This window comes from Budorcas taxicolor, chromosome 16 (genome assembly GCF_023091745.1).
Source record: "Budorcas taxicolor isolate Tak-1 chromosome 16, Takin1.1, whole genome shotgun sequence".
NCBI classification, from domain to species: Eukaryota; Metazoa; Chordata; class Mammalia; order Artiodactyla; family Bovidae; genus Budorcas; species Budorcas taxicolor.
The window spans coordinates 6,406,296-6,547,863 of record NC_068925.1 but is presented as its reverse complement, the minus strand read 5'-3'; the positions used below and the strand labels follow the sequence as shown (position 1 = coordinate 6,547,863).

Below are 141,568 nucleotides of genomic sequence, written 5' to 3'. Positions count from 1 at the left end.
TCTGAAACCTCCAGAACCGGCGCTGGGCTTGACGGATCTGCCAGGGCCACATGGATGGCAACACTGACAATTCGTTCTGTTCTGTGCCACTTACAAGCTACGTGACTTTGGGCAAATTACATAATCTCTGTGCCTTTGTTTCCACACCTGTAAAATAGGCTCTACTCTTAAGGCTTTGGAAAAGAGTAAATAAATAAACATGCAAAGCAAGGGAGCTGCTCCAGGCTCATCATCTGTTTTACTGGCAGGGCACCAGGGTGGTACTCACTTTAACCTTATCCTCAACCTGCCAGCACAGGTCCCTGGGGGTGTCTCCTCGGCCTAGGAAAAGGACTGGGCCTCCCATCTCCAAAACAAGTCCTCACTTAAATTATTTCTTCCTTCCCCAGCTCCCTCTCTCTCAGGCTATTACCTTCCTTTCCTTGACACTAGAAGGTTCTTCATGACGAGCATCATCCAAATCTCCAGTTCAGATTCTCACAGTCCAGTTGTGAACAGTCAGGGACCAGACTTGACCATGGAGCACATCACTTTAAGCAAGAAGACGGACTTCTCATTCATCAGAGGGGCCAGCCAGCCTAAGTGCTGCTAGTATATAACTACAGGTGTTACAATAGTATAACATCAATGCAACCCCATGTGACTCCTCACTGCCATCCCAAACTCATCACCTTTGGTTTTATCAGAATTTCCTAATAGGCTTTCATTTTCCCAAATGTTTACTCTCCAATACATTTTCTAAAATACATTTCTATGTATTACTTTAGTTTACTTTTAGGCCACCCCACACAGCTTGTGGGATCTTAGTTCCCTGACCAACAATAGAACCCAGGCCCCTGAAGTGAAAGCACTGTGCTCTAACCACTGGCCCACCAGGGACTTCCCCCCAGTACATTTTGTCCTCTCCTCCACCCGGCTTGAAAGACCATTACCCGCAGGGCCAATTTCCAACTGCTTTCAAGACATACTAAAAAAAGTGTATCTAGAAAGGAGCAGTTTTGATAGTGGGGTTGGGAGGGAGAATGCTGAAATTCCACTATGGGTATACATCTGAAAATTCTTGTTTTTAGACAAGAGTCTAAAAACTCTTGTTTATGTAGTGGGGATAGTATTACTGCCTTAAGGGTCACTGCAGCGCTTAAATGAGACTGTGGTAGGCATGAGGAAAAGCAGAAAATAAACATTTAATGAAGGATGCATTTTTACATTGATAATATTCTATGATTTTAGTTCAAAGGAATGGGGACTGTTCAGGTGAGCAGAGAAGACCCTAGTGGATGAGTTCAAAGGCTACTAAGGGAAGTGGGAGTAGACTTAATCTTATATTCCTCTTTCCAGAAGGTATAAGCATTATCAATAGGAAGGAATTAAAAGCAGTTAGAGTTTTCTCAATTAGAATTTGCTAAAAATTAGAGACATTTGAGAATGTGATGGCTTTCTATGAGTTTCCTGTCACTGGGAGTAATCAAACTGAGGTGGAATGCCTCATTTTAAAATAGGTCTTTGAAACTGAATAGATGCTTTTTCATAAAGGAAATGTAGATGGCCAACAGGCATATGAAAATGTGCTCAACGTCACTAATCATCAGGGGAATGCAAGTCAAATCAATGAGTCAACCTCGTACCTGTCAGCATAGCTATCATCAAAAAGAACACAACAGATATTTGGCAAGGATGTGGAGAAAAGGAAACCCTTATACATAGTTGATGGAATGTAAACTGGTGTAACCACTATGGAAAACAGCATGGAGATCTCTTAAAAAACTAAAAACAAATGTGACCAACAATTCCACTTCGGGGTATATATCTGAAAAAAACAAAAACGCTAATTCAAAAAAATACATGCACCCCGGTGTTCATAGCAGCACTATTTACAATTGTCAAGATGTGGAAACAACCTAAGTGTCTGTGAACAGATAGATGGATAAAGGTATGGCATATATACTATACAATACTCAGCTCAGTCCAGGCGCTCCGTCGTGTCCGACTCTTTGCGACCCCATGAATCGCAGCACGCCAGGCCTCCCCGTCCATCACCAACTCCCGGAGTTCACTCAGACTCATGCCCATCAAGTCCGTGATGCCATCCAGCCATCTCATCCTCTTTCATCCCCTTCTCCTCCTGCCCCCAATCCCTCCCAGCATCAGGGTCTTTTCCAGTGAGTCAACTCTTCGCATAAGGTGTCCAAAGTACTGGAGCTTCAGCTTTAGCATCATTCCTTCCAAAGAACACCCAGGGCTGATCTCCTTCAGAATGGACTGGTTGGATCTCCTTGCAGTCCAAGGGACTCTCAAGAGTCTTCTCCACCACCACAGTTCTAAAGCATCAATTCTTCAGCGCTCAGCCTTCTTCACAGTCCAACTCTCACATCCATACATGACTGCTGGAAAAACCATAGCCTTGACTAGACGGACCTTAGTTGGCAAAGTAATGTCTCTGCTTTTGAATATGCTATCTAGGTTGGTCGTAACTTTTCTTCCAAGGAGTAAGCGTCTTTTAATTTCATGGCTGCAGTCACCATCTGCAGTGATTTTGGAGTCCAAAAAATAAAGTATGACACTGTTTCCACTGTTCCCCATCTATTTCCCATGAAGTGATGGGACCAGATGCCATGATCTTTGTTTTCTGAATGTTGAGCTTTAAGGCAACTTTTTCACTCTCCTCTTTCACTCTCAACAAGAGGTTTTTTAGTTCCTCTTCACTTTCTGCCATAAGGGTGGTGTCATCTGCATATCTGAGGTGATTGATATTTCTCCCAGCAATCTCGATTCCAGCTTGTGCTTCCTCCAGCCCAGCGTTTCTCATGATGTACTCTGCATAGAAGTTAAATAAGCAGGGTGACAATATATAGCCTTGACGTACTCCTTTTCCTATTTGGAACCAGTCTGTTGTTCCATGTCCAGTTCTTACTGTTGCTTCCTGACCTGCATACAGATTTCTCAAGAGGCAGGCCAGGTGGTCTGGTATTCCATCTCTTTCAGAATTTTCCACAGTTTCTTGTGATCCACACAGTCAAAGGCTTTGGCATAGTCAATAAAGCAGAAATAGATGATTTTCTGGAACTCTCTTGCTTTTTCAATGATCCAGCAGATGTTGCAACTTGATCTCTGGTTCCTCTGCCTTTTCTAAAACCAGCTTGTACTACTTAGCCATAAAAGAGAATGAAATGATGCCATTTGCAACAATATGAATGAACTTAGAGGCACATACTAAGTGAAGTAAACCAGAAAGAGAAATACAATACCATATGATATCACTTACATGTGGAATCTGAAAAGTACAACAAACTAGTGAATATAATAAAAAAGAGCCAGACTCATAGATACAGAGAATAGGTGAGGGGTTACTGGTAGGGGGAGGCAATATAGGGGTGGGAGAGTGGGAGGGGCAAATTACTGGGATTCAGTAGAAGCAGTGCTAAGGGGAAGGTTCATAGCAATACAAGCTTACCTCAAGAAACAAGAGAAAAATCAAATAAATAACCTAACTTTACACCTAAAGCAACTAGAAAAAGAAGAAATGAAGAACCCCAGGGTTAGTAGAAGGAAAGAAATCATAAAAATTAGGGCAGAGATAAATGAAAAAGAAATAAAGGAGACTATAGCAAAAATCAACAAAACTAAAAGCTGTTTCTTTGAGAAGATAAATTAGATAGACAAACCATTAGCCTGACTCATCAAGGAAAAAAGGGAGAAGAATCAAATCAACAAAATTAGAAATGAAAATGGAGAGATCACAACAGACAACACAGAAATACAAAGGAGCATAAGAGACTACTATCAGCAACCATATGCCAATAAAATGGACAACGTGGAAGAAATGGACGAATTCCGAGAAAAGTATGACCTTCCCAAACTGAACCAGGAAGAAAGAGAAAATCTTAACAGACCCATCACAAGCACGGAAATCAAAATTGTAATAAAAAAATCTTCCAACAAACAAAAGCCCAGGACCAGATGGCTTCACAGGTGAATTCTACCAAAAATTTAGAGAACGGCTAACACCTATCCTACTCAAACTCTTCCAGAAAATTGCAGAGGAAGGTAAACTGCCAAACTCATTCTATGAGGTCACCATCACCCTAATACCAAAACCACACAAAGATGCCATAAAAAAAGAAAACTACAGGCCAATACCACTGATGAACATAGACGCCAAAGTCCTCAACAAAATTCTAGCAACTAGTCTTGCTTTTTGACAGCAATTTTTCCAGACAGAAGTAGATAGGGCTGCAGGATTCCAGCCCCTTTTCTCCTTCAAGATAAATCTCAGCCTCAAAAATTGAACAGTTAGGAAGGAGAAAACCTCAGGAACTTTGAGGATCCTAGGTATTAGCTTCTGAAATGAAGACTGAGGCTTCAACATTTCCTTAGGCATCTTTGTAGAAGCCATTAAAAAAATTAAAAGATTTTTAAAAGATGGAGGATTAAGGGCAATGATCTCTGAAGATAATCTCCCTTCTCAAATTCAGACATTTTGTTACTGTGGAGCTTACCAGATGAGAATGTGAACAAATAGGCTTTATTTAGCACTTAGAACTGAATGAAATGTCAATTACCAGCCGTTATGGAGCTTGCCCTGTCGTAGCAAATCTGGATACGCATCCATCTGCTGGTTTCAACATTTGGTGGGGAAATGGCCCTTGAGACCCTCCTGTTATCAGCTGCTGTCAAATTCCAGGGCAAGTTGGGCAAGTAACACAGCATTCTCTCTGTAAAGGAAAGCTGAACCTGCCCTTTCTGTTCTGTACAGTGAAGCCTAGAGAAGGGAGACATCTGGTGGGGAGATGGGGTTCTGGAGCTTGGGATGGGACATCAGGTGCATGACGCTTCCAAAATTTTAAGACCCAGATTCTTCTAAACTCTCAGAGCCTGCATAATTGGCCCACCTCTCTAGTTCTATGAACAACTAGCACCACTCTCTCTAACCCCCGAACCCCACCACCCCATCTTGCTTGAAGACCCTACAGAGACCTCTCCCCACCATCTACCTTCTTGGTAACTAAGCTTATGAAGTAGAGGTAAGTCCCAGCATCACCCAGTTGGGATGTGCTGGTCCTGATAATGGAAGAAAATGAGCTGCAAGCCCTACTCAGCGTGACTCAGCCAAAGTCAGAGGCAATCATGTCGGACTAGATTCAGAAGGTCTGGACCAAGGAGGCTGAAATAGAAGATAGTGCCGGGAAGAGCTTTCCAAGGATATAAGATTTAACACTCTGGCAGGGACTTCAGGAAGTCCTCGCTGTTCCTGTGACTCCTAGAAGCATGGAGAAAGTGGTGGCCCAAGCTAGAGGCAAATGAAATGTCAGTGCCCCTCCAGCGGGCGGTGGAGGAAGAAATAAAAGGATTCAGGAAGGGATCGTGCTAGAATGGACGTTCCAGACATTTGGAACACCTACCAGATGGTTTTGTTCCATGAGAAGGCCTGGGGAATATATATTTACAAAAACTACAAGAAATGAGCCAATATTACTAAAAAAAGATAGATGGGGGCTCTCCATAAGCCAGGCTGCTGGTAGGAGAGGTAGGTGGAGAATTTGGCTCAGTGATACCAGTGGTGATAAGAAGCCCAGAACCAAAGAGGCCAAGTGGATGCAATTATTCGATGAGTAACAGGATTGGAGTACAGACACAGGCCCTGACTCCAGAGAGTTATAGAGATGATTAAAAGAATCTGGTGTTCTTACAGGCAGAATAAATGGGGCTTCCCAGGTAGCACAGTGGTAAAAAAAAAAAATCCTCCTGCCGACACAGGAGATGTGAGTTTGATCCCTGGGTCAAGAAGATTCCCTGGAGAAGGAAATGGCAACGCACTCCAGTATTCTTGCAGGAAAAATCCCATGGACAGAGGAGCCTGGCAGGCTACAGTCTATAGGGCTGCAAAGTTGAACATGACTGAGGGACTGAGGACACACACACAGGCAAAATGAAAACCAACAAGATGGTTTCTTAGATTCTACCATTAAAAGAAGTCAGCGATGGATGACAGTCTAAGGGCAGCCACCCCAATAAAATGTCAGACTCAGATTCAGCCAGGTCCCGAAAAGAAAAAAAGAGCCTACAGCACCACACCTAGCATACAGAGTTGTGATCCCGTAAGTCCTTCCCAAAGGGACCCGCAGTTGTTCGGTTGGGTAACTGGGAGAAGAGGACCCCCAGTTGTTCTGAGGACTATTGGACACAGAGTCTGAGCTGACATGATACCCAGAGAACCAGTGCATCACCCTGACCCCCTATTCTAACCAGTGGGGCATATGGGGGCCAGGTAACGACTAAAGTCCCTGCCAAGGTCTGGTTACAGTGTGCCCACTGAGTCTACAGATATACCCAGTGGTAATTTCTCCAGCCCCTGAAAGTGTAACTGGGGCTGACCTGCTTGTTAGTTGAGTCACTGGGTCTTAGGCTTTCGGGTAAGAGCTATCACAGTGAGGAAAGCCAGGTGGAAGCTTGTGAAAGTACCCCATCTCTAGCCAAGATCGTAAATACAAAACAGTATCTCATGGTAGGGAGGAACTATTAATATTTGCATCACCCTTAAGGATCTAAGGACTTCCCTGGTGGTTCAGACGGTAAAGCCTCTGTCTACAATGCAGGAAACCCGGGTTTGAGCCCTGGGTTGGGAAGATCCCCTGGAGAAGGAAATGGCAATCCACTCCAGTACTATTGCCTAGAAAATCCCATGGACAGAGGAGCCTGGCAGGCTACAGTCTATGGGATCGCAAAGAGTCGGACACGACTGAGCGACTTCACTTCACTTCGCTTCACTTAAGGATCTCAGGATGGAGAGTGGCAATTCCCATAATGTCTCTATTCAGCTCAACAGTTGGCCCCTACAGAAACCTAGTGGACTCTAGAGGATGACAATAAACCACTGCAAACTCAACCAATTATTAACCCCAATTCTAGCTACCATATCTGTTTATCTACTATAGCAGATTTGATATGGCCTCAGGCACATTAAATGACGCTTTGGTTTGGTGAAAGCATTCTTTGCTTTTCCCTTCAGAGGAGAGGGTTAGAGACTATTTGCATTTGTCTGGGTGAATAACAACATTTACTTACAATTTGGTCCCAAGGCTATGTTAACTCCCCTGCCCTATGTCACAATACAGTCCAAAAGGATCTGTCCATCTGGACACCCTGGAGAATGTTATATGGATCCATTATTTATTGATGGTATTATGCTAATCAGGCCATGTGAGCAAGAAGCAGTTAGCATGTTGGAGGCCCCAGTAAGATATACAAGACTCAGAGGAAAACCTCACGGAAATTCTGGGGGGTAGTCACGTCAGCAACCTTTTTAGGGGTTCAGTGATCAGGGACCTGCCAGGGACTCTCATCTCAAGTGAAAGACAGGACATCATGTCTCTTCCACCCCAATGAAGGAAGCAGCATATTTGACAAGTCTCTGGCTCTGGAGGCAGCGCATGGGAAACCTGCTCCAGGCCAGGCAGCAAGTGGCACGAAATGCTCTTCCCTCTGAGTGGGGCCCAGGTCAGGAAAAGGCTCAGCAGCAGGTCCAGGCTGAGATGGAAGCAGTCCTGCCACTTAATCTGAGAAGCACAGGTGTTGGCAAAAGATGCTATGTGGTGGAGCTTATGGTTGCACAGTCCCCTGTGGTTCTTTGGAAAGGCCATACCATCTGCAAGGAAGAATCATGTGTCCTTTGAAGATGAATATGCGTCTGGAACTGCCCATCATGAACTGACGGCTACTATACCTACGAGGTCTTAAAGTCAAGTCGGCCAGCAGCAACTCAGCAGAAATGGGCAGTGCTGGGATTGAGGGCACATGCAGGCTGCATGAGCCAGTAGGCTGCCCCTCATCTCCATGACCACAGCTGCAGCAGCGCCCCGCCCCCCACCACTCCATTCAAAAGGGGCCACACAGGAGCACGTCTTAAACCACATGGCAGAGGAACAAAACCCAGGCTTCGTCTATAGTTGAGTTGTGGCTCAGCTGGTAAAGAATCCGCCTGCAATGCAGGAGACCTGGGGTGGATCCCTGGGTTGGGAAGATCCCCCGGGGAAGGGAAAGGCTACCCACTCCAGTATTCTGGCCTGGAGAATCCCATGGACTGTATAGTCCAGGGGGTCACAAAGGGTCGGACACGACTGAGCGACTTTCCCTTTCACGTTTGTTCCATATGTGGGCTCAAGTTGAAAGTAAACAGTAGTTAGTTGGGCTACAAGGAGTAGCCTTGAGAAACAGTGAAAGCAAGGGAATCCTTCCAATAAGCAGAGCTTTAGGCAGTGCACCTGGTCATCTAATTTGTGTTAAAGGAAAAATGTCCTGATGTTAGAGTATATTCAGAGGTCTGGGTAGAGAAAGATTGGTTAGAGACATGTGGGTGAATGGGAGCGTGGTGTGGAGTATGAAGCTCTTCGTATCATAGGCTAATGCCCACTAGAAAGTATCCACCATGGAAGAGGCCCTAAATTAGAAAGCGGACAGGATGATCTGGCCACCTGACATCAGCCAGTTTCAGGCATCAGCCACCATGGTGCTGGCACAATGGACACAAAAGAGAAGTGGTCAGGGTCAGAGGGAAGGACCATGGGCTCCCGCGAGCAGCCTGGACTCTCGCTAACCAGGCTGAGTTTAGCACTGTTGCTAATGACCATACAGCCTGCGAGCAATAGAGCTGACCCACGTCCCCCGTCCAGCACCATTCCTCAGGGAGACCAGCTGCTCTTCCGTGACAGAGTAGTTATTTGGGGCCCCTTCCATCCTGCAAGGGCCAGTGGTTAGTCATCACAGGATAATGTCTATTCCAAATAGGATCTTAACCCAATAATCCCAACCAGTAAGAAATACATTTATTTTAATCCCCAGACTCAAGTCACTCCAGAAAGCTTACGCTAAGAGCTGTGGAGCATGTTTTCCCACAGTGGTCTCCACCAGCACCCCGAGATGAGTATCAGCTAAGACCTTAGGCTATGAGTACACTGCTATGAGCTATGGTATGGTCTCCTGGGGTTCTTTACTCTGCCCTTTTCCCAGGAGGAAGTTAAACCACCTCAACACTCTCCTGGCTGCCTTTAGAATGTCTTCTGTGTTTGGAGGGTGTGAATGTTGCTGGATTGTAATCTTTGCTATCAGCCCAATGATGATTGGAGTTGTAAAAGCTTGTTAATGGCATTATAGACTGACCATTTGTTCTATACAAACGCTTTCTTTTGTTATCATCTGGACGAGTGACAAGTCTCATAGTTCACTTTCCCCTGTGAATTTCTAAGGAAGTCATAAAAGACTTGTAGTAATCCAAATGACTTTATTTTTTCTGACTGCTCTGCATCTTCATTGCTGTGTGCAGGCTTTCTCTAGTTGCGGGGAGCAGGAGGTTCTCTCTAGTTACAGTCTTTCTTATTCTAGTGACTGCTCTTGTCATGGATCATGGGCCCAAGGCCGAGTGGGCTAAGTAATTGCAGCAAGTGGGCTTAGTTGCCCCGAGCCATGTGGGGATCTTGGTTCCCAGATCAGGGGTGGAACCCATGTCCCCCGCATTGGCAGAAAGAGTCTTAACCACTGGATTGCCAGGGAAGTCCCTCCAAGCATTTTTAAATAATGCTTTCTGCAGCCTTCAGTATTCTGACCAGAGCTTTGGTGAGGGAGGGGCAGGAGGGAAGAGTCTCTCCTGCAAATAACAAGGAGAGAAAAAAAGCTTACATGTGTGGGTAGAGTAAGCAGAAAAATGTACAATGATGTGCAAGTTCAGTTCAGTTCAGTTCAGTTCATTCGCTCAGTCGTGTCTGACTCTTTGCAACCCCATGAATCGCAGCACGCCAGGCCTCCCTGTCCATCACCAACTCCCGGAGTTCACTCAGACTCACATCCATCGAGTTGGTGATACCATCCAGCCATCTCATCCTCTGTCGTCCCCTTCTCCTCCTGCCCCCAATCCCTCCCAGCATCAGAGTCTTTTCCAATGAGTCAACTCTTCACATGAGGTAGCCAAAGTACTGGAGTTTCAGCTTTAGCATCATTCCTTCCAAAGAACAACGAGGACTGATCTCCTTCAGGACAGACTGGTTGGATCTCCTTGCAGTCCAAGGGACTCTCCAGAGTCTTCTCCAACACATGCTTTTGTGTGTTCAACATCAACATGCTTTTGATGTTCAAAAGCATCAATTCTTCGGCACTCAGCTTTCTTCACAGTCCAACTCTCACATCCATCCATGACCACTGGAAAAACCATAGCCTTGACTAGATGGACCTTTGTTGGCAAAGTAATGTCTCTGCTTTTCAATATGCTATCTAGGTTAGTCATAACTTTCCTTCCAAGGAGTAAGTGTCTTTTAATTTCATGGCTTCAATCACCATCTGCAGTGATTTGGAGCCCCCAAAAATAAAGTCTGACTCTGTTTCCACTGTTTTCCCATCTATTTCCCATGAAGTGATAGGACCAGATGCCATGATGTTCGTTTTCTGAAAGTTGAGCTTTAAGGCAACTTTTTCACTCTCCTCTTTCACTCTCATCAAGAGGCTCTTTAGTTCCTCTTCACTTTCTGCCATAAGAGTGGTGTCATCTGCATATCTGAGGTTATTGGTATTTCTCCCTGCAATCTTGATTCCAGCTTGTGCTTCTTCCAGTCCAGCGTTTCTCATGATGTACTCTGCATAGAAGTTAAATAAGTAGGGTGACAATATATAGCCTTGACGTACTCCTTTTCCTATTTGGAACCAGTCTGTTGTTCCATGTCCAGTTCTAACTGTCTTCCTGACCTGCATAAAGGTTTCTCAAGAGGCAGGTCAGGTGGTCTGGTATTCCCATCTCTTTCAGTATTTTCCACAGTTTATTGTGATCCACACTTTCAAAGGCTTTGGCATAGTCAGTAAAGCAGAAATAGATGATTTTCTGGAACTCTCCTGCTTTTTCAATGATCCAGCGGATGTTGGCAATTTGACCTCTGGTTCCTCTGCCTTTTCTAAAACCAGCTTGAACATCTGGAAGTTCACGGTTCATGTACTGCTGAAGCCTGGCTTGCAGAATTTTGAGCATTACTTTACAAGCGTGTGAGATAAGTGCAATTGTGCCGTAGTTTGAGCATTCTTTGGCATTGCCTTTCTTTGGGATTGGAAAGAAAACTGACCTTTTCCAGTCCTGTGGCCACTGCTGAGTTTCCCAAATTTGCTGGCATATTGAGTGTAGCACCTTCACAGCATCATCTTTCAGGGTTTGAAATAGCTCAAGTGGAATTCCATCACCTCCACTAGCTTTGTTCGTAGTGATGCTTTCTAATGCCCACTTGACTTCAGATTCCAGGATGTCTGGCACTAGGTAAGTGATCATACCATCATGATTATCTTGGTTGTGAAGATCTTTTTTGTACGATTCTTCTGTGTATTCTTGCCACCTCTTCTTAATGATATGCAAGGAGGAATGTAAATCTTGACCACTAGCAACATGGAAAGGTAAAACATCTCTATACACTGTTCTTAATTATTCATTAGAAAACATGTTTTGGAGAGGAGAGAGATTAATATAGATTCTTTCAGAACAAATGATTTTTTTGCATTGGTTAGTATTCTGTATGCTGATTTTCACTCTAGTGTGTCTATTGAGCGAATAAGAGCCTTTGCTACAACTGGAATTGGGGGTTGGAGATGGGGAGGTCAGGAAGTGAATAAAGCTCTTCCCAGATCTGACATTTGGTCTAAGTATTATTTCGCCTTTTTCTGGCATCTGGGCCCTGTAATCAGAAGGTCACAGTGTCATAAATCCATGTAAACAGACCACCTGTGCCTTTGTGCTGGGCAAGAGAATTCAGTTATGCTCCCAAGAGAAGTAGCCAGCACAGTTTTTACCCCCACTAAGTTTCAGAGAAGGGACCACTTTGGCTTTGGACTAATGCTCTGAAAACTAGCCCGTGCTTTCCAAACTAACTGGCTTTGTAATTCACGTATTTATAATAAAAATGCCTTTAAGGTACTCCAAAAGAAGACATTATTATTTTTTTTAAATGACCACATAGGTTATAAAATAATGAAAATTTGACAGGTATTTATTTTTAAATACAAGATCATTCCATTTACTTATCCTGAGTAAAATTGACTTTCCTTTAATCTTTCAAATGGCAAAAGGAAAAAAAAAGGATAAAGAGCAGCAGACCTCAGAATAGGTGAAAACATTCAAAAAGGACTTTGGGGGACAGTTTGATCATTGTAAGACACTTGCTCCCTGTTGCTGTGTGTTAAGCTATTAACACTATCAGCTAATATTTACTGAGACTTTACTGCCTGTTAGGCACTTCAAGTTCCATGGCTAATCACACTTAATTCACATAATAACTTTATGAGGTAGGTGCTACTATTCTGCTTTAAAGATTAGGAAAACAAAGTTTCCAAAAGATAAGTAATCTGACCCACATCACTTTCCCAGTGAAAAAGACAACTGGGATATCAGTTTAGGGGAGCCTAATTCCAAAGTCTTTGTGATCAACCGCAAGGCTATACTGCTTTCTGAGGAGCTGGAAGGGGAGACTCTAGCCAAGCATCAATCCTCTCTGCACCTGCATAGGGGTCATTCAACTCTGAGGATGAGTTTCTGAAGGCAGGACTGCCATGCACAGATCTTCAGCCTGTACACTGCGACAGGATGCCACAGCTGAGGGGAGGCCACCCACATGGTAGATGTGTTCTAACTTACAAGGGAGGCTCTAGGTATTCGCAAAGATCTTAAGACCGTGACCAAGTCCTAGGACAGCAGCACACACAGCTGTGCACAAATGAGACAGAGCAGGGGCCTATGGCAGAGAAGGCAATGGCACCCCGCTGCGGTACTCTCGCCTGGAAAATCCCATGCACAGAGGAGCCCAGGGGGCTGCAGCCCATGGGGTCGCCAAGAGTCAGACATGACTGAAGTGATTTAGCAGCAGCAGCAGCAGCAGCAGCAGGGCCCTATGGTCCTGGCCCCCCGGGTCCTCAGCCTGCCTTTTGTCTGCGGAAAAACTTTAGCCAAAGCATAAGTTTAGTAAGAGAAGTAAGAAATGTAGAAACAAGGGGAAACAGTCAAAGGAAACCAAATAATAATAATAATGTGCTCATTAAGAACAGTCAAGTACCATTAGTTCCTTGTCAAGGGCTACAGGTAATATTCTGAGCCATATCCCATGAGCTCTTGTAGATACTGAAACCCCCACCAGGTGGAGAAGTTAAGTACATGGTGGCGAGACTGTAGATATGACATAAGCTGCCACAATTCTGAGAACAGGCCTCAAGAAGTGGAAAAAAACAGATCCTGGAACAGAAGATTAACTGTACTTAATCAAGATGACACTGGCCAGATCACTGATGACCAATTTCAAGATGACTATCAGAGCTGACCGTGCTGTTTCTGCAAATAGCCCCCTCCCTCTGTCTATAAAAGCTCTTACCCCTGGCTGTCAGTGCTGATGATAGACCTTTGGACAGGCGTCCAGCTTCCACAACAATTGCCTGCATCCAAAATAAAGCAAACTTTCCTTTGCACCAACCTGGCCTCTTTAATGGCTTCTGAGCAGCACGCAGCCAGACCTGGGTTCTGTAACACAAGGACACTGGCACACATCACTGCAGGAGATGGTCTTGTCCCAACCATACTCTAGGCATCCCCTGGAGGTATTTCTTTTCCTCTCCTATTGCTTTCAGTGACTCGGTTCCTATCCCTAATCTGTCTGCAAACCTGGAAGGGGGAAAGCATAGGCAATACGTGCTTTCCCAGTGGTTTCCAATATGTAACAATACGCCAACTACATCTACTTATTTTAAGGAAGAAGTGTCATTTCTAGCTGGCTCAAGAGTACTGTCTAATCTATCAGCGGTCCTGGTGAGAGTCTTCAGCTGTAGCACTTGTATCCCCTGAAGCCCCTTCATTGTTGAGTGCTTGGCGCATGCCTGCCATTTTAATGTCTGTTTAAAGCCAAAAGAGGAAGACAAACTACATCTTCTGCAAGATATTTCCATGAAATATTTTCCACAGGGAAACATTGGGGTAATTTTGAAGTATGTCATCCACCTGGATAAGCTACACTTGCCAGTGTTCCCTCTCCATGGAGATCATCTCATTTACTGTATTGCGCTTTGTCCAGAGCATGAGCGGTAGCTGCCAAGCGTCCAGCTGAACTGGAGTCAGGGCCTCAAACTGCCTCCCCGTGGAAGTCGAAGGGGACAGGTCAGCTAGTAGGCACCAGCTGCCAGCCAGACAGCAGGGGAATTCCTTTCCTGAATTTTCTCTTCTGCCCAAGATGTTGCATCACTTATCCAGAAGAGTTCTGAATGAATTGGCTGATCTGGGGCATTCTAAAAACTCTGGGCCCTGGACTGGAGGGGACATAAGAGGTAGAAGGATATGTGTCAGTGCGTTTCCCTTAAAGCTACTGTCATCACCCCTGGAAAAGCTCTGCAGGAATAAGGGGTGGTAAGAATGACAGGGGGCCTGGACTGGCTCCCTATTATAAGAAATAAAAACTAAGGCCCAGCGTGAAGTGACCTGATGGGAGTGTAGAGTGGGGAGCGGCAGCCCTATGCCTCACGCCTCCAGTTTCCAGTGCTAACTCCAGCTGCCTTCCAGCGCATCAGACAGCCAACTCAGCCTCAAGGTTTAAAGAAAAGAAACTAGAAGGTTTCCAATCATCAGCACGTCAAAAACAGAAAAGGAAAAGTCCAAGTGGATTTTATTTCTGGATTGAGATGGATCTAGAATCCCCAGCTAAGCCTGGAGATCCAAAGGTGAGATGAGGCTTTCCCCGAGGGGTTGGGGGCTTGTCTCCTGATGTGGGTGATGAAGGGCAGCAGCAACTGTCCCAGAACAGCCAGGCCCTGCTCCCAGGGGCCAGGGAAGGATTCTGGAGGTCAGGCCAGCATCTCCCTCCTTTGGTCCTACTCTTCTCTCACTCCCACTTGCCCTCCCACCAGAGTGTAGGACTCCTTACAGTCCCCTGAGGGACTTAGAACCAACTAACGTTAAGAAGGGCTTCCCAGGTGCTACTAGTGGCAAAGAACCCAGCCTGCTGATGCAGGAGACATGAGAGACACAGGTTCAATCCCTGGTGTCAGGAAGATCCCGTGGAGGAGAGCATGGCAACCCACTCCAGTATTCTTATCTGGAGAATCCCATGGACAGAGGAGCCTGCGGGGTTACAGTCCTTAGGGTTGCAAAGAGTCAGACACAACTAAAGCAACTTAGCACACACACATGTTAACATTAAGGAGAAGGAAGCATGGAGCTCCTTCAGTCAAAGCTTTTGCAAGGCTGTGGAGATGCTTTGCTCAAGGTCATTGCCATGGGCAACACGGAACCTCCTGAATCCTGGTTCTGTGCTCTTTCTTCTACACCTGCCTCCTTCCTTTCTCGTCTGCTGCCATAGGTGGGAGGACAGGAGAGAAGCAGGGCTCAAGGGGGCAGCAAGGACTTGGGGAGTTACACACCAGCCTGGGCTGAAGCTGGGATAGAGCCCTTCCCAGTGGGACTGAGGGACAAGAGAATTCCCCAATGTGCCCTGTCCTCTAAAGTGCAATGCACGATCCTAGAGGTATTTGGCCTCAAGCTACTGAGTTGGGGCTCCCTGTCTCCTGGAAAGAGGTTTGTTGACTTGGAGACTTTCCGTTGAATGTTATCCTCGCAACATCCAATCAAGGCTGATAACTCCTTGGAGGCATTTTATCTCACACCCCATGCTTCCTCATTGCCCCACAGAGGCGGTTTTGCTTCTGCAGCCGAGAGATAGCTGCACCCACTGGGGCGTCAGAGAAGTTGGGCAGGGCTGTGCAGACTTTGGCCCCAGCGTGCGCTGTGTCAGCACTTGGCACTTGAGAAAAACCCGCCTGCGGGAACCTGGACAGCAGCCCCAGAAGTAGCCTGGACCTGGTGGATATTAATCAAACAACAGATTAGGTGCAGACACACCTGGGAGAGCCTCCAGATGAGAGCAGGAAGCCAGCAGCTTAGAGGGCAGGGAGGGCTTGAGGCTGCCATGATGGTGCCTGAGACAGGAGGCAGAGGGAACCTGTGAACCTTGCCGAATCTGACCACCCTGGGGGCTCCACCTGGGTACAGCTGGCAGAGGCTTGAGTGGACATGGCCAGGCAGAGCCATGCTGAGGCTACAAGGTGCATCACAGAGCCGACCACGGACCCCATCTCCTTCTCTCCTCTCTCTCCTTTCCTTCACCTCCTGCCTCACCCTTCCTTCCCCCTTCTCCTGTTTCCTCTGCACACCCCCACCACTCCCACCTTGTTCCCTTTTCTCCTCATTTAGCCCAAGCCCAGTCTGGCCACTGGCCACATGTGGTTTTGTCCATTTGGACAGGGAGTGGGATGAGGGGACCAGATTATGACTGTATGAAGCTGTTCTCAACATGAGCAGGACAGGTATTAGAGTGGGAAGGAGGAAACAATGGCTAACTTCAGTTTGATTTCTTTAGAAAAAGTATCCACAGGTCCCAGGAGCTGCAGGCAGTAGATATATTCAAAGAAGAGATTTTTTTAACCACCCAAAAAGCATCCATGAAAACCCTCTGGGGACTACAAAAGAAGCATAATGTATTAACACAATCCTAGCCTTTTTTCAATCAGCAAGCAACAAAGGGCTATTGATAATGGTCAGTATGGTGTTTGTCAGAAGAGTCAGAGGTTCTTGTTCATAACGTGTTTGGTTATGCTCAGTTACGTGCCTTGGGCAACTACACCAGGCTAGATCCCAATTCAGAGCCTAGAGGCTCAAAGTCCTACCTTCCAGGAGCTCCCCGGCCTGTGGGAGAGGCCAGAGCAGGGGGAGATCAGCAAGGGCCAGGGGCCAGGGAGGGATTTCGAGAGCTTGTGGAGGAGAGACCGAACAGGACCCTCAGGCAGGAACGACTTGGCCTGAGAGTTGATTTTTAACTCCTGCTGTTGCCTGGAGGCTCACACCTGTGAGATTTTTTCCTTGAAGGAAGCAATCCTTCTGTGAAACAGAAGGGGAAGTGGGAGACTCGGCACCAGGCCCCCTGTGGACGCTTCTAACTCAGTCATTTAAGTGGCACAGCACCCTGTACTGAGTCTCATTCCCCGGGAGAGGAAGCTGATCTCCAACACTGAGTAACCTTTCCAGGGTCCCACAGTTCCAACTAAGGCTTAAACTTCTGGCTTGGAGAGTTTCCACTACACAGTGCTCCCCCAGATCTAGAGCCCCAGGCTGGCAAGCGGGTGCTGGGGCTGGCATGCCACGGAGGGAGTTTTTCCAGGCTTGGTGGCAGCAAGGCAGGCCAAATGTGCGTGTCTGGGGCCATGAGAATGGAGCCAGGCTTCTCTCAAAATGGAGCTGATCCAGCCCCAATGCTGAGCTCACCCCGATCCCAGAGTGAGAAGGTGACCAAGCAGGTCCCAGGGCTACTGGACCGGTGTCTCACTTGCCTGCTCTCAGGCCTCCTCATCGACAGTGGTTTTTTCTTGCAGGTCACCAGCCAGAGGGCAGGATGGAGAATGCTCATCTTCCTCCTGATGTGCCTGCTCCAGGGTGAGTCCCAAACAGCCAGACTCAGAGCTTGCACACCCACACCTGAGCCTTCCAGGCTGCAGCCTGGCGGGCACCTCAGTGGCCTTCAGCAACCCCTGCAAAGTACAGGCATTCTCCATGGCTTTGGAGCGAGGGAGTGATTGGATCTGGGCCCAGGGAGAGTGTAGGAGGCAAGAGCTCACACGAAAAGATGTATGTCTGACCTGATGATCGCTGGGATACTCAGTGTTTTGATCTGTCTCTGCCCTCTTCAATTCAAGTTGACGACTGAAAGTCAGCTGCATTTCTGAGATATGGGTTCCAGGATAGCGCTGCTCTATTAGCACTCATTCTAAAATAACTCAAGTGCCAGGCCACAGAACCAGTCATGTAAAGATGAAGACCTTGCTTTAGAGAGTGCAGAGACTACAAAGAAACCAGATGGGTCAATGAAAACCACACGGATGCATTTTGTTCTTCAGTCAATGCACACTTAGGGAGGGCCTACCCTGTGTCAGGCACTACGGACAGATGGGTGAAAGTCAAGTTGCAGACTGGTGTGGTCATCAGGCTCAGACAGGGCAGCACAGTCCTGTCTCCATGCTGTGGTGTCTGGTTTTATTCTGATGGTCATGGGGAGCCACTGAGGAAGGCAGTAAGTTTGTGCCCAGAGTATCCAAGTAGCTGCTTAATAAAAAATGTTGAAAGAGTAAATTAACAAATAAATGCTATGATAACGCCCTGATGCTAGGAAAGATTGAAGGCAGGAGGAGAAGGGGATGACAGAGGATGAAATGGTTGGATGGCCTCACCAACTCAATGGACATGAGTTTGAGTAAACTCCAGGAGCTGGTGATGGACAGGGAAGCCTGGTGTGCTGCAGTCCACGCGGTCACAAAGAGTCAGACGTGATCTATTGACTGAACAACAAGTAATAACACCAAAAACCATTTTGTTTGGCTTATAAACAAATCATATTTCAAGGAATCAAAGGGCAGCTAATGTTGGAGCAAGAAGCCTCTGTGATGCAATCACACCACCTCTTTATTTTCAGCTCTCATTGCCCCCTTTAAAATTTTTCAGTAGGAGCAAGCTTCCTGGCCCCCAGATGAAAACTCAGGCAGGCCCATCATTTTTCAAGTCTCGAAAGTTCTAATTGGATCATTTTAGGTAACCAGTTAAATATTGTGGTCAACCATTTCATCTTCATTCAGAGATACGCCCCCCACCCTGGCCACCCCAGGCCTGTAGTCAGAAAGGCAGGGAGGGGTGTGAGGCTGCCTTCCCCTCTCCCCTGGTCTTTCTCCCCACCTCGGAGGCAGCTGGCACCTGGGACCCCAACAGGGTCAGAGTGGCTAGTGGGAGGGGAAGCAGGAAGCAGGCTGCTCATACCTGATGGAGTGGCCTGGAGCTCTCTGGCCTGGCAGGCTTCAGAGCTGGCGCTTCCTCTTGTGGATGTCTTTGCGGACCCCTCCAGGGGCCATCTCCCCGCTGTGGTCCCTGCACACAGAAGACCCCATCTCAGATGGCTGCAGGCTGGTTCTCTCCCCACTGGGCCCCACCACTGGTCAAAGGTGGGGCCTTTCTCATCCTGTTGCTGGGGCAGAAGTGATCCACCCCAGGCCCAAGCCGGTTCTCCCTGCTCCTGCCACGTGCCCCTTGCACCTTCTCACACCAAGTCAGGCTCCAGTCTGCGGTCTCCAACTGCAGGCCTCACTTGCCCGTCCCTGCCTGAAGCCACACAGCGGACACTGCTGGGAGATGATGGGTGAATGACAGCAGGGCCACCACCTCCACCAAAGGGGCCCCTGGGAGCCATCACACGGACCCTAAAACGCCAGCCCTTCCTTTACTTCTCACAGTCAACTAGTAAAAATTCCCAAAGCCTTTATCGTACATAACTAAGCGCTTACATAAGAGTCAGGCTTCCTGAGTGGCTCTAGGGGTAACATACCCGCCTGCCAATGCAGGAGACATAAGAGACGAAGGCTCGACTCCTGGGTCGGGAAGATCCCCTGAAGGAGAGCACGGCAACCCACTTCACTATTCTTGCCTGGAGAATCCCATGAACAGAGGAACCTTGCGGGCTACAGTCCACGGGGTTGCAAAGAGTCAGACACTGCTGAAGCAACTTGGCACGCACACACGCAAGAGCTACCAGTTATCCACTGAACAAGTTCTTAAGGATGCATGAAATTTGATATTGATAAGAGAAAAAAAATGTGCCTTGCAAAAGTTGATTAAGGATTCCTAATCAGCTCTCAACTGCAAAGTCAGAACACCCCATCCTGCTGATCAATGGGGCTCATAAATCCTCTTCTTCTGCCCCCTCCCCCCACACACACATGTAGATCACACACAGATTCCAGAAATCAGAGCATCATCATTGTTGTCCTGAGATAGTCCTTGTTTGTAATTACAAAGATTCTTGCTTTCTATGATAAGTTGCTATGTAACTTTATCAACAGTGCCATAGTTGCAGTGTGTCATGTAATTAAACCCACAGTGAGTATTGATCTATCTCTAACATTTATGGTCTTGACTCTTCCTATAATGAGACCTTAAAACATATGCAAGAGGCAGGCCAGCTTTATGGGCATGTGCCCTGTGCAGTCACAGGGCCCCATTTATAAGGTGCCTGGTTTAACGCTCTACTATTGCCTTAGTGAACTCTTAGTAACTTTGGAACGAGAGGTCCTCCATTTTTATTTTGCACTGGGCCTTGCAAATTATGCAGCCAACTTTCTTGGGTTCAGAGGTGTTAAACACATGGAGCTTCCCTGATAGCTCAGTTGGTAAAGAATCCACCTGCAGTGCGGGAGACCCCAGTTCAATTCCTGGGTCAGGAAGATCCACTGGAGAGGGGATAGACTACCCACTCTAATATTCTTGGCTTCCTTGTGGCTCAGCTGGTAAAGAATCTGCCCACAGTGCGGGAGACCTGGGTTTGATCCCTGGGTTGGGAAGATTCTCTGGAGAAGGGAAAGGCTACCCACTTCAGAATTCTGGGCTGGAGAATTCCATGGACTGCATAGACTGTGGGGTCGCAAAGAGTCAGACACGACTGAGCGACTTTCACTTTCACTTTCAAAGACATAGAACAAATTGTAGATGCCAGGCACCCATATTCTAAAGCAAGATGTTGAAGCACCTGGACAGGACTGAGGAGAGAGATGGCAAAGCTGGTCATTCCAGAAATAGCCCCCCATGTCGTCACCCGCAGAATCATCAGAGGTCAAAAAGAAGAGCTCACAGTAAGAGCTTTCTGGAAAGAGGCAGTGTGATGCGCCCTGCACCACCTGTCCATGAGGGACAGAGGGCTCACCTCTTCCCCACTTTTAGAGGAGTAAGAGAAGGGAGCTCTAGGAAGCCACTCAACAAGCTTGCTGTAGTCCCAGCAGTCTCCCAACAGCTCGGTTCCAGCAGGGACCAAATGTGGATCCCAGAGAAGGAGCTGCCCCAGGGCCTCCAGCAAGAGGGCCACCCACAGGGGACTGTGACTTCAACCGGAGGGGTATGCGGCCCCAGGTCACAGGCTTGATGTCAAGGGGCCATTAAAAGGCCAGCAGAGGCAGTTCCTACCAGGAGGGAACTAATTGCAGAGAGGCCCCGACAGGGAATCTGGGAGGCAACGGGGAAGGACGTGACGCTGGATGCTGCCTTGCCCGGAGGATGCCACCTGCAGGCCAGGACTCCTCCTCCCCTCCCCTCTCCCCTCCACGCCCAGCCCCAGAGGGGCCCCAACAGCAGTTCTGAGTAGAGAAAGGGGTCCAGCAAAGCAAAGACCCTGAGCTGTCCCCCTCCCAAACATCAGGCCTCCAAGCATAGCTGGAAGAAAGGAAAAAGGCTTCAACTGGATAAGAGATTGGAATTGCAAGAAGCACTGGGCTGTGTGTTTTCTTATCCAAATGAGACTACAAAAGCTACTGTACTTGAAATGACGTCTGAGATTTTGTCAAGGGGCAGAGACATCCCAGAGCCAGTGTGAAGAGGCTGCCAGTGAAAGGGCCGTAGACTGAGCTTCAGCTGTGATCGCAGGCACTGCCAAAGCAGACGTAGTCACAGTTCTGCTCAGCTTTGGCGGCAGCCCTTGGTGGTTTCCACTGCTAGAGAAAAGTCAGTAGTGTTGCAAGCGCTGGTCTGAGGAGGTACCGCCAAGCAGGGCAGGATTCCTGTGCTTCCAGCACCCTCTCCTTTCAGCAGCAAGCAAACACTTCTGTTTTTACTATTTAACATCTCTCTTTTTTAAAAAAATGTATTGAAGTATACCTGATTCACAATGTTGTGTTAATTTCTGCTGTACCGCAAAGTGAGTCAGTTATACATATATGTATATTCTTTCTCATCTCCTTTTCCATTGTGGTTTGTCAAAGAATACTGAATATAGTTCCCTCTGCTATACAGTGGGACCTCGTTGTTCTAGTATCTCTCTTTTACATTCCGTGCAAACAAATCAGGGCCTTTTGTCAGGTGTTGCCTTGGCCCCCTTATAGGTGCTTAGGGGGCAGCTTTTCAAACATCTGCATTTTTAAAAAACATCTGCACTGGAACCCAGTGGCTAGAACCCAGGCTCTGGGCAGACTCTCAGAAGATCAGCTGGCACATGGTAAATCCTATGGTGGTTAGCTGAACAGTGGTAAGATCATTCTTGCATTTTCATCTCTCAGATGGGGCCTTCCACACAGCTCCATTCCACCCCTTGGGGCCACTCCTGATCTGGTGCTAAGCACTGACATTTCTATGTTGGTTCTTTTAACTTCCCCGGTGGCTCAGTGGTGAAGAACCCTCCTGTTAATGCAGTAGGCACAGGTTCGATCCCTGGGTCAGGAAGATCCCCCGGAAGAGGAAATGGCACCCCACTCCAGTATTCTTGCTTGGGAAACCCCACGGACAGTGGAGCCTGGCAGGGCCACAGTCCATGGGGGATCACAGAAGAGGCAGACATGACTTTAGCAACTAAACAACTACAGCAAGGAAAGCTCTACTCTCACAGGGGTACTTTCTGACCTGTTCCCTAATTCTAGCACAGTCTGGAGCTCAGAGCTCCTCAAACGGCGACACACTCAGCACTCTTTCTCCATGGACTTTTTTCTCCCTCTTCCTGCAGCCGCCAGTGCACTGAAGGGCCCACGGCTGGTGTCCGGGGAGCCTGGGGGAGCTGTGACCATCCGGTGCCGGTACCCCCGCTTGGCCATCAACAGCCACCAGAGGAAGTACTGGTGCCGCCTTAGGCCCCCAACGGGGGTCTGCCGCACCATCGTGTCCACCAGCCACTACACGCACCTGCGCTACCGCGGCCGCGTGGCCCTCACAGACTTCCCGAAAAGAGGCTTGTTCGTGGTGAGGCTGTCCCAGCTGACCCCGGAGGATGAGGGGCGCTACCGCTGCGGCCTCGGGAGCTCAAACAACGTGCTTTTCTTCAGCATGAACCTGACGGTCTCTCCAGGTCAGGGCCGGCGGCTGGCGGGTCAGGTGTGGTGAATTCTAGGAAGGGGGAGAGACCACAGGAAGCCCAGAGGCCCAGGAGGGCGTTAAACATGAGGACAGTGATGAAAGCTGGGGTCATGCAAGGGCCAAAGGTGCGGGCTTGCATTTCAGACAGAGGGAAGGTAGATACCAGGGAAAATGGCCCAATTGCGCCAACGGCCCAATACGAGGGCCTCCCCCTAAGCGATCCCACCCTATTCCCCCTGAACGTTGTGGCACATGTATTTGAAGAGGGTTCCGTGAAGCCAGTGGGTTAGATAATGTGGCTTCTTATGGTCTCGTCTCTTTGTTCAGACATGCGGAGCAGGTCAGATGGGCAGGACTGAACCCTTCCTAAGACGGAGCCTCTCAGCAGGCATCTGGCAGCGGCCAGGCCGGGGTCCTGTGCAGTCAGGTCCGGAGAGCTGTCCGGGGTCAAGCACCCGGAGTCCAGGGAAGGGCGTCCAGGCTGTGAGAGGAGGTGCAGGCAGGCAGGAGTCCAGAGAGAGCACTGTCCGTTAGAGGCGGCTCTCTAACCATCTGCGGACACTGGCCACTCTGCTGTGACTGGGGTTTTTCTTTTTTTCTCATTTGCAGAGCAGTACGTGAAGGACAGAATGGGGTCCTGGGGCAGTTGGATAGAGAACATGTGGGCATAAAACAAGACAGGAACATAAAGCGTCAGTATTCGCAACAGACTGGAGAATACATCTGGCTTTCTCTGTTTTATCCAATATACTGGCCAAAGACTGCACTGCTTAGTGAGGGTACATTCTAGCGGCGAACACCTCAAGCCTGATGTCCTTTGCTAAAGCCTGTAGGCTGCCCGGACAGCCCTCTCATTAGGCCTCCTTCTGCTGTTCACACAGGTCTTTCCAGAACCATCCCCACAGCCACTCTGGCCTATGGTGAGCTCATCACAGGATCCTTTGAAATAGCATCACCCCCAGCAGCCAAAAGATGCACACGAGGAAACACCCAGACGACAGGAAGACAGAGGACAGGATGGGATACGGTTGCCCTGACTCCAGGAGCCAGGAAAACCACGGCTTCAGCCACGGGAGGGCAAACCCCAGGAGCAGCTGCGGTACTGGCTCCCGGGACAGGCAGCCAGGCAGAGGGCTCCGTCTGGGCAACTGTGCCCACTGTGCAGACTCCGGCTTCAACAGTCAGAGGCAGGACCGGTGCTACAGAACGGGGTCTGGTGTGGAGCACCAGCAATTCAGAAGCAACCAGGGCCAGGGCCAGCAAAAGAGAGAGGGAAACTACTCCTGGGGCTGACAGGCCAAGCGAGGAGACAGAGAGTGTCAGCGCAACACCGGGCACCACTGAGACAGCTGCAGGGAGCATTAGGCCATCGACCCTGGCCTCAGAAAGATGGATGTGGGAACCCCTCCAAGAGGAGACATCGGCTTCTGAGCCACAGAGCCTGGGCTCCGTTGAAGGCACCATCCCGGCTGCAGCTGTGTGGACCTCAGAGCCAACCCGCATAGAGATGGCATCTGCGGAGGGAAGCGGTGACGGCAACCTGGGCACCCCTGCCAGAGACGGTGGTTCACACGTGATGCCGAGCCAGGCCCTGGCAGCGGGGCCCCTCGGGCCCCCAGCCAGGGAGTCTTCCGTAAAGAGGTAACCCTCAGGCTCCCTCCCCTGGGGCTGCACCTCTGCCTGCTCCCTCAGTGAGCTCAGCTTCACATGCCCTTGGGTCTGCTCATGCCTCTGCTCCCCCTCTGTAGCCTCAGGACAGTGAAGGGCAAAGGTCACGGGGGTCAGAATGCTCCCTTCTTCCAAGGTCCTCACTGGGAGAACGCCACCTGAGTATTTTCACGTGACTGAGCAAACATCTAAGCAACGGAATATTCAGAATATTTAGGTGGGACTGTTGGGACTTTTGGTTTCTTAAAGATGAGGAAACAAAGCTCCAGCGGGTGGCAAGGTGGGGTGGCGGGTGACTCACCGAAGCCACAAAGAGACACTTTGCGGCAGAGCAAATGCCTAGCGTGGATTCCCTGACCCTGACTCAGTTCTCTTGGCCCCTGCGGCCCATTGGCAGGGACCCCACACAGGTGGTTGGGGAGGGACAGGACGGAGGACTTGGAAACCGGGAGGCAGGGGACCGCGTCCCAGGTCAGCAACTAACCGGCCAGCCGTGGGACGAGGGCAGCCGGCCGGCCCAGGCCTCCAGGTCGCCTCTAAAATGAGGGGTGCAGGGCTCTCCAGGCCCCCTCTCCTGAGCTTTTCTGACGCCCACTCCTGCTGCTTCCTCGGCAGTGCTTCTCTGGAAGAGAAGAACGTCTGCGGGATCCTGACTCCAGTCTCGTCGGTGCTGTGCCCGCTTATGCTGGTGACCCTTGTTCTGTGGAAAAGGAAGCTCCAGAGGAAAGAGAGCTGTGAGTGGGGTCTAATTCACCCGAAGCCCGCAGAGGGGAGGGCTCGTTCCCCTCTGACACCCTCAGGACTGGGGCAGGTCCGGGACTGCTGGATGCAGAAATGCTAAATGCTAGTCTGGGCCATGCTAGCCAAGCTTGGCCTTGGTTCCTTTCTCTGTCAAATGGGAAAGTCATCTGTTTATGTCCTGGTGATGTCCGAGAGCCTAGGGAGACGTTCTTCAGAGAGTGGTGAGACTGTTGCTCAGTGTAGGCCTAGGAACCACGTGAACAATGCTGGCAGCAGACAGGCGTGCAGGGCCCAGAGGTGCAGCCAAACTATTCCTGCACCCTCTGCAGACCTCCTACAGCACCAGGCCCAGGTTTAAACGCATCTAAAGCGACTGCTCCACGGTGGTTAGATGTGGCAAAGAAAGGGTGAGATACTCTGGGAGCAAGCAAAAGGGGCTAAGCTTCCCAGACCCAGGGCCCTGAAAGCCTGGCCCAGTCTCTGTGGATCTAAGGGTCTGATTAGAAACTGTCTGTGTCAGGAAGTCCTTGACGCTTGCAGCGGGTGAGGGCGGTTCTTGGGGAATCAGGCTCAGTGTCCAGGACCCTCACAGTGTGCTCTGTGTCTGTGCAGCTCAGAAGACAGGAAGGTCATCAGGGGTCACCTTGATTCAGATGACACAGTCCCCGGAGCTGGGCCTCCAGCCAGGCCAGCCACCCCAGGTGGGAAGGAAGAGGCTCCAGGTTGACCCTCCTCCTCTCCACACCAGCCTGAGTCTCCCAGCAAGAGACCCGGGACCGTAAGGAATGGAAGGATAAGCCACTCGGTCACTGTGGAAGCGGAACCAGGACTGAATACCGTAGCCCAGCTTCTTCTCTTCCTTCCTCCATGTGAACGAGTTGGGGCAGAGGGAGCTGGGGGAATGGGACTCCATCTAGGGAGACAAAGGCTGGGCCAAGGAAGGTCGAGCATTTTCCACGGCCATAAGTGACACTGTGACTCAAAGAAGGCTGCAAGACAGAATCAGTTCACTACTGGTGGAGGTCAGTGGACCCGGATAAGGCATGAAATTTCCATTCCTGGAGGTCTGAAAATATGAGAGGCTTCCAATCAAAGTGCAATGTTAATAAAATTTCAACCATCACTCCTAGCCCTCGTAGGCGCCCCCTTTTCTGATGTCTGTTAGCACCCAGCCTACTACACACGTTTGACTCATTCCCAGTAGATTCTAAGCTCTAGGGGCAGTGATTGTGTGTTGCCCTTCTTACTACATCCCTGAAGAACTTCAGCTCAGTAGAGCCCCCAATAAATAACCTTAGTGAATGGCTGACTGGAGAGGTGTGGTCTCTGTGGCCTCTGGTGACCCTGCCCATGAAGATGCTCTGAAGCGCTTTCAATGTGCGGGGGCGGGGAGGGGGGGGGGGCGGGGCGGCCCATAGATAATCCCACAGGTCCCTACACGGGGACCAAGAGGAAGAACACTTGTTCCCCGTTCATCCCTCCCCACTTGGCCCCATACTCACTATGCTGAAGACCTTTTGACCCAGTCAAGATTTTCTGGGATTTTCCTAAGTTCATGAAGGAGAAGGGTATTTTTCGGTAGATTCTCATCTTCTTCATAAAGCTCCTCTTATTCAACTGCTTATAATTCCCTGATGCCAAGGACTGTTGATAAAGCTGGAAAGCGGTTATGGTAAGAGGGGTGGATAAGAAAGGAGATGGCCAAGAGGAATTTTATGTGGATTCTGCTTTGCAACCATGTCATCACGTGCTTGTTGGGGGTTTGCTCTGGTCCCAGGTGTCACGTCTCATCAAGTGTCACCTCTGCTCTGTCACGTTGCCAGATCTGTCAGCAAGCTGTCTGAGCTTCACGTTTGGACAGAGCAGCCCTCAAGCAATGGAAGAGAAGGGAAAGAAAGGCTCCAGCATCGAGTCAGGAATTGTCAGGGAGATATTCCCAGAAGGCTCAGCCCTGCCTCCTAAGCGGCCAGCAGTACCACAAATCCTACCTTGCTGCCTCTGCAAAGTTGGGTCTGAACCCAGACGCTGTCCAGAGAGCATAAATACGATACGCTCTTCATGGTTTGGGAGAGAAAGGCTCACTGTTTTGGATAAGCAGTGAAGTTGCCTGCACCTAACCAAATGGATTACAGAACTTCAGCACTAATAGATCCTCAGAGATCAATCAGTCTAAAACCCACTGCCCAGGGTGAGATAACTGAGACCCTGTGGCAGCAAAACAGCTTGCTGAAAGGCTCTCAGTTAACCCAGTTAGGAATAGCAGAATGAGGACTAGAAAAGGGAACTCGTGACCTTGACCTAGTGCTTTCCTCACTTCACCTTTGCTAAACACCATATCAGATGAACTCATCATCGAGAATCAAAGACACCACACCCCTGGCTCTAGACCATTTTCATGCACGTGATCGCAGGGGCCTGCCTCAAACACCTGCAAGAGAGACAGAAGAGCCACCATCATCCCATCCAGCCGATGTGGAAACAGGCCCTCAGGGGTATAGAGTTCAGCCACAGTCCCCTCAGCTCACTGCATGCAGGAATGGGAGCAAGTCCAGACTGTATAGGACCACTCCACAGTGTTTTCCAGAGGCATCCACAAAACGCTAGCTTCTGAGGACTGTTACAAGCTATTCTGAGGAAAAGGTTTGGTAGATCAAAGAAATTTGGGAAACATGGCTTAAACCAAAAGCGGGTTTTATGCAGGAGTTTTGGAAGACTTTCAGAGGTTAAAGCGTCTGCCTGTAATGCAGGAGACCTGGGTTCGATCCCTGGATCGGGAAGATCCCCTGGAGAAGGAAATGGCAACCCACTCCAGTATTCTTGCCTAGAGAATCCCATGGACAGAGAAGCCTGGTGGGCTACAGTCCACGGGGTCGCAAAGAGTCGGACACGACTGAGTGACTTCACACTTAATACATCAAGGTGCATTGTGAATAGCCCTGGTGGGAGGCTCAGGGGACATTGTACGTGTTACCCCAGGTTTTGGACTATCGTGTTTAGCCTGAAGTGACCTCACAGGACTGGGCTCCTCAAATCACTCCTTGTTTGGGGAAGCCTGATGCATTGAATCAGGGGTCACAAACCTTTTCTATAAAGGGCCAGAGAACAAATACTTCAGACTTTGCAGGCTGTAAAGCCTCTCTTGCGACTGCTCCACTCTGCCCTGGCAGCCCAGAAGTGGCCAAAAACCATCCTGAAGTGAATAACTTTTGGCTGTGTTCCAACAAAACTATTTACAGAAGCAGGCCACAGGCTGGATCTGGCTCAAGAGCAGTAATTAATTTACAGCCTTAATGCCAATCCCTGCATTAAACCGTAAAACCAACTGAGGCTCTCCACTTCCCACTCTGATATGAACGATCTGACTCCAACCTCCTCAACAGCTTCCCTTGGCCACCCTTGGCTGGCACCTTCCTCCTTCTGAGCCCCTGTAAGCCCCTGTCTGGGATGCAGTGGTTGGGCACTCTGCCTGACCACCTGCCTGGGGGTAGGGAGGGCACCTGCCGGCCAGGGTGTTGTCCAAGGGGTTGGACAGGGGTCAGGAGCAGCTTCCAGAAGTAGGAGAGGCTGCCAAACCAGAGTGTTCCAGGGAAAGCTGAGGTCCACCAGCGGGGAGAGCCAGTACAAGCTCAAAGGGATGGAGCAGAGCCAAGACCAAAGTCTTTGGAGCTGAACAGAGATAAGATCTGAGTGAAATCTTGGCCAGGAAGGAAGTGGGGGAACCCCTAAGGCTTCAAGCACTCCTTTATGGGCTTAACACACTCCTTTATGGGCTAACGGATACCTGGAGAGGGGCAGGGGCCTGGATTTAAAGGGCCAGAGGCAAAGGAGGCTAAGAAGGCCATGGCCACTGCTGGGAACTGTCAACACTCCGGTTTTAATCTCTTATCCCCAGCTAGCTTGATACCCACATCTCTGGGACAAGGAGCAGGGGGACTTCCAACTCTGAAGCTGGAATCAGCCAAGTGTCCATGGGAAATATCCAAGACACAGGGAAGCACTCCCTTTCCTAAGATCAAGCATGTTCTCTGGATTAGGGAGCAACCCTCCCAGTCTCACCTTGCTACATAACAATGCTGCTGCTGTTCATTGAGTATCTCTACCAAGCAGGCACACTCCTGGATGTTTTCACGTTCTACATTCACTTGATGCAACATTTTTATAAAGTAGGCAAGATAATCCCCATTTTACAGATGAGAAGACTGAGGAGACAGAAAGAGGCCGGGAGCCACTGAACACAAGGCAGCCACAAACGCAATCCGTGGTCATGGCACTGCACCGCCATGCTTGAACTTACAGCCTGCTTATTTTGGTCACACGCTTCCCTGTTTAAGATTCTAGAGAAGTCTTTGTTTTCCTCTTTTAGGCCTGTGTGTAAAAAGTCTCATAATCATTTCCAGTAATTTGTTCTCTTCAGTCACTGAGCTGACCTATTCCTGTCCTGGCTAAGTGAAGTGGAAAAGTTCAGAGAGCTGGAACTAAGAGCGAAAACTTCACTGACCAGTCCTGAGGTCCTTACTGGCATTTGCAAAAATCGAGCTCAGATCCTAACCGCTTGCAGGGGTGTCCATCTGTCACAGGTAACTCAGGACAAACGCTTGACTTGGCAGCCAACTTCTCATACTCTCCACAAGGGTTTGGGGGGTTTCTTCCTCTCCTCCAGGAGCCAGTGGGGTCTGGGAAGTACTGAATCAGCTCCCGTCAGATACAGAGAGGGAGGTATTTCCACGAAAGGACTTACACCTCGCTTCAGTCAAGTATTATTTTAGACATGTATTATGTGATTATTTTCCATTGGTGCAGATAATCCAGGGCTAAGAGCTTGACAAAGGTCGAATGGAGAATGGAGAGCCCGTACTAAAGGAAGTACTCTCTGTGGGTGGTGCTGCTTGCCAAGTCCAGGGCCACCAAGCCCTCCATTTTTCTTGAAGTGACACAGCGTGACTTACAGGCACTGGGCCTACCAGACCAAACTGCTCCCCTCACTGTCAACAAGGGGCTGAGCCATCACCCCACGGCCCACCGTCCAAGGGGGCAGCTGAAACCCAGATGGGCAGCAGAGAGGTGCCAGCTGCCGGAATGGACCCGATGCCGCAGTCCTAGAGGCCCGTAGACATCACGAGCACTGAAGCTCTGAGTCAGGGGGCCGCTGTTCGCCTCCTGGTCCTGTTTGGCTGAAACATTCCCTGATTAGCATCTCAGGTTTTCTGTTCTGCCTCTTCCAGTCTCTGACCAAGTTCCCATCCTTTGCCTGTTTGTTGCCTTGATGTAGACCTACCAGTTTTGCTCTGCGCATAAAGGTTCAGTTAACAAGGGCCACTTCTTTTCCTAACGTTACAGATTCCTGGTTCCCCAACCCTGAGTACCTTAGAAGGAAGAAAGCCATGATGACGTGACCAAACGCATTTTCCAAGTTGTCCCATAATTTGATGATTTGGTACTTCAGACAAGAGTTCAGGAAGGGGGCCCTGGGGAGTTTGCTTCTTTAAATCCTGGCATGGGAAGGACAGACTGGTTAGGAAATACAACTCTCCCCCACCCGTGTAGCACAGACAGCTGAAAACCAACTACAGTATACGTCACTGGAAAGAAGCTGATTGTATACCATTGTACAGATGGGAATGTTGAGGCTCGGATGGGCACGGGCTGCAGGGGATCTCAGAGGATGTGTTTTTAATGGCTGCCGCCAGGCAAAGCTTGGGCTAAAGGCCAAGCTCAGACCAGGAACAAGGAAACAGCAAGTTTTCAGGAGGACCCCGGTGGCTTATGAGAGGGGCTGGGCCCTGCCACCTGACACTCCACCTATTGACTTTGGATGTCTGCTCTGAAAATCTTCCTTCTTCCGCCCCTCCCTGGCCAGGGGATGCAGGCAGTAGAGGGCAAGAGAGTGGTTTGGTAACTTCAGAAAAGACTTGCTCATTTGTTCCTGCCTCGCAGAATCAGAGAATAAAAGCTCTCTGGGGTCCCGGAACTGGCCTGGGGGAAACTGAGGGAGCCTGGTGACCGAAGCCGACTGTCCACTTCCAGGATCTTTCACGTTCAGTTTCGGCACTTCTAGCCTCCTCGGGCTCAGGCGTGCCCACCGCCGTCTCTGCCATCACACCCCCACCAGTCACAACGATCGAGTACAGACAACCCCCGCTCCCGCCCCACTCCAGAAGGCCTAGAAGAAATGCCATTTTCACTTTCTAATTAGGAATCAATGGAGCTAGGAAAACAGTGAGGGGCTGGACATCTGGGCAGTGACAGGGAGGCAGGTTGTCAGGGAGAAGGAGGTGACTCAGTGAGTTCATGGAGATGGAAGAAAAGATCTGAGGCCCCGGTGCACACACGTGGCCAGCCAGTGGCTCTCTGCGACACATCCAGTGACCTGAACCTTGAATTTGCTAGCACCCCTCCTCCCCTCACACTCCCCTCACACCTGCCACCCAGCATGGCACTGTGACTTTTCCCTCATTGTGGCTGTTCTTGGCATGGACACGAAGCTGCCAGGTCATAGACACTCTGCTCCGAGCCCCCTAAGAAGGGCCCTGTGGAGCCCCTATGAAATCACCCACCAGCCAGGCAAACATTTATAAGGAAGCTTCCTCCTACTTACTTCCTGATGAGGAGGTTCACCAGAAAACCTCTGAACATAAGTCTGGGCTCAGAGACTCCTCCAAAATCTGACCCGAGCTAAGCCAGGCCAACTGGACTGTTCCAGTCTGGGGCTCCAGGCAGTGACCACACAGGGACCACACTGCCAAGCTGAGCGAAAGTGCAGTCATCCACGTCCCAGGCCCTCTCTCAAGCCCCAAAGGTGAAATTAAAACAGCAAGAGCCAACGCTGTGCTCCTGCCAGTGGATGACAGCTGGGCCAGAAAATATTAGATCATTATTTGCTGATGGCAAGGCAGGCAACCTGGGCATAAATAATCCCAAACGGTCCACTTCCTTAAAAAACAGGGTTTGGGGGGAGAGGGGCTTGGTATTTAGCTTTTGCAGTCACTGTCAAAATTCTCTTTTCCAGCGATTGTTACTAAAATGCTCTAAAAATGCTTACCAAGAAATGCTCGATTTCAGGGCTGGCTGGCCTGGGATTAAACATTGACTGCAGACAAGAGTTAAACATTGATCAGCTAAAGACCTGCACATGGGAGCAGAGAGCTGGCAGCAAACAGCAGTGGTAGGCACTTCCTCTCTCCACTCTTATCCCACTTGTCCCGCAAAGCCGCATTCATGAGGACTGTCCGCAGTGAGCAATGCTGAAAGGGCAGTGGAGATCTGGGGAAGGACCAGATAGCGTAGGCCTCCCCTTCTCTGTTGGTGGCTGGGTCAGCCCAGGGTCTGGGAGCTTCATACTGGTAGTGCCTAGGGGCCTGTGGACCTGGCCTTCTCCAGTCTTGGCGGGATCAGTTCAGTGCAAATGGGAGCCCTTGGCTGCCTGGGAAAACAGACTTCAAAAGATTCATCTGGGGGAGTAAAGGCTTTGGGAAGTGGAGGAAAGTGCTCAATGTTGGGAGACCTCGGTTCTCGACCCATCCATGCCATCAGCTCATTGCGCAAACCTGGCCAAGTCCTCCCACTTCCCTGCCCTTGGTTCCTCACGGGTCAGCGAGGAAATCAGTCCTTTCCAACAGCCTATGCTGTCCCCGTGCTGAACCATCAACACCTTCTAGATGCCAGCCACTGTCCATATTATACTTAATCTCCACACCATAGTAATGGGGTAAAGATAATTAGCCCCATTTTATAAATGAGAAAACCAAGGCCCAGAGACACTAAATAACTTGTCAAGGAGCCCCCTGCTAGGAGGTGACAGGACTTGGATGTGAACCCGGAGAGTTCCAGGTCTGGTGTGTGGGAGATTTCCCAAGGCTGCCTGGCTGGCGTGTGGGGCTGATGACTCTTCAGTTAGACAAGAAGCCCTTGGGGAACAGGGATGCACACCCCTGCATGTCTCAAATTTCCCTGGACCTCGAACTTGCTGTGGGGCATAGTTTTGCGGTAGACTGATTGAACAACTGGTCACGGACACAGCAGAAGTTTGTGGTAGGCTGAACAATGGCCTTCCAAAGACAGGCCCACCTCTGATCTCTAGAATCTATAAGTGTTACCTTCTTTGAGAAAAGGGTCTTTGCAGATGTAATTCAGTTCAGGATCTTGAGATGAGATCATCCTGGATTTTCTAGACAGACCCCAAAGGCTATCACAAGTGTCCTTTCCTTATAAGAGAGGCAGAGAATCATTTGAGACACACAGAAGACAAGGTGAGCCAAGGACACAGCTCAGAGTGGTGTGGCTACAAGGCAAAGAGGGCCAAGGAATGCCAACAGCCACCAGGAGCTGGAAGAAACAAGGGCCTGGTTCTTCCCCTGAGCCCCCGAGGGAGCCCTGAGCCCACAGCCTGATCTCCGACGTTTGCCTTCCAAGAAAGAACACTTTTCAGCTGTTTTAGGACACCCTGGTTGTGGTCATTCGTTGCATCGCATTGAAGCTAATGCGATGCTCAATCAAAACACAGAGTCCTAGAACCGGGAAAGCCTTGGAGGTCAGTTGGTCCAGTGCCCTGGTTTAACAGATGAAACACCTGCAGCCCTGAAGGGGGAAGTGGTTTGGCGAAGGTCGCTCAGTAAGTTAGAGCTGGGTACAGGCTCGCTGACCCCAGGCCAGGGCTCCCCAACTGATTTGTACCGAGTCCCAGAGTCGTGAAAGGCGAATGAGACTTTCTCATTATTATTTTCCTCTCTGATTATTATTTTAAGAGGGAGGGGGAGCTCTTAAACAGATGAAGCACTGTCCATCTTGGAGGTGTAACTCCTGCTTTTACCATCATCACTCTTGAGTCGGGGGGCCACTCTCCTCCCCCAGGACTGGGAGGCACGGCCTATGTCTTGGGGCCACTGGGTTCCCAGTGGGGAAACCGCAGCGAAAGATGGGAAGCTGGGGGACTGCAGTCACACCGCTACCACGTGGCTGAGCCCAAAATAGGACGCAGGGTTCTGACTTCATAACTCTTCCCTGGTTCTGCTTCTCATTTGCTTCTTTCCCTAAGCTGGGTCAGTAGGCAACGTGGACTTGGGGTACGTGTGGGGGCATGGGCACTGTCAGCTAAGATGGTCTGGGGGACTCCTGGGAACACACCAGGACATGATCTGGGAAATGTCCCGTCATCACAGACTGCAGGGCTGGGAGAGGAGCCCTGGGCCCCCCAGGTAGCCTGAGAAGCAGCTGTTTCCTGGACGTGCTTCCCTCCCTCCCCACAGGCCCGTAACTCATCAAGGTTGTGTCCTAGGGCTCAGTGGGTCCCCCTTAAGCCAGACCCCAGACAGCTAGACACAAGGTGGCCCTGCTTTGGGGAAAGTGGGTAAATGAGAATAAGAGAACAAAACCTACAAATAGCTTGACGATCGAATTCCAAAGAAGAGAGAAATAAGAAGGAAAAACCTTTGAAAGGAGCCATATAACCTGGCAGAACTAGAATTTTCCCCTCATTGTCCCCAAACCTTCTCCACCTCCCCTCACACTCTCCCACTTCATAGTGACCCTGGGGCTAGGGAAGGGGACAGTTGAGCGGGGAAGAAAGACGGCTCAGCTACCCATGCGTCTCTGTGCCTGTCATCCCCCCATCACCGCGGGGCTTAGTCCAGGGCTGCCACTGGAGAGGAGACTGACACTGATGGAGAGACCCCCAAGGGTTTGGGGATGCCAGACAAGGGGGCCTGCGCCTTGCTTGTCCTGTATGGAGCCGTGGGGCCGGCATCTTACCAATGACCACTGAAGCCCCAGTTACGTGGGGCAGGTGAGCGCAGAAAGCTACAAGGGTGTTGGGGAAAATGAGGCTCTGCAGCACGGGATCTGAAAGTACCAGGAAAATGTGAGTGAGCCACACTTGCCCTGCACACACTGGAGGTCCTACCTGCAGGAGCCCAGACGCAGAGGCAAGGAGACCCAGGGCTGGCAACAGACCTTTCGAGATGGGCCGGCGTAAAGGCCACCAGCCAGCAGGAGGGGTCACACCGCAGCGGATGGGGCTATTCCCTTCTAGGGCGTGAGGCCCACTCAGAACCAATGCGGGGGGCTCCCTCCCTCCGTCTTGACAGTCACACTCATGCAAGCCACCCCCTCACCAAGATTGGCTCCCCCAGGGTTCACAGAAACACCAGAGCAGAGACAGGGGGACAGAAAGGAAAGCCAACCCAGAATGAGACTGAGTTTTAAATCAGGAGGAAAGTGAACGAGATATCACTGAATCGGACCAAATTTACCTATAAGTGACTAGGTAACTTTTTTCCAACATCAGTCAGATTATGGCTTTAAGGTCTGAAAAAAAACCTGCATAATAGAAAACAAGGTTTATTTTCCCACCATCCAAACCCATCATGACCTCAGGCTGATAGCCCACTGTGACTGAGTGGGTAGCTAAAATAAGACCCGGGTTCTGCCCGCCTTGTGTTTTTTCTGGGACTCTATTTCCCCTTTCCTTCTTCCCCTTCTGGGGTCTGGCCTGCAGGACGCTGTAGACAGAGCCTGGGCCAGCCCTGCACAGGTAGGATTGGGTGGGATTCCTGCAAGGGGTGGGTGTGTGAGGGGTGGGGGGAGCACACGGGTGTTGGGGAGGGGGCTCCACTTGTATGACTCAGACGAAGATCGTTTGGGGAACTCCTGGGAGTCCTAACCAGGTCAGGTCAGGGAAACCACCAAAGACTAACCAAGTCAGGGAGGGAGGCTTCTACCGCTGCTCAGACAGTCAGCGCTCACTTTGCCGAGTGAGGCGCCAAGCCTGGGTCCCAACAAGACCCTGAGCTCTGTCATTCCCGGGACCCCAGGGTAGCCAGAGCCTCCAGCTCCTCTAGCATGTAAGAGGGGAAAAACATGGTCCCCCGGGTCCTGGGGGCTCTGGGACTGATGAAAGGGGCTCTGCAGGAGACGCAGAAAGAGTGGACTTAATCCAGGGAGTGGGGGACGGGTCCCCAGGTGCGTGGAGATGTGAGGCTATTCCTGCCACCTGTACCCCTTCAAATGCGTATCAACTCTGCACTAATATCTGGTGCTAGCCTCAGCCTGTAGGTTTGATATCACTCTATCTATTTTACAGCTGAAAAAGAAATCATGAAGGGGACTTGCCTAAGATCTTGCAGCTGGAAAGCAAACAGAACAGGCTCTCCATGCTTGATACCCTGTCTCCCATTCTGCAGGTGCAATGATGGGGGACTCCCAAGTAACAGTCTCCCCAAGGTCAAGGGGAAGCAAGTGGAGCCAGGCAGGAAGGCGGAAAGGAAAGGAAAGCAAGGGCTCTGCGGGAGTCACGTGCCGCTGGCCAGCCGCCATGCCCATGGGAGAGTGTCCCTTTAAGAGCCCAGGTGTGGGTCAAGCACCACACAGTTTCAGTTTTGGCAGCAGCATCCAGTGTCCCGTCGGAGGCTTCTAGAAAAGCCAGGGCTGCGGACTGGTCAGCAAGCAGTGCTCCCGAAGCTGACAGGATAGGAGGAAGGAGCTCAAAGTAAGTGGGGCTGCTCTGGGGTCCCCGAAAGGATGCCATCTGGGAAGGGCCCTCTGCACGCACAACCCCAGTCCCCAAAGAAGGGGATGAGGGGAACGTGGCCACCACCCGCGTGCCCAAGCGTGTCGTGGGGGAGCTGATGGGCACAAGCCCGGGTGCATCCCAGAGAGACAAAGCGAGGTCCAGGGGTGAACGCTCGGCAGGGGGAAGAAGGGATGTCTGGGCTTGGCACATGGCATTCTGCTCAAAATTTGGTCTCTGAGTTCCCTCCTAATTCCTCCATAATTTAACTGTGACCTTAGGCAAGTCACCTAATTGCTCTCTCAGCCTCTGTTTCCTAATGTGCAAAATGGGCATAAAATAAGGCCGATCACTTATGGGTGATTCAAATGAAAAAAGATGTGTGAAATCGCTTCAAAAACTCTAGAGCAAAATAACAGTTGTTTTGGTGTTTTCCAATTCAGTTCAGTTATTCCAGGACTATTGAGTACCAGACCAACCCAGATAGGATAATGCCTATGCAGGTCCTGGTACAAGGCGGGTACCCTTCTAGTCCTTGAATATTTCTCCTTTCAGCTTTCTGGTGGAGGCACACGCAGTCCATTTTTCTGGGTTTCGAAGACACCCTGAGATCCTTTCCAAATTCAACCCCACTTTGCTCTCACAGATCCCTGCCACCCCAAGGTATAATGTGCATCACCGTTTCATCCTGTACCTGCGAAGCTGGGAAAGATGAAGTCCTTCCCAGGAAAGTGAGTTAGGCGGGCAGAGCCCCCTGCCAGGCGCAGGCAGCCTTCTTCACTCCTCAGGTTCCTGTTGCCTCTGCAGCCAGGAGACCTCAGACATCAGCTCTCTTATCCTGACAGTGCCCCAGGCCAGCCAGGGGACCCTCAGCACAAGCGCAGCTGCTCTGCCAGCTGCATCCCTCACCAGCCCCACTGCGTGCCACTGCCCCAGGTCACCTACGCGGCCGGCGCTGTTTTGCACCACAGCCTTCGCTGTCACTCTCCCCCTCCACTAGGGGAATTACAAGCCCCTGAACATCTGGAGTTGGGGTGTGTCAATTCGTGGGTTAGTGCAGAAGGTGGCTGTCTATGCTCAGAGCCGGTTTTGAAACTCTCCATCCATCATCCCTCGCCCTGCCCTTGGGTGTGGTGATGCGGCAGACAGAGCAACGAACCAGGAGCCAGGAGAGCAGCTGGCTCTGTTGTCTCTGCCTGTCTCTTAGAACCTCTGGACTCTGTGGCTTTATTTTACAAACAGCATAATAGCAGCAGCTTCCAGGTAGAAAACACGCTTTTCCTTGGCTTTCTCAGCTTCATCTTCTTCCCAACTGAAACAAACCCAGTGGGAGGCGGGGTAAGAGTCATAAACCTGTGTTACAGTTGAGGAAACTGAGGCTGTGAATTAATGTGAGTGGCGTAAGGTCACCCAGCAGGTATAAATGACAACATTTGGATGCAGTCATTTTGGTATGGTCATGGGGATATTTTGACATCACCTAAAAAAACACGATACACAACTTTTTAAAAAGTAGCACACGCATGTGCTCAGCAGAGACCCCCGCACCCACGTCTTGCCCCCTCTCTGGGTGGGTGGGGGCTGCGATCCCAAAGACCCTGGCATTGACACACTGTGATGGACTGGAAAGAAGTTTTGGAAGCCTTGTGTCTGGTTACAGGAAACAAAGGTAACCTGCCGTACATATGGTAAGTGCTGAATAAATAGCAGCCATTATTAATTTTCAGGAAGAAATTCTGTTGGCACCTACCCCCTGAGTTCAAACACAGTCTTTTCACAGGAACCACCTTTCCTGTGAAAAGCAGAGAGGAGAGAATTGGACTAAGTTCTCCTCTAAGACTGGATTTCCTGCTCCTGCCCCTTCTGACTGCTTCCTCTCCACTTTAAGACCCTCTGCTGGACAGCGCAGTAACCAAAACCTTGTATGCTTGATCCAGAGTGCCTGAATCTGAGCCCCACCTGCTGTGTGACTTTGGGCAAGCGTCTTACTTCTCTGGACAGCCGCTGTCTCATTTGTGAAACGAGTTTACCCATTGTACCCTACCTCCCAGGGTAACTGTGAGGACTAAATGAGTTAACACATGTAAAGCGCCTGAAAGTGGCTCCGTTGTGCCAGCTAAAGTCAGGATACCTCACCTGTAACCTAGTCCCTGGCACACATCTGCTCTTTCCGGCGTGACAGTCCAATCTGAACAGCTCACCCCAGTCTTCAAAGGATGCTCAGCAAACAGATGTCTGTTCTCTCACTCTGAGACAGGAAAAAGAGAAGACTGTGTTGATTTTAAAGAGGATGTGGGGAAAGAACTGTTATTTTTAAGCCAGATACCCTACTTAAGACTTTACATATGTCGCCTCATTTAATCCTTATGGTGACTCACTAGACTAGATGCGACTGTCTCCAGTTTACAGATGAACAGTGGGGCTCCATGGATTTAAACAGTCTGCCCCAAATCACGCAATCCTCAAGTGAGAGAGCCAACAGCCGACCGGAGGAGTCCCTACGCTGCGCTACTCTCTAAGTGCACAGCACTCGTGAGAGTCACACGCATAAGCCCCTCAGCCTCCTGTGCTAACAAGTAATTGCAGCCTCTTACAGTGGAAGAGAACTTTACACTATTGGGAGTGCCTCTCTATATATTAACCATCGTCCCCCATCCCAGGGTAGCCCCTCAACTAGACGAGTCAGGGACGACAATACCCATTTTACAGATGGGAGAGTTGAGCCAGCACATTTTGCCCAAGTGGGAGAGCTCTTCTGGTAGCCTGTGACAGAGCAGAACTCAGGATCTCTGTGTCTCTTCCACCCTCCCTCGAGCTACTGTCCCGTGAGCACCCAGAACAAAGAAGGCATTGGGCAAAGTGAGAGAAATCAGCCCTGACTTTGTCCTTCTCAGAGAGGGAATGAGGCCATAACCATTCCCAATCTGATCGGTCTTTTCTGAACAGCTGGTCCTGTTCAGAACAGCCAGGCATTCCCCGGAGAGCAAGGCCTCCTGGAGATGGGGAGATGGATCTCAGTTGGCCCTGCCTTCCAGGAGCTTGCCATCTGGTAGAGTGGGTGAGATAAACACCCACAGACCAAGCTAGGACGGGATAGAGTCAGCAACAGGGCTTCCCGGTCTCTGTTGAAAGGCCATCTGAAAATCTACAAGCCTTATTCCCAGAGCTCCGTGAAGCCTGGATTCCATGCGTTGAATTTCTGCTGAAGTTTTACATGCCTACTTTTGACAGGGATGGGGCCAGAAAGTCTTGAATCTTCCTAGCTCATACCTTCTTTGGAACCTGTGGCTTCTCTCTCCATCTCCCTGCTCTCTGGAGCTTCATTGCCTTTTCTCCAACATTGCCTGTGCTTGAAGATCCTCACATATTCCAGGGCTTACGTAAACTATATAACCTCTCTTACAACCCTGCCTGTCATTACAAGCCTGAGGCCCTCCAAACTCCATGGACTGCTCTCCCTCCTCTAGCAGTGCCGTGGTTTCCAGGCTCACCCTCGTGTGCGCTCGGCCTCTGCATGCACAGGAGAAGAGAGTGATAGGTCCACACGGACTTGAGCAGTGCCTCTCCTAGCCATCAGTCCAGGCCAAGGAAAGCCCCTGCCCCAGCCAGGCCAGCTGCTCCCTGCTTCTCTGAGCCCTAAGCTCCCTGCTGCCCCAAGTTCACACTCACAGGAAGTCAGAAACTGCCAGCATGGCTTCAAGCCCCCCGTGGTGCCTGCTCTCTCTTCCCTCCAAAGCCCCGAGGACCTTGAGAGCCTTAACTGTCCCTCTGCTGTGAGCCAAGCCAGTGACAAGCCCAGAGCTATTGAAGGCCAAGCCAGGCCCAGGTCCAGAAGACCCTCTCCCTCTGATAGAGAAGAAAGCCTGAAATGAGAAGAACAAACATGTGACTCTCAACCACGAGAGCTAAAGATCAGTCACTCCGACTGAAGGCAAGCTAGCTAGAGTAATTTTATAAGACGGTAGACTCTACAGCAGGTTCTATACCTAGTCCCAACCTGCAATTGTGCAGACATATATTGTGAATATATGAGGGGCAGTACCTTGATAAAATGAGAATGATCTAGAATATCCCAGCCTGACTACTGAAAGTACAACTCCTATTTTAAGAGCCAGGAAAGGTGCCTTCATGCATGATATACTAGCCTACGTATATCTGGGAGAATAGGTCCCTCTGAGCATCCAAGGAGTGATAATAGGGTGCCAATTTGATCCCATTCTGTTATAAGTCTTGGGGCCAGAATCTCTCCAACCCTTAGATTTCCTATCTGCCCAGGAAGATATTCTCTATCCCTCGGGTTGCTGTGATGGTGGATAAAGGTCACAAAGCAAAGACCGTAGCAGAGCATTCTGTGCCCAGTAAATAATATGCTCTTTCTTTCCTTCCTAAAGCAAATCCTTTGAATCCAGCTCCAGCCCCATGGAACTGGGGCCTCCCTGACACCCAAATCTCCCAGGTTTGGGAACAAATATGGTTTTAAGACTTTGAGAGGAAGGGATTTCTAATGATTTGCAAAGCCCAGGGTCTTTCAGCTGAGAGCAGAGAAACTGCGCTTTAAGTGAAGTTTTGAGCAGAGACTTCCTGCTCCTGAGAACGTGGGGGTGCGGGGAGAGGCCAGTCTAAGCGGGGACTGGACTGTGCGCTTCCTACCAAGGTCAGCTTCCACAAAACTTGCCCTCTAGCTCTGCATGCCTGGTGATCTCATCCCTGGTGGGAGGTTATGCAAAGGGTAACTGGGCACATGTGAGCATCCTTCCCTACGTGGACCTTCACTGCTAGCCAAGCATGTCACAAATGAGAGGCGCCTGGGGAGGAAGTCAGGACCACTGCTTTGGAAAGTGTGGCCCCTGCCTGCAGCAAGCCAGGGCAAGTGGCTGTTACCAGTCAAGACTAGGAACTGTCTCCTCCAACTCAGCCTATGGGAAGACCCACTGCAGTCCAGAGAAATATCAGGAAGTTTGCTGATGTCAGGGGAGAACAGAGGTGAGAACCAGAGATCCCCTATTTGTTGGGGCTCCTTAAAGCAGATGGCACGGTGTCCTCCCACCAGCCACTGCACCCAAGCCCAGTGCAAATGGCAGGTGGTGGGACTCTGCAGTGAGCCCATCCCAAGGAGAGGAGAGAGACTTCCCAGCCCTCTGACCCCTGCTCCCACCTGGGAGTCAGTCCCACGTCCACCCGGGTGGTCCTGCAGCCAGCTTCGTCCTGAGCACATCCGAGCTGGAGCTGACGCTGGCATTTGGCTAAGGCCGCATGCCAGAGGTTAATCATTGCCCTGCTATGAAAAGTCCAGGGCAATTAACCGGAATCAACAGAGGCTCAAGCTGCCACCCAACACCCATATTTGTCCCTACCTCCCCAAACCCGCTCCCCCAACTCTTCCGAAGAACTGGATAAACAGAATACCTTTATCTCCACGAGGAAATAAAGAGGTGCTTTGCTGGGAAATTCCCTCACAGAAAAGAAGGAACCCAGATAAACAGCTTTATTGCCTTTGGCTCAAGCTAGCGAAGGGCGTCTCTGGGAGCAGGAGCAAGGCCAAGGCAGGAAGGGGGGCCTGGGAGATGGGTGCCTGTGCTCCCTGTTGCCTCGAGCCTCCTTATCTTCATGGGTGCTCATCACTGCCCAGCACGTGTTAACACACCTTTCTCCTTTCCCCCCTCAACGTCAAGGCAAACTGAAAGCCTGGCAAGGCCCATGGGAGAGTGGAGACTCCCCTCTTCACCTCCATCCTCCTCCAGGCTGCGGTCAGGGTCCAGAGGACAGCAGGGGTCAGGCCGGGCCCTGGGCCTCTCAACCTTCCCCAGCCCTGGGCTGTGTCCCCAGAAGTGACAAGGTCCACGCGTGAGACACCCTCTGAGTGGCCTCACCTCGAATTTTTCATCTTTGTCCATCAGCCTCACCAAGCAGGAGGTGGTCACACCTACATGTTTAACCCTGATCCCATAACGGAGTCTCTGGGAAATCCTGGGCATGTCACTCAGCATCTCACGATCTTGATTTTTCTTATCCAGGAAGTGGTTGTAATTGTATCTGTCCTGTCTCATTTAAAGGGAAACTTCTAGAGCTCCAGTGAAGTGGTGTAAATGACAACGTTTGAAAAGCAAAGAGCGCTCCACAGATAACAAGAATAAGCACAAAGGATAAGCACCTCACTCAGTTTGAGATGGAATACGGGCAGTGTGACAGACTCAGAGCCTGAACTCTGGGGGTCAGATAAAGCAGGGTTCAGTCTTCCCCACCACCTCCACCCCCACCCTACTGATCCCCACATTTAATCCCTGTGTGGCCTTGAGGAAAGCCCTTAACCTTTAAGCTTTCATTTCCTCCTACGTCAAGTGTAGATAAGGATGCCTGCCTCTTAGGAGTGATAGCAAGCTTAAATGAGATACTGGAGGAGCGTTGTTTCACGGGTACGTCATGGAACAAGCTGCGCGGACCGTTGGCAGTGGCTGTGACCACGCTGCCTCTGTGCATCTCTATTTACTCGCGTGACAGGCCATAAATTGTGCGAGCCTCCTCCACCTCCCAGTGATGTAAGGAGGGCAGCTGGAGTAGAGAGGTGGAGACACTTCTTGGTAATAACCAATGATCTGGGGAGCTGTTCCTGCGATCTTAAGGTCTTGCCCAGAACAGTGCCTACCCCCAACCCCACGCAGGTGGGGAAACAGGAAATGATGCGTGTGTGTCCCTATCCCAAAGGAACTAGCAACTTAGCTGAGAAGATGAAAGTCTACCTATCCCTGCTAAAGAACAAAAGGCATTGTGGGACGACAGGACTTTGAGCTGTGAAGGGGAAAGGTGGGGCCATTCACTCTTTGACAGGTTTTATGTCCGTTACTGGAGACGCAGAATCGAACAGGTGTTACAGGGGCCAGAAGCTCAGCTAGTCTTGGACGACAAAGGCGTTTCATCCCCTCCTGCCACTGTCTTTCAGCAACCTCGCAGGACGGTGGCTGGCGGCAGAGACCCACGGGAGCCCCCAGCGATGTCGCGCCTGTTCCTCGCCTGCCTGCTGGCCGTCTTCCCAGGTGCGTCAGCCAGGCCCCGGCCCGCTCCATCCTAGTCCCCTGGGGCCCAGGGATAGCGTCCAGGCAAGGCTGGCACCCCCTCGGGGAGCGACCACAGACGCTGCAAGGAGGATGGGTGAGCCAGCGCCGGCGCATCAGGGCTAGAAATGGCACGCTCTCACGTGTGGCCAAGTGTCTTCACTGGGAACAAGGAAAACGAGACCTTGACCTTAAACCGAGCCTCACTCTTGAGTTGCTTTGGGGTTTGGGAGAAATGACTTATATTTGTGCCTGTTGACATTTTTACCTGGAAAAAAAGAAGAAAAGAATCTACAAAATAGTTTAGAAATATAGGGAAATAGCAGATACAAGTGAAACAACGTAGCACTCCACAAGGATGGTTTTAAACATATGTATATATAATGTACACATGTATAGTATATGTCTGCTGCTGCTAAGTCGCTTCAGTCGTGTCCGATCCTGTGCAGCCCCAGAGACGGCAGCCCACCAGGCTCCCCGTCCCTGGGATTCTCCAGGCAAGAACACTGGAGTGGGTTGCCATTTCCGTCTCCAATGCATAAAAGTGAAAAGTGAAAGTGAAGTCACTCAGTCGTGTCCGACTCTTAGCGATCCCATGGACTGCAGCCCACCAGGCTCCTCTGTCCATGGGATTTTCCAGGCAAGAGTACTGGAGTGGGGTCCCATTGCCTTCTCCGATAGTATATATATAAATATATAAATATAAATATATACTATATAAATATATATAATTATATACTTATATAATATATAAATATATTATACCTATTTAAATATATATAAATATGTATATATGCAAGAAATACTATAAATATATGTATACAAGCAAGGAGATCACTAAGTTTGCCATTTGTTTTCTTAATGTGCTTATCATTAATGAATTATGATTAAAATCTTAGAATTGCTTAATAATTGTGCAATGTAGCAATTGCCCAGCTGCAGCACCTGGTAACTAACCTACAGAAGACACATGTCTCAGGAGGAAAAGTTCATGACCTCAGCATGGACTGTCTAGACCCCCTCAGGAGGCTTTCCCTCCGGCAGCCTCAGAAAGCCCCTGTCTCTGCCCCCACAGTGGTCTCCATGAAGAGTCCCATCTTCGGTCCCGAAGAGGTGACCAGTGTGGAAGGCCGCTCAGTGTCCATCACGTGCTACTACCCGGCCACCTCCGTCAACCGGCACACACGCAAGTACTGGTGCCGGCAGGGAGCCAAGGGCCGCTGCACGACCCTCATCTCCTCAGAGGGCTACGTCTCTGACGACTATGTGGGCAGAGCCAACCTCACCAACTTCCCGGAGAGTGGCACGTTTGTGGTGGACATCAGCCATCTCACCCGGAATGACTCAGGGCACTACAAGTGTGGCCTGGGCATTAGCAGCCGTGGCCTTAACTTCGATGTGAGCCTGGAGGTCAGCCAAGGTAAGGGCTCAGGCTCCTTAGATTTCTGGGGAGAGCGAGAGGGAGGAAGGATTTCCCGAGAGGACAGGGTGTCCTGGCATAGGGAAGACTGTGTGTCCATCCAGAGCCTTCCATTTGCACAGTAGAAGGTGGGAATGAGACAGATGGGACCTACTTGGATATGGGAAGGGCGGATGGGCCTCTCTAGGTCTTAAGGGCCTGACACAGTTCTGGTTTTACTGAAGTTCTAGCTTAGAAGAGCATGAGGAGAACAAGTTCTCTCCTCATATTTGTTGCAGGTGGGACCAGAGGTCCAGGACCAGGGGGAGATTCATAGGCATCCTTAAGTTCTGCTGTTAGAGCACCCTTCACATCCAGACCTTGGCCACCAGACTTGTTTTAACACGTATCTCTTACCTGATCTCCAGTAGTCCCTCGGAAGTCTCTGCATAAATTAAATGATCAGTTCTTGTCCAAAGACCATAAGATTGCATGTAACAAATGACACGGGCCCAAGTATCAAGAGGGAACAGAGCAGGGAAAGATGAGTGCCAGCTTGGGAAGGCTTCCTGGAGGGGGCAGCAGAAAAGCTGGGCTTTGGAAGACAGATTCTGATGCTGTCTCTCCGGGAAAGAGGGCCCTCCGGGTGATAAGCATACCCAGCCCTCATCAGAAACATTGAGGAAGTGAACCGTGTGGAAGGCAGCTCAGCATCCTATGATGCAAGAAAGAAAACCACAACTTGTTCCCCACCCTTCACCCTGCAGATCCTGCACAGGCAAGTGATGCCCACATCTACCCTGTAGACATGGGCAGGACCGTGACCATCAACTGCCCTTTCACGAGCGCGAATTCTCAGAAGAAAAAATCCTTGTGCAAGAAGACAGGCCAGGACTGTTTCCTAATCATCGACTCCACCGGGTATAAGAACAAAGACTATAAAGACAGAACACGTCTCAATATCCCGGGTACCGACACATTAGTGTTCAGCGTTGTCATCAACCGAGTCCTGCTCAGCGATGCTGGGATGTATGTCTGCCAGGCTGGGGATGATGCTAAAGCCGATAAGAGCAACGTTTACCTCCAGGTGCTGGAGCCCGAGCCTGAGCTGGTTTACAGAGACTTGAGGAGCTCGGTGACCTTTGACTGTTCCCTGGGCCCCGAGGTGGCAGATACAGCCAAATTTCTGTGCCAGCAGAAGAATAGGGAAGCTTGCAATGTGGTCATCAACACCTTGGGGAAGAAGGCTCAGGACTTCCAGGGCAGGATTCTGTTCCTGCCCAAGGACAACGGCGTCTTCAGTGTGCACATTACCAGCCTGAGGAAAGAGGACGCGGGGCGCTACGTGTGTGGGGCCCAGCCTGAGGGTCAGCCCAAGGAAGGCTGGCCTGTGCAGGCCTGGCAACTCTTCGTCAATGAAGGTGAGACCTGAGAGGCAGAAAGGGGAGAGATGGGCAGTCTGCAGGTGAGAGCCCCGCTCGGCCCCTCTGTGTCTATCTGACAGCTTCCGTCCGTTGACCGTATCTGCTCACTGACGCGCCCTGGACCAGATGCTCTGGGGGCAGCACGAGAGCCCCAAGGCTGTGCACGATGGCCTCTGCCTTGTGCGATCTCTTAAATCTTCCTCTCTGTTACCAAAGGCCTTTGATGGCCGCCCCTGATCCTTAGGAATGAGGGGAGTGAAGATCCCGACTGTCTGGGTTTCAGAGAGCCGTGGGAGCACTCTACGTGGAGTCGCCCTGACCCCGGAGCAGGATGGCAGCTCATCCATCACATTCCGGTGGAAGAAGCCTTGGCTTGTGTTGGTCTCATAGCTTTCCCAAGTCAACGCCCTGGCTTCTAAAATCTCCCCAACATCTCTTAGGGCTACTTGTTATTCAGCGTGATCTGGTTGAATCCCTGCCCCTTCCCACCCTGCGAGCACTCTGTAGTGAGTTACCATCTTGAGAAACTGAACCAGTACTTGAAGTTCGTGGTCACTACGCTTGAGGCTTTCCCGTAAGGGGCTCCCATTCCCTGTCCTTCTTTCTCCTTCCAGCTCAGTCCTCACCACCTCCCTCAGCTTCTTCGGTCGCCTGGGACTCTACCAGAGCCTCAGCTTTAGTTTCTTGAAGATAGACCCTGCTTCTCTTGGACGTGGCCTTTGTGGCCCTCAATAATTCAATTTATCTGTGCTACATAGTATATATTTTAAATCAAACTGTTCTAAATATATTCTCTTAATTTGGAGGAAAAAACCCACCTGGCCATCTTGTGGGACGAGCTAATAATAAAAAGGTAAAAACTACCCAGAGGGAGATTTTATAAGAAGCCCAAGGCGAAAGGCTGATGGTCACTCTTTAAATGGCTTCTGTTCTCTGCTCAGAATAAGGTGGGGAAGGAGTAGTGGGGGAGGCCCCTGGAGATGGGGAGAAGGCTCCTGCGCCAGGCTCCGTGACATTCGGAAAGGCTTTTTCACTTTCTGAGGTTGGTAAGGGGATTGCTCTACACCTCATTCTCCACCCTGGCTGAGCCCACCGGGAGAAGGCTGCCCAGCCCATGCTGAGTTCTCGCATCCCATCTTTGTCTGTGCTTCCAGAGACGGCAATCCCCGCAAGCCCCTCCGTGGTGAAAGGTGTGAAGGGAGGCTCTGTGACTGTATCTTGCCCCTACAACCCGAAGGATGCCAACAGCGCGAAGTACTGGTGTCGCTGGGAAGAGGCTCAAAACGGCCGCTGCCCACGGCTGGTACAGAGCAAGGGGCTGGTGAAGGAGCAGTACCAGGGCAGGCTGGCGCTGCTCACCGAGCCGGGCAACGGCACCTACACCGTCATCCTCAACCAGCTTACGGACCAGGACTCTGGCTTCTACTGGTGCGTGACCGACGGCGACACGAGCTGGACGTCCACAGTGGAGCTCAAGGTTGTTGAAGGTAAGAGCTGAACTTGGGCAAGAGGGAAGGGAGGCAGTTCCAGGACCCCTCCAGTCAACCCCAGCCACTCTGCCTCCCGCCTCCCCCGCCTCCAAGCTGCTGGAGAGAGCCCACCCGTTCATCCCGTAACCAGCACCCTTCCCCCACCTGTTCATACCAGCAACAAACACCCTTTCCTGCCCCCACGCTCTTCAAACCACCACACATAGCAACTCCTGTGATCAAGAGCATCAGCTTCTTTGACAGTCTGTATGGCATCAGCTGAAGCAGAGTTCAGTTCTTTGTACTGAGTCATTGTTGTTCAGTTGCTAAGTCACATCCAGTTCATTGTGACCCCATGGACTACCGCACACCAGGCTTCCCTGTCTATCAGCAACTCCAGGAGCTTGCTCAAACTCATGTCTACTGAGACAATGATGCCATCCAACCATCTCATCCTGTGTCGTCCCCTTCTCCTCCTGCCCTCAATCTTTCCCAACATCAGGGTCTTTTCCAATGAGTCAGCTCTTTGCATCAGGTGGCCAAAGTACTGGAGCTTCAGCTTTAGCATCAGTCCTTCCAATGAGTATACAGAGTTGACTTCCTTTAGGATTGACTGGTTTCATCTTGCTGTCTGAAGGACTCTCAAGAGTCTTCTCCAGCACCATAGTACTGAGTCCAGGAGAACAGATAACAGCAAGGAAACACATAGAAGCCCTTGGCAAGGCCCGTGGTCTGTGATAGACTGGAACGACTCATAGTGGTCACCAATAATCTATTACATGGTCACATAATTGTAAGTGCTTTTTGTTCAGTACAGTGTATTTATTTAGCATGCTGTCCAAAAAGGAACCGGACTGTGGACAAAGCACCCCCGCCCCGGCCCCCAGTCACATGCCTGCAGCATCACCAGGGCCAAGCTCTGCACCTGTTTCTTCCTCCCTGCTCCAGGAGAACCAAGCCTCAAGGTACCCAAGAACGTCACAGCTTGGCTGGGAGAGGCCTTCAAGCTCTCCTGCCACTTCCCCTGCAAGTTCTACTCCTTTGAGAAGTACTGGTGTAAGTGGAGCAACGAAGGCTGCAGCCCCCTGCCCACCCAGAACGACGGCCCCAGCCAGGCCTTCGTGAGCTGCGACCAGAACAGCCAGATCGTCTCCCTGAACCTGGACACGGTCACCGAGGAGGATGAAGGCTGGTACTGGTGCGGAGTGAAGGAGGGCCCCCGATACGGGGAGACGGCGGCTGTCTACGTGGCAGTGGCGAGCAGGGCGAAGGGTGAGTCTCCGAGGGCCAGGCCCACGTGCCCCAGGGGACTCCAGAGAAAACTGCCAAAGAACATGTCCATCAAGGGTGGCCCCAGGTTAGACTGTGAGAGGCAGGGGCCAGGGGAGGCCTTATGCCCCTTTCTGGTCTCATTTGTCCTTCCAAAAAGGGCATCCCAAACAAACATACAAAGTCATCAAAAATAGTCATTTGTCAATTAACCTCAGTCTCAGGACAAATCCCATAGTCACCCTTTCAGGCCACCATGAAGCCCATTCTATATGGAGAGGTCTTCGACATGTAGACATGTCCAAGTCACTGTTACACCATACTCTGCCAAAATCGGCTCCAGAGAGCCAGATAACCTTCATGCACAAGGTCTGGTAAGGAAAATCCAGGCAATCTCTTCCAGTAAGGCTGCATTTCAAACCGCTTCTAAAAATATCCCATGAAATGTCTTATCCCTCATGAGAGGGTATTTTTGTGTGGAGGCATGCTCAGTGGTTAAGTCATGTTCAACTCTGTGGCCCCATGGACTGTCGCCCGCCAGGCTCCTCGGTCCACGGGATTCTCCAGGAAAGAATACGGAGTGGGTTGCCATGCCCTCCTCCAGGGGATCTTCCCAACGCAGGGATCGAACTTAGATCTCTTATGTCTTCTGCACTGGCAGGCGGGTTCTTTACTGCTAGCGCCACCTGGGAAGCAGGCACCAGAGATCAGGGATCGAACAGGTGTCTCCTGCGTTGGCAGGCAGATTCTTTACCGTTGAGCCACCAGGGAAGCCCAGGGGGTATGTTTAGCTCCTCTAGAAATGAGGTTATGGCAGCTTCCAGCTGTCCGGCTCACTGAGGGACCCCTTGCCAAGCTGCCCCCAACTCTTTGCAACCCCATGGACTGTAGCCCACCAGGCTCCTCCGTCCATGGGATTTTCCAGGCAAGAATCCTGGAGTAGGTTGCCATTTCACTGTAGTCAAGAGGCCCTGGGCAAACCCTGTGAAGAATCTCCCGGTCAGCCCTTGTGCACAGCTGGATCTAAGCACACAGCCTTACAATGGAAGTGAAGTTGGTATGAATAGGACAGAGGTTGTCTGTGACAAGCTGGAGAAGAGTGTAACTCCCCTGCTTCTAGTGTTCTCTGAGACCCTGTCCAAAAAGGCATGAGATCTCCCCACAACCCTAGGATTCCTAATGAAGCCCCACTCCACAGACTCCCTAAATTCAAGCCCCTCTCTGCTCTCCCCAGGGTCCCAAGACGCCAAGCAAGCGAACGCTGCCCCTGCGGGGGCGGCAATAAAGTCAAGGGCCGGGGAGATCCAGAACAAAGCCCTTCTGGACCCCAGGTTTTTTGCAGAGGAAGTCGCCGTGAAGGACGCTGCTGGTGGGCCCGGAGCACCCGCAGATTCCAGCCGGTGAGGAGGGGTCTGGGGACCCCCACCTGGAGAACATTCGAGAGGCCAAGGACCTGGGGCTGGGTCACCAGGTCCCAGGAAGAGAGCCTGTCCGCCTCTTGACAGTGGGTGCACCCACGCCGCCTTGGCCTGTGGTCTCTGCCCTTCTCCTGAGGCCAGGGCGCGGTCCACCGTTCAGCTCCATCTCCCGGTCCTGGGATGCAGGGAAGACCCGGTACTCACTTTTGTCCTGTCTGGGAGGGCTTCTTAGAAGGACGGAGCTTGGGGTACTGTATCCAGAGGAGGGAGTGGATAAATCTGGTTGGCTGGAGCCAACCTGCCGGCCCCTCCTGGGACCCCCAGTATCCCCTTCAGGGACTAAGTTAACCCTTCCCCCAGACCTGCAGGACACAGCGGGAGCTCCAAAGTGCTGATCTCCACCCTGGTGCCCCTGGCCCTGGTCCTGGCTGCAGGGGTCGTGGCGATCGGGGTGCTCCGAGCTCGGCACAGGAAGAATGTCGGTGAGTCCCAGGGCGCTACCTGCCCGCCGCCTGCAGCCTCCAGCCCTCAGTCCTGGCCCTGCAGCCCTGAGGGGACTGCCAGGGTCCATCCCCTCTCATCCGCTCGGAGGAAGGGTACGGGCAAAGTGAGGCGGGGAATGATCAATGCACACATGCCCGAAACTTCCATTCGGTGCTGCCGTCCAAATGCCGTCTCTGGAAGTGCATCTTCAGTCGCTAGTGGGTCTAAGCTCACAGGGAGGGGCTCCGGGAAGAGGAGGGCAGGGTCCCGGAAACCTGGGCTTCCAGCCTGCGTGTGAGGACCAGTCAGCTGGGTGGCGCTGGGCGTCCCCTTCATACCTCTGGTGTCCATACAGCTCAAGACAGAGATGAGGATAATCACCTAAAAGGGCTGGTGAGAGGGCAAAACAAGATCCTGTGTCCTGGAAGGTCCCAGAGTGATGAGCAGAGGCCAGGGGCTGCTGGGTCTAGGTTGTCTGTGGACAGGGCCTGGCGGGGAGGCTCGGGTCATTTTCATTCTGGGTCCTCATCAGAGACAGCCATCAGAGACCCTGCCCCACTCCAGCCCTCCTGCAGGGATCCCTCGGGGACCTTCCGCCCCCAGCCCTGCACCCAACCCCCCTCTCTCCCCGACAGACCGGATTTCAATCAGGAGCTACCGGACAGATATCAGCATGTCGGACTTTGAGAACTCCAGGGATTTTGAGGGACGCGACAACATGGGAGCCTCTCCAGAGGCCCAAGAGACGTCTCTCGGAGGGAAGGACGGTACGCCCCTCCCTGAGGACTGCCCAGGCCCCGGGGGACAAGCATGAGCCCCAACTCTGCCTCTGGAGTGGGAATGGGGGGCCAGGGAGGGCTGATCCCCCCTCTCCTGCTCTTCACACAGAGTTTGCCACTGCTACCGAGGACACCGTGGAGAGCAAAGAACCCAAGAAGGCAAAGAGGGTGAGGGCAAGGAGGGAGAAGGTGGCCTCGTGTGAGGGTGACGAGGAAAGGCAGTAAGGCCTGCAGTTAGACACCGGGAGAAGTCGTCTCCAATGGGGGCTGGTGCCAGGACAGGGAAGGGGTGCATCTGTCTGGCTCCAGGGTTGATGTGGCTGAAATCCAGGCAGGAGGTGAGCTGCACTGATGGGCTATCAACAGGAGGAGCGAGGGAGGTGGTGCAGGGGCGTGGGGAGGGGACTGGGGGGGTTGGTGAGGACAGTGACTGCATTAAAGATTCTGGCCATGGGGGGGCAGGCCAAATGGCATTCCCTGGGGATCAGGGAGGTGCTCTTCCCGGGCCGTGGGACTCACAGACTTAGCTCAGCACCCTCGCTGGAGGATTTTTGGGGACTGGCATTTTCACTGGGCCTGGAAGACTTTTGCTCACAGGGGGCCCCTTCCCACCCCAACTAAGATCCATGTCAGCTGAAATCCTACCTACCCTCAGGTCGCAGGTTACCCTCTCCTTGTGTTTCCCTGATCCCGAGGCACTAGTGCTTATTATCACTGATGCTTATTATCACATCCACACCCCCTGGCCGTAGTAAAGACCCCAGCATCTGGAACAGTGAGGGGAACATGTCGGTCCGGGAGACAGTGGTCCCCTCCAGGCTGGTGGTGTGTCTCTGAGCTGGTAGAGGAAGAAGCTGTGAACCTCTGTGGCTAATGCCAGCCTGGGTCACCTTGGCTACGACTGTGGGCAGGGCTTCCGGGGACGGGCTCGGGGCCACAGAGATGGTTCCACTCCACGTGTTGGAAGGAGGTAGTGAGACCGAGGGAGGTATTTTTAGAAGCTGCAGCTTTCCGTTTCTCACGATCAGTCCCTCTAGGTGAGCATGGCAGCTGGGGTGAAGCAGGTGGGCGGACACAGGCTTGAGCTGCTTATGACAAGATCGTGAATTTAGGACCCTTAGCACGTCCCCTCCCCTCGACCCCCACTGTCCCTGAGCCACGGCCTCCAATACTGACTCCTCTCCTGTCACCCCCCCCAGTCATCCAAGGAGGAAGCCGACGAGGCCTTCACCACCTTCCTCCTCCAGGCCAAAAACCTGGCCTCCGCCGCAACCCAGGACGGCCCAACAGAAGCCTAGATGGAGCCCTGGGCGCCCCTTCCCTCTGCACGTGGCAATCACGCTCCGAATCACGCTGATCCTCAGGGCCCTCAGCTCAGGGGGCTCCGCTGCCTGCACTCACACCCCGCCTAGGCTTCTCCTACCTGTCCTCAGAGGGTGTGCTGGCCCCTTCTTGGTGGCATCCAAGCCTGGCTTACTTGTTCCTATTGGGGGTGAGGTGATACAAGGAGTTCCCACCTGCAGCTTATTCGAACGAGAAAACTAAAGGTGTGGAGGAGAATTAAGATCGCAGAGGGGCCTCTCAGAAAGAAAAGGGACCGGAGTGGGTGGGGAGACAACCGCAGAAGGGGGGGCCATTCAGCACTTCCCTGTCCCCTCATTTGGGGACGTCAGTGGAATTCTCCCTTCCACCCCATCTCTGCACCTCTCCATCCCCACTCCATCTTCTCTTCTTCTTTCCCTCATTAAAAATGTACATTTGGTTACTCACTAGATTCCAGGTGCTCTGCTAGGCACTGGGAGAGACAGGCTGCAATCCCAGCCAGCAGCCTTCTGGAAACATCACGGGGCCCCTGGAGGCCACAGCATCTCTTCATGTGCACACTCACTGACATCTCATCAGGTTTCCTCACCTCTGCCTCCACTGGGAGAAATCATAAAAGGCCTGCAGCCCTGAGGCCTTAGGGATTATGCAACACGGGCATCCACACAAGCCACCATCAACACATTCTTACCATTTTACAGGTGAGAAAGCTGAGGTCCTAAGAGGTGAAGAGGTTTGCTCACAGGCAGCAAGTGAGATGTACTAATGTCAAAGCTAGATTTGACACCAGCTGTCTCTAAGGAGGGCCTCTGCTCTCCAGATGAGACAGAATGCCATAGGAAGGAGAAGAAAAATGCAAACAAGACTGGCCTTTCACAGGCCCCACCTCAGGGAAGATACCCTTCCCTGTCTGTCACTCACAGAGACCTAATAGGATAAGTGAATGATCAAACACTCAAAAAACCCCTGAATTTGAAGAGTTCTGAGTGGAAAGGGAGAAAAAAGGGGGGATTTGATGGTGCCAGGGATGGGCTGATCGCCAAAGAACTAAGGTTTCAGTTTTTTTTTTTTTTTTCTTCTAAGCTCTGCACTTCAACTAGCATCTATGAGCTGGCACTTGCTAACAAATCAAAAATGTAAATTAATTAATAATTAAAGACCATGATTTCCTTCAAGGAGGCTCAGACTGCATTTGTCCCCATACTGTCTGTTCCCCAGGCAACACTTTCAGAGAAGTTTGCTCTTTTAGGCGCCCCAGGACACAAGTCTAAACCAGCTTTCCCCTACCTCCAGCTCTGGGCTGAGAGGGGCTAGCAAGTGGCCTGCAAGTGGGACCAAGGTTATCTTCAACAAAAGGATAGTTTGGGGTCTATACCAGTGGTCAAGACCCCAAAGCTCTGTGTTATGGAAGATAATTAAGACTGAAAGCGGGTGTAACCAGCAGTCCTCTTAGACATTAAAAAATATCTTGGTGTGGCATCCGTGGAACACTTGACCTTAAATCTGATACCTCCCTGGGTTTTCCGCTAAGATCAAGAGGCTGTTAATCAAAACTCAGGTAACCAAATGAATAAACTCCCTCCACAGATCATCAACTAGAGGCCAGCCAGATGATATGTGTTGGGCTTTAGAACAGTTGACCCAAAGTCTCTTGGGGGGCAAAGATTAGATAAAGGATCCCCTTGTTGCCTAAGGACATTCCGAGGTTTTGGTGCTAAACCTTGTCGTATCCTAGAAGCACTCACATCACCACTAGACTCTTTCTTAGGGTGTCTGTGTGTGGAAAGTTTTCTGTGGGAGAGAGTTCCTCCTGACCTTCTACCCCACCTGATGTGGGGCAGAACCTGGTCCTGAACGTAATGTTTTCCATGCTATGTGCTTCCCCAGTCTGAGATCTCAGCATTTCGGGAGGATCAAAACTGCACAATGTGTCATAAGCTATCACTGTTTTACCCTCAGGAAGCTGATCTCTGACCCACCAGAGAGTCATGTCTGGGGCAGAGGGCTAAGATACAACTTCTGTGTTAATGTGATAACCTGCACACCAGTGCTGAGCTCAGGCAGCCTATCCCGGTCCCTAGAATCAAAAGCCAAGAAACGTCCCTAAAGCTGCAATCTTCTCTTGTTCTGAACTGACACTATCAATAGGCAACAGCAACTTTAGTACTATGTCCTGCCCCCAACCCACCTGCTCCTTCTGTGAAGAAGGAAGCTGGTCTATGGCCTCAACGGGATCGCTAATAAGTTACCAAAAATCACCAAATTGCAGGGGAGGTTGGATGGGATATTAATTTCCTAGGGCTGCTCTAGAAAGTGCCATGAACTGGGTGGCTTAAAACAACTGTAATTTATTTTTTCACCATTCAGGAGTCTAGAAGTCTGACATCTAGGTGTCAGTGGGGTCAGTTCCTTCTGAGGGCTCTGAAGGAGAATCTGCTCATGTCTCTCTCCTGGTTTCTGGTGGTTGCCACCAATCCTTGGCTTGTAGCGGCATCTCTCCACTCTCTCCCTTCATCATCACCTGGCCTTCTCCCTGTGTGTTCCTCTGCCTTCGCATACCTTCTTACAAGGACATCAGTTATTGGACTGAGAGCCCACTGGAATCTGGCTTGACCTCATTCTAGTGAATTACATCTGTAAAATTCCTGTTTTTAAATATTTAAGGTCATATTCTGAGTTTCCAGATGGACATGAATTTTGGAGGCACACTAGACAGCCCAATACAGGGGAATAACAATCAACTGTGGGATTGATGATGATAAACCATAAAACCACAGTGTCCAGCAACCACTCAGAGAACTACTTCAGTACTTCTGATGGCAAGAGAATCTTCCTCAGGTTCTTGAATCATCTTGAAGTTTTTCTTTTAAAAATCAATTTTATAATAATGATTATGCATTACAAAGTCCTGATAGTGGTTGCTGCTGTTGCTAAGTCGCTTCAGTCGTGTCCGACTCTGTGCGACCCCATGGACTGCAGCCCACCAGGCTCCTCCGTCCATGGGGATTCTCCAGGCGAGAGGACTGGAGTGTGTTGCCATGCCCTCCTCCAGGGAATCTTCTCAACCCAGGGATCGAACCCAGGTTTCGCTCATTGCAGGCAGATTCTTTACCTACTAAGCCTCCAGGGAGGCCAGAGAAGACTGGCGTGGGTAGCCTATCCCTTCTCCAGGGGATCTTCCTAACCCAGGAATAGAACCAGGGTCTCCTGCATTGCCGTTTCATTCTTTACCAGCTGAGCTACCAGGCAAGCCCAAAACTATATATATATATATATGTATGTATGTATGTATATGTGTGTGTGTGTATACAGCTAGTATTTATTAATATTAGCACTATATATATACATATACATATATATATAGCTTTACAACTTAGCTATAGATAGTGGCTATATAATTTTATATATAGATAGATAGATAAAATTTGTCCAAGTCTTTCCCAAAACTCAGAACAGGGCATCTCTCCTAAGACAGCAGAGAGGACCTGCATGATGTGGTCTGTGAAGCTGGTCCCCAAGGCAGAGAAACAGGTAGTGTTCCCCTGTCCCCACACTTCTGTGAAATAATTCTGCTATGGAGCCTGTACAGTAAAATAATGAATCATCTCAGAAAGACTACATATCTAAGTAGACTGGCATACTGAGAGAGAAGACGTAAGACTGAGACCAATGACCCCCATCTAGGCAGGAAGCTGAAGCCAGAAGGGAAGGAAGATAGGCTGTAAAGGTTAAGGAGTTCTCTAAGCTTATAACCCTCTCCTAAGGCAGATAAAGAAACAGGCAGCAATCCACCCTTCAGTTCAGTTCAGTCGCTCAGTCTTGTCCAACTCTCTGCGACCCCATGAATCCACCCTTACTAGAGCCAAAAGTCTTTGTTTAAATGTGTGAAGCTGCTGCTGCTGCTGCTGCGGCTAAGTCACTTCAGTCGTGTCCGACTCTGTGCGACCCCATAGACGGCAGCCCACCAGGCTCCACCATCCCTGGGATTCTCCAGGCAAGAACACTGGAGTGGGTTGCCATTTTCTTCTCCAATGCATGAAAGTGAAGTCACTCAGTCGTGTCCGACTCTTCATGGCCCCATGGACTGCAGCCTACCAGGCTCCTCCGTCCATGGGATTTTCCAAGCAAGAGTACTACAGAGGGTTGCCATTGCCTTCTCCCATGTGTGAAGCTAAATACCCTAAAATCTTTTTTGCTGACTCCAGTACCTTTGCCCAGAAAATCCTGTGGACAGAGGAGCCCCGGTAGGCTACAGTCCATGGGGTCGCACAGAGTCAGATAAGACTGAAGCGACTTAGCAGCCGCAGCACATTAAAATTCATCCAAAATATCCACATATGTGGGTTCTAACCTGAGAGCACCAATAGGAAAATGACCATATTCAGGAAAGAGAGTTTACCAAAACTACCATTTCTTGTAGTAGAACATCATGGGTCCATTTACTGTAAAGTTAACCTTCCCAAAAGCCCATTGCTGTGGGAAAGGGGGAACTGCAGGACACCCAAGGTGCCTCTACCTTGGCGGGCTGCCTAGCGAGTCCAGAGAGCAGAGGATTCTCGGGTCTATCTTAGGGGAGAGCAGTACTGGGTCATGGCAAGGGACACCTGAGGATTTGGGCTCTAGGTCTGGGAATGTTAGGAGATGGCTCTTATGAGTCTGGCCTGTGGAAGGTCAAAGCTCAGTTCAGTTCAGTTGCTCAGTTGTGTCCGACTCTTCACGACCCCATGGACTGCAGCATCCCAGGCCTCCCTGTCCATCGCCAACTCCCAGAGTCCACTTAAACTCATGTCCATTGAGTTGGTGATGCCATCTCATCACCATCTCATCCTCTGGCGTCCCCTTCTCCTCCCACCTTCAACCTTTCCCAGCTTCAGGGTCTTTTCAAATGAGTCAGTTCATTGTATCAGTTTCAAAGCTGGGTGATGCCATAAACAAGCAGCGCCTATCAGGAGAGCCTCCCCTTGGATGACAAGGAGTAGTCCCCTCGATGCTCCTACTATATTCCAGCCCCAGGAGGTGCCTGCCTCCTGCAGTCCTCACAGAGAGCTTATGAGAAATGCTCTTCCCACCCTCTCTGTAACAGAGGGGGGATAATAAAACCTCAGCTATCATGGAGAGCAAATGAATTTACCCAAGGACCCAGCACAGTTCCTGACCCAGCTCATATGACATATTCTCTCCACCTGTCAGTCACCAGACGGAATTTTTTCCATCTGCTTCATCCCTTCTGGCCAGGCCTTGGCCCCAGAGGACAGGAAGCCACAGAGCTCCCCACCTCCCGGGGCACTGTAGCTCCCCAGGGGTTCTCCAGGGAGCGGCAGCCCCAGGCCTGTCCAGCAGCCCCATCGATCCGAAAGGAGAGGTAACGTGTAGGTGGGCAAAGAAAGAGAGGGAGAGAGGGGGAGGAAAGGAACCTTCTCCCACTTGGTGGTTCAGCCAGGGATCAGCCTTCCCCAGGGCCCCAGCCCCCAAGACCCTGGGGCAGCATCTCAGGGCGCAGACTGGACGGCCAGGTCTGCGAGTTTTGATCTCTCAGGTTCCAAACACTCACCTCCTCCCTAGCTGTCCTCAGATCCCTAAGGCTTGCTCTTAACAACCCAGTGTGACGTTGTTTGGGCCACACATGAGGTGACACTCTTATCTCACACATCCCCACGCTGCCCGGCAGGCCCAGCCACAGGCCAGCTGACCTGTCATCTTCATGGACACCCACACTCACACGCAGGGCACACTCACACTCACAGCCAGGCACCCACGCACTCACACACTCACGACCACACACTCACAACCACATGCTACTCACTTTCACACTCACAACCACACATACACACACACACCACACACAGCCATATACTACACACTCACATGACCACACACTCACAACCACACACCACACACAATCACAAACCACTCACAACCACACACTACTCACTTTCACACTCACAACCACACACACACACACCACACACAACCACGCACTCACACACTCACGACCACACACTCACGACCACACGCTACTCACTTTCACACTCACAACCACACACACACACTCACACCACACACAGCCATATACTGCACACTCACACTCACAACCATACGCTCACAACCACACACCACACACAATCACATACCACACACAACCACACACTCACCCACTCACAGCCACAATCACACACCACACACAATCACAAACCACACACAACCACACACACACCACACACAGCCATATACTGCACACTCACTCTCACGACCACACACTCACCACACACTACTCACTTTCACACTCACAACCACACACACACACACCACACACAACCACGCACTCACACACTCATGACCACACACTCACAACCATATGCTACTCACTTTCACACTCACAACCACACACACACACACACAGCCATATAGTACACACTCACACCCACAGCCAGGCACGCATGCACTCACACACGACCACACACTCACAACCACACACTACTCACTTTCACACTCACAACCACACATACACACACACACCACACACAGCCATATACTGCACACTCACACTCACAACCATGCACTCACAACCACACACCACACACAATCACATACCACACACAACCACACACTCACAGCCACAACCACACACCACACACAATCACAAACCACACACAACCACACACATTCACAACCACAAACTCACAACCACACGCTACTCACTTTCACATTCACAACCACACACACACACACCACACAAAGCCATATACTACACACTCACACTCACAACCATACACTCACAACCACACATGCATACACACATACCACACACAACTATATACTACACAGTCACACTCACAACCATACACCACACACAACCACATACCATACACAACCACACACTCACAGTCACAGTCACATACTCACAACCATATACCATACACAATCACATACCACACACAACCACACACTCACACATTCACAACCCCACACTGCTCCCTTTCACACTCACAACCACACATACACACAACCACACACTCACACAGCCACAACCACACACCACAAACAATCACAAACCACACACAACCACATACCACACATGCAAACACTCAGAGGCACTCACTCACAACCACACATCACACACAATCGCATACCACACACAACCACACACACATTCACAACCACAAACTTACAACCAGACACTACTCACTTTCACACTCACAACCACACATACATACACACATACCACACACAACCATATACTACACAGTCACACTCACAACCATACACCAAACATAATCACATACCACACACAACTACATACCACATACAACCACACACAACTACATACCACACACTCACACAACCATACACCACACATAATTGCATATCCCACACAACCACATACCACCCACTCACACATTCACAACCACACACCACACATAATCACATACCACATACAACATAACACACACTCACAACTACACACCACACATTCACAACCACACATCGCACACACACACACACACACACACTAACATCACACATAAATCACTCCCGTATCACTCTTTGCTGTCACCCAGGCACATATCCCAGTCTCACACCACTCATGCTCATACATCACACCCCTCAGGGTCACACCCATAGTCTCTCACACACACATTTCATTCATTCACTTATTCTCTCTCCCTCCAAGCTATCCCAGGCCTCGAGCCCAGCACATGTCGGAGCCCAGCTGTGTGGCAGCCATGTGGTTGGGAGGAGGCCTCCAAGGAGGGAGGCTGACGGGACAGCCTGGACAATCTCCCACTCTGACCCGAGCCTCACGGCTGCCCTCCACAATTTGGTCAAGGGTGGTTGGAGGAAATCACACGAGCAGCTGCCCGGGGATGTGGGGGCACAGAACCCTGCCGCCCACACTTCCTTTGCACCTGTTGCGAGTCTCACACTCCACTTCCACTGCGGATGCTGTTGTTTGTGTTCTGATGAGCCTGTGACAGACCTGAGGTGTGGGGGCCAGGGGGGTCTGGAGGAACCTCCCAGAAAGGCTTGGGGACAATCTGAGTCCCCTGGGGGCCCAGGAGGTCGCCACACCTGGAGGTGGGGACCCTGGGAACTGAGCTACGGACAGCCTCCTGGGATGAAGGCAAGGAACCCTCTGACCAGAGCCCTTTCAGGTCTCGCATGAGGGGCTCTAAAGACCCCCGCACGGCCATGGCTTCTGCAGGGCCTCAGGGACTCCGTGGAAGAGGGGAAGGTGGGCACCACCCCCACTTCATCCACAAGAGGACCGGGGCCCAGGCTAGGAAGCCCCAAGCCAGGACCTTCTGACTGGAGCTTCTGACAGCCCAGGCTTCTGACTGGAGCCCGAAGTTCCTCCCAGAATGCCTCGCAGCTGACAGCCTGAGCACCTGGACCCCTGGGCGCAACCTGGGTGCATCCAGGTCCTGAGGGACTGCTCTGCCAGGTGGCTCTGGCACTAGGCGGGTTCGCTGCGTGACCTGTCTGCAGGAGAGCAAGCCAGGGATCATCCAGCCCCACCTTCATTTTCTAGATAAAGAAATGGAGGCTCAAAGGAAGGCAGTGAGTTGCCCAAAATCCACATTTAATATTCCTCTATAGTAGGTCTCCCAAAAGAAAGAAAGAAAAGTGTAAGAAAGTGAAGTTGCTCATTCGTGTCTGACTCTTTGTGACCCTGTGGACTGTAGCCTACCAGGCTCCTCCATCCATGGATTTTTCCAGGCAAGAGTACTGGCGTGGGTTGTCATTTCCTTCTCCAGGGGATCTTCCCCACCCAGGTCTCCCAGAAGGTCTCCCACATTGCAGGCTTTACCTTCTGAGCCACCAGGTCTCCTAAAGTGAAGTGAAGTCACTCAGTCATGTCCGACTCTCTGCGACCCCATGGACTGTAGCCTACCAAGCTCCTCAGTCCATGGAATTTTCCAGGCAAGAATACTGGAGTGGGTTGCCATTTCCTTCTCCAGGGGATCTTCCCAACCCAGGGATCGAACCCAGGTCTCCTGCACTGCAGGGAGACGCTTTACCGTCTGAGCCATCAGAGGGGACAGGTCTCCCAAAGCATTTATCAAATGCGTTCAAGGGCTACAACCAGCACCTTCTGACTTCAGACCCAAGCTTCTGTCCCTACAGCTGTCCTCAGAGGGAGAAAATTGGCAAGAAGTCTCTTTCATGCTGAAGACAGGCATAAAGCAAATAACTCTGGCTCACATAAACCCCACAAAGCATAGGAGGACCCTCCAAGGCATAGAAATATGAGGCCTGTTAGTTTCTAGCAGTCTTTATTAATAGAAGCTGCCTCGAGGCACTTTGAACCCTGGGGACCCATTCTCACTCAACATAGCATGTTTTCTCAGCTCCTGACTTCCTCTGCGGTTTGCTGGTATCTTCTTTTTCCGTCTAAAACCGGTAAGCAAACAAGATAGGTTGTCATTTCCTCATTTCCAAGCCCCACTCCTCGTGGGGGCCCAGAAATCTCTTTTGAGCATCAGACGGCACAGGGCGGCGCCTGGGTGAGCAGCGGGCCTCTGTCCCCCTCTTCGGGGGCCCTTGGATGGGACCTTGCTCTGGAAGGAGCCATGGATCTGTGGCTTTGGGCGCTTTACTTCCTTCCAGGTAAGTGCTCTGGAGAGACACCTTGGACGCCGTTCGAGGACTGAATTGGTCACATGTAGGGGAGTAGCTGGGTATCTCTGGCTCGGAAGCGTCTAGATGAATTTAGTTGTAAACCAGTATCTGGGGCAGGATAAGGGTGGGTTAATGGGGAGAGGTGGGTAAAAAGCTATTTTGGCATTTTGCAGCCTGCCTCCTTGTCCGCTAAGGTGTTGACTCACAAGGCTGAAGGTGTCCCCTCTCCCAGGTGTCAGCCTGTTAATCTGGCTGTTAAAAGCCTCCAGCATTCTCTCTTCTTACCTCTACATTCTTTCTTTGGTTCTCTTATCTTCTGAATTTTCAAAGTTCCAATCGAAGACTCCCTGGTCCATTTGGTAGGCCTGCTTCCCCAGGTAGCTCAAACGGTAAAGAATCTGCCTGCAATATGGGAGATCTAAGTTCAATCCCTGGGTCAGGAAGATCCCCTGGAGAAGGAAATGGCAGCTCACTCCAGTATTCTTGCCTGGAGAATCCCGTGGACAGAGAAGCCTGATGGGCTGTAGTCCATGGGGTCACAAAGAGTCGGACACGACTGAGTGGCTAACACTTTCAATTCATTTCCAGAGTTTCATATCTTGATTTACAGCCATCTCTCGGGCACCCCCACTTCCACACCTCATCAAGATCAAAAATACAACCGGCCTGACACCAAACCTCGTATTTCTCACTGGTCATCACCTAAATCAGCTCCTCTGTCTTCACTATCTGTGATATCAGCTGCAAAATGCCAAAATAGCTTTTTACCCACCTCTCCCCATTAACCCCCAACCAGACTTTGACCTAACTGATGGCCAATTCATGTAGTTTCTAGATTCACACTTACCAGGATAGGAAGAAATGGCAGCCTCTGCCAGAGACAGAACAGAAGAGTGAAAAGGAAAGGAACACAGGAGCAGCTTTTAACTACCCGCCTACTTTCTGCAAGCTGACAGCCTGTGGCTCCACATCCACCTCACTTCTTGCCTCTGAGCTTAACATCATCCTTCCCAAAGACCTTCCATGCCTCCTACTACCAACTGAACCAAACTCCTGAAATACCAACTCCTTCCTTGGCCTCCGCTTGTACACGCTGAGCTTATCATTCTCCGCAGGACTTTCCTAACCTCCAGCCAGCACACGTGTGCTGGACTTCCCTGAACGTGTGCTGGACGACTTTCCTGCCACCACGGCCTTGCTCCTGCTGTTCCTTCTGCCAGGAACACCCTTCCCCTCACCTCCACCACTGATGCAGCCCTTCAAGCCCATCTCAACCTCCACCTCCTTCTCTACACTTTCCAGAGCCCCTCCTTTGGAACCTCAATATTTTATTGATTCGGTGGTAATTTTCTTGGGGGTCAGAGTAGCTGTTTATTCATACTTGCTTTCTTTGTGATGGCTGGAGTTTTGAGGAAAGGCAAATGTTTGAGTCAAATGATGGAAGTCCCTGAAAGCCCAAAGGAATGAAGTTTTAATGAAATAGACTCTGTGACAGGTAGTAGGACATGGGTGAGCACAGTGGATGGTTAACCAAACTTAGGCCTGAGAGGGAAGAGGGATTGGGTGGATGCGGGAGATGTCTAGAAGTGAAGGGCACCCGAATTGCAGTCCAGCAGTCTGTCCAGAGCAATATGACTCTTCTACCCAGAAGGGTCCTTACTCTGGGCTTTGTCCTTCTCCACTGGTGCCAGTCCCCATGGCGTGAGGAGTTCAAGACCCGAAAAGACATGCTTACCCCAAGCCCACATCCACACCGCCTCTGCTAAACCTCAAATTCCCTGTCCAAATGATTCTTAATCCACCTTTGACGACTCTGCAACCCTACCCTGGGTCTTCTATCCTAGAGTTATGTCTTGTCCTGTAAAATGGCTACAGGTGGATGTTTGGGAAGGAGATGGGGTTTATACATGCAAGCTGGGTCATTCACCAAGTATATTCTAGGACTGTTGTGGAGTGGGCAGGAGCTAGGGATGAGAACTGAAGGGAGAGGGGCCAGAAGCTGGAGGCAGAAAACTTGAGGCCATTTTCCCCTGCACAGCATGTGTGAGAATGGACATCCAAGGAGGGCATAAATTTGTCAAGATGTTGGAGAGTCCCAGGGACAGAGGAGCCTGGTGGGCAACAGTCCATGGGGTTGCAAACAGTCAGACACGATTGAACAACTTAACAACAGCAGTTTACTAGCTTGGTGATTAACTTTAAACTATTCAGACTATGATATTTAGACCTTATTTGTATTCCTGCCCCAGGTCCTGCAAATTTAGGGGTGGCCCTAGTCCCAGAACCCATCGCATGAGGTGCAAACTACAGGCCACATCACTTGGGGCCCCAGGTGGAGGTCCACAGTAAAGCAACACAGTAGGATAGGATGTAGGCTTTCAAGCTGTTTTTACCTTGACCTGTAATAGTAAGAATGCACACACTTGATGCTGTGACATAGTACACAAACACACACCTAAAACTTACCTTAATTCTTTAATATGAGAATGACTCTGGGGCTTCAGCACTTGGGTGGATGTTGACGATTTTTTCGGAGATAGGAAGAGCTTGTACGGGAACAGGTTTTGGAGGAGGAATCAAGAGGGTGGTTTTTTTTTTCCCCCTTTGACCATTGTAAGTGTGAAATATATCTTAGACGTTTGAGTGAAGTCCAAGTGGAGGGATCCAAAAGGCAAGTCTGGAGCTCAGAGGTACAGACAAGGCTGGAGATCCACGCAGTGATGAGATCTAGACAGAGTTGGCACTGAAAGGCATGGGAGCCCATGGGCTCTTGCAGGGAGACCCAGGGGGACAGAAAAGAGGAAAGGCCCAGTGCCAGGCCCTGGGTGGCCCAAAACTGGTAGAGAAGGAGCCGTACATAAGGAAGGAGGCAAAGAAGTAAGTGAGGAGGAGAAGGAAGTGATCAGATAAGGAGAAGTAAGGAGATGGCAAAGAACAGCCATTGAGAGAGTGACGTCAGGGAAGCCAGGAAAGCATTTCCAGGCAGGAAGGCTCTATCCCACCAAATGCTGCCAAGAGGATGAGAAAAAAAAAAAAAAGAAGGCAAACAAGTGACCAATGTGGCAACAAGGAAAGTTTTGGTGACTTGATTGGAGCAGTATCAATGGAATATTGGAGACAAAATTCTGACAGACGTAGGTGGAAAAGGAATTAGGAGACGTGGCATTGGATTCAGTGGTTTTGAGGAGAACAGGAGAGGGGTGGTTGCAGCTGGCGGGGAGGGGGATGTCGACGAGGGGTCTTCCACTGTGGGCATCATCAGGGCATGTGTGTGAGCCGTGTTAATGCTGGAAGAGAGGAACCACCGAGGCAGACAGAGGAAGGGGGTGACTGCAGGAGAGAGGCTCTGTAGGAGGTGATGGGATGGATTCAGGATCCAGGGCAAAGGACTGGCTTTTGAGAGAAGACAGATACTCCATTCACAGCGACAGGACCAAGGCAGACAGCAGGCCTGGACACACACAAGTCAGAGTGTACAGAAGTGGGAAGCCGCTTGGGATGTTTCTCATCTTTTTTATTTTTTTAAGAGCCCTGCTCCATCTGATAAACATAAAGCTCTCAGGTCAGCTTCCTTCTTCCAGAGATCCTGCTGTGACTGGAGTCGATAGGGTCCTCATCACCTCTCCTGCCTAGAAAATCACCACCCTGCAGAATCCAGGCTATTCCCAGAGCACAGCCACAGCCAAGGCTTTGGGGCCTAAACCTTATTTTGTATTAAAAAACAAGATTTTTTTCCGTGTTCCAAACATATGCTGTGCTGTACTTAGTCGCTCAGACATGTCTGACTCTTTGCGACCCCATGGACTGTAGCCTGCCAGGCTCCTCTGTCCGTGGGGATTCTCCAGGCAAGAATACTGGAGTGGGTTAAGTGGGTTGCCATGCCCTCCTCCAGGGGATTTTCCCAAACAAGGGATGGAACTCAGGTCTTCCCCATTGCAGGTGGATTCATTACCAGCTGAGCCACCAGGGAAGCCCAAGAATACTGGAGTGGGTAGCCTATCATTTCTCCAGGGGATCTTCCCAACCCAGGAATTGAACCAGTGTCTCCTGCATTGCAGTTGGATTCTTTGCCAGCTGAGCTACCCAGGAAGCCCATTTGAAACGTATATTTATATCCAATTACATGTTGAGGGTGACTTTTTATGCCACATAAATCCCTCTCCCCTACCATCACCACTGAAAATCAAATCACTAATTCAGAGATGAATGACACATCACAGCTTCTCTAAAACATCAGTATTAAACATGATGATTCCTTTATATCTACTTCTACTCCTCCCTTTCTTCCCTGGAATCATTTGGAAATGTAATCATAAGGCTCAAAACTGCAAAAATTCAAGGGCACCTGGGTTGCTTACCTAAAAGTGCAGATTCATAAGCAGATATACTCACCCGTTCAAAGCAGATATAATCACCTGGCTGAAGGGCAGGACCAGGTCATCTGCATCCTAGCAAGTTCCCCCACAGGAGTCTTATATACACTGTGCCTAAGTTCTAAACCTGGAGGTTGTATCTATCTTTTTTTCTATTTTGGAAGTGTGCTTGTGGTTAGAAGCTATTATGAACTCCAAGGAGAGTAGAATCTGGTCGTTTTCACCTTGCCCATTAATGCTTCCCTGGGACCAGAGCTCAGTGTACCCAGCAGCTTTCCTTGTGCTTCATCCATCCAAAGTTTGCACACTAAGGATGTCCCAGTCAGTGCTGGTTGCTGTTACAAAGTGTCATAGATCGCGTGGCTTCCATAATAGACATTTATTTCTCACAGTTCAGGAAACTAGAAGTCCTACATCAGGGTGTTGGTTTCTGCAAGGGCCCTCTTCCTGGTTTGCAGAAGGCTACTCTCTCCCTCTGTGTTCATGTGGTCTCCTGTGTAAATAGAGAGAATACGGACACTGATCTCATTTTGAGGGCTGCAGCCTCATAACCTCATCTAACCCTACCTACCTCCAAAGGCCCCACTCTATAATACAGGAGCTTCAACACACGAGTTTTGGGCAGTACAAATGTACAGTCCGTAACGTAGGATCTGCGCAAGCCAGAGTGTGACCAGCAGTACCCCACTGAATAGAGAGAGGCCACTGGAGGTGTCTGCACGCGTCATGACCCCTCTCTGCTCTATCTTGCCTCTGCCCATTGTACAGCGCCTCACCCTTGAGAAAGCAGCCAGCATGCCCTTTTCTGGCTGAGCTGATCTGAAAACATTTGCATGCTCACTCTCAGGTGCCAGGCTTTGCAAACAGGTGTGTGTGGTCCCTCTGGACCTACGGGGCATTCCGCCAGCCCCTTGGTTGGGTCTTTGCCTTTTGAACGGGTTGCCCTTCCGTTGGCATGTTCCAGTCACAGGGCTGCCTCGCTCGTCTCAGTTTCCATGGTGTTTAAAGCAGAGGTGGGTGATTCGCATGAGGCCTTTCACATCCGCTCACACGTGTCTGGCAGTGCCCTCTGCTTCTCCCTGCTGTGCTAACCAGCTGCACATCCAGGTACTAACGAACTCCTGCGAACGCTCCCCTGCTAGCCCTTCTCTAGCCTCCTCCACCCTGTCCCATGCTCTCACGGTTGTTTCCTCCTCTCTCCGGGTATCCCCATCCTTCCCTCCCCCCCAGAATGTCCTCCTCAGTGCATCTAAAAGCCTGCAGCCCCACTTCTTCCCCTGACTCCTCGGAGCGATTCTAAATGTGTGCTCTGCAGATGAATTTTGGGAAGCTTGTGAACACCCTTCCCCTCCTCATGAACATGCTGGGTCCTCTCTCCTCTCTTAGGCTTTATGGGGCCAATTCTCACTGTCTAGAAAGGTTTCTCCTCCACCCCAGTCCCCCCAGTCTCACCCCAACACACACACTCCATCCTCTGCATCATCTTCCCAGAAATATACGGACCCTTGTTGGACCCACTTAGTTGAAAATCATACCCTCTTCTCCAGCTTAGCCCCGCCTTCTCTCCACCTTGCATAAGCTTATTGATGCCAGTGACTCAGGAGCGACACCTTTCACTGCTCCCTGCTCCACACCAGCCCCAAGGCACAAACAAGATGTGCACACACTCAAACACACTCCTGTTTCCCTCTGTATTCCCTCCTTTGGTGAGGATGACTGGCATTCTCTTAGCCCTCCATACCCAATCCTTGAGGCCACAGCTTACATAGCCCTTCTCCCAGAAAGCCTTTCTCAAATTCCCCTCCGTGGCAGCCTGGATCAGGCACTCCGCTTGCTGCTTCCAAGGAGCCCTGTGTATCCACACCATGGGATTTATGACACTTTGCTGTAGTGGCCATTGATTTGTATCACTAAATAAGTGACTCATTCTGTGAGGGAGGAATGGCAGCTAGCTTGTCACATGAACGTGATTCAATAGATACCTGTTAATGATTGAATTTTTTTTAAAAAAACTGGAGGTGAAAGAGTTATTTTGGTGGGATGGATCCAAGTGAAACAAAGCTAGACAGGAAAACCTGTTGCAGTAAATTTCACCACGCCTCCCGGCAGCACACTGGAATCACTAAGGGGCCACATGCTGGTTGTGGGAGGCGGTTCACCGTGGCATCCCCCCTGGAGTGGGGTGGACATTTTGACTAGATTCTCAGGAGGTTGGTGTCTGGGTCCATAGAGGTTCAGGTGTGATGATAAGGCGGAGGGCTACATGAAGGCTTGGGCTAGGGAGAGACTGAGCCTTGGGACGGACATAGAGCTGGACCAAGGAGGTTAACAGGGTTGAGGATGGAAAGAGGCTGTGGGTGCAGCTAGGGCTAGACATGAGGGAGGCACAGGGCTGCTCATGGGGATGGAGCTGGATGCAGGGATGAGTATGAGGCTGCACTGGGGCCCAGGTTGGAAACAGGGCTATGTTGGGGACATGGCTGGTGATGGGGCTTCCTCTCACTAACTCTCTCTCCCTGCAGTAGTCGGAGCCCCAAAGGTCCTTCCAGAAGTAAAGATGGAGGGAATGCTGGGGGGATCCATTACCATTGAGTGCCCACTTCCTGAAACGCATGTGAGGATATATCTGTGCCGGACCATTGACGAGTCTGGAAGATGCACCACCGTGGTGTCCAGCAGCAAATTTGTCAGGGACGAATTCAAGCACCGAGTCACGCTGGAGCAGTATCCGGACAGGAATCTGTTCCTGGTGGAGATGACAGAGCTGACCAAGAGTGACAGTGGGGTCTATGCCTGTGGGGTGGGTCTGAACACAGACCGAGGCAAGACCCAGCAGATTACCCTGACTGTTCACAGCGGTAGGTGCCCCACTCGATGGAGGCTCAGGACACCCAGGAAACATTGCCCCTTGGGAAGGCAGGGACAAGCATGGGGCCGCAGCAGCCCCCACACCCTAACACTGCTGCCATACCAGCTAGTCCAGTGGAAACTGGGATCCATGGGGCTGTAACCTCATAGAGTCATTGAACTTCATGATCCACCAAATTTTCTATCCAAGCCATGAGAAAGGAACAGGATCGGTGTGCCCCCGGGTGGTACCGTGCCCACCTTTCCCGGGTCACAAGCCAAGTGGGGGGTGGGCGTGAAATTGAGGAGAGGCTCTGAGACTGGAGGAAACTGGAAGCAAAAGGAGATAAGCAGCCCCATAACTGTCCCATCAGAAATATCAGGGATAAATATAAAGGAAAGACAATCATTTTTCAAGCCACAGTTGATCGCCAAATTTGTTACTTTATATGATCCTTTCCTTATTGCTCCAGATTCCCTCCTTTCTCCCTTCTTTCGCCACTGACTTCCTCAGACATACACAGTACTCATTCCCAATGGACTCTGATCTTGCAGAGAATGCCCACTGCGTTAGGGAGAAAGAGGATTTTTTTCCCAGGGAAGACCCCAGCCCAGTTACTTTTCTGCTCCTCTCGTGGGCACCATGTCCTCATCCCTTTATTGCCATCTACCCTGGCTGAGTCAACCTCAACACACACCAGCAGTCCCTCCCCGGGCCTCAGGCTGTTGCTGGAGACCACCAATGGACTTCTCTTGCCTTTGGTAGTTTACGAGCCATCCTGGGAAGAAGAGCAGATGCCTGAGCCTCCCGCATGGTTTAATAGATTTCTACAAATGCACATGCCTCCTTGGTTCCAGATGCCTCCACATGCCAGTTCTTTAGAATTCATGTCCAAAGGTCAGTTCCCCGAAGCTAGGGCCAGGGAAGTGGGGGAAATTCTATACTGTTGTGAAAGTGGATGAGGGGATATGTGTTCAGTTCATGCAGTGGTTGGCAGAGCAGAGCTGAGTCTCACGTGTGTATTTCCCTGTCTTGGAAGAGCGAACCTCGTTGAGATCTGCTTTCCAAGGCTTTCAAGCCCATCCCTCAGCCACTTGGCACTAGTTGCAGTACTTACACATCACCACCAGGTGGGGCCGCGCACAATGAAGTTTATGCTCCATTCACAAAATCTAGCCCTTCTATGAATGACTAGGAAACCAAGACTGGGCAGACAGTTCCCAGCCAGAAGTCCTCTTGCCTTCTGCTCCCCATGTGGCTATCTTCCATTTGATGGCATACAGTAATTTAACAGCTCTATTTTGCGACAATAAGATTAATAATAATTATACTAATGATACTTTTACACTTCTATCACTTTTCTGTCTTGAATGCATTTTGACATACAATGTTTCCATCATTTCCTTGCATGTTCCCTGAGAGGTAGACACATTAACTGAATATTGTTACACTAGAGGACTCTGCTGGCCCTTGAGAGGGGGATAATGTCACTGAGCTCATTATATACCCAAGGTTGTGACTGACAGGTGTGGAATGGGGGAGAATAGACAAACACATAGATATAATATTAATCAGGGTGGGAACTGAACTACAGTCAAGGTTTTCTCCATGGTTAAGAGGAGGGAAAGCTCTTCTGCCTGGGAAGTCAGGGAAGACTTCCTGTAGGAAATGGAGTTTGAAGCAAATATAGACAGAAGGGACTAGGTGTAGATGGCCTGTTCAGAAGGCATTTCAGGCAATGTGGATTGCAAGAACACAGGCAGTCTACCTAAAAGGAAGGAATGTATTCAGGAAAGAAATGGTTGACCCAAGGCTACCAGAGACTAAAGTGCGGATATGGAAGGTCACTTTGTCCTGCTCTGTCCTGCAGTAACCACACCAGCTCAAAGGACCAAGTCTCCTCAAGCACACCAGGCTTCCCCCAACCCCTCAGTCACCCACCGCCCCCAGGTTTCCAGGGCATCTTCGGTAGCAACTGCTGAGCCCACCATCTTCCTGCCATCCATCACAACCTCAAAAACCTCAGCTCAGAAGGGGCTTCTCAGGCTCCAGACAGCCAGCTATAACCAGCAAACCAGGCTTCACAGACAGAGGTAAGATGCCTCCACCATCCAGGATGGGCTAAAGCTGGTCAAAGGAGACTAGAGTTAGGAGATCCACCAAAATCTCCCTAAAATGTCTACCAACAGAGACACTTCTTGGCTTTGTCTCTAGAAGTCACTGTGAAATATGGTATAGATATATTTATTATAGCTATACTAATGTTATAGCTATAACATTAACTCATCAGTCCTATTAACAAGTACGCACATCAGTGCTCCAGGAGGAGATCTTGTAGAGATGAGACAAAGATCTTTCAGTCATTCAACATTTATGCAAATCTGTTTTGACGCTGCTGCTGCTGCTAAGTCACTTCAGTCGTGTCCAACTCTGTGTAACCCCATAGACGGCAGCCCACCAGGCTCCCCCGTCCCTGGAATTCTCCAGGCAAGAACACTGGAGTGGGTTGCCATTTCCTTCTCCAATGCATGAAAGTGAAAAGTGAAAGTGAAGTTGCTCAGTCATGTCCGACCCTCAGCGACCCCATGGACTGCAGCCTACCAGGCTCCTCCGTCCATGGGATTTTCCAGGCAAGAGTACTGGAGTGGGGTGCCATTGCCTTCCAGAGTTACATTATTACATTCATTGATCATATATCAAACTATACATTTGATACACTGCTTCAAGTCTAGTCACCATTTCCGTTGAAAGCTCAGTCATATACTTGGTAATACAACAAATAATAATCTTGTGAAACAAGCAAAATACAAATGGTACAGTTAATAACATAGTGGAATTAAAAGTAAATATTTTATCCATGAGCCTCCCACACCAGTTTCGTTTTTTTTTTTTTTTTAAGATTGTCAAGACTAAGGAATGGGTCACTGAGAGCAGAAATCTGATTTTTCATGTGGTTCAAATGTGTTACATTAAAGGATTTATCAGGATCAAAAATACAGCATTCAGTTTGAATTAGAGCACAGAGATCTCCCTGAGATGCTGTAAGGTGTCGAGGGTCTTGCAGTTGTGTGGCACTGCCTTTCTCGTCATAGAGATCTCAGAATTCAACAGGCTAGTAGCCCGGTTACTATCATTTAAAGCTTATGAAAGTTGTCAAGGCATAGATATGGTCAATTACATCCTCCAACCCCATTGAAGGCACACACACACACACACACACACACTGCTAAATGGTCATACCAATAGAATACAGATCTTTGACCCATTGGGATCATACCAATGGTAGATTGGTTGGGGTTACTTGTAATTTGTTAACATGTATGACCTTAAATTCATGGGAATCCCAGGCTACACCTTCATATCATCCCTGTAGATGTCAAGGCCATAAATTAGCGCCACAAATCTACTGAGTTCCATACCAATCACTCTCTCTAAGGGTTATAACAGGCATAGTTCATAAAGCACCCAGCCTTGTCTCATAATTACCAGGTTGATCATTTTTGGTATGATTTAACCATTCCCAACATAGAGGAGACTTTAAACTTAAACGACCATCAGTCAGTTCAGTTCAGTCACTCAGTCGTGTCCAGCTCTTTGCGACCCCATGAATCGCAGCACGCCAGGCCTCCCTGTCCATCACCAACTCCCGGAGTTCACTCAGACTCGCGTCCATCGAGTCAGTGATGCCATCCAGCCATCTCATCCTCTGTCGGCCCCTTCTCCTCCTGCTCCCAATTCCTCCCAGCATCAGAGTCTTTTCCAATGAGTCAACTCTTTGCATGAGGTGGCCAAAGTACTGGAGTTTCAGCTTTAGCATCATTCCTTCCAAAGAAATCCCAGGGCTGATCTCCTTCAGAATGGACTGGTTGGATCTCCTTGCAGTCCAAGGGACCCTCAAGAGTCTTCTCCAACACCACAGTTCAAAAGCATCAATTCTTTGGCACTCAGCCTTCTTCACAGTCTGACTCTCACATCCATACAGGACCACTAGGAAAACCATAGCCTTGACTAGATGGACCTTAGTCGGCAAAGTAATGTCTCTGCTTTTGAATATGCTATCTAGGTTGGTCATAACTTTTCTTCCAAGGAGAAAGCGTCTTTTAATTTCATGGCTGCAGTCACCATCTGCAGTGATTTTGGAGCCCTGAAAAATAAAGTCTGAAACTGTTTCCACTGTTTCCCCATCTATTTCCCATGAAGTGATGGGATCGGATGCCATGATCTTTGTTTTCTGAATGTTGAGCTTTAAGCCAACTTTTTCACTCTCCTCTTTCACTTTCATCAAGAGGCTTTTTAGTTCCTCTTCACTTTCTGCCATAAGGGTGGTGTCATCTGCATATCTGAGGTCATTGATATTTCTCCCGGCAATCCTGATTCCAGCTTGTGTTTCTTCCAGTCCAGCGTTTCTCATGATGTACTCTGCATAGAAGTTAGTGTGGTGTTAACCATGTAGATCCTCCCCATAATTGTAGGGGTTTTTCTTTTAATAGATGAGAAGTTAATTTTTTTATTGAGACTTAGCTCATCACTCCAATTGAATTTAAATGACCCTAAGAGAAAACTTAAATCTATGGCCAGCCTCAGAGCAGGTATTTTTAATTGGCCAGGTGAGAGGATCCCATGTAGAATTATTATGAATAGACAGAACAGGACTGAACACTCATCTAAAACAAATTTCCTAAGGGGTATCCAATAAGAGCCCTAAAGAACAGAAATCCACCAAGGTAACCCAGAAGTAATAGGCACAGGTAATTGGCCACAACCCAACAATTGGATTGAGTTTTAAACTAGCATAGAATCATGCTGTCATAGATGGCTCTGAGAGACTGCTCCTGTTTTGACAGGGAAGAACTAAATGAATATAAAATCAGCTACTAAACCATCAATAATTTAAAAATTACTTTTGCGTGTTTCCTTTTACTTTTTCAACGTGGCTACTAGGAAAGTGCTGCTGTCGACCACTAGGAGGCAGCATTAGAACAGATTCCAAAGGAAACCAGTAATACCTGCGAATTATTTTTTGCCAAAGCAAATAGAAGGGGCTTCCCAGGTGGTTCAGTGGTAAAGAATTGGCCAGCCAATGTAGGAGACAGGAGATGCAGGTTCTATTCCTGAGTCAGGAAGATCCCCTGGAGGAGAAAATGGGAACCTGCTCCAGTATTCTTGCCTGGAAAATCCCATGGACAGAGGTGCCTGGTAGGCTACAGTCCGTAGGGCTGCAAAGAGTCAGACTCAACTGAGCAGTTAGGCACACACACAAGCAAAGGCAAACGTGAGCGAAGAAAGGCATTTCTGACACCATTTGGGTCTTACAATTAGGAAATTGAGCCCACGAGAGCAAAGTGGTTACAAACAGAACCAGGACTTCTGATTCCTAGTCTATTAAACCATAACAGCCTACTAGTGGAGAAGAATTCAATTAACTCAACCAACGTGTTTTTAAATCCCCACTACATGCCAGGCATTGTGCTATGTCCTGAAGATGTAGAAAAGTTTAAAAACGTGTGATATCTAGGTGTTATTTTACTAATACTAGTCTTGACTGTGAGAAGTGTTGTAACTGGTGTGAACTGAGGAAGTGCTGACAGAGAAAAAGTTGATTCTAGTTCACCACGACTGGCGAAGAAAATGAGGACTTATGTAATGGATAAGGAAAGTAAGATTTCAACATGTAGAGAAAATGGAGGGAAGACCTTCTAGGCAAAGGGAGCACCATCTTCTCTTCCATAGTTATCAGAAACTAACTCATCTAAAATCTGCAATCATCTTGTGAAGAAACTGAGGTGGAGAGAGCTGAAAGTGGAACTGACCTTTGTTGATTGCTGCTTGGGTCAGCTACATTAAGGTCTTTATAGCCCCTCTTTTATTTCATCCTTAAACTGTTCCGTGAAACAGGTTTTACTGTAACTATTTACTGGGAAATGAGGCTCAGAGAAGTTAGGAAACTGATTCAAGATCACACAGCCAGGAAAAAGCTAAACCTGAAATTTAATCCAGGTTTCCTGACTCCATAGACGGGCCCTTTTGTGACAGGGGTGGGGTTGGGGGAGGGGGGGTGGAGTGAGAATTCTGTTATCCAAGGGACAAACCTGTGAACCGCCTTCAAAAGCTGGCCCTTGGGGTGCTGCCTTCAGTCCCCCTCCGTTCCTGACCTCTCCTTCCTCTTCCCGCTCCTCCCCTGCTCAGAGCCTCCAACCAGGACCCGGGTGCTGCGTCTGGGATGGAAGACCAAGGTGTCTTCGTCCTGATCCCCACCATCCTGGGTCTCATACTGTTGGCGCTTCTGGGGCTGCTGGCGAAAAGGATCGTTCAAAGACGGAAAGGTGAGTGGGTCGGGCCCAGTGACAGCGCGCCAGAGCACCCAACTCCCTCTGATCCCCCAGGGACACTCAGGACCTTTGGATGAGCAGACTGAGTTTGGGGGGACTTGGGATGGGGCTCGGCGGTCTGGACATGGGGACGGTGAGGAGCGCGGCCCGAACCTTGAAGTGGAGGGTTCCGAGCCACTTCCGAGCGGAGCACCCTCAGGTCAGACGCTCCCAAACAGCGGGGAGGCGGCCGTCTTTAGTTTTCCGTAAGACTGGGCGAGTGTGGGCCTCTGACACCCTCCTTCCTTTTTCTGTCCCTGCGGCTTGGTTGATAAGCTCTCTCCAGGCGGGTCCGCCGACTGGCCGTGAGGATGCCCACGGTGGACGCCTCCCAGCGGGCCCGGTCCCAGCGGCCGCGCGTGTCCCGGCGGCCACGCACGCCGAGCAACATCTACAGCGCCTGCCCTCGGCGGCCCCGCGGCGTGGACGCGGCTGGTGAGCCCGCGGGCAGGAGGGAGGAGGGAGGAGGGCAGGGCTGGGCGTGCGGGCAGGCAGGGGGGAGAAGGTCGGCTTGTGCGGGCGCGAGGCGGGTCTGGGGGTGGGGGGGCGAGGGGGGTCGGGGCGGGGTGGAGCTGGGGGAGCGGGGAGGGGTGTGGGGGACGAGGCGGGGTGGGGGGCGGGACTGGAGGGGTGGGGGTCCTGGGGGACGAGGCGGAGGCGGGGGCGGGGCTGGCGCGCGAGCTGGAGCCAAAGAAACTGCGGCTTCATTTTCTAGATAAAGAAATGGAGGCTCAAAGAAAGGCAGTGAATTGCTTATTTGAGTGAATTTGTCCTTTGCTTTATGTTTTATGTCAAAAAGACCTTCTTGGTTTCCTAGTCATTGATAGAAGAGCTAGATTTTGTGAATGGAGCATAAACTTCATTATGCGTGGCAGCGGGGCGGGGTGGGGGGTGGCAGCGGGGCGGGGTGGGGGGTGGCAGCGGGGCGGGGTGCGGGGTGGCAGCGGGGCGGGGTGGGGGGTGGCAGCGGGGCGGGGTGCGGGGTGGCAGCGGGGTGGGGTGAGAGCGGGGTGGGGTGGGGGGCAGTTGGAGCGGGGTGGGGTGGGGGAGGAGGGGGCCGGGCCGGGGCCGGCGCGCGAGCTGGAGCCGCAGAAACCGCGCGGCGCAGAGCGCGAGCCGGGAGATCCGCGCCTCCAGGACTGCGGCGGACCGCCGGGCAGGGCCCACCGCCCGGGGGCTTCCCGCAGAGCTGGGGGGCGGGGCTGGGCCCTGGGCCCCGCCCTCATGCCGCCCTCATGCCGCCCTCCCCGTCTCCTTCAGGTGGAGGGTCGGCACCGCCCCCAGGCCCCGGAGCTCCCGCAGCCTCCACCCCGCCGCAGGTAAGCCCCGCCCGCCGCGGGTAAGCCCCGCCCGCCGCAGGTAAGCCCCGCCCCGCCTCTGATTGGCAGCTGCGGCTCGAAAGGGCGGCCCCAGACCTGGGCGTGGCCCCGCGCGCCGTTTGCGGAGCTTCGGCTTCGTGGGAGGGCGCGGGCTTTCCCAGCCGCTGCGGGTCCCTGCGTCGGGAAGTGAGTGTCCATTTCCTCCTTGGACGGTGCCCGTAGACGGCTACCCAACAATTGTGGTAGACTTAGTTACCTGGCTTCTGGCCAAGCATTTCTCACGGGATAAATGAGAGCTTAAGTAGAGGATGCTAGATGTCGACTGTACAAATACGAGAAGGGCTTTCCTGTGTAAGAGATTCAGTTTCCAGTAGGTCTTAAGAGGGTAGAAGTTACCCGTTTCATCTGAGGAAGTACTTTCTAGTAAGCCCTCTAAGATGAGAGGAGGTTGTTTACTGGAGGCAGTTAAGCCTGGCCTAGGGAGTTGGTGACACGACTGAGTGACCTCACTTTCACTTTTCACTTTCATGCACTGGAGAAGGAAATGGCAGCCCACTCCAGTATTCTTGCCTGGAGAATCCCAGGGACGGGGGAACCTGGTGGGCTGCCGTCTATGGGGTCGCACAGAGTCGGACATGACTGAAGTGACTTAGCAGCTGCAGCAGAGACACAGATGGACTTCCCTGGTGGCTCAGCTGGTAAAGAATCTGCCTTCAATGTGGAAGACCTGGGTTCAGTCCCTCGGCTGGGAAGATCCCCTGGAGAAGGGAAAGGCTACCCACTCCAGTATTCTGGCCTAGAGAATTCCATAGACTGTACAGATAAGATTCAACACTTTGAGTGAGAAAGACTCCTCTTGATATCTAGATGTGGAGTAGGGAAGTCATTTTTTTTTTCTCTCTCTCTCTCTTTCATCTTTCTATTGATGGCCACTGGCAGGTGTATGAAAAAATGTTAAACTATTCATCCTTCTTTGTCTTCCCCAATTAAGAAGAGAACATTTTATTCTCTAAAGCATCCACAGTAGCAGAAACATTATTGCTTCCAGAACCAGGAAAACTAAGTGGGGCAAATGTCCCTGATTTAATTAGGGTGTAGGCTAAGCTGATGCAGCAAACGCTAAACCCCAGGGCTCACAAGATGGAAGACTCTTTTCCTCAAAAGTGAAGACAGGGAGCCAGGAGGAGGTGGCCTGAGCCATGGGGTCATCGGGGGCCTCAGAGGCATTTTGACTGTTGCTCCACCATCCCCTGGAGTCTTGCCTCATCCGTGGTTGATGCTCAATCACTAGTACCATGTATGCATCCCAGCACATGGGAGCGAGAAAGAGAATGTTGCTTTTTTAAGACCAGGAGTCTGAAGTTTCACACTGGGCACAGTTTAACCACATGGTCACACCTGTGTTCAGGGGAAGCTGAAAACTGTATCCCTGTGCGTCTTGCTTAAAAAGGGGAGAGTGATGCCTGGGAACAGGCAACAGCTCTGCCCCCATCAGGCCCAGCTTCTGGAGCTTGCCCTTGCTGAGCCCTGCTGGAGGAGTTCTCAGTAGCGTAAGTAGGCCCAGCAGTGCCCATCAACTCTACCCTTTGTTGTTCAGTCGCTAAGTCATATCTGACTCTTTGTGACCCTATGGACTGCAGCATGTCAGTCTTCCGTGTCCTTCACTATCTCCCGGAGTTTGCTCAAACACATATCCATTTGAGCCCTTTTCTCTGAAACTGTTCTGTGACCACACATGGCCTCATGTGGGCCTGTCAGTTCAGTTCAGTCGCTCAGTCATGCCTGACTCTTGCAACCCCATGAATCACAGCACACCAGGCCTCCCTGTCCATCACTAACTCCCGGAGTTCACTCAAACTCACATCCATCGAGTCGGTGATGCCATCCAGTCATCTCATCCTCTGTCGTCCCCTTCTCCTCCTGCCCCCAATCCCTCCCAGAATCAGAGTCTTTTCCAATGAGTCAACTCTTCACATGAGGTGGCCAAAGTATTGAAGTTTCAGCTTTAGCATCAGTCCTTCCAAAGAACACCCAGGACTGATCTCCTTCAAAATGGACTGGTTGAATCGCCTTGCAGTCCAAGGGACTCTCAAGAGTCTTCTCCAACACCACAGTTTAAAAGCACCAATTCTTTGGCGCTCAGCTTTCTTCACAGTCCAACTTTCACATCCATATATGACCACTGGAAAAACCATAGCCTTGACTAGACGGACCTTTGTTGGCAAAGTAATGTCTCTGCTTTTGGATATGCTATCTAGGTGCCTGTACCTTGCTTAAATTTTACCCTTCCTCCCTGCTTGAAATTCACACTCCTGCTATCAGGGATAAAAAAAATCTTGATGAAACAAATTCACAACAAAGTGCCTATGATAAAGGACTTGAGTATTTTAAGCCTTCACAGGGAGCAACTTTTTTAAAATGGTTAAGCCAGATCAGTCTCAAATGATGAACCGTAACAGGCAGTGGGAGATACATTTTTGAAGCAAGCTGCTGCCCAATTCCTCTCTGGTAAAGTACAGAAAGGAACAGGTCCTTTCAGTGAGCGCTTACTCAGTGCCTGCTCTGTTCAGGGGGCTGAACTTCTAGTTCTCAGTGGTTGTGTTAAAAATATGTGACTCTCCCTGCTGCAGCCTTCCTGGGTGGATGTCACAATAGTTATGCCATGCTGGGGTCATGGCATAGCCCTGCCCTCCGAGAACTGATCCATCCCAAAGGCAGATGATCCTGAAGTTTCTTTCCGGGGAAGTGGAGCTCTACACAGCCTGCTACCTTCCTCCCCTTCAACCGCCCACTCCTTCCTGGAATGCACTGTCCCATCACGTCACAGCCTCTCCAGGAAATGAAAGGCCTATGGAGGTGCAGAGGATGATTCATCCTCCTTCTGAATAATTCCCTGAGAAGATGCATATTTATTCCACAAGTCACATCATCTAATCCAGAGGGGAAACTCCTCTGGTGGATGGTTCTCCTCCAGACCCATGCTTAGTCACATGATTTTTGTCTGAGCCCCATTTAAAACACTTCCTGCCGTATTAGATCAAAGTGTTTTCTAGTTATGTAGAGCATGAGGCACCACCCTGAAAATCCCCAGGGCTGAGCCACCTGATGGAGCTCAACCACCTCTGCGTTTTGCCTTCTGGAGGACAGCAACCCCCACCCCACCATTGCCCACTGTGAATACTATAGTCACCCTACCCAAACCCAGGGATGCTTCTTTGGTTGTTTCCAGGTACCTGAAATTCCCTGGCTCCCTGTCCCATCTCTGAAGATCGACTGTGAATATGTAAGCTTCTGCCACCAAACTGCTACCAAGGTGGAGGACACTGATTCCAATGACTACGTCAATGTTGCCTGCCTGACTCACCTCTCCAGCTGTGCCCCTGGGCCCAGACCTTGGTGTCAATGAGTCTTGTCTGTCTGCTGGTTCCCAACACCCACTCCATCTGTTTCAGAAGCCTCGTCACCTCCCCACCTCAAGTCTCATCCCTGCCTGTTTGCCCCGAGCACTGATCAGTCTCCCCTCCTCCAGCTCTCCTTACACACTTTTGAGCCCCCGGTGGTTTTCACGTGGCCTCTGGGAATGCAGAGCATTTGCCCTGTTGCCACCTGCCTCCTCTCCAAACCATGTGACAGGCTGTGGTCTTGCAGAGTCTTTTTGATTACAGGGTCCTTACTCCCCTGGCTCTAGACCACATGGCCTTGGGCTGGAGTGGAGGCATAGCTGTTGCTTTGAAAGCTTGAGTTCCCCACCGGCAGAAGGTACCTGGACTGCCCTGTGAAGACACGCTTCAGCCCTGAGCTAGGAAGGGACCCTGGTATGAAATACCCCTGGCAACCTCTTTGCCCCAGTTTTAGGGCTAGCACTTACTAGTGATCTTCTGTTTGTCTGGAGTCCTATGGTGATGGCAGTTTATTTGGATGTGATGAAGGGTTGTAAATTTTCAGAACCATCCTTGTTAGTGACACACGTGGATAACCTCTTTAGGTCTTCCTCCCTTGATCCACGTAAGTACCCCAACTCCAGCATTTCCTCTCTTTGAGAAATAGAATAGCTTTTGTTATCTATTTATCCTTCTTCTATAGCCTAGTACTATCTTAGCCGTGGTCTATTTGACCTATCCAAAGCCATTACAACTGTCTGCTTTCAGAAATACACTCTGTTCCAGTCCGAGTGGCTTATGGCCAGGTGGGAAAGACAGTGATCTGGGATTCCTGGCGGGCCCATTGTTCTGCAAGAGCACTGACATCATGGAAGAAGAGACAGCCCACATCCTACATGTATTCGACCTCCTAAGTGTTCTGTAGGAGGGCAGAGTTAGGCAGACATTGTATCTTTGGGTTGAAATCAACTACAAAGTTCAGCAAGAGCTGGAGATGAGAGAATGCCCAGTCTTGCTTTTAAGAAGAAGGCCTTTCCCAGACACACAACTCAGCCTCACAGCGCACTGGCCCAGTGCTAGAAAGCAGAGGCTACCGAGGTGCCTGCCTTTTGAGCAGGGAGTGCCCTCACAGGTGGGACTGTGCGTCCAGGCATGAGGACAGCAGCTGCAATGTCAGCTTGACTCCGGCCCCCCAGGTGGGCGACAAAGGCAGATGAGCAGGATCCGAAAGCGCACCCGAGGGGTGGGGCTGGCAGCAGCGGGCGGGAAGGGCGGACCGAGAGGCAGCGCTAAGGGGGCATCTGTTTTGTGCTGGGCACCGTCTCTGCTCTGTCTTTCCTCATTTACAAGTCCAACCAGCGCTCTCACCTCACCCAGCGCTCTGTTCCTGCAGATGTCATGACCATGTGATTTCCATGCCCTTAGACTCAACTCCATATCCCAGCATCCCTCATTGTTCCTCAGCAATTCAAAGACAGGTTTTAAAAAATCCAATTTATTAAGCATTTCCTGAACATTCCCATCCACTAACCCCACACAGTCGCGAGGATTGTGGGGGAAAACAGAGAAACGGGGGCACTGTCCTTGGTGCTCTCATAGAGGTTTCGGTCTGACAAATAAATATGGCATCAGTTAAAACACTGATGGGAATTAAATAGAGTTGTAATAAATATAGGAATCTGCTTTGTAGATTATTCACAGCATCCAAGGGAACCTTCCATGACTGTTGTTGCGGTCACTTAGAGAATGAAGTCGTAAGCTTGGGCCAAGAACAGGACCCATGGTCAAGGGTGTGAAGTGCCCAGAGGACATCACAGGAAGGGACCCTCGTCTGATATGATGCAGAGAAGAAGGAGGGTATCCTGGTCTAGGCCGTCAGAGCTGGTTGAATTTCTCCATCCAGCTCAAGAGAATGTCCATTTCTCCAAAGGCTTTGGTCACAGCTGCTTCTCTGTCCAACTAAAGGGAAAGGAAAGTTGAAGCCCTGCCATGTTAGCCACGGGAACGGGTTTCCTTCTGACCCCTGAACCTGGTACGACTGTAGATCATGGGCTGTGACCCCTTTAGGATGGCCTCTGACAAAGTCCCCACCCATCACTTCTTCTCTATGTGTGTTGTCTGCTTGGGAGGCAAGGACAGATGGGTTGGTGAGTGGCCACAGATAAGGGGCAAGGGAAAAGCATCGTGAGTCCCTGACAATAAGCATCAGAATCCCTGTGCAGGGTGGATTCCATCCACCTGAGACCACTGTGCAGATGAGGAAACTGAGACCTGGGTGGTCCCTTTCCCTAGTATGTTATTGCTCTTCACCAGTTGTTTATAAACTGGTATATCTGTTCCTCAAAAAATGATCAAAATTGGATTGTCTTGGGGAGGGAGCTGGGGATGAAACTGACATTTTCTTTGTTTTCTTAATTTAGGAAAAGACAACATAATTCCCATAATCCTTTTGCACAAACTCGACCCTTTGACCATCTTGGAAAATACTGCAGATGTGTGTTGGGTTGGGGATTCTCCCTTCTTTCTCCCTCACTTTTGACTCACCAATTGCCCACCTCAGGTACCCATAAAGCTCTCATTTTGGAATGTCCTTGGTAGTGAAATCATCTTGTAGGGAAATAGAATAGCGTTTTAACTTGAAAACTGGCAGAAAAATTGGCCATGTCATTTGCAGTGTTTACGCAAAGTATATGGTAACTAGTGCAGCTCTAGTATGGCTGTGCTCCTGCTAAGTCAGGTGGTTTAGGGGCAAGCTGGATGGAGTCCCCTACATTGAATTCTCCATCAGGTCCCCAAGGCACCCTCGTGCGACAGTTCAGACGGGCAACTCTCAGTTCCCGGCCTTGATTACCTGTTTAAATGCTCGGTAGAACAGCAAAAATCGCCTGCGTGCACTCTCACGGGTAGAAAACATCTTTTCATGCTGGATAACAGAAAAGGAAAATTGTGCCAAGTGTCAGGTAAGAGCAGAGGTGCTTTCTCCCACTCTTTCCTAGTAATGCCAGAGGGACTCCTAAGGCCTAAGAGGGCAGCTCCAAATCTCACATCCCAAGGGAGCCAATGCTGACCTCCCACCGTGCAGCAGAGACTGCCTCATTTCATACTCACAGTAGTCTTGCCAGATAGGGGTGATTATCAGCACTTTATAGATAAGAAAACCAAAGCCCAAAGCGATTGACCACTTTGGGGGTTTTGTTTTTGTTTTGTTTTGTTTTGTTTTGGTCTCCCAATTTCTCTCTCAAAGGCATTTCAAATAAATATGATTGATTATTTGAAAAAAAAAAAGAGAGAGAGATTGACCACTTTGCAAATGGACACCCAGTCTGTTAGACACAGACCTGGCCTTAACCCAGCACTGCCCGTGTCCAGAGCCTGTGCCTTGTTCCATGACACCTGCCGCTCCGCATCACGGAATGAAAGCCAGGGCCAGATAAGGGAAGACGAGTCTTCTGAAAACACAGCATCTCCTGTGGACCTCCGTCCCAGCTTTGTTCTACTCACACTGGCATGCAGTTTTGACACGATGACAAAGAAGTTGTTGGCCAGAGTAGAGAATGACTTCAGGATCCCGAATTCAACAGCCTTGTCATGGTAGTTTTTGAAGACGGTGTTCACGTAGAACCTCAGCAGGGCGTGGAGGAGGTGGCAGCTCTCAGTCTCCTGGTGGGTGGCAGGGTCACTGCCAAGCCCAGGCCTCTGCCCACTCTGACCCCAATGAACCACCTATGTGGCGCACAAGGCAGGATAAGCACAGTGGAGGCAGGGCTCCTCCAGGAGATGGGGCTCTGAAGCGCTGGGTTTTAAAGGGCCTTCGGACATCTTTGTTTGACCAGAGGACCCAGAGGCCTAGAAATGAAGGGCTCATCTGGGGTCCCACAGCCAGTCAGTGGCAGGCCCAGGCCTGGCGCCCAAGACTCCCACCTCCCATGTGGTTAGATTTCTTTCTTCTCCAGCCCATGGCCTCTCTAATAGCTCTGGGCAGTGATGGGCCTTGAAAAGCACCACCTCTTGGTTAGCTGAGCTTTGGCAGGGAAAAGGTTTAGAAGGAGAAATGAAGAGAGAGACAACTAGTGTCTGTGAATGTTGGAATTGCACCCTGGGCCCCCGAGGCGCCACAGAGGGGAGCTCGGCGTCCCTCAGGGGTCAGAGCTTGGTGGTTTGTGCTCACTGCGTAGATGGGTGAGAAGAAAGTGGGGGCATGGAAGAGGCCCAAGCAGATGGCTCTGGGCCAATGAGAGCAGAAGAGAAATCCAGATTGATGGAGACTGGCTAAATGGAAACAGATGTTTACAAGCCTCAGTCCCTGCCCTCTCCTCAGGGACTGTATTCGCATACCCTGGATGTTCCTCCTCCGGCTCACCACTCAGCCCTGACTTGTGCAGGCTCAGCCCGGGACAGAAGTGAAGTCTTCTATAAGCCTCCCCTGGAGCACCCCACAGCCTCACCCGCAGGAGACCAGCCACCCAGAGGAGACAGCACCCTTCCCCCGCCTCTGATTACCGAGACGTTCTGCAGAACCTCTTTCCGCAGCAGCCGGACACTCGTGATGTTATCCTGCGCTTGCTTGGGGAACAGAAAGGACAGATGTCTCCAGGTTGGAGGTCAGCATAAAAGCCAACCTTGCAAATACATGCTGCTTGCCCAGACCCTTCAGTCTATCTAATCTGTGCAACCTCAGAGGCCACAGGGGGACCCAGGGAGGGCCATGCTGAGCTGGCCCCTGGGGGGGAGGTACAAGGTTCCAGCTCCAGAAAATCACGAATCCTGGCCTCCCAGGGGCAGATGGAATCCTAGATGTTCTTAAGAGCTTTGATGAAGGACTTGTTTGATTCCTTTGGTCACTTGAAGCATGAAGAAATATGCCCATTTTGTTTAAGAACCACTAGGAGCAAAATGTTACCTCCATCTTCCATGGAGAGTCGGGGAGGCTGTACCTCGAGGCTTCCCCTGCAGCCCACCACTTCTTGGGTTTCCAGCCAAAGAATCCTTGAGAGAAGGAGCTTTAAATCTCCTTTGTCCTACCTCCTCATTGTGCAAATAAGGAAACTGATAGGGTAGGAGTCAGGGGAGGCTGCTGTATGGATTGCTTTCAAGGTCAAGATCACACAGAGGTGTCCTGTCCCAGTCCAGCACTCTCCTCTCTCCCCAGACGGCCTTGTCAAGCTCCTTCATTCTGCTTGCATCTGGATGGTCCTTTAAGGAGTACGTGTCACAGGATGCATTAACCGTTCTTTCCCAACTCAGAATTAAACATTCTTTCAATCTTGAATCAAGGCCTCAGCAGGTGGGAACAAACTAGGAGGAGCTGGCAAAGCAGTAGGTGAAAACTCTGGTGGGTCTCAAAGGATTCCCCATGACTTCCCATGGGTGAAGGCTTATGTAACCCTGGGATGGAGATGAAGCCCAAATGAATCAGGCTTCCTTCTTTATTCCTCGTGGGCTGTGTTTCTTTTCCTGTGGACTGGCCACATCTTTCTGAGCCTCAGTTTTCTCAAGTGCAGAAGGAAATGTGGACCCACGATATCTCTGACTTCACTAAGCTCCTAGGTAGGAACAAGATTAGCAAGCTGCAAAGGGCTCCATAAGCGTCAAATATTTTCCTCTGCCCAGAATCACCTCCCTCCACGGCTGGGTCCAGAACAACACTTCACTCACCACGATGTCCTTCATGGCCCAGAAGGCCTGCCACAGTTTCTGGAGAACTATGCCGTCTACCTGGCAGGGCCCAAACTGGAACTCTTGGCCCCGGACCCACGGCCCCGGGCTCCAGAGAAGCAGCATCAGACTCAGGCGGGGAAGAGCAGCCATGTACGTGGAAGAGCCCATCTGCAGCAAGAAGGTCCAGGAGGATCCTGCTGGGGGAAGGGGAGTGCCCCTGTGAGGGAGCATCCTGCTGGGGGAAGGGGGCACACCTGTGAGGGAGCATCCTGCTAGGGGAAGGGAGCACCCCTGTGACTGTGACGGAGCATCCTGCTGGGGGAAGGGGGCACGCCTGTGACGGAGCATCCTGCTGGGGGAAGGGAGCACCCCTATGATGGAGCATCCTGCTGGGGAAGGGGGCACCCCTGTGACGGAGCATCCTGCTGGGGGAAGGGGGCACCCCTGTGATGGAGCATCCTGCTGGGGGAAGGGAACACCCCTGTGAGGGAGCATCCTGCTGAGGTAAGGAGGCGCCCCTGTGAGCGAGGCCCTCGGCCCCAGGCGTGGTCCCCTGGAGTGAGGCTCCTTGGCTCTGCCGCAGCCAGCCTCAGGGACACACAGAAACCTGAAACCAGGGTGCACTCATGGTGTTAGAACAGTTCAAACGTGTGGCCTTGCAGGGGTTCCCTGGGTGGGGCAACGGTCTTTCAGCCCCAAGGGCCTTTGTGCCCCTCAGTCTTACACCCACTGGTCTGGCTATCCCTGCTACCTCCTTCCTCACCACGCCCCTCTGCGTCACACACACACACACACACACACACACACACACACACACTCACGCCCTGCCCCACCTTCTCTGCTCCGTTACAGTCCTCTCTAGCCAACATCCCACCAGTCAGAATTTGACCAAGAAAAGTGAAGAAACGGGGAGCTATAATGTGCCAAAGAACACGTACGTACAAGGATCCCAAACTCGGCAGAACACGTTCGCCTGTCTGAGTTCTGCCCTCAAGTCACCGGACACATGTGGGAAGGTCTTTCTTCCCTCCCCCCGCAGAAGGCCACCTCTGGCTCTCATCACCGGCCAGAGGAGCTGCGGGTTTAATCCTGGCCCACAGGGATGGGTGAGCTGGTAGGCGCACTCACTCTGCCACCTCAGCTGACCGACTCACTCTTGACACTAGGAAGTAACTTTTCAGGTGACTGAGCAAGAGGAGGAATCAGGTTTCCACATGAATCACCTCTAAAGCCTCCCACTGCATGACTGTGTGAAGAGCCGCAAGCTAGAGGCAGGGAACCCCCTTGTCTGTCTGTCATAACTGTATGCAGAGATTGCTTCTCCATGACTCCTTGGCCCTTTGCTTCTCTTCCTTTCTTCTTTCCTCAGAGCTCGGTCCCTCCCTTTCTTACTCCAGGCCTTGATCTCACACCTGAGGACGCTCAGTCTTCCACCCCTCAGCTGGGCGGGAAGCCCCGAGAAGGTCTGTCTCCCCAGTGCCTGCCAACTTGCGAGCCAGAGGAGCGGGCCTGGGGCCAGCACACGTTGTCCTGTCATGCAGCTCTGAGCTCCAGCCTCTCCCTCAGAGTCTTCCTGGTCCCTTCTTTCCAAAGCCACAGGCTCTTCAGTCTCTTGCAAATTCACCTGTGGGCTTCATAATCCTCCTAGCCTTCCTCTCCTCCAGCCTAAACTCTTCTGATGTTAAACCCAAGAGAGCAGCTCCTCCTCATGTATCTCACCCTTTACATAAACGCTGACAAAGTTGGCCTCTATGTCCCCCCAGCCCCTATGCTCAATCGGCCAGCAGTCGGTCTAAAGCTTCAAAGCCAAGTACTCGGGAATCTCCCATCACTCACCTCGGGCCCTGGAAGTGATGCTTGAGGGCTTGCTGGTTGGTGGTGGCTGGTTCCTGTCGTAGAGGAAGAAGGTTGGGCAGGCGTCCACACACACACACCATGCACCAACCAGGGGTGTAACAGTGGATGGAAGGCTCTTGTTCCAGCTGCGGAAGTTGTTTCCAAAGTAAAGGTGTGCAGGCAAGCCAGGCTTTGTGGAGCTTCATATACACGGGGGCCGTGGGGGAGGGGCAGGGGAGGCAGAGGGAGGTGGAGAAAGGGAAACTGGTCATGCTTTCCCAGAGAATGACGTCACTGCTAGTCAACCTTCACTCTAGATGGTGGGGCCATGGGGGAAGCAGCCCCTGGGTGCAGTGAGCGCTGGGTCTGAGTTCCAGCTCTGCCATTGGCAACATGACGGGGGCAGGTCATCTAGCTACCTCGAACCTCAGTTTCTACATCCATAAAGTAAAAACAAGCAAGCAGGCAAACAAAAGCTCTATCCCATCACCACGAAAGCATCAGTGCCATCAAGAGACCTGGCCGTGTGTGCTCCTAGCAGGACGCTCAGCCTTCAGGTGTAGGGTGTAGGTGAGGGGCAGACTGGAGCAGTGTTTCCAATGCATGTTCCCCAGAATCTGGTCCTGAGGGATGCTTATCTGCAAGACTCTCTGTGCACTAAGGATTTCACTGTCAGTAAATTAGAGAAGGCTGGCACATGCTTGATCCCTCTTGGAAACCTATAGTGCCCTGTAGGAGCCGGAAGCCTGGTGTGGGCTTAACACTCCTTAACCCAGTCTTTCCCACAAGTATTAGACCATGACTCTGGGAAACACTGGACTCTGAATGAGGAACTGGCCAACTACTGGCAGAGAATAAGCTGAGAATGGCTCAGCCTGGTGACTGAAGATAGTTCTTTTATTTTTTAATGATTGAAAAAAATTAAAAGAACAGCATTTTGGGACACATGAATGTGAGTGAATTAAAATTTTAATGTCCATAAATAAATCTTTACTGGGACGCAGTCACACCCATTTGTTCACATGTGGTTTGCTGCTTCTGTGTTACGGGGATAAGTAGCTGTGACTGAGGCCATATGCCCCACAAAGTCACAAATATTTACTACTAATATCTGACCCTTTGCAGACAGGGCTTGCTGAGTCCTGTTCTGAATTACCTTCTTGTATGAACATTCTAAGAGTTTCTTTAAACCTGGATCCAGGCAAAGTCATAGGAATAGAAATGTGATGTGAGGGGCAGGATGACTTTCTCTAGTTCTCCTTGGAGAAAAAAGAACAGGGGACACTAGGAGGAGCTGCTGCTGCTGCTGCTGCTGCTGTTTAATCACTAAATTGTGTCCAACTCTTTGCAGCCCCATGGACTGCAGCCCTCCAGGCTCCTTTGTCCATGGGATTCTCCAGGCAAGAATACTGGAGTGGGTAGCCATTTCCTTCTCCAAGGGATCTTCCCCACCCAGGGATCGAACCCATGTCTTCTGCTTGGCAGGTGGATTCTTTACCACTGAGCAGCCCTTTCCAGTCTCTCCAGTTGGCGGACCCTTAACCTCTCATCTCTCTATCACAGGCACAGTGCTGTTTTGTTTTCTTTAGTAAGTCAAATACGTGCTGCAATCCCCAGCCAGCAGGCTGGCCAGCTGCCACTGCTGTATTAAGGACCATGCTTGAGGCCTTTGCTCCCAGAAGGCTGGAGTCTTGTCCTCTAGGCCTAGGCAGGGGCCCACATCACAACCCCCTTTTCCTTTCAGGATCTAGGTCACTACTAGTAATCTCTAACTACCATGAGAAGAAGATGCCAAGAGGCTTTGATGAGACAGAGAAGACAAACTAAGAATATTGGGACAATAGATGAGGGGGAGGGCAAACAGGACTGGAGAGTCTAGACAGCTAAAGCTGGAAGCTGAGAGGAAAAGTGAGCCCCAAGGCATCTGCAATCCTAGACAACTGTCTACGGATACACAGGAGAGCAGGAGGGATGAGGTGTTAGCAGGGCAAGCCAGGACAGAGGCATGAGGTCATGGAGACAGTGAGGCAGGCTCCCGAATAGCCACCTGGGGTCATGAGCAGCTCTTTCTGTCTAAGGAAGGAGTAACGTAACACAGGGATTCCAGGCAAACACGTGCCTGAGTCTCTGGCTTGGCTGAGCTTATCCCCGGGAGGGCATGACTCCCTGGGAAAGGAGGGCATGGAGAGAACTCAAGGACCTGGGCCCCAGGTCAACTGAGATCGCTGGTTATGAGTTCACACCATGTCTGCAGGCAGAGCTGGGTCCAAAACATGATGAGCCCAGGAGCCCTCTGAGTTTCAGCTTCCTCACCTGTAAAACCGAATCCCCACAGGCCCCAATAACAGTGACACAAAGCCTTGCTGCCCAAAGTGTGGTCTGTGCTCCAGCAGAACAGCAATATCTAGGAGTTCCTTAGAAATGCAAGATCTCGGACCCTTCCCCCAAAACTACTGAACCACAAAGTGCACTTTAAAAACTCCCAAGATGATTCTTAAGTACGTTAAAATTTGAGAAGTGTTTACATAAAACACAGAAGTATCTGGTATCTTCCACAAGGTAAATGCTTAACAAACAGGAGCTACAAGTGAAGCAGAAGGAATTAGAGCAGCTGTTCTCCACGGGGCAATTTTGACCCAGGGGGATAGTTCACAATGTCTCGAGACATTGTAGGTTGTCATAACAGGGAATGGGGGGTGGGAAGTGGGATGCCACTGACGGGTAGTGGCATGGGCCAAGGGATGCTGCCAAACATCCTACAGTGTATGGGACAGCCCCTCCCCACAAACAACCAGGTTACAGCCCCCCTAAATGCCCACAGTGCTGAGGCCCAGAAATCCTGGACTAAGGGAGAGCAGTGTCTGCAGGGGAAAGAGCTGACATAGACCTAGAGAAGGGTCAGAAGCGTACCCTTTGGGGGAGAAGGGCTGTGGTGAGAGAAGCACTGGACTGTTGAGACGGTCAGGAGAGGGGAAGGAAAATAAGGCGGCAACTCGGCAGATGGCCCGAGGGCAGAGGGCGAGGCCTGGCGCACTGGCTCACCACCACCCCGCCTCCCCCCACTCCCAGGGAAGCTCCAAGTCTCAGCCTTGGAGAAACTGGAGAAAGTGGGGCTGGTCTCTTAGGGCAGAGCCGTGTGTTTTTATCCCATGCTAGGCGAGGCGAAGACCAGAAGCTCTCCTAATATCTCTCATCTCCTTACTCTCTGGAAACTTGGAAAATTTCCTTCATGATAATACTGGGTGGGAGAAAAGGTCCTCTGTGGATAAACTTTGATTTACAAGGCCATCTCCCCACTAGATACCCTTTATTAGACTGAAGGTGTTTATTCTGTGATCCTCAGGCCACTCCCGTCACACACGCATGTATGCTTGTCGTGTATGTCATAGCATGTCTGCAGTCGGAATTTTCCACTTAACTCTACTCCCACCCCACATCCCCTACAGATTCCCGCTCAGACGGTAAAGCGCGTCTGCCTACAAAGCGGGAGACCTGGGTTCGATCGGGAAATGGCACCCCACTCCAGTATTCTCGCCTGGAAAATCCCATGGACAGAGGAACCTGGTAGGCTATAGTCCATGGGGTCGCAAAGAGTCGGACACGACTGAGCGATATTTACTTTATTTACTTTACTATAGAGAGAGGAAAGAGCTGAACCAGGTGGAGAAGGGTCCCTTCTCCACTCCCCGGGTGAGGCAGTAAAGATCTCACTCTAAACCTGAATATTCCCCCTTTGTGACTGACAGAAATGCCCTGCAGGAAAGAAGTGACGAGAATATGAAGTAGGGTTTCCTGAGCACCAGAGATAAAGGAAAATTACGTCACCATTTTTCTTCCAGTGAACTGATTTAATCTTCACTCTAAGATAGATCGGTATCTCGCTGTTTGGCTGGGAACACGTGCACTGACAGATGCGAGATTTCTGGGCTTTTGTCAGTTCTTCTCCCTGCTTCATCTGCTGTCATTCTAGGAGTGGAGATGAGAGGTCGGTGGCCACCGGCTGGCCCCCCTAGACTGGCAGTTTGCCATTCTATCTTGTCCTCTATCACTGATATAATTAATAATTTATTATTACAGGCATTTCGAAGCATAGGAGTGAGAACAGACACAGATCAGTCTTACAGCTCTACAGCATGCTCAGATGTACAAAATACTAAGTGACATCTCTCATTTGCTACTCACTATAACAAAAATGTTAGAAGAAGGACAGATGTTGTTAACTGTCCTTTGCAGATTAGAAAACTGAGATTCAGAAAGATCAAATAATTTTCCCTACATCGCAGAAATAAATGACCGAATCATAACCAGAGTACAGGTCTCCTGGCTCTCAGTCAGTATTCTTTCGTCTGTTCCACCTTTCATCAGCTTCTCAGTCTTGCATGTATTCACACACTTACTGAATAAGCTCCTCCTAAGCACCTACTGAGCGTCAGAAAAGGCTATACAAAAATGAATGACTATAATAACAGTTACACAAGTGTCCAGAAAAGACACGTTATAGAGACAGAAAATAGAGTACTGGCTGCCTAGGGCTTAGAGTTGGGAATTTGGTGGATGGAAGGAATTGGCAGTGACTGAAGATGAATACAAAGTTTCTATGGGGAGTAAAGAAAATATTCTAAAATTAGATTATAGTGATGCACTCTGAGTATACTAAAACCCATTGAAGTGTACACTTTAAGCAGTGAACTTTGTGGTGTGTGAATTATATCTCATTAAAGCTGCTTTAAAAAATAATTAATACTCAGTTATTGTTCTCAGTTCTAATGAGTCAATAGAGGGAATACACTTGCAAACAGATAAATTGCAACACCAAGTCATGGGAATGTGTTGACACCAGGAACAGAAGGATGGAGCCAATGAAAACATCAAGATGAGGTCTTAATAAGATGTATCTTGAATGTTGCTGGAAGGGTTGAGAAGCTTCCTTGTGGAGGTGACATTTGATCTGAGGCTTGAAGCCTGAGTAGGAATTTGCCAGCAAAAATAAAGGAGGACATCTTCTGGAGACCTCTGTGACCTCCACTAATTCTATGGCCATATAACTGCTATAGGGAACCAAAGAGAAGAAGGTTCTAGAAGTTGCTGGAAGAACAAGGATCCTTGATTGCTGTTTTGCTTGATGATTAATGGAAATCTGTGGGAAAGAGCAGTTTAAATATAGTTGCAGGATATGTAAGGGAACCTAAGGTGCTACTGAGCCCCCAAGAGCTATAGACAGGAAGGGAGAAGTTGGGTGAAGGGCTTGGGTCTCAGTTTTCTAAGCAAAGGCTTTATCCAATCACAAGAAAGAGAACCATAAGAGACATCCAACTCTGAAAACTGCAATTGCGTCCCAGAAGTCAGGTTCCTGTACCTTCTCACAGCCTGCAGAGCACCAACTTTGAGTCTCAAGGACATGAATGTTTTAAATAAACATATGGCAGTAAACAGGGTGGGAGAAAATGATAGTTACAGAGTCTCCTGAGTAGATTCAGGTTAAGAATTGTGGTCCATTTCCCCTGTGTCACCGTGTCTCTCGTATATCCAAAGTTGCTTTTTCGAACAGATATATATTTTGTAGGGTAAGGAAGGAAGGCAAGTAAGGAGGGAGGGACTGAGGGGAGGGGAAAGGAAAGAAGGAAAGAAAAAGAAAGAAAGAGAAAGGAGGAGAAGGAGGAAGAGAGGGAAAAGACTTTGGTTGAAATGAGATCTCTCATACTCAGCAGTTTATCAGCATCAATATTCCTGAAATAGCCCCCCTATCTTCCTCCTATTCAAATTCATTCTCTAGACTTACAAGGAACTTTTTAGAGTCCTAGACAGCAGCAATCACTCCTCTCCTGTGCTCATCTTTGATGGCACCTATGTAATCCTTCCTTGTGCCCTGGTGGTCTTGTCCACCAGGCTGTGAACTCCCTAGGCACCAGCACTGACTTTCTTTCATCTCAGAAGGGCCCTCAGAGCCTGGCACATGGTGGGTGCTCAGTAAGCATTTGTTGAATAAGTGCATTTCATATGACTGATCCCCAATCTAACTGCTTACAGGACACAGTAGCCTCCCAGACTGTGTAGACATAAAGTGAAAGTCAGAGTCACTCAGTCGTGTCTGACTCTGCAACCCCATGGACTATACAGTCCAAGGAATTCTCCAGGCCAGAATACTGGAGTGGGTAGCCATTCCCTTCTCCAGGGGATCTTCCCAACCCAGGGACTGAACCCAGGTCTCCCACATTGCAGGTGGATTCTTTACCAGCTGAGCCACAAGGGAAGCCCAATACATAAAGTCTTTGCCAAATGGTCACCAATTTGTTCAGGTGACAATCACCAGGCTATGAGACACTGCTTTGCGTCCCATGGCCTGATTAAATACCTGGGCCAGCTTTGCATGTGCCCCTAGTATGAGAGTAAGAACTCGTGAAATGATACTATAACCACTTACCTGCTTATAGAATCCCAGGGAAACAGAATCTGTGCTTAGGCCAGCACAGGAGAGAGTCCTGGGTCTGTGAATAAGAAACTCAGTCCCATCCTCGAGCTTCCAAACTGCTGCCTTAAATATGCTTTCTCTGTGCCACCTGTCCCATCCTGCCAAAGGGGGAAATGGTCCATATTTCATCTGTCTTACATCTCTCTCTCAGTCTCATCCCTCTTTAAACAGAATGCCCACTGCTTCATAAGATCCTTCTAAATGCACAACTCTGATCATACTACTCCTTAACCTTGAAAATTATCTTTGATTTCTCCCAGCCCGTTGCTCTTTTTTTCCATTTCTGTATCCATCAGTATCTAGCACAGAGCCTTCAACATTTTAGTTTGTTCTTGACTCAATTCTTAATTTCAAAACCAGATAATGGACTACATTTAAGGGGGAGGATAAACTAAATTGATTTTTATACTCCTCAACTGATGCTATTCTATGCGTGAATCCACGTAATAGAATGCCATTCAACCACCAAATGTAATTTGTCTTTACATCCGTTAAAAAAAAAAAAAAAACTCTTTTATAACAGTTTAGACTTAAAAACCAAGTTACAGATGAAATATGCAGTATGGTCCCATTTTTGTAAAAAAAATAAAATGAGCATATGTACATGTTGAAAATGATCTAGAAATATAAATACCAAAATGTTAACAGGATTACATTTGAGTAGTGAGATAATGGGTATTTTCCTTTTCTAGAGCTTATCTATGTTTTCCAAGGTTATACAAGTCTAATTCAAGTGTAAGTTGTTTTTTTTTTTTTTTTAACTTATTTAAAATTTAAATAAATCACTAGTTTCACCATTGCCCATAGAAAATCACTGAAATTCCTGGCATGGAAGTGCCCATTCTCTGACATCAGGCTACTCACCTTTCCAACTTTATCTCTTCCCACACCTCTGCTCACCATGGTCCAGCCAAACTGGGCTACTCACCTCCATTTTCTGCCTCTGCCCCACTGTTCATGGAATCTGGGATGTCCTTATCATGTGCCAAACACTAACCAACAATCTATTGCTTTGACATAAAAAGATGCAGTGATACGTCATGGACTGTCAAAGACAAGTTGCATATATATGTATACATGTGTTTACATATGTGCATATACATATTATAAAATGTGTGTGCATGCACACACACACACATATCCTGCTAAACATATTTATTTTGAAGCAGTACAATTGCAGGCTGGGTAGAGTTTTATTTTCATCTTTAAAGGATTTTGTATAATTGGTGTAAAAAGAACTCAACAAACACCTACCCTTTGAGAGAGAGAGATTTGCATTAAAATTTTCTTTCAAGGTCTCCTTCTTGAAGCTGTTCTAAAAGCTGCAAGGAATTTTTGCCTCCCTTGAACACCACAGGGATTTGAATTTCTTTTGTGGCACTGACTCTCATCCTTTGCCTTCCCTTGTCCCCATCCCTTGTTCCCCTGCCCTCCTGCTTCCTCTCCCTCTCCCCCTCTGTCTACCCACCCCCAGCTTCCTCAATCTAGGGCCTTGGGAGGACAGAGGAACTGATGTGTTCTCTTCCTCATGCTGCCCAGCACAGAAGAGTAGGTTACTGAAAACAATAAGCATGTAGTGAGTAAGATGCTTGATAGGAAAAGTATTCAGAATGATATGGAGTCTGCATTTTGGTGGGTTAATCTCATCACAAGAATAGAGAATTGGAAAAAGGTAAAAGGAGTAAAAGACGCTTACTCCTTGGAAGAAAAGTTATAACCAACCTAGGCAGCATATTCAAAAGCAGAGACATTACTTTGCCAACAAAGGTCTGTCTAGTCAAAGCTATGGTTTTTTGAGTAATCATGTATGGATGTGAGAGAAAGCTGAGCACTGAAGAACTGATGCTTTTGAACTGTGGTGTTGGAGAAGACTCTTGAGAAGATTCCTTGGACTGCGAGGAGATCCAACCTGTCCATCCTAAAGGAAATCAGTCCTGAATATTCATTAGAAGGACTGATGCTGAAGCTGGAACTCCAATTCTTTGGCCACCTGATGCAAAGAACTGACTCCTTGGGAAAGACCCCGATGCTGGGAAAGATTGAAGGCAGGAGGAGAAGGGGACGACAGAGGATGAGATGGTTGGATGGCATCACCGACTCGATGGAGATGAGTTTGAGTAAACTCCGGGAGTTGGTGATGGAGAGGGAGGCCTGGCGTGCTGCAGTCCGTGGGGTCGCAAAGAGTCGGACACGACTGCGCGACTGAACTGAACGGAACTGATTCTAGGTGGGAAGCCCACTGGGAAGTATGGGAGACATTGCAGCTATAGTTTCCCTCTTCTTAGAAGACAGGAAAACTGCACTTCCCCGCCCCAGGGGAGCTTGGCATGGCCATTGGACTATTTTGACCAGTGAAATATAAGTGAAAGAATTAAGTGTCTTTTCAGGTGGAAGCATTTAAAGCTCAGGGCACAGTTCTCCATGCATGCTCCTACCTCGCTTCTGTCAGGACGGCAGCGTTATGGGATGGAAGTGTTTCCTCCACCTGGGTGCCCGAATAGCCATGGTGAGTAGTTGGCCACGCGAATATGTATCACACATGTATTATAACTGAGAAATAAGTTTTGTCATAACAAGCCACTGAAAGACTAAGGTACTGTCTGCTGCTACAGCATAATGTAGCCTCGCCTAATACAGAAGGAATGTTAGAGGGGAGAGGGATTTAAACACATTTCAAGTCCCTTTCCGCCCTCAGAAAATGAATGTAGACTCTGCTATAGACAAAACTGCTATTCTACATGCTATTTAGACACCTCATTATAAGTCACAGAGAGTCTCAAAATTCTTCTTTGTTGGAAAGTACTGCTTTCTCCTTGCACACAATATAAACTATGCATTCAGTGGGATGAGGTCATGTTACAGCATGAGGCTGACCACTTTGGGATCCAGGAATTGGCGGCCCAGTCATTCAGGAGTCACATAAGGGGCCACAGCTCTGGAATGGAGCAGGGACGGAAGTCTGAGAGCCTGTCTGACAGAGAGAGCCCTGTGCCCTGGGCAGGGGTGATAGAGGGACTCTGCTATTCAAAGCTGCCAGTAAAAAGCTTTGAACAAGCTAACAGACACACACACACACACACATCACACATACTCACTTACTACCTAGATTTTAAAACTGGCAAAGAAAGGCAGGCTAAGGCCCAGCAGGTCTAAACTTGTCCCAAAATGTGAGAAAGTAGAGATCGTGTCCCTGAAGAGCCTTACATAAGGTACTGGAAATGCAAAATGACTTGGGCTCTTAAATCGAAATAAATTGGTTTTTGGTTCCTTATCTCCTTGGCCCAGATGTAAAGGGTCAAATCCAGGGAATCATCCAAAGTGGTGAAGAGTAGAAGCTGCTTCCAGCAACAGTGAGTGGGGCTCTGTCTATTCAGACTCTGACTTTAACTTCCAAACAGTGTCCTCTCAGAAAATACATTTCTCATGAAATGAAGGACCAATTCACCAGCTCCCTCTGTAGACTAATCCCTGCCTCGAAAAGTCACCACCTGTCTTCCCAGACCAGAGATAGCTCCACAAGAAAGTAGAACTAATAGGTCTAATCACTTAATTCTGATTGAGTGAATTCTGCCTTCCCACAATAAAATGAGAATAAAAATAACCTGGATTATTAGAGTCTGAATGTCCACATTTCATTAACCTGGGAAGAAAAATTAGAAAGTAAAAATCTCAAAGTGTGTGGTCCCCAGTGCTGATACAAACTAGCTGGCTCTTGCAGAGCTCCAGTCTCAAGTGTGTTTTGAGAAGTTCTAAAGGGATGTATCTCATAGCTTTGTCCATGAGCCATCCCTGTCATCAGGGCTGGCTGAGCCAATGACAGCCAGCTCCAAGTGCTGCCCCAGGGACAGTGAGAATGGGATTTTCCTCACCAGGTTTTCAGGGCCAATTCCCTCCAGTCAAAAAACGTTGCAAGGTCACATTCACCCCTAATAAGGCATCTGAGTCCAAAGTATTACAGAGTTCAGTAGAGAAACTTTTGCAATTTACGCCCAGAGACTTTCTTGGCTCTAGGATGCCCACATACCTCAAGAGTGGTTGATTTGAGCAGCTTCAGTATCATGGGCCTGGAACTCATCATTTCTTAGGGGTGGGAGAGGGGCTGCTAATGGTTAGGTCTCAGCGCTAGTCCAATAAGCCAGCATATGGCATAGTACTTTACTAAATACTTCCACAATTTGATATTCACAAAAGCCCTGTGAAATAAAACATACATCATTATCTCCATTTTAACAACTAGGAAACCAAGGCAAAGAGGAAAACTACACTAAACAATGATTTGCTTAGGCTCATAGAGCTAGAAAATGGAACCACCTAGACTGGACCCCCAGGTCTCTGACTTCAAGCCAGGTGTACCAGAGGCAGTGCTGTGCGCTGGAAAGCATGCAACCGTGAAGTCACACTTCCTGTGGACCCTTGGCTCTGAGACTTAGTAGCTGTGTGATCATGGGTGAGTTACTTAATTCTTATACACTTCAGTTCCCTCATCAGTAGAGTAAGAATAGCAACACAAGTCATCTCATAGGTATTTGTGAGGATTAAATGAGAAAAATACATGCAAAGCACATAGAAGTCAGCCTGCCCCATCAGGAAGCAAGAGAAAGAGTTAACTATTATTAAAACATTACTAATATTATTTTTATATATTACCATGACACACAATGCTTTTTCATTATTGAAAAGAGCCTGATATGGCTACAAACAATTTTTACTCTGTAACTATAGTAACTTCTGTTTAGGAAAATCTTTCAAGTGCTCATAAGAGTACCCGATATGGAAACAGTATACCACAATATACTACGGCCAGTCCCCCGTTTTTATCAGTCTGTTAAGGGAATCTGTGAAGTTGTTTTGAAATGATAGTAGAAGAATGGAAGGACTAGATGAAGGGGATTATGAGGTACAAACTTCCAGTTATAAAATACTACTAAGTCATGGGGATGTAATGTACAGAAGAGGGACTATAATCAACAATATTGTAATAACTTCATATGGTGATGGAACGTGACCAGGCTTACCGTGGGGATCATTTTGTGATGTGTATGAAATCTGAATCACTGTGTCATACACCTGAATCTATTATGATAGTGTATCTCAATTATACTTCAATAAAAAGGAAAAAAATTAGAAACCTTAAAAAAAAAATAGTCCAGCCCCAAGAGAAGTCATATGAGAATATGATACGAAAGCTTCGGGACCAGAATTCATTGAGTGGGCTCTTTTTTGATTGATGGTGTAATGAAAGTAACGAGAACCAAATCATTTCCTAACCAGCCCTATCCTTTTGTACTAAAATCATTATATTATAGCTATTTCTACTTTTGGCCAAAATTTGTTGATTTGAAATGTTTTTATTTCATCTTCATTTTCAAACTAATAGCTTTATTGAAATGTAATTCACCTTTTTAAACTGTACAATTCAGTGGGTTTTGGTATATTCACAGAATTGTGCAACTGGCACCATTATCTAATTTCTAAACTTTTTCATTACCCCCAAAAGAAACCTCATATCCATTGGCATCACACCCTACTCCACTCCCCCTTAGTCCCTAGAAACAGCTGTGTTTTCTGTCCCTGCGGTTTTACCTATTCTGAGTGTTTCCAGACATTATATTTGAAATGTTATAAAGATAATTTGAAGTTTAGGATATTAGCATCCTCTGAGAAGTATTTATATTTGCTTCTGGAAGGGGATTGGCAATTCCACATTAACTTAATCCAATCATAGAATGAAGTGATTCAAAGTTGGTTTTCTGCCCCTGTTAAGGGATTACCATGGGTTACCATGACCCCTAGAGGGTAGCACTTGGGGGGTCTCAGCTGGAAGCTTGGCCAGGAGGTTCTAGGGGGCCTCCTTCATCAGCAGACTAGGAGCATGTCCTGGAGTTCCCCCCATCCTGTAAATTTGTGGCAAGTTGAGCACATCTGTCTCCCAATCTTCCATCAACTTTTTTTATAATTGGAGTTTAGTGGCTTTACAACGTTGTGTTAGTTTCTGCTGTACAGCAAAGTGAATCAGCCATACATATACATAGATTCCCTCTGTCACCACAGAGCATTGAGCAGAGCTCTGTGCTATACAGTAGGTTCTCTTTAGTTACCTGTTTTATACATAGCAGTGTATGTATGTCGACCCCAGTCTCCAAGTTTATCCCACCCATTTCCCCGCTTGGGGTCCATACGTTTGTTCTCTATGTCTCTATCTCTATTTCCGCTTTGCAAATGGGTTCATCTGTACCTCATCAACTTTTCTAAAGTTAGATGACCTTCACCAAGGAAAGGGCTTCCCTCATAGCTCAGTCGATAAAGAAGCTGCCTGCAGTGCAGGAGACCCAGGTTCTATTCCTGGGTCAGGAAGATCCCTTGGAGAAGGAAATGGCAACCCACTCCAATATTGTTGCCCAGAGAATCCCATGGACAGAGGAGCCTGGTGGGCTACAGTCCATGGGTTCACAAGAGTCGGACATGCCTGAGTGACTGAACCACTACCACCATCAGGGAAAAGCAGTCCCCAGTGCTGAGCTCATTTCACTGGATTTCCCTCTCCCAAATCTTGGCCCTGGAATTTTGCCTGTCTTGTTATCTCTTCAAAACCTTCAGTTTGGGGGAGAGGGGGTGGTGGTGGGTTTTTTTTTAAGTTTCCTGATTTTTGCAACTTTTCTTGAATTCTTCTCATTGTGTTAGTCATTCAGTCATGCCCAACTCTTTGCAACCCCATGAACTGCAGCCCATCAGGCTCCTCTGTTCATGAGATTTTCCAGACAAGGATACTGGAGTGAGTTGTCATTTCCTTCTCCAGGGGATCTTCCCAACCCAGGGATCAAACCCAGGTCTCCTGCATTGCAGGCAGATTCTTTACCAACTGAGCTACAAGGGAAGCCACACGTCTAAAAGCCAGTAGCAATTTTCTCCTTCAGGCAGAACAGACAAAGAGGAAGATTCTTCCACATATTCACCAGCTCCTCAACAGCTTCAGAAAAACCACCGTCTTCTGCCACTGGCAGGAGAGACACACCTACTAGGCATGTCTGTGAAGATCGAAAAAGATAACCCAGGCAAAGTGCTTAGTGAATTTTGTAGTAATCGTGTTTCCCGCTTTGTTCCAGCCTTGGTAAAGCTCAGAGCTGAATTTTGATCCTTCTAGCGAGTTATGACTCAGAACCTCATGACATGTCCTTTGCAGAATAATCTTAGCTCAGCATCATGGTATTATCTGTGTTCTGTTTCGTCTAGCTTCCTTAAATCTTGTTGTAGTACATGTATTCTCATAAGTCACTCTCGATCACTTTGATAGAAAGTGGGACACAAATAAGTAAATAACGTACATTAAATAAGAGTGTTTTGAACTGCTATATGCTATACGTGTGACAGAACATTGATATTAGCACAGCTGGAACCACTTCCCTGGGGTAGCAGGACTTCAGGGTCCTTTGTCTTTGGGGGCTACTTGTTAACATCCCTGCTAATCCTTCACAGTCCAACTCAAGGATTCCTCCTTCAGAAAGCCTTCCCTCATCTTTCTACATGGAGATCTTTCCTTGCCATTAAGTCTTATATTGCTGGCAATGACTTGTCCTCGCAATCTCACTCTCTTTAAATGCCTCTAATCTGCACAAAAGCTTCCCTGGTACTTCAGTGGTAATGAATCCTCCTGCCAATGTTCAATCCCTGATCTGGGCCAATCTGGAGAAGGAAATGGCAACCCACCCCAGTATTCTTGCCTGGGAAAGTCCATGGACAGAGGAGCCTGGTGGGCTACATACAGTCCATGGGGGACTCAGTGACTTAGTGACTAAACAGCAACAGCAATCTCCAGAAGGCCTGGAAAGAGAAATTACCTTGAATTGAACTGTTTTTGAAGAATTTTACCGATACACAATCGGCATGCAATAAACTGCACATATTTAAAATGTACAGTTTGATAAGTTTTGGCATATGTATACAACTGGAAATCATCACCAAGATGATGAACATATTCATCATAGTTTAACCATTCACTTGCTGGTAGACATTTAGTTGTTTCAAATTTGGGGCTAATAAAAATAAACCTTTCATAAAATGTTTATGTGCAAGTCTTTTCATGAACATATGTTTTCTTTTCTCTTAGATAAATACCTAGGAATGGAATAACTGGGTCATATGGCAGCTGTTTCTTCAGTTTTTTGAGAAATTGCCAAACTATTTTCAAAGTGGTTGTATCATTTTACATTCCCAACAGACCATATGAGTTTGAATTTCTCCACACCTTCCCCTAGCACCTGATATGGTCAATTTTTCTTTTAGCCATTCTAATAAGTATGATGTGGTATCTCACTGTGGTTTTAATTTGTATTTACTTAATGAAATACAATGTTAAGCATATTTTCATGTGCTTCTTTTTTACATATATTTATCTTCTTTCATGCCATGTCTGTTCAAATTTTGTGCTCAGTTTTTAATTGGGTTTTTGAGTATTCTCTATATTTTTTGGTCACACATTATTATATACAGGGATTTGCAAATATTCACTCCCAGACTATGGGCTGTCTTTTCATTTTCTTCAGTTCAGTTCAGGTAAGTCGCTCAGTCGTGTCTGACTCTTCACAACCCCATGAATCAAAGCACGCCAGGCCTCCCTGTCCATCACCATCTCCTGGAGTTCACTCAGACTCACGTCCATCGAGTCCATGATGCCATCCAGCCATCTCATCTTGGGTCGTCCCCTTCTCCTCCTGCCCTCAATCTCTCCCAGCATCACAGTCTTTTCCAAAGAGTCAACTCTTCGCATGAGGTGGCCAAAGTACTGGAGTTTCAGCTTTAGCATCATTCCTTCCAAAGAAATCCCAGGGTTGATCTCCTTCAGAATGGACTGGTTGGATCTCCCTGCAGTCCAAGGGACCCTCAAGAGTCTTCTCCAACACCACAGTTCAAAAGCATCAATTCTTCAGCGCTCAGCCTTCTTCACAGTCCAAATCTCACATCCATACATGACCACAGGAAAAACCATAGCCTTGACTAGATGGACCTTAGTAGGCAAAGTAATGTCTCTGCTTTTGAATATACTAAAGGGCAGACGTGTTTAATGAAGTCTAACCTGCCATTTGGCTTTTTATAGATTCTGCTTTTGGTTTTGTATCTAGGAAATCTTTGGCTAACTCAAAGTTATGAAGGTTTTTCCCTCAGGTTTTCTTTGAGAAGTTTTATAATTGTAGATTGTACATTCAGATTGATGATCCATTTTGAGTTAACTTGTATATGTAAAGTATAGGTCCAAGTTGATTTTTTTCTATAGAATATCCAATTATTTTAACACCATTTCTTGAAAGATCATTCTATCTCCACTAAATTGCCTCTGCACTATTGTTGAAAATCAGATGTGTAGGTCTTTTTCTGGACTTTCCATTCTACACTCTATTCATCTATTTTTACACCAGAACCACACTCTCTTGATTGCCATAGCTTTATATGTCTTCAAATCTAATAATATTAATCCTCCAATTTTGTTCTTTTTCAGTTATTTTGTTTTGTTTGTTGCATTTTAATATGAATCTTAAAGTGAACTTGTCAGTTTCTACCTTTAAAAAAAGGCTACTGAAATTTTTATACTGATTGCATTGAATATATAGATCAATTTGGGGAGAATTAGCATCTTAATAATTATCAAGACCTAAGAATATGGTATATCTCTCCATTATTTATTTTTAAATATTTAAATATTTCTTTATTTGCTTGTGCCAGGTCTCTTAGTTGTGGCACAGGGAATCTTCGATCTTCCTTGCAGCATGTGGGATCCGGTGATCCATCCCAGGCATCCTGCACTGGGTGTGTGGACCATCAGGGAAATTCCTCCATTATTTAGATAATCTTTCATTTCGCCAGCAATGATTTACAGTTTTCAGCATAGAGCTCTTTTACATCTTCTTTTTTTTTCCCAGAAGTCAAAGGTTTTTATTGTTCTACAAACACTTATGAAAAGAGACCTGATTGAGAAAATATACAAAACATTTAACAGTTTCATCTCCAGAGAGCACTGAAGTCTTGACAGGAGAAATGGGAGCCCTCCTCTTCAGGGCTCAGGACTGAGAATGGTTAATATGTGAAATGACCAGTAAAAATATGCAAAAGTGAGAGGGAAAAGGAAAATAATGCTGCATTGCCCAAAGCAGAGGGGGACGGAATTTTAGAACAAAGAGGAGGCTGGGTGCACAAGTGCCAGATGGCTCTTCCTCTCCTTCCCCCAGGTATCTTCCAAAACAGCCCTGAGCTGGAAAGCAGGGAGCCCCAGCCCCTCAGCAGGACCTACACCCCCCTCCCTTCTCACTGCTCATCTCGCCCAGCTGCCAGTAGACAGGATGGAAAGAGAACTGCTCCACCCCAAGCTGTTCCTCTGTGACTGTGGCTTCGGGGATCTTCCTTGAGCTCCTGCCCTTCCTGCCCCGACTCCTTCCTTCTTTGGTCCCACTGGGAAATTGATTGTGCTTGACAGACTCATCCCACCCCCCCCAAACTCAGGCTCCCTCTGGTGGCTGAAGGCACTGTCATGAGTCCTGGAGAGATCCCCAGGACAACCACCGTCCCTGGGCTCTGGAGGAGGGGGTGGGGGGCGCCATTTCTGGTCACATTCCCTCCCTCCATCCTCAGCTCAGGCCTGGGAGTCAGCACTGGCGAGGAAGTGTGTTTGGCAAGGAGCCTTTCAGGACTCTCCCAGCTGTGCAGACATCCCTGAACTCACAGCCCCTCCCTACCCCAACACCCGGCCAGGCCTGGTCCTTCCGGCCAATCCTTCTCCTTTGGCTGCCAGTCAGGACCCCGGTCACCTGACCTCATGAGGCTCACAGAAACCATCTTGGGACGCCCCACCCACCCCCGAGGCCTGAGAGGTCGGCAGAGATGGTGGCCTTGAGACATCACAGCTGCGGCACTGGGAGGTAAGCAGGGCTGGAGAGACACAGGGACACACGTCCCATCTAGGGAAAGGTGTCCAAAGCACGAGCTAAGTGAGGGGAAGGAGAGCCAGGGAGCGGCCTCCAGAGAAAATGAGAGAGGGTCGGGGCGAGCCTGGAGGCCGGGGCGGGTTTCACACCACCCTCACCCTGGCGTCTCCGCACCCAGGAGCTTTCAAAATGGCGGGTGGCCTTGCTGTTGTTGGCCCCCGTTTGTACTTCCGCTTCCGGGTGACCCGGCACCACTGCCAGTAGGTGTCCTTCCCGCTGCAAACAGGTGGGAGGCGAAGGAGGCCGAGGCCTCTTGTCGCTGACGTGCTCCGTGACCACCATCTCCTCCGGGGTGATGTGTGTCTGTGGGAGGTAGGTGCCCCTCTGCACGTCCTCACCAGGAACTCCCAGAAGTTGCGAGGGGGTAGCAGGTTGCTGGTGTTGAACAATGAAGTGGCTCCTGTCTAGGGAGAAAGTCATGATAGACAGTGAGCCCTTGCTGGAATCGTGGAGGATGTCCCCGGACCAGGGCACAAGCACGTTGATGCCCCCGCGGTTCCTCTCCTCCAGTTAGATCTTCCGTCCTCCTCCAGCTCCATGCGAGTGCGGACCTGGGAGGACAGGGAGGCCTCCTAGAAGACCCCGCAGGGGAAGAAATTGCCTCGGGCCAGCTGAATGAGAAAGAAGGATCTGTAGATGTGGACGGAAGCGAACACCAGGCCCATGAGCGGCAGGTCCATGCCCATGGACAGAGCCCCCGCGTCTTGTAGGGATGGTAAGGGGCCCCTCCTCCCAAGGGCTTCTCCTCAGCCAGGGTCAGCAGGATCTCAGCGCCCGGGGCAGACACCGGGGCGGAGACCAAGGCCGAAGCCTTGTCAGTCTTGCCGACCTTGATGAGGGCCACCACGGGTTGGAAGCGGATCTTCACCACAGCTGCGGGGGCCGTGCGTCCGCCCTGCGCCCTCTGTTGGCAGCCACTCTCCTCTCAGCCCCTATCTGTACCACAGCTCTCTGCAGGCAGGGGAAGTTTGGTCCCCTTCTACATCTTTTGTTCTTGATTTATCCTCAAGGATTTCCTACTTTTTGATGCTATTGTAAATAGTATTTTTTTTTAATTCAAGTTCCAATTGATTGTTGCTGGTATATGGAAATACAACTGATCTTACCTTGTATCCTGCTATCAAACAAAACTTTCTTATTCTACTAGCTTGTTGTAAGTCCATTGGCTATTTCTCCCTAGATGGGCCTGTCATCTATGCATAAAGGCTGACTTCATTTCCAATCTGGGTTACTTTTATTTCTTCTTTAACTGAATTGAGATGTAGTGGTCCTGGAAGTATAGGGACCTGAGCTTTAATGTCAACTCTGCCATAACTCTCTGTGTAACCTTAGGCAAGTCACTTTCCTCTCTGAACCCCGGCTACCCTGTAAAGTGATCTGTAAGTCCTCTCCCACCTCTAATGTTCAAAGAATGTACTCTGAAAGGTATTAGCACTCTGGTTGTAATCCACAGCTTTCTGCCTCCAGGCCTCTGAGTCCTGCCGTCTTCCTGTTAAGCAACTGACTCATTGTGCTCCTGACAGCTGGGCTGAACCAGAGTGTCACCTGCTCTCCCAATCTTCCAGTGAATCAGGAGTGGCTCTATTAGTTCATTCTTTTACCAATTGTTGTTCTGCTGCCTCCTGTTGGCAAGGCCCAATCTGCAGTATGGGTTATCTATTTTCTAGCAAAAGCCAAAGCTGTTAATTCATGAAAAAATTGACTGAGGGCCACAAACATAGGAAAAGCAGTTTCTCTTTTTTTTTCTTTTTTTTTAACTTTTAAAGACACATTCCATTCGCCTGCTTTTGAATTTAGTCCTCATCAATAATGTAATTTTGTACTGTGCTGAGATAAGGTAGGCTTTTTTAACATAGTCCTGTCCTGCAGGAACTTAACAGTCCTGCAGGGGAATGGTCCATTCATTCTCCATCTGTATGGAAGAGAAACAGTCAGACAAAGTTACACTGGACCATGTTGGAGAAGACCTGAGTCCTTGAAAATAAGAAGTTGGGGCAATCCCAGGGCATGGTAGAAATGAAACGTTCAGCAGACTTTTTTATTCTTTGAGTTACCCTGCAGCTGGATCTCATTCCTAGCTTTAGAAGACTCTCTGCCTTCTGAGCCAACCCCTCCATCAGAGGGAAGCCTTGTCCAGTTTCACTGACATCACCTGGATATTTCCAGTCGATAGGTTCACCTCAAATTCTGAATCCAAAGCTGGTGACACAGGAACCATACAAACCCCTTCCAATCATGAAGGCAGCAGCAGCTAGATCTGATCTTCTGAGCCAGATTTAGCACATCCAGTTTCTAGAATTCAGAATCATCTGTCCCAACTCTTTCATTTAATTTTGCAGTGTGGAGTAAATGAAGGCCAACCAAAAGAGAACAAGCAAAGCTATTTATTCCGAGCTTATTCTAGAAAGAGAGTCAGCCACCATGACATGTCTCAGCAGAGACTCTAAGAGTTGGACACAGCTGAGCAACTGAACAACAAAAGCCTGCAGAAGTGGGAAATCGTTACAGGAGAAAACAAGGAACTTGTCAGGTATGCCTTGACTAAAGGTTGTTGACATGAGGGGCCATCAGTAGGCTAACTAGAAGCAGAACATCCTATGTGATTGGTTAAGGACACATTATTTGGCTTTTTCTGATTCATGCTAGGTTAGAAACAGGGACAAAAATTGAGGAAGTTGCCAGTTTTTAATCAAGTCCTGTTTGGGTCCAATGGCTACAAGAGTTATAGTCTGCCTTCATGGGCTGGTTGCTAGAGATTGTGGTCTGAGTTCATATCAATCTAACTTACAGATAGCAGACCAGCTCCGTAGGCTGCTTACTGCAGATAATGGGTTGGTTTCCTGGGCTGGGTGCTGCAGACTGTGGATCAGAGGTCTACTTTTATACATAGTCTAGCCATTGTCCATCTTTATATGCACGCTCTCAGAAGAAACTGAGGCCCAGAGAAGTAGAGTGGTTCTAAGACTCTTAATCCAAGGTCTAAGATCTTAAAGTAATCAGAGCTGACAGGTCAATCCTATGATTTCCAAAGGAACTTATTCTGCTTATTGAGGAGACAAGGTTCAGATGCCTAGAAAAATGAAGTTCCTAAAAGATATTATAGAGGTAAGTGGCACCAGGAAGTTAATAGCTTGGAAGGAAGGCTCGTCACTTTCCTCTCCAGGCAGAACCACAGCTACAGCCAGAACCTCTACTGACCAAGAGCTCTCTATGTACTGGGCATTCCAACCAGCTAGCAAAGCGAAGTGGTTAAATGCATGGTTCTCTAGGCTGCTGACTGTCTTCATAGTTTGCCTTCAGAAATATTTGCTGTGAACTTGAACAACTTGAACAAGAGATTTTACCTTTCTGGTCTTTAGTTTCCTCATCCATAAAATGGGAATAACAGCAGCTCCTATCTCATCATGCTCTTGTGCGAATTAAATGAATGGACGCCTGTAACACACTTAGAACAGTACCTGGTACTTAAGATGTGCTTGTACAAGTTAGATATGACAGTCTTGTTTATTCTTCACATCAACCCAGCATGATAAGTGGTATAATCCTACTTTTCAGATAAACTAAGGATAATACTAAGGGTAGCTATGTCACTTGTCCAAGACAGTGAATTTCTGAGTCAGTATTTTCACTCATATCTCTATGAAGCCCAAACTTATTATTCTTCACTACTGAGCTTCTGAACACAAGATGCCACTGTTGGGAAAGAAGTGGTATATAGAATGGGAAGCCATATAGGGCTGTGGTATCAGGGTGTCTGTGTTCAACTCTTTGTTCTGCCCTTACACAAATTACTTATCACCTTTGAACATGTTTTCACTTGCAAACTGGTAATAATAACCTATCTGACAGGTTTAAGGATTAAATAAGACAGTGTTTTAAGGATTAAATAAGATAATGTATGTGAAGTTTCCAGTACAGTGACTGGCACATAAGTACTTAATAAATGACAGCGATGATTTAATTGTTAAATTTTAATTTAATGAATTGAAAGTGACAATTGCAAACTATTCTTTAGAGTCTGTCCCTTAAAAGCCCACCTTCATGTCCCCAAACTGACTTGACTCTCCACTGATGTATTCCCCATTGTTGGCACTGTGATAGGTCAAGCGGAGACCAGAAAAATAACTTAGAGGAGGAAATGGGTCCTGCAGGGGAGAAGAATAGACAGGTAAGGAGTGGTCACATGGTAACATGGAATTCCAAAAGACCAAGGCTTCCCATGGCCCAGACTTTCAGAAGAATCAGAAATGCTTCTCAGGAAACAATTGGAGGAACTTCATCCTCAGCTCTGTAGGTCAACCTGAGACATGCCCATCTGAAAGACTCAAACTTGGCAGATAAAACTAGCCTCCTCTTTGCCATCAAGTATCTCTTGGAGGTAGTAGTGTTAGTCACTCAGTTATGTCCAACTGTTTGGAGCCCACCAGGCTCCTCCATCCATGAGATTCTCCAGGCAGGAATACTGGAGTGGTTTGCAATTTCCTTCTCCAAGGGATCTTCCTGACCCAGGAATTGAACCTGGGTCTCCAACACTGCAGGGAGACTCTACCATCTGAGCTACCAGGGAAGCCCTCTCTTGGAGATATTGGTTCTCATTTTACACTGAGTTCAGTGAAGTCTCCTTCTCAACTATTCCTTGAGAGCCAAAGCTGAGTTGTTTGTCAGACTGGTCAGGGAAACCAGGGGAGGGGCAACAAGAAATTCTGATAGCAGAAGGGTGATCATAATGAGGAAAATAAAAGCAGAAAATGCCCTGTTTTAAAGGAATGTAAAGAACCATTTCTTCCATCACCCTGAAACATTGATGTTATCAACTTGTTTTCCAGAAGAAGAAATTAAATTCTGAGAAGGTAAAGTTTTACAGCCCAAACCACTCAGATACTGAAAAGTGAATCATGATTTGAATCCGATAAAAAAAGATGTAGAAAAAACATACCTAAATATTTCAGACTTATTATCTGTGGGTGATAAGATTATGAGTGATTTTAATTTTCTTTTCTATACTTCTTTGTATTTTCCTAATTTTCCCCACTGGGTAGTTGTCACTCAATAATGAGAAAAAATAAAGTTCTTTAAGTTTCATCAGGGCCTGGGATAAGGGCTGGGAGCAGAGACAGCAAAGAAAGCTCACTACAGAAGCATTAGTCTGCTATTTCTGAAACTGGGCAAGGTAAACTACTAAGCTGAGATGCGGCTCAGAATGAGCTGGAGAGGGAGGAGGCAAGCAGCCCAGGCCAGAGTTTTGGCTCCTTCGAGCCCAGGGAAGCTCAGCATGAAAGGGGCCTGGACCGAGAACACCAACTTAGTAGTTGGTTCCAAACACAAAGACTTGATCCAAGAACAACCTAGACTGTGGGGCTGGCCAGAATCCAAAATGGAAGGGCCTTCAATGAGGGCGCACGCAGCTCCCTAGGAAGGACACTTTGCACCTATGTGTTCTTAACCCTTATAATAGAACCTCCTGCCTATTGTAATTTGTGTTGCAATTAAGACCTCTGACACAAAAGTATGAGAGCCTGAAATGAGAGAGAAAGCAGGGGCACAGAGAAGACTGCTCAGTGCCAGGGAGGAAGAAGCAGGGAGGGCTGATGCCCCTCATCCCCACACAGCCCCTTCGTGTGGAGGAATCAGAGCTGTGGGTGAATTAGGAGACAGAATTGGGGGTGCATTTGGCAGCGGAGAGAAGGCCTAGGTTCCCACCGGCAACTTCCTGCCCCAAAGGAGTAAAAGGTCCCTAGGTCATATGAGACTCAAACTCATCCCTTTAGAAACCCATCCCACTCAAGCTCAATCCCAGTGGAAACCATTGTTTCCACCCCTGAAGCATTCTCAAACTCCAAGCAGATATTATACAAAGAAAACTTTATTTGTAAAAAATATCCTGGCCACATAGGTTTCCATAGCTGGAAGAGACACAAGTCTGGGGTCTAGGAGTTGAATGGAGTGGTCAGTAATTGTAACACAAGCCTGTAATTTTACATCAAAATTCCTTCTTCCACAACCCACACTTAGTAGCCATTAGTTCGGTTTTAAATATCTCACAGAACACTGGTGGTCAGTATACATGTCCTTATTTAATAAAATTCTAGCCACTCCTCTAGAATTTAGAGTTTGTTCACTCTATGAAAAACCTGCTCTAGTCAGCTTATAAATATAATCTCTGAATTGTTTTTAAAAAGTCTCATTTTCAAATATAAAAATAAATAAGTTAAATAGAAAAAATAAATAAATACATTAATAAATACAACCAACTGTAGAAAAGATCTTACTAAAATCTTATAAAACCATGATCCAGATTAAGAGTTCAGTTCTGTTTAGTCACTCTGACTAAACAGTCCCGTCCGACCCTCTGCAAGCCCATGGACTGCAGCACGCCAGGCTTCCCTGTCCATCATCAACTCCCTGAGCTTGCTCAAACTCATGTCCATCAAGCCAGTGATGCCATCCAGCCATCTCATTCTCTGCCATCCCCTTCTCCTTCCTGCCTTCAATCTTTCCCAGCATCAGGGTCTTTTCCAATGAATCAGTTCTTCCCATCAGGTGGCCAAAGTACTGGAGTTTCAGCTTCAGGATCAGTCCTTCCAGTGAGTATTCAGAACTGATTTATTCCTATATATTCCTTATCTATTCCTTTGGAATAGACTGGTTGCATCTCCTTGCAGTCCAAAGGACTTTCAAAAGTCTTCTCCAACACCACAGTTCAAAAGCATCAATTCTTCAGTGCTCAGCTTCTTAATAGTCCAACTCTCACATCCATACATGACTACTGGAAAAGCCATAGCTTTGACTATGTAGACCTTTGTTGGCAAAGTAATGTCTCTGCTTTTTAATATGCTGTCTAGGTTGGTCATAGCTTTTCTTCCAAGAAGTAAGTGTCTTTTAATTTCAAGGCTGCAGTCACCATCTGCAGTGATTTTGCTAAGTCGCTGCAGTCGTGTCTGACTCTGTGCAACCCCATAGACGGCAGCCCACCAGGCTCTGCCATCCCTGGGATTCTCCAGGCAAGAACACTGGAGTGGGTTGCCATTTCCTTCTCCAGTGCATGAAAGTGAAAAGTGAGAGTGAAGTCGCTCAGTCGTGTCCCACTCTTAGCAACCCCATGGACAGCAGCCCACCAGGCTTCTCCATCCTTGGGATTTTCCAGGCAAGGGTACTGGAGTGGGGTGCCATTGCAGTGATTTTGGAGCCCCAGAACTAAAGTCTCTTGCTGTTTCCATTGTTTCCCATCTATTTGCCATGAAGTGATGGCACTGGATGCCGTGATCTTAGTTTTCTGAATGTTGAATTTTAAGCCAATGTTTTCACTCACTTCTTTCACTTTCATCAAGAGGCCCTTTAGTTCTTCTTCACTCTCTGCCATAAGAGTGGTGTCATCTGCATATCTGAGGTTATTGATATTTCTCCCAGCAATCTTGATTCCAGCTTGTGGTTCAGCCAGCCTGGCATTTCACATGATAAACTCTGCAAATAAGTTAAATAAACAGGATGACAATATACAACCTTGACATACTTCTTTCCTATTTGGAACCAGTCTGTTGTTCCATGTCCAGTGCTAACTGTTGCTTCTTGGCCTGCATACAGATTTCTCAGGAGGCAGGTAAGGTGGTCTGGTATTCCCATCTCTTTAAGAATTTTCCACAGTTTGTTGTGATCCACAGGGTCAAAGGCTTTAGCATAGTCAATAAAGCAGAAGTAGATGTTTCTCTGAAACTCTTTTGCTTTTTCGATGATCCAGAGGATGTTGACAATTTGATCTCTGGTTCCTCTGCCTTTTCTAAATCCAGCTTGAACATCTGGAAGTTCTTGGTTCATGTACTGTTGAAGACTGGCTTGGAGAATTTTGAGCATTACTTTGCTAACATGTGAGATGAGTGCAACTGTGCAGTAGTTTGAACATTCTTTGGCATTGTGTTTCTTTAATTAAGAGTAGAAACACTAATAGCCACAATAAGGAAACAAATAATAAATAAATAATGGACATGGTGACCAGCACTAAATTACACAACAAACAGACAGCGGTTCGGGGTCATACTTCCATGGGTCCTGAGGGCTGAGCCCAGAATACTCTCAGAGCATCACTTTCATCCTAGTCTGCCTCTTCCATCCATCGCAAAAGAATGTCTAGCTCCCCCAAAGCCTTCACCACCGCTGCCGGAGGCGGAAGCTGGAAGACACAAAGTAAAGAGGTGACCAACTCATAAAGAGACAACGTGGGCTCCAAGTTTAATCCTCTCCTTTCACTGGTAGGTCTGTCAGGGATTATAAATGGAGCATATTTTCAAAATGAAGAGCTTGAAAGACATTATGGAACCTCAAGATCTCACAAGAGGGAAAATCAGGGAGTCTAGTCACACTAGTAGAGAAGGCAATGGCAACCCATTCCAGTACCCTTGCCTGGAAAATGCCATGGACGGCAGAGCCTGGTGGGCTGCTGTCTATGGGGGTCGCTAAAAGTCAGACACGACTGAAGCGACTTAGCAGCAGCAGCAGCAGTCACACTAGTCTTACATAGGAAAACTAAGGCCCAGAAGAGTAGCAGAATTGGGGCTACAACCCAAGCTTCTTGAAACACAGAGAGTAAAGCTGCTTTTAACAGAAAGATATGTGCTTCTGTGTGTGTGTGTGTGTGTGTGTGTGTGTTTAGGGATTGCCTACTGTGCATCCTCTCATGGAACAAATATTTACTGTGCTAAGCACTGGACTGGCTAGGGATTCAGGGATAAATGACACCATCACTACCCACAGGGAATTTACAGTCATGTAAAGGAGACAAGCAGAAGCAGGCAATTAAAATGCCGTGTGGTGAATAACTGCCGGGGTCCCCTCAGGACGACATAGAGGCACTTAAGTCTCAGAGAAGTAGCCAGTGCCTTCCTGGAAGTGATGCCTAGGCTGCGTCTTAAAGGATGAGCAGAGCATTCAGCAAGCAAACTCCAGTCTTCCTGACAGAGGTGCGAAGGCTTTGAGGTGAGAAAGAGCATGGCAAGGGCGTGTGTGAGATGGCGAATGCCTGTTTTTGAAGGTATGTATATGTGTGTGAAGGCTTCCCCGGTGGCCCAGCAGTAAAGATTCTGCCTGCAATGCAGGAGACACAGGAGATGAGGGTTCCATCCCTGGGTCAGGAAGACCCCCCTGGAGGAGGGCTTGGCAACCCACTCAGGTATTCTTGCCTGGAGAATCCCATGGACAGAGGAGCCTGGTGGGCTGCAGTCCACAGGGTTGCAAAGAGTCGGACACGACTGAAGCGACTTAGCATGCACACATATGTGTGTGAATGTGGAAAACTAATGCCTCTTATCTGTGCAACTGAAAGGTCCAGGTGTCTCGGGTGACTTGATGGAATCACAGCTATTCCTTCTTGATTCCCAGAGTGTCTTCCAGAGACAGCACCCTTCTAAAGCCTGCAGATGGATAGTCTACATGCCCTCAGAGGGCCACTAACCTGAGGGCTATAGGATTTCTTTGAGTATGACTATCCATCCCACCCATCTATGATCTCAGTTCTAAAAACACACTCATCCCAACCAATGCCAAAATTGCATATACCTCTTCGAAATGACTCAGAATCTGGCTGTATTTCTCCTTTGCTTCTTCCCCACAAGGGCATGACATATGGGCATGCTGAAAAGAATACCAAAGAATGAGAGATGTTATTAAAGATTGCAATTTTCTGCCATTGACATGAAGTAGGTAGGAGTTCTGCTCTTTCCACCTATAGAAATCTTTTCATATCTCTTTATTTGGGATCGCTAAAGAGTACATCAGCTAGAAAAGGAAGCCAGCGTTTTAGGCTCAAATATAGAGCTCATTGCTTCTGTTCAGAAACAAGCAGCGTTGAAGGAGTTTGTGAGCGCCATATCCCTTCCGGCCTGCACCCCTGTTCTAATCTAGTTCCCTCCCAGAGGGCATCATGGGAAGAGCAAATTGGATTCTGAGGTCCTGTCTTGAGATTGAATCTGGTGGTCTGCTAATTAGCTGCCTGGACTCAGGATGCCCTGAAACATCATAGGATAACTCACAGAAGAACCGTAATTTCATTCACATATAGTGATGATTATCAGTGACATCAAAGAGCCAGCACTTTATAGTTCTTTAGACATTTTGCATAGAACATGTATCCAAAAGTCAATATAACTGAGTTCTTATTACCTAGTCACATAGCTCAACACAGATTATTTTAGAACTCTCGAACTCAGTTTTTCCATCCATTAAATGGGTCTAAGATGAGCCTGATTGCTAAGTTATGTGCTGAGGTGGATCCTTTTACCCAAGACCCATACTCACACAGAGCCGGAGGTCCTTCTTGATGGTGAGAAGAGAGTTGGCAAGACGGCTGACCTTCCGAAAGATATGGTGGTCAGGGGGTTGATAGTTTTTGAATACCCTGTCCAGGTAAAGTCTCAGTATATGATGGAGGAGGCAGCACTGATCTGCAGGCTACAAAGAAGACTGGTGTGTTGGTAAGGGCAGGGTGTCCAGGGACAAGGTCAATGAAGATGTCCCCAACTCATATTTCCTCCCAGAATTCATATGGACCAAACACATACCTTTGTGCCTTGCAAAAACTGAGTCTTCCTCAAGATTCTGATGTCAATGATTTCATCTTTGGCTTGCTAAACAGAAAAGGGCAAGGTAAGAAAGTACAAGTCAGTGACTCCCACCAGGATCCTAGACATCAAGATCTCCCATCCACTCCATGCCATGGCCCAGTGGGCAGAGTCCCTCTCCAGAAACACTTTTACATTATGAACTATAGATATTTCCTGGGAACATATCCTCCTGGTAAGGAGCCCCCAACCTGCTTCTTTTTGTGACCACCCTGCTGGAGGACAGATAAAAACAAGTAGAAAAGTGGGGAGGCAGTCACAAGATGAAGGGTAGGGTGCCTCCCTCACATACCACACTGTCCCGAATCTCTGAAAATCCACTTCGAATTCCCTGAAGATTAGTGGTGATCACACAGCTTCCCAAATGCAGTGTTTTCAGCCCAGCAGAAGGTGTCCAGAAGAGATAAAACACAGAAAGAAGACAGAGGGGAAGACCAGAACCTCTCATCTTGTGCCAGAATCTGGAGACCACAGGAGCTAAGAATTCAAAGGGAAGAGCGTGACTTACCGATTTCCCCATCCCATCCCTTAATAAGCCAATGCCACCACTGAGGACTTCTGTCTCCCATCCCCCATGCCCCTTGAGAAACTGAATAGCTTCATCTGACTTCAGATGGTCTGGCCCATTCATTCAACTTACTAAGACTGTGAGCCTCCCAGAAGAGACGCCTTCAGGTGCCTGTTCAGAGCCTGCTTATGGGTTGGTGCTACAGGTCCTGGTTCCTTTATTTTGTTCCCCTCCCAGCCCCATCGTCATCGCCCAGCAGGTAAAGCCTGGGGCAGCAGGCACTTGCAGTGAGTAGACATAGGATGACATCTCAGGGATAATGTCAAAACTTGTTTTGGCGAATTGACGTATATAGTCTTCATTTCCAGAATGCCAGTGTAACTCACCCTTCTCCTCCCCTTAGATCTACAGAGGAACTGGGGGAAAACAACCACATAGAAGCTGTTGCTGAGCCACCGAAAGCATTTGAGGGAAATTGTCTGGAGTGTTATGGCCGTCCTCAGGGCAGAGGAATTTAGCTCTACTGGACATTTGTCTGAGATCAAGTTGATTGTTTGGGGATGGTAGATTTATTTCAGCCTAGAAGCCAGGTAGAAAGTCAATGATTTCATAATAATCCCGCCAGGGAAAGACAAGTTCTGATGGGCAATCAGCCTAATTCCACCTAACACATCTCCGCCCTCCCAGGGTGGCTGGACTCCACCGTGACCTCTGCAGGAAGACTGTAGTCAGGCGCACCTGGGGCTAATCCAAGAGTATAAGCTTTCCTAACCTTGTAACTCAGGTTCAAGATCAAGAAAGCGTTCCCAAGAGAAAGAGGGAAAAGGCGGCAAGGAACTCATTTCTTCTTGGGGTGAAGCTTGCTCTGGGCATTTTATAGTACTTGCTGAGTGTTAAGATAAAATAATAATGGGCTGAAATTAGGAAGAGGAGAGTGAAGCACTCATCTCAGGCACAAAACTTGAGGGGGCAAAAGTCTCTTTAATCAAGATAAAGAATGTTTTAATGCAGTAGCAAAATTAATGAAAAAAAATCCATGGTGAACAAAGATCGACAATTTAAATAAAGACAGAATCTGACAGTGCCATGCCGAGCCATGTTGGAATCCAGGACAACACAGAAAATGAGTACTAATACCTGTCTGTGCCGTGCTTCGTCTCAGGCACGTCTGACTCTTTGCAACCCAATGGACTGTAGCTCACTAGGCTCCTCTGTCCATGGGGATTCTCCAGGCAAGAATACTGGAGTGGGTTGCCATGCCCTCCTCCAGGGCATCTTTCCAACCCAGGGATCAAACCGAGGCCTCCTTCATCACAGGCAGATTCTTTACTGACGGAGCCACCAGTGAAGCTCAAGAATACTGGAGGAGGTATAGCCTACCCCATCTCCAGGGGATCTTCCCGACCCAGGAATTGAACTGGGGTCTCCTGCATTGCAGACGAATTCTTTACCAGCTGAGCTAAACAGGGAAGCACTCATATGTATCTATATATGATCTATCGAGCCATTTATATATGTTTATCATCCATCTATATCTATCTATATCTGTAGATATGTTTCTGTGTATCAGTGGTGATTAATTTTTCCCAGAAATATACGATGAAAATATCAGTGATGAGTTTCTTCCCTTAAAATCAGAAAAGTAAAATTATAATAAATTGTGTTTGGGACATAAATAACATATTTAAGCTTAAAAATAATGTGAGTTGTAATACAATTACTTTTCAAATTTTCAATAATTTTCCACTACCTTAATATCTTGAAAAAATAACATACACAAAATAATAAAAGCATATGTATAGGGGTGTACATCTTTCCCCTTTACATTAGGCTCCAGTGTGGCGTGGCACAGCACTAATAATCATTACTGCTTACTGATATTCTCCTATGTGCCAAGCAATAGGCTTGGTATAATTTACTTCACGTTCACTTGGGATACTGCCACATACAGAAAAAGGGGATAAACTAAACCCCAAAGTATCAACGAGAACTCTGGGTTAGAAACAGTCCAAATGTGTGCTCTATAAATCTCCATCGATGTAGGTTATCCCAGTTTTCCCAAGACTGAGGGGTGTCCAGGACATCGAGCTTTCACTGGAAATGTCACAGGTAAATCTGGGAGTTACTCACTCTCCGTCTATGTGACCTTGGACTAGTTAACTCACCTCTTTGAGTTTTCTTTTCTTAGCCCCAAAATAGTGATAATTCAATTTACCTCAGAAATTTGTTTAGACATTTAAACAAATGATGCATGATTTGTGGACATAGCACCTAGTGAGTGATCAATTCTTTTCAAAAAGATTTGAATCAAATCATTCAAATAGAGAATGATGTTGGTTGCCTTGAACATAGTAGGTGTGTGGTAAATATATATTCAATTCAACAATTTGATCAGCATGTATTAAGTACCCACTATCTTGAATGTCATACTAGATACTGGAGTACAAAGATAAACGTGACAACTCTCTATCCTCCAGGATATTTTGTCCTAATGAAAAGGACTCCTTTAGACATGGCCCTGGACACACCTGGGTAGATGATTGGGAGAACTGGACTTACCTCCAGAACCATGTGAATTGTGTAGAGAGAGGGCGCTCTCTTACCTGAGTTCAGGAAGGGCTGCTGTCTGCAGTCTGCTAGGAGTCTGCCTCAAGCTAAGAGGCTTCCAATTATGTATCTATAAGTCACATGAAGGAAGTCAGCTCCAGCAGGTGAGGGCTAAAACTCCCTTGGAATTTCTCTGGTGACACTGTACTTCCTCCCAGCCTGAGGCAGTTTAATTGCAGACTGGATTACCTCAACACCTTCCTCCACCAAGAAGCATTTCTTGGGGATTACTTGTTATAGTTATTAGTTAAAGGATACCTCTTTCTTTCTGGCTCCCTCCCAGAAGGAAGGCAAAATGGTAATCAGGACAGAAAAGATCCCTGAATTACAGAACTGAAAGAGAATTCCAAGAGGTGCTTTCCCCTCCTCTACACCCAGGGGTCCTAACCAGGTTGCTCCCTAACCCAAACACTGTAGACTCACTCCCCCTATTTTCTGTTGCCCTTGCTTTCCCCACCATTTCTCTTCAAAAATGGCTACCCTATTTTCCCTCCATTCATCACTGAAGAGTGGACCCCAATGCTTTATTCCTAAACTACTTTGGCCCAAAGCAATCTCTCTCTTCTCTGATTTCCAATAGCAGATTTTTCTTTGGCGTGTGAGAATCTAATGTTGCCCTCTGTGACAAGGACTAATCTGTCAGGCAGGACCACACCTCTAGGCAAAATTAAATTAAGGCACCTGAGATTAACCCTCCAACAATGCTTTGAAAACTCTCAAAATGGTAGAAAGTATAATGTATTCCTTTGCAGCTTTTTTTCCTATTCAATATCTAAGACTCTGAAGTACTATATTTAAGTCCAGAGATTCCACAGTTAACAGGAAGACTTTGGCATGTTGTTTTGTTTTTCTGGATTTCGGTTTGTAAAATGGGAGCAATAGAATAGATAATGTATAAGACCTTTTCCAATTCTGACATTCAATGTCACTATGATGCTTGGCTCATCTATCTTTGATCAGAACACTCCTTTTAATGTCTTCCTAAAGTTCTTTGAAAATGGAGACTATAACTTTTCATTGTAAGGCTTGATAAATGTTGAAAACATGTGTGAATATCTGAATATCTCTTGAGTTTATGCCTGTTTTTCCATCCTTGTTGCTAAGTAAACAATTTCTCATCCATAACTGTGATTGAAGTAAAACTGAGAAACATGGTGTAACAAGACATTCAGTAAATATAAGCTGTACTCCCATCAGTCAATTCCTTTTCATTAACCATGAAGAACCCAATTGTTTTGTTCTAAGTTACCTGTAATGATTAAGTCAACTTAGTTATTCACCTGCAATCTCAACTGACTTTAATAATGAAGTCTGTCCTTTTCCTATATCAGACTATGTTATTCTTTTAAAAATCTAATGAATAGATCCCATTCTGCACTCTGCACAAACACCAATTCAATTTACCTGCTATTAAAAAAAACTTCCTCTGCCTCACCCTAACCTTTTTCTCTCTCTACACCACCACTTACCAAGGCAAAATGTATCCCTTCTTCCCACCTGTGGAGCTTACCTTTGTTTTGTATACCTCTTGTAGTTAGCACAGTGAATTCAAATTTTTTGGTTATATATTTGTATCTCCCACTAGCTTGAGAGCACCTTGTTCAACTTCATGGTCCCAATACCCAGTGGTTCCTGGAAAGTGCTCAGCAAAGGTGCCTATTGTATAGCCCAAGGAACTTGATGACTATTGAATTAACACATTGATTTCAAGTTTTTCCTTCTTTATTCTGTAGCCTAAAACCACAGGATCTCAGGCTTAGCTGAACCTGAAAATGGAGACTTACAAATTAACCAGTAATTACCAAAGAGCCTAAAATTAGACTGAGAGAGGAGGGTGGGGACACAAGAATGAAAAATAAGCTAGTTGGAGGGTAGAAGCAAAATTAGTTATGTGAAGGAGTTGGGACTTTATCCAAAAGCAAGGTGTTACGAGGGCTTTGAGCAAGGAGCAATTCAATTAGAGAGACACTAGAAAATCGACTTCAGGGAGGTAAAACTGGGGGCAAGGAATGCAGCCATTGAAGTGCTCCCAGAGAGATTTCAGTGTGGCTTCAACCAGTAGCAGCAGCAGAGAGAGAGATGTGGATGGACTTGAGGGAATTTGAATACATTTTTTTTTAAAATTTGGAGGCTGATTAAATGTATAGTTTAGGGCACGGGGGAGTCAAGGATAGTAAAAATTGGGCTAGGCTGAATCATATGCAGTTTCCATCTGTGTAGGTCAAGATGGTCTGATATTACAAATGAGCTTATCTATGAAACTGAAACAGACTCACAGAGAACAGACTTGGTTGTCAAGAGGGGAAGAGGGAATATACTGAATCGCTTTGCTGTATACCAGAAACCAACACAACACTGTGAACCAACTATACGGCAATAAAAAAAATTAAAAATAAAAAAAGACTGGTCTGATATGGGCCTTGTCATATGATTCGATCAAATAATTATTATTATAATATATATAAAGTATCCTAAGCCTAGTACCTGGACTGACATATTAAATACTGTAGACGTTATAATATATAATATGTAGTATGTATAAACTAATACATGTAAACTGACTCTCGTGTAATTCTCATAAAATTCCACTAAAAGAAATATAAGCTTTTTGAGGGTAAGAATTTTGTCTGCCTTGTCGACTGCTGTATTACAAATGCCTAGAATAGGGCCCAGTTCATAGTAAGCATTTAATAAATGTGGGTTGAATAAATTATTATGTCTTTGAGGTAGGTCTTATAACTCAACTTTCTGAGGAAGAAACTTAAGCTTAGAAGTTAAGTGGTTTTCCCAAGTTCCCCCAGCCAGTAAATGGCAGGACTTACTCAAAAAGCATCTTTTTCTACTGTTATTACTGATGTGAGGATACTAAGGCCCAGGGAGTCAACATGGAGATGAAGGAGACAGTTGGTGACAGGATGGAGACATTGACCTAACTGGAATTTATTATTCTTTGCATTAAATTGTGTGTTCTTAGGGACAAGGGGCTCCAGAAAAGTGGTGGGAACGTGCCAGGGGACAGGACCCCCAGTCCTACTTCTGGCCCCGTGTACAAGGGAGAGACCTGACACGATGTCCAGTTGGAAGAACAGACCACCCATCTTATCTGTCTGAGAACAATCCATAAAAACAATTTTTCTCACTCTAGTACTCTTGCCTGGAAAATCCCATGGACAGAGGAGCCTGGTAGGCAGCAGTCCGTGGGGTCACTAAGAGTCTGACACGACTGAGCGACTTCACTTTCACTTTTCACTTTCATGCATTGGAGAAGGAAATGGCAGCCCACTCCAGTGTTCTTGCCTGGAGAATCCCAGGGACAGTGGAGCTTGATGGGCTGCCGCCTCTGGGGTCGCACAGAGTCGGACACGACTGAAGCGACTTAGCAGCAGCAGCAGCAGCACTCCCCATCATCCCTCCCAGGATTCCTGAATCACTGGGATAATTCCATTCTATCATAGGCAATGCCAGCTGCTTAAGGACCCACTTCATAGGCAATAAACAGGATGGGTGTCATTACTGAGTTTGTGAAGCAAGCAAGGAACTGTTGCAACTCACTGTCAAGTCCTGAAATCAGAAGGTTTTCAAACTTCCCAATATAATGAAACTCAGCTTTTCTTGTAGCATTTATTTTTAATCATACCATTCTAAGAATATGTTGATTCAGTATTGCAAATAATTGCTGGAAATAATTGCAAATTATTCCCACACCTTCTGTAACATGACCTACTCAAGTTGTAACAAAAATTACTACAAAGTTGGACAAAAGTGAAGTAGGGTTTTATTGTCTCTTCCCTTTGCAAGCTGACCCCTGCCTGCTGATATAATCCTGCCTGTAATGCAAGCATTTCATCATTTAATCTGGGGAGAGCCCAGGGGGACCCCTGCCACAATATCACTCCTAGAGTATTAGAGCTAAAAACGATTTCAAGTGCATCTAGTCCAATTCCTTCATTCCACAAATGGAGAAACTATGGTTCAGAGTGATTAAGTAACTTGCCCAAGGTCACTTAGCTGGTAAAAGATTTAAGCATTGGAATCAATCAAGTATTCTTTCCAATAAATAACACTTTTAACCCATTGTGAACAGTAGGTAGCCTCCCTTGAAAATGAGAGAAGCTTTCCTATCACAAGTCTGGCAGAAGAAATAAGTTTTCTATGGAAAGAATGTAGAGGGTGTTGATTGGCCTAAATGGGATTGAGAACCGGGAGACTTCTAACACTTACCTTCTCACCAACAACTGTCAGGCTGACCTTGGATGACCCAAGACCAGTCCTTACATTTCAGGCATTCACCTGAAATGTAAATTGATTCACCTGAAATTTTATTGATTCATCAGTAAAATGGAGAATAAAACCGATCTTGCCTGTCTGGCTCATTGATTTGCCAGGAAGTTGTAAAATCTATGCATAGTTATGCAAATCATAAAAAAACAAGAGTAGATTTTGATTACTCTTTGTATATAATAGAATAGATTTTTAAATTTCCATAAACATGTACTAACTAAATGACTTCAATCTATGCATAGTTATGCAAATCATAAAAAAACAAGAGTAGATTTTGATTACTCTTTGTATATAATAGAATAGATTTTAAATTATTGTTTCCATAAACATGTACTAACTAAATGACTTCAATCTGCAAGACACTGCTGAATGCTATGAATATTGGTGATGCCTCAGGAGGTCTCACGCCCTTGGCTGCTTTATAGCCCCTCTGGGGGGACATGGTACCTGCTTACAGAACACAGAGAAAATCAACACTTTCTGCTGGGAAAGATTTCAGGCAGGAGGAGAAGGGGACAACAGAGGATGAGATGGTTGGATGGCATCAGCAACTCAATGGACATGAGTTTCAGTAAACTCTGGGAGTTGGTGACAGACAGGGAGGCCTGGCCCAGAGTCGGACACGACTGAGAGACTGAACTGAACTGAACTCAGTGAGTAGAGGGTAGGAGCTAAGGAAAACAGAGGAGAGAGGCTCACACAGTGGAAGGTTTGAGCTGACCCTTTAAATGGACGAGGAGGAGGAATAGGGCATCCAGCACAGAGATGACTGGGACGGCAGAGCTGACAAGGTGTTTGAGGACAGGCAGATGAACCAGCAGTGGCAGACCTAAGTTGGAAATAAGGCCGCATCATTGCTGCTGCTGCTGCTGCTGCTAAGTCGCTTCAGTCATGTCCAACTCTGTGCGATCCCATAGACGGCAGTGAACCAGGCCCCCCTGTCCCTGGGCCTCTCCAGGCAAGAATACTGGAGTGGGTTGCCATTTCTTTCTCCAATGCATGAAAGTGAAAAGTGAAAGTGAAGTCTCGGAGTCGTGTCCGACTCCTAGCGATCCCATGGACTGCAGCTACCAGGCCGCATCATTAAGGAGCACAAACATCCTGCCAAGGATTTCAGTTTGAACTGGAAGTCTAGAAACTGAAGTTGTAGCTCTAGCCTCAGCCTCATCCCACTGTGTGGTCTTGGGGAAATCACTTCCCTTCTCTGAACGTGTTTCCTCATCTGTGAGTTGTGCAGTAATGATTTCTTAAGTCTCTTTCAGCTGGGCCTTTTGATTCTATAATTCTTTGTTTTTGCCCTGAGGCAAGAGGGAGCCATGAAGAGTCTTAGAGTGAGAGACACGGTAACAGCTCTGCACTAACCAGGAGATTTTCAAGGGCCCCGCCATGCAGAGCGCACTGTCAGGGCTCAGCTGGAATGGATGGGGATGGTGTGACTTGGCAGAGAAACGGGGGTACATTTCTTGAGCACAGCAAGCTAACTTTCAGGAGTCTCAGAACTGCGGTTTAGCGCAAGATCGGTGCCCGGGGCAGAGGAGGGACACAAAGAATGCTTTCTTTTGAAATAAACCCGGCTTCTTAACCAAGCCATTTTTGGGCAGGAAACAATTTTCTAAAAAACCATAAAAGGAAACCCAGCGACTCCTTTTCTCCCACGGCAAGTCCTGAGTTGACAGTTCAGGGTTTTCCCTGTGTGTGATGACATCACACTTGCTGGCATCTGGGCTTCCTGCCCGATGTATCACTTGTCAGGGAAACACGTAGCAGTTAGGGTTCTGCTGAAGGAAGACTCAGCTCCCTGGGTGGGCAGGTGGACGCCTTTCTCATTCTCGGGCCTGCGGCAGAGAAGCTTGGCCCCGCCTGCGCCTCCGGCCTCGGCTGCCTCCCTGCTGGGTGGGGGTGGGCGGAGTTGCTGGGACTCCCTGCGAAGCTGCATTGTCAGTTCCGGGTCCTCAAAGCCGACAGAGTGAGTGACGTCATTTCCCTTTCCTACTTTTTTCCATCGTGTCTGTCTAACCAGCCCGACTTGCTGCCAGCCTTTCTCCTAACATTTCCTCAGACGTATCTGAGTCCCCCAAAGTTGGCTAACCCCTCCCCCTCCTGTCTGTAAAGTGGGAGCCACTGCGAAAACCCTCTCCTAGACACCCAGTCTGGGAACAAAAATCCAGACAGGAGCTTGAATTAAGTTTCCTCATCAGGAGAATCCCATGGACGGAGGAGGCTACAGTTCATGGGGTCGCAAAAGAGTCGGACACGACTGAGCGACTTCACTTTCACTTTCTTTCACCTAGGAGAATAAGGATGTCCTCAGTTCTTTTCCTTTTAATTCCCAAAACAAACTGCAGTTCTCCTTGTGTGGACACTGAGCTGGATGACCCATGAATGCCAGCAGGAACAGGCTTAATTTCTTGGGACCTCTCCTGGGACCTCAGGGCATGGTGAGGGGAAGAGATGCTTTAATATAGGAGTTCCTAATCTGGCAGAAGGAGAATGGGAAAAAGCCACATCTTACCTTTTCACTAGCCTCTAGTCAAAATTTAACTTTTTTTTTTTTAATTTCAGAGGATAGGAAACAAATATAGACCACAGAGGTATTAGCAGTGCCTGTAACCTTGTTGCTGATAGAAATCACAGATATTCTGTGTCCCATTATGGTTGTCTTAGATATCTCAACACTCATCACTGCTTAGAAATGTCAATAATTTGTAGGCCCACTGCTAGATCTTGTTAATGCATTATAGAGAAACACATTTATTATATAATACTAATTGTCATTTCCATATTTTGATAGCTGTATATTAATAAAATTGATTTCCTTTTCAATTTTATATATTTCATGCATTTAGAAACATTATTAAAAACCATAGGCTTTACTGATGTGCCAAAGGGGCCCATGGCACACGAAAGGTGAAGAGTCTTTGTTCTAATGGCAGACGCAAAGGCCTGTGGGAATAGCAACCATACTTTCCCAATTGTGACAGGCAGTTTGAGAGGAATGAGGCTGTTATAAGGATGATGGGAATGTTTGTTATCAGGACGTTCCTGGAACAATTCCAAGTCTGTGTTCATCACAGGCATAGGGAGAAGGGAGTGTCAGGATGACTTCTAAGGGCTAAGAAGCGTATCAGGGAAGGTTACTTGGAGAAAGTCCAGTTTGAGTGACGATTTGAAGAACTAATAATTTTATGAGCTTTGAGGGTGGAGAGACAGAGGCAGAAGCAGAAGGGCCCTTGCTCCTTACAACAGGAAAAGCTGCAACAAAATCCCTGAGACCAGAGAGCACTTTGGTACCTGGAGGATGGCGCTTCTGTGGGTGTTGGGTAGGGCAAGGCAGTGGGTTTTGAAAAAGATTGAAAAGAGTCAAAGTGCAACGAACTGTGAACAACATTCTGAGGATATTGGATTCAGACTTTTCATTTCTAAAGAATAAGTGACTGTTTTCTTTTGGTAAGCTGCTCAGGATCTAGATATCATCACACACATCCCAGGAACTCAACAAAATTGCTTATTGATGTCCTTCCTTAACTAAATTCAAAGCACTTTTTCATGCACTGTTTCCCTGCAAAGAGAGTGAGCTCTCTGATGCCAGCTACTCTCGCAAAAGACTTCACTTCTAGCCATCTGGACGTAATCCCACTACTCCACGGTGACCACTGCGGGATGTCATCTGCACCCTGTCTCAGGGGTATCTCATCAAGACTTTAGCTGTTCTTCGTGGGTTAGGTGTGGGGGGTGTTTTAGAGGCATTGAGGAGGTGAGGGAGAGGAGGTTCTTTCTCCCCACTCACAGGGCTACTGGATCACATTGCTCCCAAGAAAGCTGGGGTTCAAGTTGGCATGATATCCTAAGGGCCCAGGAGTGCAGTGGAAGCCACCAAACTTCAGGCTTCAGGATATAAAGAGAGTAAAACAACAATTGGGCAAAATTGAAACCCAAGCCAGGGAGGCCAGAGAGAGTTCTTCTTGCTAGGGGCTAGAGACGGGGACATCGACTGGAAGATAAGAGAAAGCCAGAGATGTTCTAAAAGCCAAACGGCAAAGCCATAGGCTTCCTCCAAGAATCCAAGAAGGAGCTGCCTAGACATCTGGAGTTGCCTTTGCTGCATGCCTTTGAATTCGCTCATTCAAAAACTAAATATTTACTGAGTGCAGCCATTCACACAATAGCTATCCATGAGGAGCTTAATCTAGAGAGGGATGGATGCCAAGATATTTCTGTCATGTCAAGAACTGGAAAATCACTCTAGGTCCCAAGAACGCAAATGGGGTTGAGAGGTGGGAGTGAAGAAGGAGCAGGAGGAAGACTATTTCTGTCCTGGCGGTGGGACTGTGGTTCTCGGGAAGTTAAGTCTAGGCTGGGCTAGAGTAGGAAAGTGACAGGATGTGGCTACAGGCTCTTCTGTTGTGTGTTTATGGCACTCACCGTGTGCCAGGCACTACACATTTCATAAAATATTAACTCACTTGATCTTTGAAGTCAAGTGAAGTGAAAGTTGTTCAGTCATGTCTGACTCTTTACGACCCCACAGACTATACAGTCCATGGAATTCTCCAGGCCAGACTACTGGAGTGGGTAGCCTTTCCCTTCTGCACGGGACCTTCCTAACCCAGGGACCGAACCCAGGTCTCCTACATGGCAGGCAGATACTTTACCAGCTGAGCCACAAGGGATGCCCAAGAATACTGGAGTGGGTAGCCTATCCCTTCTCCAGGTGATCTTCCCAACCCGTGGATCAAACTGGGGTTTCCTGCATTGTAGGTGGATTCTTTACCAACTGAGCTATCAGAGAAGTTGATCTTTAGGCAACCCTTAATGCAGGGATGAGTATTCTCTTTATTTTCCAAATAAAGAAACTGAGACACAGAGTCTTCTTTGAGTATCTAGGAAAGTGACCAGACGAGACGTCCAGACCAAAGCCATGCTGAGATAAACTTATCTCCAGGTATGAAAGCTGGATTTTGAAACCTCTCCTGGTCCCAGTGCCTGAACCAAGCCTTAAGGCCACACAGAAGAGGTCTCTTTCACAATATTCAGTCCTGACTGACAGTGGTTCCATGGCAGAGACCTGAGACTGGGCTAGGTTTCCATAACAGAGCTGCAAGTGTACAGACTAGCTCTACAGCTCATAATAACTTTTTAAGAATATGCACGCATGCCAAGTCTCTTTAGCTGTGTATGATTCGTTGCGACTCTATGGACTATAACCCACCAGGCTCCTCTGTCCATGGTATTCTCCAGGCGAGAATACTGGAGTTGGTTTCCATGTCCTCCTCTAGGGGATCTTCCCTTCCCAGGGACTAAACCCATGTCTCTTAAGTCTCCTGCATTGGCAGGCAGGTTCTTTATCACCAGTGCTACCTGGGAAGCACTTTTAAGAATATATCCTCCCCCAAACTCCTTGAGAGTCCCTTAGATAGTAAGGATATCCAACCAGTCCATCCTAAAGGAAATCAGTCCTGAATATTCATTGGAAGGACTGATACTGAAGCTGAAACTCCAGTGCTTTGGCCACCTGATGTGAAGAACTGACTCATTTGAAAAGACCCTGATGCTGGGAAAGATTGAAGGTGAGAGGAGAAAGGGATGACAGAGGATGAGATGGTTGGATGGCATCACCGACTTAATGGAAGTGAGTTTGAGTAAACCCCAGGAGTTGGTGATGGACAGGGAGGCCTGGCATGCTGCAGTCCATGAGGTCACAAAGAGTCAGACATGACTGAATGACTGAACCAAACTGAACTGAAACTCCTTGGCCAAACATGACATGCTGACCCCTGAGTCTACCTCCAGGAATGATCAGTTGGCTTCTGCCACTGAGCAGGGGTATTTGTTCACAGCTGCAGAGGACGTCAAGTGAGTTGGATGTACCCAGGATTGTGTTAGGCGTAAACAAGCTTCAGGAGAGTCAAGGCAAGAGTTTCACACTGGGATGAGTCTGTATCAGAGAAAGGGCATGGGCAGGAGAGCCTGCAGGGGGCGGTCTGAATAGCAGGAGAATCCGGAAGGCTACCCGGCTTGGCTGGCCAGATAAATCTTCAAGCACCTGTATGAGGGGCTCAGCTGAGAGCTTCCTGGAAATACAGACCCAGAAGACAGCACAGCTGGCCTGGGCCAGTGCCTTTTGCCTTGTCATACTTGCTAGTTTGAAAAAAAAAAAAGACATGTAAGAAGAAAGATTTCCCAAGACAGTGGTGTTTCATGGGAAATAAGATTAAAAAAGCTAAAATGCCTGAATAGAAACAACCGTCATTTTAGTGAGCACCACCTTCACAGCTACTATAAATGGCATCTTGGATCCTTATTACAATCCACACACATGAGGAAAGGGGGGCACAGGTGAAGTGAACTGTTCAAGATCATGCAGCAGGACCAGGATTTCACATGAAAGCCAATCCTCTTATCCATTTGGACAAAAAAGTGTGAAAGTCATTCGGTTGTGTCTGACTCTTTGCTACCCCATGGACTGTAGCCCACCAGACTTCTCTGCCCATGGAATTCTCCAAACAAGAGTAGTGGAGTAGATAGCCATTCCCTTCTCCAGGGGGCCTTCCCAATCTAGGGACTGAACCCAGGTCCCCCACATTGCAGGAAGGTTCTTTACCAGCTGAGCCGCCAGGGAAGCCCAAGAATGCTGCAGTGGGCAGCCCATCCCTTCTCCAGCAGATTGGAGCCGACCCAGAAATGGAAACGGGGTCCCCTGTGTTGCAGCCGGGTTCTTTACCAGCTGAACTTCCTAGCAAATTCATTGTTCCAAAAGACAGCTGCCCTGAGCATGTGTGGCTGTCAGCAATCCACACTGGAAGTTGAAAGGAGGCTAGAGTGTCCTCCAGGAGGAGACCAGACTCCGCAGTGCCAGGAACATCGTGTAACACCTTCAGAAGTCGGCCTCTGCTTCTTCGCTCCGTGCTGGTCCATAAATGTGTGTGTAACTTCACAAGCTTGCTGCTGGCAAGTCCAGGCTCCTTTTTACGCAGCTGGGTTTAAAGATCTGGCAGCCAGTGTAGCAACTTGGGCTCTGGGTTAGATAGCTTGGTCCAAACAAAATGAACCTCCCCAGTAGCAAAGGAAGAGAGCACCAGATCCAGGAAGATCAGACCTGGGTTCACTTTCTGGACCTGCCATCCCTCAGATGTGACCTCAAGCAAGTCCTCCCACCTCCCTGAGTCTCAGATGCCTCTGCTGGTCACATGGGAATGAGACCTAAAACCTCCTCCATTCCTCTGAGCTTTAGTGTGTTAGTCGCTCAGTCATGTCTGACTCTTTGTGACCCCATGGACTGTAGCCTGCCAGCCTCCTCTGTCCATGGAATTCTCCGGGCAAGAAAACTGGAGTGGGTTGCCATTCCCTTCTCCAGTCTCTCTTCCCCACCCAGGAATCGAACCCAGGTATCCCTCATTGCAGGCAGAGTCTTTACCATCTGAGACACAAGGAAGTGAAGCCACATACATAAAGTACCCACAGGGTCCTGCCACAGGCTATGTGTTCCCTCCCCTTGCACCTGAGCTGTGGAAGGTGAGCCCCAGATTTCTCCAGGGTGCCTCCTAGGAGCTAATCAAGGACTCAGAGGCCATGGTTTGGGAGAAAATTGTATACTTGGTTCCTTAGCAGGCATTTATTAAGCACCAGCTGTGTGCTTAATAAATAATAACACCAAGGAACAAAAGCACAACTCTGTGCCATGCCCCCTGTGGTCTACACAAGAGCCAGGACACGTTCTTCAAGCCTGGAAGGAGAGCAAGGACAGATAGGCAAGTGAAAGAGTCAAAGTGAAGTAAGCAGGTGGGATATATAGGGGGGTTCAGTTCAGTTCAGTTCAGTCGCTCAGTCGTGTCCGACTCTTTGCGACCCCATGAATCGCAGCACGCCAGGCCTCCCTGTCCATCACCAACTCCCGGAGTTCACTCAGACTCACGTCCATCGAGTCAGTGATGCCATCCAACCATCTCATCCTCGGTCGTCCCCTTCTCCTCCTTCCCCCAGTCCCTCCCAGCATCAGAGTCTTTTCCAAAGAGTCAACTCTTCACATGAGGTGGCCAAAGTACTGGAGTTTCAACTTTAGTATCATTCCTTCCAAAGAAATCCCAGGGTTGATCTCCTTCAGAATGGACTGGTTGGATCTCCTTGCAGTCCAAGGGACTCTCAAGAGTCTTCTCCAACACCACATTCAAAAGCATCAATTCTTTAGCACTCAGCTTTCTTCACAGTCCAACTCTCACATCCATACATGACCACAGGAAAAATCATAGCCTTGACTAGACAGACCTTAGTCGGCAAAGTAATGTCTCTGCTTTTCAATATGCTATCTAGGTTGGTCATAACTTTTCTTCCAAGGAGTAAGCGTCTTTTAATTTCATGGCTGCAGTCACCATCTCCTTTAATAATTTTTCCTCTCTCCCTCTCTGACTCCATCTGCTCCTCCTCTACTTTTGCACCCATTGATAAAACAATGTTTCTTTCCTACAGGTACAGCGCCTTATGCCAGTAAAGCTCCTCTTCCATTGTCCACCATGCGTGCAAGGTGGAGTAGAACACCTGCGTTGGGTATTGTTAAAAGATAAACTGATGCATATTAAAAGAATTTTACCTTTTATTTGAACAAAAATCTCTTGGAATCAGCAGCACCAAACCGGAAGTAGTCAGGAGCCAGCTGGGAAGGACCTACGTAGAGAAGGTGTGAAAGTGAAGAAAGAAGCTGTTTGATTGGCTGTGGCTTAACGTCTAGTTGACTCTCAGTGACTGTCCTCAGTGTTTTTATTTCATAACCTTGAGGCATTTGCAGGCTTAGATTTTGGTTTGCTTACACAGACCCCACCTAGGGCATCACAGCCACCTCACTCTAAGGGTCTCCTTGTTTACTTAACTTAACAAACCCCAGTCCCATAACTGTGTGACCCTTAGTGTGTTGTTGAGCCTCGCTAAGCTTCAGGCCTCGTCATCTGTGTAATTGGGTTGTTAATAATCTTTCCCATAGAGGGTTATCATGAGGTGTAGAGGAGAAAGCAGAATTATTTTCACTGGTGCATAATACGTGCTCAACACCTGGACACTGATGTTGACAGTAGAGCTCACCCTGGAAGCAGGCTGTGGGGACTGGAAGCCTGGCTCTGCTGCTTATGATCTGTATGACATCAGGTGTTTCTTGACCTCTATGTCCAGGTTCTTCCCCAAGGGTTAACCATCTGTATGGTTAACATTCAAAGAGGGGGGGCTTTTTTCCTTTTATTTCACTCTCATTTCTATAGGACTGTCTTGAAAATTAAAATGAAATATATATTCATAATATATTACATTATGTATATTACTTAGATGACTGCTTGGCTTACAAAAGCACTAAATAAGTGTTTGCCATTATTTTTGTTTTTAATTCATCTAGATCACGTATTCAGGAAATGTGAATTTAACACTAAGTGCCAGGCAATGAACAAACCTATCCTCATGGAGCTTACATTTGAGTAGAGAGACAGACATAATAAAGTAGAATGCCGGGGAAGCAAAGAAAGGGTATAAGATGTGCTGAAGGTGGAAATGGGGGAGTTCATGCTTAAATAGGACACCCTTTGAGTAAAGGTCTGGAGAAGGTGGAGGTGCAAGCCATGCAGGTGTCTGTGGGAAACACACCCGGGGCAGTCACAGAAGATGAGATATGCTCTCATGAAGCTGGTCTTGCCATCATCCAGTCAGCTCAGGATGAACATCCAGCCAAGTCACCTTGAGAAGGTTGAGTCCTCTGTAAAACTGCTTCCTCTTAATAGCTTGTTAATCCCACTCGAGCATAACACTGGAGGTTTCTTTTAATCCTATCTCAGTTTAGGTGTATGTGTGCACGCAAAGCACAAAGGCCCTAACGTGAGGACAAGCCTGATGTGTTTTAGAGACACGAAGCAGGTGAGCATGGTCGAGTGGTACTGAGCCTGGGCAAGAATAGGGGACATAGTGCGAGGAAACAGTCGGGAACCTCGTGCGTGTGCAGATATGAGGGCCTCTCCAACCATCATAATGCTCTGGCTTTCACACGATAGCACGGGGGTCAGTGTCCACACTGCAGACAACTGAGAATTAAGGCAACGTGGTGACCTGTCCTGGGTGGATCACGGCAGACTTGGAGCCAGACTGTGATTCCTGGCTCGGCAGTCTTTACACTACACGTGCGGCTTCCCACTCTGAGGGCTGCGGGGCCCTCATCTCACTCATAACTCACAGCAACACCTGGAGACCAGTGTTATTATCTCTGTTTTACCCAGGAGGACATTGAGACTTACAGCCACTAAGTAATTTGCTCAGAGTCACATAGGATTGGAGTCAGGACTGGCTGACTTCAGACACTAAAGCCTGTTCTATGAAATCTCTTTCCCAGGTAGGAATAGAGAAAGGTTTCTTCAGCCAGCCAGTCACAGTATAGATACAGGACCCAGGATCGTACAGGTAAAGCACTTATTTCGGCATCGAGCACGTGGCAGCTGCTCAGAAGTATCGATTCTTATTGTCGTTAGCCATCTGAGGCCTGTCCACTAGAAGTTGGTGCCCATTTTGGCCAGAACCCCTCTACCCAGAATTCCTCTTGCCTTGGGCTTCAGTCATTTAGCTTTGTCACCATGACAACCATCCCTTTGTTAGAAATACCTTCTCTCCAGCTCCACATACATACCTGTGGGGGATGAATTTAGGGCCTGAAAAGATATATCTAGGTTGGGAGCAATAAGAAAGAAATGACAGAGACAAGACAGACATGTGGGCAGCTTTGGGCAGGAAAGAGCTCTCTGCAGGAGGCACCAGCTCTGCTCACCTCTGGCCCTGGCACACCTTCCACATCTTTTGATCACACACTACTTTGTCTAACTTGTTGTTTCTTTACATAGATCAAAGAAATAGAAGTGAAGAGTAAGTAATTAACACATCACCAGATCTCCTCTCCAGCTTCCCTTTCACTGATCTTTTGAACAAACTGTGTGAGCAAGATAACATCTTTAGAAATAAGAAAGGTCAGACAGAGTTAACAAGCCTGCACACAGTGGGGGATGGTGGCGACTCTGACCCCCCCACCCACACCCCCAGCCCATCTCAATGATTAACTGAGGTTACTTCCCTGTTTCCCTTTAAAAGCTTTTACGTCTGAGCAGAATCTTCAGAGGTGGTTTTGGGGGGTCCGCAGATTGCTGGCATTCTGAATAAAAGGCAACTTTCCTTTACATCAACATTTGTGAGTACTGATTTTGAAAGCTGTGAACAGTGGGACCCAATTCAATAACAGAGAGACAGAGAGAAAAGGTAGAAACACAGAGAAAGAGAGATCAGAAATGGAGTGACGGTGAGGAGTCATGATTAGAAGTCCTGTGCTCACCCTCTTGATCATTATGTGGAGCACAGGTGCTGGGTGGAGTCCAGTCTGAAACCCTTCTCTGTACTAACTCACTTTGAGTAAATTTTTATCCCTTTCTAGGCCTGTTTTCCCATCTGTTTTTGTTCTTCAAGGCCCGTTTCATTTCTTTATTTTTAATTTATTTATTTGTTTTTGGCAGTACTGCATGACTTGTGGGATTATTTTGTTCCCCAGTCAAGGGCTGAACCCGGGCCCTTAGCAGTGAGAATTCAGAGTCCTCACCACTAGACCACCAGGGAATTCCCCAAGGCGCATTTCATTTCTCATAGTCTCCATTCATGGTCTTTGACTGGCCTTCCTAAAACAGAAGACACTTCCACTAATTGGTAAAGAAGAGAATTTATTCAGAAAAAAGACAGTCAGTACAATATGCACCACAGGATATTGCTTAGCTCACATCACAGACATGGGATGAGAAACTTCACAATAAATTAGGGAAGCCCACCCTCTCCCTCCAGGATGGCCCCACAGGACCTCTCAACAGACATACTTTGTTATAAAAATAAAACCAGTAGACTGCTTGGACACCTTCAGGTGAGACCAGACAAGCTGGGCCCAGCCGGTGAGATTTTAGCCACAAGGTGAGGTGTGCTCAAACCCAGAATTTCCCCTTACAACATCTCAGCCCAGAGAAGAGAATTCCAAACAAGCAGGAAGACTTCCTCAAAAAGACCCTCATTTGCATAAAACAGGGCCTCCCCCGTCTCCCTCCCCTTCCAAGTTGGCTGTCCCCCACCAGAAACCTCTCAGGGGCTGTTCATCCTCCCAAATTAGGTTCCTTGTCTTGAGGCAGCCGAAGTTCCTTGATGATGCTTGTCAATCCAGGCTAGAAAGACGTCCAGCTCTCCCAGAGACTTAACGGCAGCAGCCCGGACCTCCAACTGAAACCATGCAAATCATCATCATAGCCTGCCTTTCTGAGCTGTACCACAGTTTTCAGTCACTCGCCCCATGTTCAGGTCCCCATGAGGTTTGCTTTTTATGCAACCATTATCTCTGCAGGGCATACAGACCCTAAATTATTTTCCTAACACATGACCTAAATTGTTTTCTATACACAAACAGTTAAATCATGTCAGTAACTTATAAACAAAATAAGAAGTTCTTCATCCTTTGCCCTCTGTTTTTCTTTTTCCTATATGTCACAGAAAAACAAACAAGCACACTTGCTTTGCTGGAAGCTCTGCTTGCTTTCCTGTTGACATCAGCTTGGCCTACTACTGCCACTCTCCCTGAAATCCACAGTGCCCGAGGGGCCCAGCAAAGAGAAGGGGGAACAACGTGTCTCCGTTGGACGCTGCAGCCCCTAAGAAGGTGTCCTACCCAAAGTCACACAGCCAACTAGCAGCAGAGTTAGACTGGAACCCAAGTCTCCTGACTTACCCCAGCTCTTCCTCAGCAGAGTGGAAGAGATGGTAAGATACAAAAGTATGTCCTGTGCAGCCAGATGGCATGGGATCAAGCCCCACCTCCATCACTTAGTGTGGTATAAACTTAGTTAAGTTACTTAACCTGTTTGTGCCTTGGTTTTCTAATGTATCAAATATAGACAATGGCTTGTAGCATTGTTGTAAGGAATAAGTGTGCTGCTAATGCCTTTAGTGCACTTAATACCTGGCTCATAGGAAGAACAATATGAATTTCTGCCATTGTGATGTTACTCTGTGGAGCCTCTCCACAAAGAAGAAGAGCTCTGAACAGACCTTGCAGCTCCTTGTTATTCGAAGCATTGACTTAATCTGGGAGTGTGGGTGAACCGCAGAATCTCAGACCTCATTCCAGGTCTACCAGCCAGAATCTGCATTTCAACAGAATCTCTAAATGATGCAGGTAAGAGACCGTGCTTCTAACTCCACCTCTACATGAGGTGTGCGTACGACATCCGCACCTACATGAGAAGCGCTGTTCGTCACCACACAGGACACTGATCACAGTGCCTAGACACAGCGACACAGAAACACGCTACCAGGTAGCACGCTTCATGCACAACAGCTTACAGTTCACTGGGGCTCTTTGCTCCCTCTGCGTTGTGCGTGCATGCTAAGTCACTCAGTCGTGTCCAACTCTGTGTGACCCCATAGACTGCAGCCCGCCAGGCTCCTCTGTCCTTGGGATGCTCCAGGCAAGAATACTGGAGTGGCTTGCCGTGCCCGACCTGGGGATCGAACCCGCGTCTCTTACGTCTAACCTGCATTGGCGGGCAGGTTCTTTACCACTAGCGCCACCTAGGAAGCCTCCCTCAGCCTCAGCCCTATCTTAAACAGTGTGTGCTTTCCCTCAGATCTGAACATAGTTCTGCTATGTGAAAAGGAAACAGTGGAGGCATAATGGGGAGAGAGAGACCAGGAAATTAACAAGTGAGGTAAGACCAACACACTCTGCAGACACAGAACTGGGCAGACCGGCCATCAATACTGTTGAGTAAATGGATGAATTTGAGCAGGGAGGAGGCTGCCCACTCAGGCTGCTGCACCCCACCTCTCCCTTCCCTGTCCTCTCCCCCTCCCTTACCTGATCATAGTTGTCATGGATGATTCTGGTTGCATTGGTTGCTTCCTGTCTGCAGTGACACAGCTTCTGTTGCAATAAAATGGAGATAGCATCCATCAGAAGACTTTTCCACCCCGGCTCACTCTTAACACCACCTCCTATGTGAGGAGTGATAGTTCTCCTTCCTCCCAAGGTGAGAGTCGGGTGAGTCAACCCAGGCTGGGGCAGCAGGGGGCTGTAGGGGTTGTTGGTAGAATCACCTTGCATGTCACCAGGGCTGGAAAGGCCTGGAGAGCAGGGGCCAAATCTGTCTTGTCACCACCCTGTGAATGCAACACCACTCTAGGCAGGCACTCAATATTTGTTGGGCTAGTTAATCAAATAACTGGTTAAACACATCTTCACGTAAGTGGGACAGGGGTCATGACCTCTTCTAACAACTTCAGGATCCAAGGCACAGAGAGGTGAAGTAGCTTGTCACAAAGTCACCGGGAAATCATTGGCAGAGATGGGGCCAGAACCCCTGGGTTTTCTCCTGGTCTAAGTTTTTATTGGCTCTTGGGGGCTCAGTTTTATTTCTGAGGTTTCTTTTTAACAAATCACAATGAGTGTATAGGTGATGCTTATATAGGATAGGCTATATACCAGGGAACCACCCAGAGGTTGACTGGTATGGAAACCCCAAGGGCTCGGAACAAAGAAACTAGGGGTGTGCCTGTGATAAGCCCAGAATCTTCAACACACCCCTCTCACAGGCCAGTCCCGGGATCACTTAAGAGATCACTTTGAGGTAAGTTGGTCATCCCAGGAAGATTATCCATGAGGAAACCGGGTCTGAGGAGGAGGAAGCCCTGGGTGAGGAGGAAGCCCTGGGCAAGGAGGACCCACTAGAAGTGGTTCCTGACACTTCTGCCCCCGTGGATGACAAGGCAGGGGATTTCCCTTGGGCCCAGAACCATTTCAGAAGGCCGCAAAGGGCCAGCATGTCCTGGGCTCCATGGGGCAGGCAGGAAGTAGATGCTGGTGACTCACACATTGTTGTAGAGTCTTCTGCATGTAGAGGAAAGAGTTGGCAAGGCTGCTGATTTTTCTCATGATTTGGGGGTTCAGCTCCTGATGGTCCTTGAACACCCTGTCCACATAAAATGCCAGGAGGTTCTTGGTCACGCAGCATACATCTAAGGGCTACAGACACAAATTAAGAATAGTCCCAGAGGACCTCTTCTCTTATTATCCTAGAGACAAAAGCAGCCTGCTTGGGTTGGGGCAACAAGGAGTGAAATAACTAAAAGCCTTTTTCTGTTACATTTTTATTGGTCTCAGAGTGTCCTCTTAATGACACCAAAGCTGCTTATGACAGAGTCACCAAGAAGAGATTGCAGTTCTTACCTCCTTTTCATGTGGCCAGGAGATATATTCACAGGGGATGGCGCCCAGCTATAGGCTAGAATTCTCTCTACGGCATCCCTGACATATCATCACTAACTTCTGCTTAACTGTTTCCAGAGATCAGACACCTCCCTTTCGAAAGGAGCAATGTCTGAATAGCTTTCCTGAAAAGCACTTCCTTACACTGTACTGAAGTCTGAGTCTCTGGAACATCCTCTAGCCACTAACAGCCACTCAGTGACTGCTGCATGTCAGGCTTGTGCTAAGCATATATTCCTTTCAGTGTGATGACTGTTCGTCTCTCCTCCAGTGTGTTCTTTTTAAACTTCAGGGATCACTTGGTTGGAGTGGAGATGTGCAAGAATGGAAACTGACAGCGGCAGAAATGCATGCATCTGGGCAGGTCCTCCTCAGAAAAGCTCCTGACTTCCTTGGGCATGGCTCAGGGCAACTGGCCAGCCTGAGTTTCCTTCTTGCAGTTTGCACTCCACCCTAAGAACCAGTGTAGGAGAGCTGTAGGTCAGCCTGAGAAAAGAAGGGTCTACAGCAATGTACATCTATATCTTCATTAGCATTAAGGCAGCAAAGCCTCCTTGGCCCGACAGGTAGCTTTTCCTGGATGGAAACTGAACTTGCTACACAAAACCTCTCCTCTTCCTCTGCTCCTTCTAATTCCCTTCACCAAAGGAGTAAAAAGTTGTAACCTTTGTCTCATCGAAGAGGGAGAGGGGAAGAGAATAAATATGACAATGAACTGTATACTTATCGACCGCTTGCCTTAGGCCACATCAACTATTTCTAGACCTTGAGAGGACGAAGAAACAGGGGCATGAGACTTGAGAGTCTATTTCTGACAACCACTACTAACTAGACATTCGTTCTCCCAAGACGTCCTCTGGTCATTTGAAAATGATGGTTTCAAAATAGATGACCTTTGGGTCCCTTCCAGCTGTAACATCCTGTAAGTCTCCTATACCATTGACCAGAATAGAATTTAGGAAGTGTCTCCTTGTGTTCACCATAAACAAATCAGGCCTAATAGAACGCCTAGAAGAATGATCTTGTGCCTTGTACTCTGTCACATAAGTAACTGAAAGAACTGGGTTTCTCTAGAATGCTATCAAGGACTGGAGGAGCTCACTTTTAAAGGTACTTCTCATTGGCCCCTTCTGTGAAGTGAACCATCACCTCATACGTCAGCTGTTTTCCAACACACGGACTCTCAGCACCTCTAGTCTGGCAATTAGACATTCCCTCCCTGCCTTCTGGCCTCAAGCTGTCTATTGTGAAGACCATCACCAGACTGTCTTTCTAAAAGACTCTGTGGTCACCCACTCTGGTTCCAACACCCGCAGGAACTCTATGTGGCCTGTATTACAGGTCACTGCTCAGAGCTCTCTGGCTGTCCAGTGGCTAGGATCCCACGCTTCCCCTGCTGGCCACACAGGGTCCCCCTGCTGGGTAACCAAGATCCCACAAGCCACTCAGTATGACCAAAAATAAATAAAGCTGAGGCTCAGCCTGGCTTTCAAGTTTGCCTCTTTTTTTTTTTTCTGTCTCGCCTCATGGCTTGAGCGATCGTAGTTCCCTGACCAGGGATTGAACCCACACCCTCGGCAGTGAGAGTACAGAGTCCTGATTACGGGACCACCAGGGAATTCACCCCAGCTGCCCCTCTGTTCCCTGATATGTATTTCCATTGATCTTACACACCTATTCTCCCCAAACCCTTCCTTTCTTTTAGCCACTAACCCCAAGCCTCTTCAGCTTTTGAGACACTGCTCATTGTCTCAGCTTCCCCACAAAACCACAAAAGTCACTCTAAGCCATAGAAATCCTGCCCCATCTGAGCATGTGACACCTTAATCACTGTTGGGGTGAACACCCTCCCTGGGGTTCAAGTTCCCCAAGACAGGAGCACACCCTCGCACATTAGCTGACACGTGAGGAGTCAGCGGAGCCTCAGAGTCCGGGGAGGTCAGGGAAGAGGCGTGCACAGGCACAGATTCCCCCTCAGCCCTGGGCCGCTTCCCCACAAA

The 141,568-nt window shown here is 48.6% G+C and overlaps 6 protein-coding genes and 1 pseudogene across 6 annotated transcripts in view; 3 read left to right on the top strand and 4 right to left on the bottom strand.

Annotated features, from left to right (window-relative positions):
* The first annotated feature begins 14,670 nt into the window (after positions 1 to 14,670).
* On the top strand, positions 14,671 to 26,097 carry FCAMR (Fc alpha and mu receptor). The gene is made up of 6 exons (XM_052654251.1): positions 14,671 to 14,709; positions 17,413 to 17,473; positions 22,560 to 22,898; positions 23,788 to 24,547; positions 25,190 to 25,308; positions 25,928 to 26,097. The coding sequence occupies exons 1-6, from the start codon at positions 14,671 to 14,673 to the stop codon at positions 26,095 to 26,097; spliced, it is 1,488 nt and encodes a 495-aa protein (XP_052510211.1).
* Positions 26,098 to 43,749: 17,652 nt separating this feature from the next.
* PIGR (polymeric immunoglobulin receptor) lies at positions 43,750 to 53,403 on the top strand. The gene is made up of 10 exons (XM_052654135.1): positions 43,750 to 43,846; positions 44,940 to 45,284; positions 46,031 to 46,684; positions 47,842 to 48,174; positions 49,105 to 49,428; positions 50,660 to 50,825; positions 51,204 to 51,325; positions 51,962 to 52,093; positions 52,215 to 52,273; positions 53,305 to 53,403. The coding sequence occupies exons 1-10, from the start codon at positions 43,804 to 43,806 to the stop codon at positions 53,401 to 53,403; spliced, it is 2,277 nt and encodes a 758-aa protein (XP_052510095.1). The 5' UTR covers positions 43,750 to 43,803.
* A 9,597-nt stretch (positions 53,404 to 63,000) lies between these two features.
* FCMR (Fc mu receptor) lies at positions 63,001 to 81,363 on the top strand. Its single transcript, XM_052653998.1, has 8 exons — positions 63,001 to 63,037; positions 69,945 to 70,280; positions 71,036 to 71,167; positions 72,141 to 72,363; positions 76,457 to 76,593; positions 76,915 to 77,073; positions 77,899 to 77,957; positions 81,187 to 81,363. Exons 1-8 carry the CDS (start codon positions 63,001 to 63,003, stop codon positions 81,361 to 81,363), a joined length of 1,260 nt encoding a protein of 419 aa, XP_052509958.1.
* A 1,849-nt stretch (positions 81,364 to 83,212) lies between these two features.
* IL24 (interleukin 24) lies at positions 83,213 to 87,145 on the bottom strand. The gene is made up of 5 exons (XM_052654117.1): positions 86,993 to 87,145; positions 85,838 to 85,900; positions 84,839 to 84,997; positions 84,189 to 84,260; positions 83,213 to 83,296 (listed from the first exon to the last, which is right to left on the bottom strand). The coding sequence occupies exons 1-5, from the start codon at positions 87,143 to 87,145 to the stop codon at positions 83,213 to 83,215; spliced, it is 531 nt and encodes a 176-aa protein (XP_052510077.1).
* An 18,944-nt stretch (positions 87,146 to 106,089) lies between these two features.
* LOC128061739 (integral membrane protein 2C-like) lies at positions 106,090 to 108,225 on the bottom strand (annotated as a pseudogene).
* A 6,131-nt stretch (positions 108,226 to 114,356) lies between these two features.
* On the bottom strand, positions 114,357 to 117,325 carry IL20 (interleukin 20). Its single transcript, XM_052654205.1, has 5 exons — positions 117,170 to 117,325; positions 116,818 to 116,883; positions 116,555 to 116,707; positions 115,817 to 115,891; positions 114,357 to 114,434 (listed from the first exon to the last, which is right to left on the bottom strand). Exons 1-5 carry the CDS (start codon positions 117,323 to 117,325, stop codon positions 114,357 to 114,359), a joined length of 528 nt encoding a protein of 175 aa, XP_052510165.1.
* Positions 117,326 to 136,420: 19,095 nt separating this feature from the next.
* The window catches only part of IL19 (interleukin 19), a 5,534-nt gene continuing 386 nt past the window's right edge, over positions 136,421 to 141,568 (bottom strand). The window contains exons 3-6 of the mRNA XM_052654162.1: positions 139,173 to 139,325; positions 138,401 to 138,463; positions 138,162 to 138,227; positions 136,421 to 136,531 (exon numbers count right to left, since the gene is read on the bottom strand). Coding sequence (XP_052510122.1) covers positions 136,421 to 136,531; positions 138,162 to 138,227; positions 138,401 to 138,463; positions 139,173 to 139,325 — 393 coding nt within the window. The remainder of the gene's footprint in view (positions 136,532 to 138,161; positions 138,228 to 138,400; positions 138,464 to 139,172; positions 139,326 to 141,568) is intronic.

Excerpts from the sequence above, each read along its gene's own strand:
- PIGR (XM_052654135.1), top strand. The coding sequence starts at position 43,804 with ATGTCGCGCCTGTTCCTCGCCTGCCTGCTGGCCGTCTTCCCAG. Across the intron at positions 45,285-46,030 it reads GAGCCTGGAGGTCAGCCAAG|ATCCTGCACAGGCAAGTGAT; the intron begins GTAAGGGCTCAG and ends TTCACCCTGCAG. Across the intron at positions 52,094-52,214 it reads GTCTCTCGGAGGGAAGGACG|AGTTTGCCACTGCTACCGAG; the intron begins GTACGCCCCTCC and ends CTCTTCACACAG.
- FCMR (XM_052653998.1), top strand. The coding sequence starts at position 63,001 with ATGGATCTGTGGCTTTGGGCGCTTTACTTCCTTCCAG. Across the intron at positions 76,594-76,914 it reads GATCGTTCAAAGACGGAAAG|CTCTCTCCAGGCGGGTCCGC; the intron begins GTGAGTGGGTCG and ends TTGGTTGATAAG. Across the intron at positions 77,074-77,898 it reads CCGCGGCGTGGACGCGGCTG|GTGGAGGGTCGGCACCGCCC; the intron begins GTGAGCCCGCGG and ends CGTCTCCTTCAG.
- IL20 (XM_052654205.1), bottom strand. The coding sequence starts at position 117,325 with ATGAGAGGTTCTGGTCTTCCCCTCTGTCTTCTTTCTGTGTTTTATCTC. Across the intron at positions 115,892-116,554 it reads AGAAGGACCTCCGGCTCTGT|CATGCCCATATGTCATGCCC; the intron begins GTGAGTATGGGT and ends TATTCTTTTCAG. Across the intron at positions 114,435-115,816 it reads TTCTGAGTCATTTCGAAGAG|CTTCCGCCTCCGGCAGCGGT; the intron begins GTATATGCAATT and ends TGTGTCTTCCAG.
- IL24 (XM_052654117.1), bottom strand. The coding sequence starts at position 87,145 with ATGGCTGCTCTTCCCCGCCTGAGTCTGATGCTGCTTCTCTGGAGCCCG. Across the intron at positions 85,901-86,992 it reads GGGCCATGAAGGACATCGTG|CAAGCGCAGGATAACATCAC; the intron begins GTGAGTGAAGTG and ends CTGTTCCCCAAG. Across the intron at positions 84,998-85,837 it reads AGGTTCTGCAGAACGTCTCG|GAGACTGAGAGCTGCCACCT; the intron begins GTAATCAGAGGC and ends GCCACCCACCAG.
- FCAMR (XM_052654251.1), top strand. The coding sequence starts at position 14,671 with ATGGATCTAGAATCCCCAGCTAAGCCTGGAGATCCAAAG. Across the intron at positions 14,710-17,412 it reads CTAAGCCTGGAGATCCAAAG|GTCACCAGCCAGAGGGCAGG; the intron begins GTGAGATGAGGC and ends TTTTTCTTGCAG. Across the intron at positions 25,309-25,927 it reads GCTCCAGAGGAAAGAGAGCT|CTCAGAAGACAGGAAGGTCA; the intron begins GTGAGTGGGGTC and ends GTGTCTGTGCAG.